Genomic DNA, 121,896 nt, shown 5'->3' with positions numbered 1-121,896 from the left:
GGCCCAGATAACATCACATGAGCATCTGCAGGCCCGGGCAAATATTAACTGTTCACTGCCCAGAATGAGGCCTGCAGACACTGAGTGAAAGGAAAGGACTCAGGTGAAGACACGCACAGAAACAGCCTGAAAACACCGAGTCAGACAGAAGAGTCAGGTCCCAGATGAGGGAAGGAGAGTCATAGACTGAAATTTATCTTTTTTTAAGCTGTGGAGAAAGACTCTTGTTTCCCTATAAATCATAGAAATGCATTATGGGGTGGATGAAAATGTTCTAAGTGTAGACATGAGCAGAGGCATTTGTGCTAAAGTAAGCAGATATTGAAATGCTTGTGATCCCATAAGTTTGAACAGAGAAATAAAGATCCCTGCTGCCCCCCAGGGAAGAGAAGAAAGAACTCTTGTTTTCAAAGATGAAGAGATCTTTTGTTTGAACTGTTATAATCCTTAAAGTGTGCCACTTAAGTTGACATGGTCCTCAATAACAACTATGGGAAGACTGTTAGTGGAAGGGATTTTTACACAGTGATCAAATTCTCCCCGGCAGCTGATTCACTGTGACATCGAGGCCCTGAGAAAACTGTTTCTTGAGGACAAAATCTCTACAGACTAAAGAGGTCTCCCTCTCCCAAGCAAATTGGTAAAAGACTATTTTTCGAGGTAAACTGACTGATTTTCTTCTGTATGTTGTCAGTGTGAAAGAAAAGAAGTTGTGGGGGGAGAAGTATTCTAAAAGCTTTATTCTGATTCTTATTATTTTTTCTTATAGTTTCTAGTAATAAAGTTTTTCTTTGTAACCTTTAAAGTTTGAGCCTGTTTTGCTTTCTTCCTAATCCCATCTCATAGCAGGAAATGAGTAAATAACTCTAGTGGGTGCACTGGCAATTTGGCCAGCTCTAAATCTGTAACATAAATTGGTGCATTGGCTGAGAAATCTCAAATTGCTGAACTGAAACCATTACAGTGCCATATCCTATATTTACTTGGGATTTTCATATCTCACGTGGTCATTTATATCCAACTCCAGAGCAAATTCAAGTCCAGATCCAGGAAACTGCAGCTGCCTCCAAACATGTCTACTCACCATCAAGTAACACTTCTATGCACTGTCCAAAGCCTTCTCATGGCCTGAAGGGACACAGACTCAAGCAGAGTGAAAACATGAAAAACAAACAAAGCAGCAGATTATACTCAGAAAAACCATCAGGAGTGACTTTGATCCTCTGTCTGCCACCATCTACCACCAGCAGATCACCCACTGCTGTTGGGGCAGGTTTGCTGTGACCCACCCTGCAGTGCTGGAGGGACACTCAGCAATGGTCAGCTCACAGTGACACCAGGTATCACTGTCTATAATGACTCCACAGCTAGAAGTCCCAGGGCTCTTGCTTCACTGCTGCCTCATGCTGGGCTGCATTTACCTGCACACAAGCCAGGATGTTTCTTCTTCTTGGTTTCTTGTATTGACATTAGTTTTCACCATGTCTCAGCCATGCATGGCTCTCAGCAGCCACAAAGCACAAGTTAAACATATGCAGTGGAAAGTCACTTCCATTTGCTTCTGTTGCCAAACTCCAGGAATGGAATGGAAATATAAGGGCAGGAATTTCAAATTATATCCCTCAATTTTTTTTTGTTTGTTTATTATGTGGAGCAAAGTAGCCCAGGGTACATGGAGGAGTCTAGGGCCATCCCTGGATGCACTCAGCATTGCCATTTGCAGTGGTCCAGTGTTATGGAACCTGTGTAGCATCAGTGTGATCAGCCTGCAGAACAGGAGGCTCAGGGGGGATGTTCTTCCTTACAACTACCTGAAAGGGTGTTGTAACCAGGTAGGCACTGGTCTCTTCTCACAGGTAACAAGGGATAGAATAAGAGGAAATGGCCTCAAGTTTTGCCAGGAGATGTTTAGATTTGGTATTAGGGAAAAATGTCTTCAACCAAAGGGAGGTCAGGCATTGAAATAAACTGCCCAAGAAAGTGCAAGCATCACCATCACCCTCCCACCATTCAAGAAACATGTGGATATGGTCTTCAGGCATTTAGTGGTGAACATGGCAGTGCTGGGTTAATGGCTGCACTCAATCTTACCAATCTTTTCCAAATTAAGAAATTCCATGATTTTATTGTGGCAGCTTCCTCCCCCCAAAAGGCATCAAAGCCTCCCATAAAAGCAGCTCTGTACATAAATTTTACACATTTGAGCTAAATTAAATGAAGCATTAAAACATTTCAGACCTCTTGGCTTCAGGCACTGGGGACACTAAGGATTTACTGAGCAGCCAAAGTCCAAAAAGGTCTGTCCAAGGGGTGTCTTTCTGCCCTCATTCTTACCTATAAGTGTTATTTATCAATACTATATGTAATAAAATAACTACTTTTAAGAGCAAGGCAACACTTTTTATTTTTATTTAAAAAGGCCTTGATGGCAGGAATATAGTGTAAAAATCATTGGAAAAACTAAAAGGCATCGATACATATTGGAATATACACTTTTTACATAAATTACATTTATTTATTTTTTCTTTCATTTGAGGTTCTTATTTGATATTGAGGTCTAATAGTTAATAGGTCCTGGGATCTGGACGTTTAGACCACCATAGTCTAACATGTACATGTTCATGGGCCATTGCTGAAAGAGAGGGAGAGAAAAAGAAGGCAAAAGTCTCTGTTAGGACACAATACAAAACCACACATACATCAAATCTCTGACATGTTTCAACAACTGGCTGTTGCTCCCACTTTCCAAGTAAGAGAAAAGAACCAACCCCAAACCAAAACACCACTAGCAAACTTGACAGAAACCTTTTTAAGTTTATATTTCTCTAATGCATTTTTGGGCAATTTTATTTGGTATCATCCACAATTAAAGACAAGCTCAGAAGGAGAGCAATTGTATGCAATTACAATTGCACCTCCCTGACTTTATCTCCTATTTTTCCCATTTTGTGGCATTCTAGAGCTCTGCACTGCTCCCAGAACTGAGCTGGAGGCACACCCAGCACAGCCTGGACTGTGGGGAACCATCAGGTTCTGCTAAGAGGTAACACAGACCTGAGGTGCTGTCACCAGCACTGGGGTGGAGGGATTTGCTTGAGCCTGTCTCATATTCAGCACCCACTAAAGCTGAGGCACACTGCAGGAACGCAGGAGAGCCCCAGGGGATGTGGGACACTTCATCATCTGACTTCCCCCAGACAGCCCCACAGGTGTGTCCCCTCCTTCACCAAACCTGCTTGTGCCATTTTACATCCTACTTTATAGAGTTTGTCAGGTAGAGGGAGGTGGTGACAGCTCGAGGAGAACAGAGAGCAGCATCCTGAAGCAGAAAGATAGGTAGGCAGTAACCCCCCTAATATCTGGAAGGCTTTACCACAAGCGAGATCTGATTTGTTGATGATGTAGACTCCATATTGGAAGAAGAGGAAGAGGAAGAAGAGGAAGAGGAAGATACCGAGTTCCCTTCGGAGATCCTCTTCCGTTTCCGTTTGGGAACACTGATGTCCTTCTCTGCAAGGAGAGAGGGAAGGCATGAGGTGTGTGAGCCCTGACAGTGCTCCCCAGCCGTGGGGACTCCCCTTGCCTTGCACACAGCATCCCCTGCAGCATCTGCTGTGCTGCCATTGCTGACACAGGCTTGGCCTGCACGGCGTGGCACAGAGCTCTCAGCTCACTCTGCTTCCCACATCTCCCTTCTCCAATCATCCACCTCTTTTCATAAGACTGACAGGATTGGAGTTATCTCTAAGACTGCTAATTCTGACACATTTCATTAAAACTGTCAGACATTTATCAGAATGATGGGACAGAGAGAGAAGCACATTCCCAGTGATGACAGAAACCTTGTTGCCTTAGAAATTCAACTGCTAAACTATGGCTCAAATTAAGGGCTTTAACCAGGGAATAAGTTGCTCATGGAAGAGAGATAATCACATCCTCCAGGGCATGCTGAAAGTTTGAGCACAAACAGCCCAGTCTTCCCTCAGCTCACAGAAGTGGAATCCTCCAAGAGGACAATTTACTCTGGAACAGATGCTGAGCCTAAGTTTCTGTAGGCAGGATCTTCTCCCCATCCAGCCCTGAGGATGGGGGAGGTTCAAATGCCACCTCACAACTCCCATCCATTTTCTCTCCCACAGTGGCAGGAAAGCCACAGTTATGTTCTAGCCCTTCCCTTACCTGTATGTTTGGCCTCGGTGCAGATTTCAGCAAAGGGCCTGTGGAAGAGACAAGGGATGAGTCATTGTTCCACCCTGTGTGCCTGCCTGTGCTGGGACACAGCCCAGACTCTGACCCTGAGCTGACTCCTCCAACACCCCTTTGTGTGGAGAGGGGACTTGGAGCATGTCCAGAGCATCCTGGAGAAAAGAACCTGAAAGAACTCAGCTGGGTCTCTGAGTTTCCAGCCCCCATGTCACATCTCACCATGATCATCCCAAATTGCACAAAAAAGAGGGGACAAATCAGCCCTGCTAGCCCTTCACTGTGCCCCCCACTGTCCCTGTAGCACGGGACAGTGGATCCCAGGGGTGGAGCAGGTCCTCCACAGCTATGTGGTAGCTCTGGTGGCCTCATGGTGAGCTGCTCTGCTTACAGCTGAAGAAGCAAGGACAACACTTAACAAACAGAAACTTCCCCCATCATAAAGCTGGGAAGACTTACTGGAGCTGGTTTATAATCACTATTCGGATGCTCTCCCGTGCCTTCAGGATCTTCTCCAGCCGATGAATGTCATAGGTGTTGGGATTTCTGAAAGGGATATCATCTGGCAAGCCAGTAACCTCCACAGACTCAGGACTGTCCCTGATGAGTTTATAGGGCACCATGACAGGCCTGTTCAAGCCCAGAGCCTCTCCTGTAATGGCAGAACAGAGGACAGCATAACAGCTTTACCCTACAGGGATCCAGAAGCAATCAACTGAAGGACCAAGAGCCCTGGGGGACTTTGGGGTGCCATGGCTGCTATGGTGCCCAACCTTTGCTGCAGTCACATCCCACTCAGCCATTTTACAGGTGCCTGCGCAATTTTTTGTCTGCTCTGTTAGTCTCCACTTAGAATTCTGCCAAGAGCCTCAGGTGAGTTCAGAACACACACACTGCTGCACTTGCCCAAGACCATGGCTGGACCAGCAGCAGCAGCATGCGAGACAGCCCAGGACAGAGGGGAAATAGAAGAGATTTGCTCATTTCCTCTTGCCTCTGTACATCAGCATGTCTGGGGGTCACTGGGGTGGAGATCAAAGCCATCCTAATCCACATCACATAATTCCTGCCCATTTCTTGAATCCGTTTATCTCTTTGCTCTCCACAACATCCTGTGGCAGTGATACACCTCAATTTAACTCCCTGCTGCATTAAAAGTCCTTTCTTCTGTACACTCAAACCTGCTGCTCAGCTCTCTGGTTACCCCTTCATTTCCTGCTCACTGGGGAGCAGAGAACATCCCTCACTCCTGTGCTGTTTCTGACTCTAAAAGCCTGGTCCCACCTGGCATCTCTGCAGCCCCAAAACCCAAAGCTGTTTTTGTTGGGTTGCAATACAGGATGTGACCAGAAATGTGTATTCTATCACAATCTATTGTAGCTGGGTGGGGCAGTGACCCTTATCTCCATGGGGCATATTATCTGCTAATGGTTAAAAAACAGCTGGACAATCATCTTTATCTTTCCCACAACCCATCCTCCCTCCAGGAAGATATCATCTGCTAATGGCTAATGGGCCATTCAGTCCCACTGTATGACTGATAAAATTCCATCATCCCACTGGGAAATGCTCCAGCCAGGGAGAGGAGCAAAGCCTTTCCTACCTAGATAAAAACTGAAATTTTGAACACCAAAGCAGCCTCTTCCACTGGATTCCAGAGGAAAGCCAGACCTTTGCACATCATCCCTGGACCTTTGGAGGAAAACTGCACCTTCTCCAGGAGCACTGCTCCAGCTGAACCACATCTGCCGCTGCAGGAGGATGCAGCCACCATTGAATGGGACTGCTGCCAACACCCTGACTGACTGATGGGATGTCAGCTTGGATTCTGACTCTGGCAGCATTTTGGGATTGTTCTTTGTAATACTGTATTTCTATTTTGATTTTTCTTAGTAAAGAACTGTTATTCCTAATCCCCATATTTTTGCCTGAGAGCCCCTTAATTGCAAAATTATAAGTATTTGAAGGGAGGGAATTTGTATTCTCCATTTCAGAAAGAGTTTTCTGCCTTTATTGGCAGACACCTGTCCTCCAAACCAAGACACTGTTAGTGGCCACACAGCCACATTTCTGGCTTTCCTTCCAGAGAATTTGTCCCATCAAAAGCTGACATCAGACTGAACAAATCCTGCCATACCCCTGCCCCTCTCCAAGGAGCTGTCAACAAGAAGGTAGTGGTTCCACTTGCCAAGAGTGGACATCTCTGGGGACAGGCTGTAATGTGGAGCAGCACACAATATCTGTGCTGCAGCAGCTGCCATGTGCTTGGGCTATCAATGAGGCCTTTGTGGAAATGATTTTAACTTGGCTGCTCCCAGCAAAAGCAGCCTCACCCTATGATGTGTATAAGCAGAGACTCACCGTATTTTTCATTGAAAAGCTCTTTCACTTGCTCTCGGAGAATCACCTTCTCTCCAAGCCTGTTGGCATCATCCTCATCTGCAAAAGCAAGAAAGAACAGGGGTGAATTTAACTTGTTTCCTTCTGAGCCCCTGGAAAACCAATCTCACTGGCATAATGCAGGACAGTATCCATGTCCCTCTGCCCCAGCATAGCCTGGGGACACCTCAGAGGTGCTGCTCTGTGCCTGCACCCTGCAACACCTCTCAGAGCTGTGAAAGCAGCTCTAAAATGCTGCCAGATCTCCATTTGCCATGTGCTGCCACAGATAAAAGCATTTCATATCTATTTTGTGGGGCTGGAAATGACTAGAAAAAATGTAAAGCAATGAAGACTCAAGCCCTCAGTGCCATGAATGCTCCCACAAGTGACATCAAGGAATGAGAGAGCACTTTTTTGGCTAAGCTCCTAAGTGAAGTATTGTTTTATAATATGCCATATAATCAGCTTGGCTTTACTAGCTTTTTTAGTTATCCTCATTGTGCTAGACAGTTTCTCTTTCATTCTCTCATTTCAAATGATGTGCCTAAGTCAGTAGATTTTTACACTCAGCTGTTTAGCATCCTCAGGAGGTTCCAGGACAAATGACTGGGGTCATGACCCTAACCTTTGACCTAGGGTCAAATGACCCTAATCCTAATCTGTCCCTTCCAATGCCATTTTTCCCCAAAGGTACAAAGTACCAAGTGAACACAGCTTCTCTGCCTCTGGCTGCAGTCACCCCTCCAGCTCCCAGCCAGTGGGGTGCACAATCAGGATCAGCTCAGCAGGGTGGACTCCCCAGTTTCTCTCCTCACAAAGATCCTCACTGCACCCAAGGCAGGCACTGCCAGCCAGGCTGGCAAGCCACTGGGTAAAAATGATGGAATCACTGAGTGCTTTGGGTTAAAAAGGACCTTCTAATACCATCCAGTTTCAACCCCCTGCCATGGGCAGGGACAGCTTCCACTATCCCAGGTTATTCCAAGCCCTGTCAAACATTGCCTTGAACACTTCAGGGATCCAGGGGCAGCCACAGCTTATCTGGGCACCCTGTGCCAGGGTGTCACCATCCTCACATGGAAGAAATTCATCCCAATATCCCATCTAACCCTGCCCTCTGGCAGTGGGAAGCTGTTCCCCTTTGTGCTTTCCCTCCAGGCCCTTGTTCCAAGTCCCTTTCCAGCTCTTTTGGAGCCTCTTTAGGCACTGCAAGGGGCTCTAAGGTGTCCCCAGAGCCTGCCCTTCTCCAGGTGAACACCTTCAGCTATCCCAGCCTGTCTCCAGAGCAGAGTGCTCCAGCTCCTGGGTAATTTTGTAGCCTTATTTGGATTCATTCCAAGAGGTTCAGGTCTTCCTTGTGTTGGAGGCCTCAGCCAGATGCAGTGCTTCAGGTCACAAGAGAAGACAGCAGTTTGTGGTGGGTTTTTACCCACCAGCATCAAGGTGATCCCTACAAACCTTGGCATGAGAGATCAAGGCACTCTCTGCTCCCAGTCTGCAGGTATTCAGTTCCATTTTGAGCAATCACATGATTATGATTTTTTACTATTTTGAGCAATCATATGATTTTTGTTTTGGTTTCAAGCAAACACATGGCTTGAAGTTTTGTTTTAAATGCAAGGTGAAAATCCACTGCAAGTCTCTGCCCCCTGCATGAGACTGATTTTAGTGCTCAGCACTCCAGGCAGAAAGATCCCCATCCTACATCTGAGCCACTCTGCTGCTGCCAGAGAAACTGGCAACCTTAAACCTCTGCACCAGCCTCAAAAAAGCCTCTTCTTTACCTGGAAAACAATTGCTTTGTCTGGATATTACACACACATATACAGGAAAAAAAAACCAAACCCAAAAAAAAACCAACCCAAGAACTTTCTCCAGAGAGCTCAGGGGCAAGTCGTGCTTCAAATCCAGATATGGCAACAAAGCAGCTTGAATGGCATAGAGCAAAACATAAACACAGTAGATGAAGATTTCTAAGTGATGCCTTGTGGTGCCACTCTGGAGGCCATGGCAGAGCAGAGGGGACAGCCCTGTGGGCTCCCTCTGTGACTTCCTTGTCATCAATGCTCAGTTTGTGGGCTCTGTATCTGTACCCGTATGGATGTGTAGATGGTAGCAGACAAAGACACACCAAAATTCAGTGTTCTCACTCATTTAATTCTCTGGGACTGAAAAATGCAGCAGGTCTTTCCACTCATGCCCCAAGTGCAAGAAACAAGGTCCCAAGGGGATCCCAAGGGATCTTGTTTTTTCCACCTTGAAGTGGGCACTACTCCCGAATTCCTATCCCAGGACACAAAGCAATGTCATGAAAATCCTGGAACTGAGCATGCATAACAGTGAAGCCAAAGAGGAGCCTCTGGCCAGTGGCACTGCTTCCCAGGGACTTACCCCTCTGTGCCCAGGTAACAGGGATTTCCATCTCCCTTGGACTTTACCCATTTGGGTTTGGGAGTTAATCAATTTGAGGAGTAAATCAAGGAAGCTACTAGTGCTCCTGAAATGTGCTGAGTCCTTCCCATAAGTCAGGTTTATCCATGCTGCTGCTGGCTTCATGTTTGTGCTAGCTTTTTTTTTTTTTTATTTTTTTTTTTCATTAAAATAGTAGCTGGTTGATTAACTTTTTTTCCCCCAATTCTGCTTGCCTGAAGTCAGCACCTCAGCACTCCACAGTCATTGACATACAAGTGGTCACATTTTTAAAGCACCACTTTTTTCCTATAGGACTTGTCAGAGCTTAACATTTCTTTGAGAGACACCAAGCTACTTTTAGTAATTATTAAAACTGAGGTTTAGGTGTCTGCTGTTGGGCAATAGAATCCAAACTATTGCTTATTCTTCTAGTGACTCAAAAAACCCACACAAAACCAAATCCATGGTATCCCATGGATAAGGAATAGTTCTGTCTGTGTTCATGTTGTCCTTGCAGAACATTGATCTCATGGTGAAGCCACAGCATAGCTGGGCAGGATACCCACCCAATGGAGCCTTCTTCCTTCCCATGGCACCACCTGTACCCTCAAATGCTGCTCAAGGGGATGCTTGTCCTCCACTCAGCCACTGCTCATGGAGTAACAACCTCCTGTCACCCAAAGACTTGTTGTGAAGCCCATTTCATCAGGAAAACTGTCACTGCCCAACACATCCCACTGAGAATATGACTCAGATCCCTTCTGCAGACAATGCCAGATCATCAAAGAGATATTCAGGCTCTTTACAGCAGCCTGAATCCTAAGAGGATTCTTTCCCCTTCCAGCTTCCATGGCTGCAATTCAGTTATACCCCTGTGTAAATCTGGAATAAATGTGCTGACTTTGCTGAGGCTATTCTGCAGTAACTCAGGTCTCAATGCAGTTTGAATTAGCTTCACATATGCATGTTTTCAAAGCAGAGCTATAAACTTGTGAGCAGCAATTAACACCTAGACCCAGAGCCACAGTCCCAGCTGCTGGCACTAAGGCTGGATCTGCTGTAGCTGTGCTGTGCCCTGCCACAGGCACAGGCAGGTGAGCTCTTCCTTTCTCCTGCACATCAGTCCACATCTTCCATCCCTGGAGCTTTCATGGCTACACACCAACCCTGACCCAGAGTGGGTGTTACAGCAAAGAAAAAAAACCCAACCCAAATCCATGGAAGCTCTCCTTATGAATGGCAAGTGGATTTGTAATAAATTAATTGCTGGGACACATGGATGAAGGATGATAAGAACATGGCAGGCTCATTTGGCTGGAGTGATGGCATTGATGCTGAGGGACCACAGCAACAGTGCTTAGAAATGCAGAAAGGATTAATAACAACAATAAAACACTGTATCATTCAATTCTGGATATCACAGGGCAACAGAGCAATGGGGAAAAAAACAGTACCTGAAATTTGGGGGGGTTTAGACATTTTCATTCCCATATTGAAACACAAATGCAATTCTTGTCTGCTACCATCTACGATGCACCAACTGAGCTACGTACCATTCAAAGCAGCATAGGCTTTTTCCAAAGATGTAATCCGTCTAGGGGCTACAGCACAATGAGTGGAAGACAAAAAAACAAAAGAGAAAGAAAAAGAGATCCATGAGTGCTGCAGCTTGGTTGCTTGGTCACAAACAAATGCAAAACCCAGGATTAAAACTCCTCTGGTCCCTTGGCACAGAGATATTTTGGTTGCTAGTAACTGCTGGGTAAGTTATTTACTGGTGAGCTGGGCTCTCCACCTCACAGCAGGACCTGCTTTGCTGGAATGTGCTTCAGCCTGCAAGCATCCCTTTGGCTGGGCCACTCTCCTGAGCAGCTCAAGGTCCACATGTGCATAAGGATGGATGGCCAAATGGCAGCTTTTATGGCATGTGCCAGAGCAGCAGCAGCTGTGTTGCACAGCTGTTCCAGTGTCAGAGGAGGAAAAAAAAAAATTCTCAGGTTAAAAGGAGATGAAAAGCAAAGAGGGAAATTGTGTCAGTTCTGCATTAACAGGAGAAATGGGAGCAAAAGGAATCCCTAAGGAGAGGCTGGTGCTTGCCACTGACTCCAAAGTTATGAGTGACATAAAAAGAAATTAAAAGAAACAATAAAAATTAATATAAAATGAAGATAAAAAGAAATTAAAAGAAAATAGAAAACATAAAAAGGAATAGGAAAGAAATAAAAGAAATTAATTTCCCTGTGGAAAACCAGCAGGGATGGGACTATGGCCAGGATTTGCATGATGGGCAAAAGGAGGAATGAATGGCTCACCCTGCTGAAGTCACAGCCACAGGGAGAGCTGGTGGGGAGGTCAGGGCTGCAGCACCAGGGCAAGGAAGGGGCTCAGAGAGCAGGCTCTTGATGCCAAACTGCACTGAGCTGACACCAGCAAACTGAAGGGGATTTTGGGAGACAGCAGGAGCATGTGTCCAAATTCCCTAAGCAGAGGCACAAGCAATCTGAAGCAGCTGCAAATACCTAGCTCAAGATACGTGTTCCCCATCTCAAGCAGGCTCAGAGAGCAGCCACTGCAGCACAGAGCTCTGCATGGGGGAGGAGAGCCCTTCAGTCCAGCAGCACAAAGCAACAGAAAAAACATGTGGTTCTGCCCAGGGCACTGAGATTTGGGTGCAGAATCACATGAGCTGGGGCTCTTCATCCCTGGGCTACAGGAAGGCAATCTCTGCCATAAGTAGCTGCATGCTCAGTGCCATGCTGCAGGATCCCTCCCCAAAATAAGAGATGATCTCTGCAGCTTTGTCCCTAAGTCACTGGTGAGACCCTGTGGGCAGCACCCAGCACACTCAATACTGCTGCAAAGGGGGAGAGATACAGATGGGTCATGCTGGTGCTGGGAAAGCCAAGCTGGAGCCCAAGCCAAGAGGGAGCAAGGTCCTGGCAGGGCTTCTATCAAGGAGAAATGCAGGCAGGAGCACAGGCAGACTGCAGGCAGCAAGGGAGAGCAAATATGGCAGGATCTTTCCAGTATGGCTCAGAACTGGTTTAGAAATGGCAGCATAGCATTTCCTTGGGTTGGCAGCAACTCAAGGGGTTTTGCAGAATTTCAAGGTGCTGTTATGAAATTACCTTAAGAAAGGTAATTCAAATTTCTCGTCCTGGTAACTCAACCATGACATTCAGCCTTAACCATAGGAAGCATCCCCCCAGGTTCAGGGCAGCTGTCCTGCAAGGTATGGAGTGCATCCCAACGTGCTGCACTACAGCCAGGATGGAATGGCACTCATCTCAGTTTGATAAGCACCCTGAAAAATGGGGGTTGGGGTCTCACAGCAGGATATGAGGGTGGTGGAGAGCAGGAGGAAGAAAAGAGCAAAGTGAACACAAGGGCTTGGATGAGCTGGGGGATGGTGCTGCCCTCTCGACAGCGAGGGTGCCACACACAGAGGCAAATGGGAAAAGCAGACTAAAGCTAGGGAAAGAAAAAGGTGATTGACATCACAAACATGCTTATAAACAGGCTCTGAAGCTCCACAGCTATTCACACCTGCTTGAATTTTAACCCTCATAATTATCCATATATAAAAATATATATTTTTATATATACACACACATACATTCAACCTGCCTAAATTTTCACCTTAGACTAGAAACAGTGACAAGTTGAACACCCAAAAATAATCACCCCAGGCCTGGCTGGTAGGTTAAAAAGGGTTGGGGAGTGAAGGGAGATGGATATGGACCTTGAAAAGCAACCTGGTGAGGAAGCAAGATTGCTCAGCCCTTATCACAGCTTTCCTCTTTTCTATTTTTCTTGCTATGAGTTTCCAATGTGAGGCACATGTCATCAAAGTCTTGAGGAGGATTGTGATCTTGTGATTAAAAAAAATAAATATATATATAAAGGATGCCTGGATGTGTGGGGTTTTTAATTAAATAACACTGTGTGCCCTACTTTATTAATTGAAGTATGGAAAGTAATCTATCATGGTGGTAGGGAGCTTGGGGAATAGGACAGATGGAACTGGTCTACATTTTCAATCAAAGCACATAAAAATTAACATACAGAAAGATTTTTTGTGTGTGCATGTGTGTGTGTGTGCTAGTTACTTATGCTTGATAGTATTTTTCAAAGGCTCATATGAAGCCAGTTTTGTATCTGTGCCCCAGGAAAGAAGACACAAAAGGGTCAGTGAAGTGTTTATAGCACTAGAGCTTCACCCCTGCTCACTGACTCCTGTTCAGTGCTGAAAGGTCATGCTGCCATCAAAAAGGGGTTTTGAAAGGGATTTTGAAGGTCTCTGCTGCAGAGCAGACCAGCAGCATGGAGAAGAGGCACTGGAAATCAAAAGGAAAATGTCTGGATGCCAGGAGGGTTGTGCTCCTGGGTTAAAGCCATGCACTGGTGGCCTCAGGGCCATTGTCCCATCTTTGAGAGGCTGCAAACCTGCACTGCTGAAGGGTTTTTTTCCAAAAATGAGCCTCATTTCCTGCAAAATCCACCTCCTTCTGCAAACAGCAGCCCTGCAGGAACACAGCCCCCAGCTGCTTCTGCAGCAGCAACTCCCCCACCTCCCATTGGAGGAAAATACCATCTCAACATACTAATTACAGATTACATTGAGAAAAAAAGCACATGAGGCACTCAGATTATATTGAAATCCTTTTACCTGTTTCTGTTACACTTAAAAAATAGGTGTCCCCAAAAGAAAGAGATCTGTGGGCCTGCAGTTACTGGGAATGCTCTTTGCAATGCAGGAGGTGCACAACTTTAAAGCATATTAAACCCCATAAAGGTTTAACCTAAAAGGTTAAAGGTTTAACCTCAAGGCAACAAAAATAAATCCAAAGTGATTTTTTTTTTTTAGAATTACATTAAATTTCCCTTTTTCCTAACACTTGTACTCTTCATGTAATTTTTTACCCAAAATGATCCACAAAACCCATTAGATTCCCTTACATTCATGATGTTACCTCCTGAGCTTTCCAGCTTTTAGAGACCTCTGCAATGCCACACTTGAGAGTAACTACTGCTTTCATTTTAACCCTCCTCTATGAAATAAAAGTGATTTTCATTTTTCTGCCAAGCATGCTGCTCTTCACTTTACATGACAGGGCTTCACTACACAATATTGAGGTAAAAAGAAGACTCTTTAATTTAAATTTTTAGTGACCTATGGCTAGTTGGAGAACCATTCATTCTGTTAAGGCAGATGAAAAGCAATCAAAGTCAAGGCAGTGACTGCATCACTGTATTGCCACCAACCACTTTGGGGTAGTGGGGTGGAAAAGCAAACAAAGGGTTAATTGCTGCCAATGGGGATTAAGGAGGGGCAAAATACAATCAGGTCTTTTCTGGAAGAGACACTCCAGTCTTAATCTGACTATTAGAAAATATGAGTCCTGAAACTGTCTCTGAAGATTTGGCAAATATGGGAAATTGTCAATAACAAATAGAGATGTCAAGTAAGAAAAACCCTTCACCTGGATCTTATTTAAAACCTCTGTGGGAGGAGAGGGAGTGAAGGACCCAGCCTGGCAGGGATGCTGTGACCTGCTGAGCTCACAGACACAGAAAATACATCTTTGGGTTTGTGCTAGGAGGCTGGTGTGTGAGGAGAGCATTCAGCTGGAGGAGGGACAAAATGTTGGGCATTGAAAAGAAAATCAATTTCCTCTAGATCTCTTTTTCTCAGGCTGTGTCTCCCAGCCAGGTAGCAGCCTGGAGTATTTGCCTTTGTTAATGGTGTGATTTGTGTTAGATCAACATCTCTTAATGTAATTATACTGTTCAGAGCAGGGGAATGGAAAGATAAGATGTGGCTGGAGGAGCATATACATAGCCATGTAATTCTGTGGAAAAGTAGAGTTCTGCAAAACTTGTGCTTCGGTGAGGGCTCATTTTAAGTCCAGCTGATGCAAACTGCTGCTTAGGACCAAAAGATACACTAAGGACAAGTTCCACTGAGGCAACCCCCCCTGCTCTACACAGGGATGCAGAAATGAACACATGGACCATGCCTGAATTTTACTGACAGCTCACCTTTTGTTAGAGCTCTAACACTTTCTGCTATTCCCAATAAGGGCATGTAAATGTTTTCCTGTCTGTCATATTTGTCTTTCCTAAATTGTGCCATTGCCATGGAGGCTGGCCAAGCAAATGGGAAGCCATGAATAAAGATGACAAGGTTCTTTGCATCCATCTGTGCTCTTCCAACAGTTGTAATTACAGACATTTCAAACAGAGGCAGGTTTTTACCCAGGTTTCTGACAGCAGCTCTCTTTTCTGAGCAGCCAAGAAACGTGAGCCAGCTACAGTAGGGACTCCCAGTGAAGGACACAGCTCTGGGATGATGATTGAGCAGTGTATGGAGCACACCCTGGACACCCTGTCCTCTCCTCTGCTATGTCTTCCCTGCTAAATTTGCCTGTGGAATGTTGATGAGCTGGAGTGGACCCTGCCATGCTGCTGGACCCAACCTGGACCCTTGTGGGCAATCACCCCTTACCCCAACTTTCTGTCACCCAACTCACCAGCTCATTACAACACAGATTTCTTTTAAGAAAACACTTAGGAAAGTGGGTGCTTTCTTAAACACAGAAAACAGATCTCTGCCTTTCAAACAGGCCATCATTTCAAGGCAATATGAGGCAGCCATCAGCAGCATTACTGATGGGTGATGCTGAGACCAGCTGTCTCAGGCAACACATGCACCAAACAGCAACAAAACCAAAGTGGGAGGCCCAGGAAAGCGAAGTCAGAACAACCTTCCTCCAGGCTGATAAAATTATTGATTGTCATTCACAGTTTGCAACTCCCTGACCACCACTAAACACCTAGCCAATGCATTGCTTAGGCAAAAAGGTAAAATCTCTTACCAGGTTTGGGGATGAGTCCTTGAAAAGGCCTGTGAAAAGTAAGGAAAAAATGAGATTTAAAATGAAATGGTACCAGGAAGCAAGCATGCCTGGGCTGAACACCCTCCCATGGCACATGGGGATCAGCCTGTCCTTCCCACAGCTCATGTGGGGCCAACAGGAGCTCTGTGGGGTGAGGTCCCTGCTCAGGGCAGCATGATGTACCTCATGCCCCATTGATGAGAAGACAAACAGCATAGTCCAGCAAAAAGGTGATGGAGCCACTCTTAAGCCTGTTTTGTTCCTGACTCACCTTAGAGTGATACACAGCTCAAGTGCTTTTCCCTCCCTTCCCACTCGTGTACATCCCCTCTGTTTGTGAAATGTAGAGGACCCCAAGAGCAGGGGGTGCTAAAGCACAGCAGGGCTCTGAGCACTGCCCTGCATCAGCATCTGTCTCAAGACTCCTAAAAAAGGAGCTGGGATTTCTCTGCCTGGAGATCAATCACACCAAGCACCTTTTTCTCCTACCTCTGCCTTCCCCATCATCTGCTCAGGCAGTGGATGGGAAGAAAGCTGGGGTGGTTCCTTTCTGATGAGCCATTAACTGCCACCTTAATTGCTGTCCTGGGGGACTGGAGGCATTTACAGAGCTGCCCCAATGCAGCATTGATGTGGGGTCCCTCCTGCCCCCCTCTGGCTCCACAGCTCTCACCACATACCGAGTCACGGTGAACTTGATTTTATCAGCCACGGCCAGAATCCTCTCCAGGTTTTGGGAGCCAAAGGTGCAGGGTTTCCTGAAGGGGATCCCTGGAGGCAGGCCCTCGATGATCACCGAGCCTGGGTTGCTCTTTATGCGTTTGTATGGCACTTGCACAGGGTATTTAATCCCCAGGGCCTCACCTAGGAGAGATGTGGGTGGTAATTAGCTGGTGAGTGTGCAGGGGATGCCATTTCTGCTGCAGCTCTGCCTTTATCCCCAGCCCTACCAAGGCACAGCACAGTGTGGGGAGGCTGCTCAAGGCACCAGGTCAGCATCAGATCAAGGACCAACATTTTCAGGCTGCAACTTTCAGACTGCAGTTCAAAGACAGGCACATGTGTGCAGCAGAGCTCATGGAGATGAACCATCCTGCAGGATGATGCCCATGCACTGCAGTGGGAGGGATGGAAAGCTGCTGATCTTTGCTTTGGGATGTTATTTGGAGATAACTACACAGGTATGTTCCCTCCCTTAGGTCTGGCTGTGGGATTGAGGCTGCATATTTCCTTGTAAGTACCTGGACATGACTTACCCCTGCCTAGAAAATGGTGTGAACTGATTGTGGCCAGGACAGGGTTAATTTTTGCAGTATCCTGGAGGGGGTATGGCTGGGACCCAGAGGTGATTAGCTACAGAACCACTGGTCACAGCATTGCTTGGTTTGTTGAGTGGCTGTGGCACCCAATCCTGTAATGCTCCCATGTAGGAACCATGAGCTCCTCATGGGGCTCCTGTTCAGAGCAGGGCTCAGGCTCAGCATTGCTTCATTGCTGCACTGAGGGATGGCAGATTGCAACATCAGGGGCCATGAGGCTCATTTGGGATAGGTGCTCAGTGTTGCTCCCCTGCCCTGACCTTGGGTGCTGCTCTGGGAATTCATCAATAATTGTACCCAGCCTGTGAGGGGAAACAGGGCAGGATGATTCTTCCCAACCTTCCATCTCCTTTTTCTCCATCAGGCCTGTTATAATTGCATGTTAAGAAAACCATGCACTTGTTGCTGTCTCTGCCAGGTCTCCTCAGTGTGGTCCATACCATGTTTAGAGTCAAGAAAGAGATTTCCAGGAAAATTATTCAGAGATCTGCCCCAAGGATGGACAGTCATGAGTGGCATGGAATGTGGTAGAAAATGGACTAAGTTTGGGGGTAAATTCTTGGCTTCAGTGGTTTGGAAGTTCACCCCTGGACAACTACAGGACCCTGATAAAGTGACATGCCACTGCTTGGAACACCATCCTGTGCCTTGAAAAGCAGGTCCTGTGGTAACAGGGCACACAAAAATAATTGAGTTGGGCAGTGGGACTCATTTCAAAAATAGCCTCATTGACACCTGTGCCAGAAAGCAGAGGATTGAGTGGGTGTATCATACTCCCCATCACAGAACCAGAGAAATAACTAGATTGCAAAAAATCTTTGAGATCATCAAGTCCAACCTATGACCTAACACCACCTTATCAATTAGACTATGGCACTCAGTGCCACATCCAGCCTTTTTCTAAACACATGCAGGGACAGTGACTTCACCACCTCTCTGGGCAGCCCATTCCAATGTCCCATCACTCTTTCTGTGGAGAATTTTTTCCTAATGTCCAGCCTAAACTTCCCCTGGTGAAGCTTAGGGTTGTGTCCTCTCATGGTCAGTGGTATCCTGGGAGAAGAGACTGACCTCCACCAGTCTGCATCCTCCTGGCAGGGAGGTGTAGAGAGGGATGAGGTCTCCCATGAATCTCCTTTTCTCCATGCTAAGGGGTTCTGGCCAGGACAGGGTTAATTTTTGCAGTAGCCAGGAGAGGGCAAGGATAGGAGCTAGAGTTTATTCTATATCACCTCACATCATTTTCCAGGAATGAGGCAAGGGGTCCCTTCTGGTAGGTGTGGCAGAGGGAGTGGTCAGGTAGCACTGGTTCCCTCTGCCATTGATATTGTTGCTGTTACTGTTTATTTTCTTATTCCATTGATGTTTCCAGTAAACTTGTATCTCAATATGTGATTTTCACCCTTTGTGTCTCCAAGTCTCCTCTCCAATCCACCACAAGGGGAGGGACAGGGGGAAGGACAAGTGAATGAACTTGGTTTGCAGTGCTTCAGTGTGAACACTAAACTGGGTGTTTATAACATTCCTAAACAACATGAGGACAATAGCATCTCCCTGCTCTAGGAACAGGAGCATCTTCCTGTCCCCCAGCACTCTCTACAGCCTGTTCCAATTGCCTTCCCAACCTCCCACCACTTCTGTGTTCCCACAGCTCCTGCAGCAAACGGCACCAAATCCCAGATCTACCATTCCCTCCTGGCCCTCCTAAGTACCAGCAGCTCAAGGGGGAGATGAGATAAAGTATCTGGCAAGGAGGAATCAGGAGCAGAGGGGAGAAATATAAAGAAAAAAAAAAAACCAAACAATTAGGAGGGAGTAAGGGGGGAATAAAACAAGCCTGGTTTCTCACCATATTTCTTATTGAACAGGTCCTGGACTTGTTCCCGCAGTGTATTAGCAATGTCTATTCTGGAAAGCCTGGCATCATAATTTTCTGTAAAATAAAGAAACAATTATAGATTTCTGCTGGTATATTAAAAGGCACTCTGTGACTTTTAAGTAATGCCATTTTCTAATTATAGGAAAGCTCTTATCTAGCAATTAGCTAATCTGTGGAGTGGGTCATTCAAAGTCCTTAAAAATAATCTAAACAGAAATATGTTGGGTTATTTTTCCCTTGCCTGTTTGCTAAGAATAAAAGCCACGTGAAATTGAAGATTCAGTTGTGATAATTACTGGCATTAAAATATAACACACTCCAAAGCCTCTCAGAAAAGCCAAAGGCTTTGAAAAAGCTCCTCATCTTGTGCAAACCTGCACAGGCCCCCAGGGCCCAAGAGGAGCAGGGCAGCATTTGCCTGTCCAGCACACAGGCTTCCCACCATCACTGTCCCCCAAGGGAGCCACCATGCTGGGGCCAGCTCAACTCCAGTGGCTTTATACAAACATCACACAGGTGGAAAAAGCCCCAGAAAAGGCAAACCCCTAGGCTTGGAAACTTAATTATGCATCTCCCAAGGTCAGACAGGGAGATAAGCCAAGCTGGTTAATTAGGGCACCATGAAGAGTGCTTCAAACCTCTTCTTGGACCTCTGGGACTGCCTGTGCATCTCTTCTCGTTGCCTGTGCTTTGCATCCTCTCATCCCACCTCCTTCTTTCCTTATCCCCAGCCTTGTCTTGCTGCTCTGCCAACCCACCCAGCCCCAACACTGCAGCACTCCCTTCCCAGGTGTCCCAGTGTGTCCCAGGTGTGTCCCGGTGTGTCCCCAGGTGTGTCCCAGGTGTGTCCCAGGTGTGTCCCCGGTGTGTCCCAGGTGTGTCCCAGTGTGTCCCAGGTGTGTCCCAGGTGTGTCCCAGGTGTGTCCCAGGTGTGTCCCAGTGTGTCCCAGGTGTGTCCCGGTGTGTCCCAGGTGTGTCCCAGGTGTGTCCCAGTGTGTCCCAGGTGTGTCCCGGTGTCCCAGTGTGTCCCAGGTGTGTCCCGGTGTGTCCCAGGTGTGTCCCAGGTGTGTCCCAGGTGTGTCCCGGTGTGTCCCAGGTGTGTCCCAGGTGTGTCCCAGGTGTGTCCCGGTGTGTCCCGGTGTGTCCCAGGTGTGTCCCAGGTGTGTCCCGGTGTGTCCCGGTGTGTCCCAGGTGTGTCCCAGGTGTGTCCCAGTGTGTCCCAGGTGTGTCCCAGGTGTGTCCCGGTGTGTCCCAGGTGTGTCCCGGTGTGTCCCGGTGTGTCCCGGTGTGTCCCAGGTGTGTCCCAGGTGTATCCCAGGTGTGTCCCAGGTGTGTCCCAGGTTATTATGGGGTATCCCAGGTGTGTCCCAGGTGTGTCCCGGTGTGTCCCGGTGTGTCCCAGGTGTGTCCCAGGTGTGTCCCAGGTGTGTCCCAGTGTGTCCCAGTGTGTCCCAGGTGTGTCCCAGGTGTGTCCCGGTGTGTCCCAGGTGTGTCCCAGTGTGTCCCAGGTGTGTCCCGGTGTGTCCCAGGTGTGTCCCGGTGTGTCCTGGTGTGTCCCAGGTGTGTCCCAGTGTGTCCCAGGTGTGTCCCAGGTGTGTCCCAGTGTGTCCCAGGTGTGTCCCAGGTGTGTCCCAGTGTGTCCCAGGTGTGTCCCAGTGTGTCCCCTGCAGCCTGCAGGGTGGGGCAGGGTCTCTGCTCAGCCCCAGCCCTGGCTCCAGCCCCACACCTTGAAAGCCCTGTCTCTTCACAGCATCCTCCAGCAGCACCTCGCTCGAGTCCCTCTCGTCGGCGGCTGAGACAGGGGACAGAACAGCAATTAGGAACCATAGTGCTGCCAAGGGGGTGCATGGGAGGGGTTTCCAGCCAGAAAACAAGGTGAAGGCTGTAGGAAACCACTCTCTCTCCTCTCCTACCTAGACCTTACAGCCCAGCTGGGGTCTGAACCTATGTGTTGGGTTGATGTGGCCAGCAATGTGTATTCTGTCACCATCTGTTGGGGCTGGGTGGAGCAGTGACCCTGATCTCCTGGCACATATTATCTGCTCATGGGCCATCTTTAAACCAGCTGGGCAATCATCTTTAGCTTTCCACAGCCCATCCTCCCTCCAGGAAGATATCATCTGCTAATGGACCATTCAGTCTCAGTGCATGACTGATAAAATTACATCATCCCACTGGGAGATGCTCTAGCCAGGGGAGGAGCCAAACATTTCCCACTTAGATAAAAACTGAAATTTTGAACACCAAAGCAGCCTGTTCCACTGGATTCCAGTGGAAAGCCAGACCTTTGCACATCATCCCTGGACCTTTGGAGGAAAACTGCACCTTCTCCAGGAGCACTGCTCCAGCTGAACCACATCTGCCACTGCAGGAGGATGCAGCCACCATGGAATGGGACTGCTGCCAACACCCTGACTGACTGACGGGTGTCAGCTTGGATTCTGACTCTGTCAGTGTTTTGGGATTGTTCCTTGTAATACTGTATTTCTATTTTTTATTTTCCTAGTAAAGAACAGTTATTCCTAATTCCCCTATTTTTGCCTGAGAGCCCCTTAATTTCAAAATTATAATAATTTGGAGGAGGGGGGTTTACATTCTCCATTTCAAAGAGAAGCTCCTGCCTTTCTTGGCAGACACCTGTCCCTCACACCAGGACAGCCTACCTTTGGCTGCTGGGCTGTCTGACACCGTCTCCTTGACGCCGTCCGCCAGCAGCTCCGGTCTGGAAAAAGGGACAGGCAGAGGGCAGGTGAGTGACCTCCCTGCCCCAGCATCCTCAGGACACCACTCCTACAGCCACAAACCATTCACTCTGTCTGGATAATGCCATTTAAAAGCTCCTGCAACACAGCAGGAGAACTCTGGATGTAGTTTTCACACTGACAGGCTCTTTAATGAGCTGATGTGTCACTCCTTGGGATGAGATTATGCAGGTGATGACTGAGCAGCTTAAGTGGATATGGTTCTGAATTTTTCTTAGGGATGGGAGAAGCTGTGCATGGCTTCCTTCAACATAAAATTGACCCCAAAAATTGCCATTTGGATACCTAATACTAAAGCTGCATAGTGAGGTCTTGTTAACAGGCTGCACTGAAACTGTGTCACAAAGGAGTGGATCTGAGATCAAGACAGGAGGAAACTCCAAAATATGGTTGAGCTGATCTGAGAGCTGCTGTTGTGACAGCACAAAATCTCCATGCTCCCAATATTTATCTTCTGTTTCAGTCACCTGCAGCATTGGTTGTGCCAGTATTTGGGTGAGAAACTGCCCCCAAAATACCTAAGACATCTTAAAATCCATCTCTGCTGGATCTGTTCCCTCTTACAGGGCAATGCTATTGCATTACATTGGTTGTGGCTTTTCACAGCCCTCACACAGTTCTTATGACACCCTCAGCCTGACCCCCAGCATAGGGTCAGCATCTTTCCTCATGTCTGCAGCACCCCATGTGCACATATGCACAGCTGGAGCCACTTTCTGCAGGAAAACCCTCCAGGGCTCCCAGCCCCTGTCCTTGCTCCACATCAGGGCACCCTGAAGTTTAAAGGCCTGTTCACCCACCCTGCTGAGGTGGCCAAACCTTTGCAAAAGCAAGTTAAAAACCCAAAAGCCATGAAGGGAGAGATGACACCACCATCACTACCTCCCATGGACAGCTCCAACACAGCAGCAACCATCATCTACTTCTAATCAAACAAATTTATTGGAGGTAACTCCCCAGGACACTGCACAGCAGCAGGAGCTCTGAGCACACACATCCTCCCAAGGGACAGCCACCCCACCTCCTCACCTTTTAATGACAAACTGGATGTTGTTGCTGGCTTGCAGGATCTTCTTCAGCTTGGCAATGCCGAAGCAGTTGGGGCGGCGCAGCAGGATTCCCTCTGGCAGGCCCACCACAAACAGGTCCTCAGGGTACATCAGGAACTTGGAGTAGGGCACTTTGACTGGCTCTGATATTCCTATGGCTTTTGCTGCAGGGGGACCCAAGCTCAGTTAGTTTGCTGGACCTCCAGGTCAGATCTAAGCAACAGCAACTGATGTGTTGGGAGGGACTGAAGAGGTTTTTGGGGAGATTGTGGTCACTCTGTTCCTTGTGGGGATGTCCCTGATGCTGGCAGATATGAGATGAGGGACAGAGCCATGCAGCCACCTGGAGCTGGCTTTTACATTTGCTATATTATGACAGGCTGTCTTCCCATAAAGGCTGCAAGTATCTCTCCACATGTGGAACCCCAAATCCTGACCCCATGGAAACCCCTCTGTTAAGTGAGGGTGCCTGGGGTGCCCCATCAGCCTGTGCAGCTCCCCTTGCTCTGCTAAATACTGCCAAAAACAACCAAACAGCCCATGCCAAGCAGTGCTGTTTGGGCAGATGAAACAACAGGTTTGTGTTGATTTGGCACAGCCTGGTTTTTGGTAGCAGGGGAAGGCCACAGAAGTGGCTTCTGTGAGAAGCTGCTGGAAGCTTCCACCATGTCCAACAGAGTCAGTCTCTGATGGCTCTGAAGATGGACATGCTATGGGGTCAATTAGAGAGGCTGATGACAAAATCAGCTGTGGGATTCTGCAGAAATTTTTGAATCAGTGGAACTTGTTGGCAATGGTACCTATGAACAGCAGGTTTTCTTCTAGCCAGAGAAAAAGAGGAAGTGAGGACATGTGAGGGAAACAGCACCCAGGTCAGGGGAAAGGAAAGAGGGGAGGAGGTGCTGCAAGTGTCAGAGCTGAGATTCTCTGCAAGCCATGGTGAGGACCATGGTAAAACAAACTGTGCCCCTGTAAGGCATGGAGTCCATGGGGGATACAGAGATCCACCTGCAGCCCATGAGAAAAATGCAATCTAGTGGGAAACACAAACAGAGAGAGGGCCCCTGCTTCTAGAGCAGCCTAGCATTGAAAGACTGCACCTTGTGGATGAAGGACTAACACCACAACAGTTTTGGGAAGACTGTTTGCCTGTAGGAGGGACCCCATGGCATAGCAGTAAAGACTCCTCTCCCTGAGTGAACAGATCTCGAATGACAAACTGACCAAAACTCCCCTGTCCTGTCTCCCTGCACTGTCTGTGGGAAAGAGAGAGGGACTGGTGGGGAAAAAAGGTGTTTTAAAGGCTTATTTTACTTCTCATTATCCTCCTCTGACTCTGTTAATATTAGGTTTACTTTATATCTTTAAATTTGGACCTGTTTTGCCTTAAGAGTGTTTTCTCACAGTCCTTAACTCACGAGCCCTTTGCTACTTTTCCCCCCCTCTCCTCTGCCCAACTGTAACAGAAAAAGGTAAACAAACAACTTTCATGGATACCTGATGCCTGACCAGTATCAAACCATGACAAGGTTAAAAACCCCACCTCATCAGTGTGGACATGACTGTTAATGCAGTAACATGGGAAGCAGTGAGAGCCACTGTGGCTGTTCCAGCTGCATCCCCAGTGCCCAGCCCTGCCTGAGAGCATCCTGCCTCATCTTTCCCTGGTCACAGTGGGCTCTACCAGCTCAGCTATGCCCCCAGCTTCTGAGGACTGTCAGGCAGAGCCACATTTCCTGGTCCTAGAAGTGGCAGAAACTGTCTGCCAGCTCTCAAAATGCATGTGTGACCTCTCTGGTGTTTCCTCTCAGTTAAATCACCTCTCTAAGTAGAGGTGAGCAGAGCATGCTGAGTGCCAGCCCCACCACCACGGTGCCACCAGCTTTCCTGAGCCATGCAGTGATCCCTGTGGGTGGAAAACACTCTCTGAGACTTCAAACAAGTGATGGGGGAACCACTCTGGACCGTTCCCTCTGCAGGCTGAAGGTCACAGCAGCAACTCCTGGGCTGCAGCCAGTGAAACAGCTTCAAGGAAACCAAGGGGAAGAGCTGCAATAACAAGGCTGGAGGAGGTTTCAAATGAATCTGTGAGCCTAGCAGACAGCAGATGAACAAATTAGATTGCACCTTCATCAGCTGCTGGTTTAGAAATGGCAGCACTGGCATGATGAACATGTGTCAATGACCATCTTACCGTATCGGGAGTTGAACAAAATTTCAACTTGCTTCCTCAAGTGACTTAAAATGTCCCCTATACCATCTGGAAAAACAAACAAACAAACAAAAAACAATATAGAGAAATGCTCTGAGCAACCAGCTGCTTCCAGGGCAAGCACTGCAGGTGAGCAGCCCCTGCCTGACCTGTGGCAGAGACACTCTCCATGCCCTCAAATCAGTGCCAGTCCTCTGACAGTGGCCTCCAAAATGATCTCCTAATGAGGAAGGGCAAGGATGCACCTGCTACAGAGCCATGCTAGCAGCCAGGAGCAAGAAAAAAATAAAATAGAAGGAAAAATAAATTCAAGCACAAAAACAGAGGACAGAGCCCAGGAACACAATGGTGCTCTTCTGTGGGCAGAGGTTAAAGAGTAAAAGCTAAAGGCTTTACTGATAACATAGCAAGCTCCCAAAACCCAACCTCAAATGCATCTGTGTGCATCCTGCAATGATGGGCAATGCTCAGAGCTCACCATGCACTCACCTGATCCCTCCATCTGCTTTTCCTCGTGTCGAGACTCCTCACTGGACCCCTTCTCTGTCTCTGCTGAGAAACAAGAGGGTTAGCAGCAGCAGCACCAGCAAAAACAGGTAAGAGATGAGCAGGAGCTCCCCAGATCCCTGCAGCCACCCAACCTCCCCTCACTAAGCTGTGAGCACGTGTCCCAGCAGAGGCTGGGCTGGCAGCAGCATGCCAAGAGCTGCATCAGCAGAATAAACCCAGAGCTTCCATACAAGAGGGCTGCCCACCCTTCAGCATGGGCTCCCTGGAACAGGAGCAAGGCAGCCACAGGGCCAGCATACATCCTGCAGGTAAATTCCAGGTGTGCACTGGGCAAAGGGGCTTGGGTCTGCAGCATGCTGGAGCTGAAGAGAGGATGGGAAGGAGCAGCAGTGCCAGAAAACTCATCAGTTACTTTATCAGAGCTCCCAGCTGGCCTCATTGAGACCAAGACTCTGGAGCTGGTCAACTTTGGATCATGAATAGTATTTCCTCATTTTTGACAGGTGCATGAACAGCCATCCTGCCCTGCAGGCCCCCAGGGGCTCCATTCTAGTACCTGGTGCTGTTTCCAGGATGTATCTGGATTCATCTGAGGCCACGTGTGTGGGCACTGGCTCGTGCATTTCCACTGAGCCAGGGGATCGGTCTGCAGAGAAAAACACATGGGCACCTTCTGCTCTGCCCCCAAAACTGTGTCCAGAGGGTTCTGGCCATCAGCAAGGACTGAGCAAAGGGCCCCCCACACCACCAAAACGTGCCCTGGGGATGCATCTGCCTCCTTCCTCCCAGAACCACCCAGAGCTCATCCCTGACACACACCTGACCTCTCAGTCTGAGGGAAACAATAAAAATCTCTTCCTAACCTCCACAGAAGGTGAAGAGCAGAACTAGTTCAAATTATTTACTTGGCTTAATTCCATCTACACACTCAGTTTTGACTTAAAAAGCTAATGCTGTTTGATTTAGCTACAGTATGGAGAGAAACAGTTCCACTAATGCTGCCTTCCTCAATAAAATCAACCCTCTTTTGGCTTCCCTCACATTAAACCTGTCTCCCCAAGTGGCAGGCTGTTCAATGCCCTCAAAGACCCACCCAAAGTCAGCTTTAAATGAAGTTTCAGCTAGTTTATATACTTCCATCAGCTCATTTCTACCTCACAGGATAAATAATCCAAATTTCACCAGTTTCTCCCTGCAGGTGAGCACCTCTTTTCTATTAATCCTCCTCCTTGCCTTCAGCTGTATTCCCTCTGAACTCAACCTTCAAATAAGGCAAGAAAAGGTGGACTCTGGACTGGAGGTAAGATCTCCCTGGCACTGGACAAGTGGTAATTCTTCCCACTCCTCCCATGGGCCTCCAGCTTACCATGTATATCAACTTTCTTCTCTTCCATTAGCTGCCAAGTTGAAAAAGAAAATGTTTGATCTACCACTAGAGCTTCCTCCTTCCCCTGCAGTAACCAAAGATGATTTTATTCTACACCAATCCTGGAGTGCTCCTCAACCATCACCTCCCTAAGGGGACTGCTGCAGTTTGGGTGCAACAGAGATGGCACTGCTGTGGTGGGGCCTGGTGTCACCACTGTCCCCAGAACCACTCACCCTGCATGTCAGAGCTCTGTCACTGCCCTCATTCTGTGCAGCTTATTAATTAATGGTTGTAAAGCACACTGAAAATGCAAACTGCTAACAACCCATTCACTGAACCCTGAGGATCATCCTGACATTTGCTGCACTGTCCAGCACAACTGAGTGGAAAACTGACTCTCCAAATTGTCCCTCCAGCATCTCCATCACAGCCCATGGCCACTGAGCTCCCTGGGCAGGAAGGTGGGGAATGTTCCCCATCAGTGTCAACAATTCCAACACATTTTTAGGATGTGTGTAACATTAAACCTGCCTACTGTTAGACCTGGTTTTATGACCTCTTCAAAACCAGGCTGGCTTTCCAAATGAAGGACCTCTTCAAAAGCATCCTGTATTCAACACCTGGGATCCTCCACATGAAGCAAAGCAGCAAACCAGGCTCACCTTCTCCAGGGGGAAGGCAAAATAGGAAAGCAATGAGGGAGAGAGAAAAGCAACAAAGAGCCCTAAAACACCTTCCAGTGCTCCCAGGAACCTCACTATGCTCCTGTGTCAGTAAGGAGGATCACTGCAGGGATGTGAGGGAGCCCTAAGTGCAGGAAAACACCCTGCAGATGCCTCCTCCCACAGCAAAGTGTGAAAGATGAGGTGGCAGCCCTGCACAGGGACCCCAGCAGGTACCTGGAACAGTGATCTGGATGATGTTCAGCTCATCTGGCTCCAGCTTGATCTGCCTGATCCCTCCCAGCTCTCCTGAGGTACCTGTGGGCAAAGGCAAGAGGGTCCAGCAACCTGCCCAGGCTGCAGCAGGCAGGGAGTCAGACTGGACACTTCAGACAGCCCTTGAGATGCTGTTCATTGCACAGGTTACAGCAGCTGGGCTGAGTCTATAGCTGCTGGCTGTAGCAAGCTGTGTGTTTTGTTTTTTGTTTTATTTATGTTACAAAGCATTGTATTTTCTTTTTTGCTGTGTATTTTATTACATAACAACTAATTAACATTTTTACTATTACTTACAGCTTATTCTAACTACTAACATTACTATATTCATGTTACTATATTTTAATTAACATTTTTACTATTACAGCTTATTCTATCTTTACTATACAGCTTATACTATTACACTCCTATATTCATGCTGCTATTTTTTAATTACTAAAAGTTAGTATGTTACAGTTTAAGCTAGAAGTTGTCTTTTAGTTTTTTTACAGTGGAAAGTTTTGAGATCTTTCTTTTACTTGCAACATTGGTTTTCTTGTTTGTTTGAGAAAATCTTTTTGCTTGGTAAAAACATCTTTTCTTTGAGGTAGATTTATTCTTTGCTCAGTCACAAAAGCTCCCTCCAACTTACTTGCTCTTTGCCTTCTCAGTTAGTAAAACTGGCTCAGCAATTTCTTTTTCTATATCAAAACTTGCTATCATTTCTATTCCTTCTTCAGATTTTACATTCAAAAATCTTTCTGTTACACACACATATTTGTGAGACCTTCCTGTCAAATCTTTATCCTTCCCAACAGCAGGGAAAGTGTCCCCAGCTGTCACTCAGCACCAGCTGAGCTTGCCACAACAAGTCCAGTGGCCCAGCAGCATCCAGCCCATGGCATGCAGGTACCCAAAGGACACCTGGGGGCTTGGTTCAGCTGCCAGCAGCTGGTGCTGCCCTCAAACTGGCAGCTGGACCTTGTTAAATGCTCATTTCATGGCTTTCTTCACTTAAAATCAACTGGGAGACCAAGAGGTGTTGGAGGAGCTGTCCCCAGTGGGAGGCTCCCTGCAATTTTAATGCTCCCAGACTCATGGCTGGAACTTGCCCCTGTCCTGAGGGGGCTGAGTGAAGCTGCATCACACCAAGATGAGCCCAGCTGAACCCTGGTGAAATTCAGTGTGGTTTCAAACCCAGCAGGTGACAGCCTGTGCTGAGCAGCTGCCCCAGGAGGAGGCTGCCCAGTCCCCAGCCCAGCTTCCTCTTCTCTCAAGATAAATTTCCTCCCTTAGGGTGGGATAGATCCACTGCAGGTGCTGAGTCCCAGCCTGCAGCTTGGAAAGGCAAGGCAGCATGGCTTGGAGGTGTTTCAGTGGGTCCAAGCCCCTAAATCTGTGGAAAAGCATTTCCTTTTCATTCATGGTGCTCACAATACCAACACTGCAGGAACTTAGAGTGAAGACTTCCCTTAGCTTTGCATTAAAGCACATGCTTAAGTCTTATTATTTCAGTTTACACATTTTTAGGCCCCAGCTGAAGGGTCAGAGGCTAAGAGCCTTCATCTCTGCATCAATCAGATGGGGATAAAGTTCCTTAGAGAACTGCACTGGGGTGCAATCAGGCAACTACTGCCACATGTCACACATTCAAGTTACTTTGCAGGCAGGTTTCTCTGGTCTTGAGAGAGAAAATTAATTATTCCTCACCTGGTTCACAGCCTTCAGAAACATTACACTTCTCAGACCTGAAAGAGAAAGGCAGACAAGAAAGGTGCTCATGGTGTAAGGAAAGAGAGAGCTTAAAACCCAGTGGTGTGTGGAGTGATCCTGGCAGGAGGGAGCAATGCTGCCTGGTAGCACAGAGGGGTCCCCAGGTCACTGCACCCACAGTCCCAGCACAGCACCCATGGCTGCAAGGTCTGCTGGTTTCTCTGCAAATAAACACAGCTCTCACACCCACCCTGGTCCTGCTCCTTGCTGGTGGCAGCCCTGCCTCTACACACCCAAAAATTATACACTCCTCCTCCACACTCCTGAAAAATATAGGGGCTGTTTTTAAGCCCAAAACTTGGTTGGTTCCATCCCTCTGTGACAGAGAGCAGTGCATAACTATTGCCACAATGTGGTTAGTCATGGAGGTAATAAAAAAAGGGGAAAAGGAAAAATCAGTTGATTTGGTAAATATTAATTCTGTTCAAAGCTTTTTTTTTTCACTGAAAACTGGGCACTATCCCAAACTCTCATTTACAGTTAACTTCACATGCTCAGGAATTTACACAAGTTGCTCTGCATCCAAATGAGATTATTGTGCATTCTCAGGATGCATGTGCTCTCTTGTGTCTCTCTTGAACAACCACAGCTCTGTGTTGAGGGACACAAGGAACCACTCTGGAAAATGCTCTCCTTCAGTGTTGGTACTCAGGGGGAAGGAAAATCCTTCTGAGCCAGCACCTGTAGGCTGAGGAGGGATGTTCAAAAGCACTTCTTGCCTGCCTAAATCCACTCAGGAGCATCAGCAGAACAAACCACAAAACAAACCAGGAGTGCTCTTGAAATGTTCCCCCAAATGTGCAAAGGCAGAAAGGATCATTGGTCCAGTCTGCATATACCACCTGGGAGCCTTGGGAAGGGTTTTAAACTCTCCTGCTTCAGGCCAAAGTAAACCTTTCACCAAAGGAATTTGGAAAATTATAATAATTTAGAGAGGGGGGTTTACATTTTCCCTTTCAAGAGAAGCTGCTGCCTTCCTTAGCAGACACCTGTCTTTCAAACCAGGACAGACTGCCCAGTTACCCTGTTTCCCCATCCTGACCTGCTCAGGCCAGCAGCCACAGCTCTGTCTGAAGCCCCACCTGGTGGAGCTGCCAGTGCTGGGCAGTGAGGCTTTGTGCCAGAGAAACTGAGGAGCATTCTGCACTCCATTTGTGTGAAACAAGGCTGGGAGAAGGTTCCCTCTCTTATAGAAGTTCATAATCCTATAAACTACTGCCCTGACTCTCTTCCTTAAAGTGACTTTAAAGGCTAAATTACACCTTGCTTCCACTGAATTAAGAATGAAGGAAACAGGACTATGAAGAGAAAAGCACCTCCAGGATCTCCCAGTCTGGGTTGGAAAGCTGTATGATATGTGATATGTGTTCCACAGATGCTGCCAGCATGTTTTGGAGCTGTCTAGAAACAGGCACTCTCATAAAAACCTCCTGCCCTGCTGGGCTGTATAACCCCACCTTCTCTGAATGCACTGTCAGGAACTTTCTAAACAAGCAACACTTAATTAGCAGGATGCTGTTACAGTGTGAGCTGAGGGTAAATCCTTTAGGTCATGCATTAACACCAGAGACAGTTCCAGCATAATCCCAGGCATGGCCCTCATTTCACCAATTTTGCTCGAAATTAATGACTCCAAACTTTTGGCTTGCAGAAAGACAGGGCTGCTTGGCCTCCTCCTGTGCTGTAGCACTGCAGTGATATTTTAGGGAGGAAAGCAACACCAATTTAACCACTCACCTTCCCATTATGGACTTAGAACATCTCCTGATGCTGAAGGGCTCTCATGGCACCTTCCTGCAGCCACTGGACACTGCTGACCTGCACATCAGCAACCTGCTGTGTGCACTAACAGCCCCAAAACAACTCCCTGGGGGATGCCACTTTTCAGGGAGCAGGGACAGAAGCCCCACTTACCTGCTGCTGGCCTGAGAGGTCCCCAGCAGCTCCAGGGTGGCCCCACGGTGAGGCTCGGGGGAGATCTCCCGGGGGGGGCTGCAGGGTTCCAGCTTGGTGGCATCTTTGGTAAATTTGCTTCCTGTTGCCAGGGGGGTTTGGGAGAAAAGCAAAAGCAGGATTAGCAGCTGGACATGCCAGTGTTGCAGCTTGTTTCCCTCCTAGTCCAAGAGCTGAGGTCAGGGTGGGGGAGGAGGTTTTCAAGTGTCACCTGCTTGCAAAGACAAGGGTGACAATTCCATTGGGTTCCCATGTTAAAATATCAGCAAGACACTTGCTTAAACCTCTCCACAACTGTGTGTGTGTGCTGGGAAGCCCTGCCAGGAAAGAGCATCTCCAGAAAGGGCTGGCTGAAGGACAAGGGTTCCAAGAGGCAGGGACTAAGGTCAGAAAACCCAGGGCTGGGGATTCACTGCAGGAGGAGCAAGCCCCAGATGGGGAGAGCCCTGTCCCAAGGGAGGGGATGTGCTGCACTGGATGGGAGCTTGGCAAAACACAGAGAGAGTGACAAGCAGCCCTGTCTCACAGCTCCAAACCCACCAAGCAGCAGGAGAAATCTGTCACAGTGACACAGAGAGGGACAGAAGCATCCTGCCACCATGGAAAACTTCCTCTCTCCCTCCCCTGTTCCTCAGCAGCCTGAAAGGAGCTGAAATGAAACCTCAGCAATGACCTTGGAGATGGAAAGAGTAATCTGAAGGCAGAGTAGGAAATAAAATCAGGCAGGGAAGGTGAGCAAAGAGCTGAAGAATGAGGGCTGGGGGAAGGAGGGAGTGAGTTTACATTGTGAGGCTGCAGAAACCACAAGGTGTCTTGTTAAACAGCTGTTGTCAGATGCCCTTTGCTGATCTGAAAGCACCATCACAATATCCTCACCCTTCTAAAACATATTCCATCTATGGGAACCTGATGCCACTTTCCTTTTGGTTCCAACCTGCAAGAAAGGGCAGGGCTCTGGCAATAGGATCAGCAGAAATATAGAACCTTAAAGACACTATTTATCTACTGAACAGCCCAAAAGGCTCCTTTTAATTTGTGCTTTCTATGAACCAAATCTTATTCTTGCATCAGCAGAGCCTGCCTGAAGCTGCTACCCAGGGGAGTCACAAAAATAGGTTTCTGAGCAGTGGTGGGTATTTTAATTAAAGGGTGAGCAAAACTTTATGGGGAAGCTCTGGGATACTTCGTAAATGGCAACTTAAAATACAGCTCCACTCAGAAAATAATGTCTTTGCAGAAATGGCACCTCCTGACTCAGCAGATGTGGGTTTTTTTGCACAAGCTGATGTGCTGACACAAACCACAAAGAGCCAGGTTTAATGGGTTTTGCTTCTGGTAGCCCTGCAGGGACCTGTCACCCACCTCACTTCTGCTGGGTTTGCTTTGCTTCCTCATCCCCAAATATCCACCTGCACCTCCCTACATGGAATCCCCCAGCTCACAGCACAGTGGTCTCCACCAGCAGGTCCAGATGCACATGATGCCTCCCCAGATGTGGTGCAGCCATTATGCAAGGAAAATCCAAGCATCCAAAAACACAGTTCAGTGCTCCATCCCTTGGGGATGGGCTAGAGATTAAAGAAATCCTTTTCTTGAGGGGAAAAAAAAGCCATTAATGGCTCTAGACAAAGAAATTGCCCATGCAGGTGGGGCCCCCTCCAGGTTCTGCTGGAGGTCCCCTCTGGGTGGCTCCAGTGTCAGGAAGCACTCCCAGGGCTGGGGCTGTCCTGGGCCAGAGTGACAATGGGGCTGGCAGAGATATCTGGGAAGAGGGAGTCTGGAGAGATCCCAGCACGTGGGGCTGGCAGCTCAGGGGGAAAAATAAACCTAAACACCACCCCAAAGCATGTCTTTACTTGTGAGCCAAGCCCAGGCAGGCAGGACCTGGTGTGATAAATCTGGGTGCAATGGCACATTCCAGGTGTGAATGAGGGTGTTGGGATGAGGGCATTGCTGAGGGTGGGCTGAGCCTCACACCATGGGCACCTGTCTCCTGTACCTGCCCTGTACCTGCCTCACCAGGAATCACAGAGTGGTTTGGGATGAAAGGGACCCTAAAGACCATCCTGTCCCACCCCCTGCCACGGGCAGGAACACTTTCCACAATCCCAGATCACTCCAAGCCCTGTCCTGGCCTTGAACACTTCCAGGGATGGGGCAGCTGCAGCTTCTCTGGGCACCCTGTGCCAGAGCCTCCCCACCCTCAGTAAAGAATTAGTCTGGCTTCTCCATCTCAGAGAAATAAGGAGTGAAAACACAGAGCAAGGTAAGTCAAAGAACACTCTCCCCACCATTCTGCCACTGAAAAAATGAACTTTAATTATTAAAAAAAAAAAAACTGGTTAGCAGCTGGATGATGCCAGTCAAAAAAAAAAAAAAAAAAAAAAAAAAAAGAAAGAAAGAATAATAAGAATAATTTATCATTGAGGAACACAGCAGTGATTTCCTTCCTCTTGAAAGTACAGATATATACCATGTCTGTATTGTGGCTCAGCCTGATTCAGGAGCCAGCCCAGCCTCACACACCAGGAATTCTCACTTAAACCTTCAAAACTCAGTTTTTAAGGGGAGTACAGAGCTTGCACTGATACCAGGCAAAGGCAATCTCAGCATGTCCTGGTGTAGGGCACAGACAAGGCTTCTCTTTACTGAGCAAAACTGCATGTGTCCTGCACTTCCTCTGCTTGCAGGTGACATTATTTCAACTCTGCTTCTCTGGATAACCTTTAAATTTTGTGGGCAATAAATAAAAGGACTTGGAGAACATACCTGTAAAAATTCTTTCATCAAACATCCTAGGAGAAAAGGAAAAAAAGCAAGAATTAGAAATGGATGCTGCTAATGACTGAATTGGAATTAATAGCATTAAACCAAGTCAAACTAGTAATTTTTTACTAGGGGAATGATTTTTTCAGTTAAAAAGGTCTTTTAGCCTGTTGTGCAGCCAAATAACCTTATGGCATATGCTTTTCAACTAAAGCATCTCTAAATCTGCTTATAAGTCATTGTCTTAATTCAGCTTATTAAGTGAGGCTGCAATAGGCTGGGATTTACAAAAAGAAACAGTGGGACCAAAGCAGCTGCTGCTGGATCTTCAATTTCAAATATAAACTACTGGCCATGATGTCACCTGTCTCCTGAATATTGTATTTTGCTGCTACCCACAACTTTACTCACAGGAGCAAATTATGTCCAGGGCCACATCCCACACCTGATCCAGCCTGGACAAAGCAGGACAAGGTGGCTCCTCTACCAACTGACATCAGGAAAGCTAATCCCTTCTGGGAAGCCTGAATTCCATCAGTGTTGGTGATTTTAGACCCCTTGGGAGCCTTGTGCAGGATTTTTCTGTGCTGCAGTTTCACACCTCTAGGAAGGGAACAACACAAGTGCTGCACAGCAGGGACTGGATAAACCAATGTATGATAGAGCAGATTTTCCTGACAGAGAAGCAAAGGGAGATTGCAAAGCACAGTGATAAGTGGGAATACATCCACTCCTCCTGCCCCAGAGGAAAGGCAGACACCCAGACACAATGCCTGGCCTGCAGCTGATACATTCTCATCACCAGACACAGAGGATGTGCACAAGTGATCAGGGAAAAACAAGATGGACAGAAATCCCTGTGAGAAATGTTCCTCCCTGCACCCAGGGGAATTGCCCCCACCCAACAAATGTCATTGAAGGTGCTGTAAGCACTTTCAAATGTTTGGGGGGCACCAGCAAAGTTTGGTGCCCATGGTCACTTAAAACAGGGTGGTAGAGCTTGGGGTGATCTGGTACAGCAAGCTCTGCCACATCCTTGCAAAAGGAGAGAGAGGAAAACCAGAGGTTTGCAGGGTGAAAGAGCTTACAACAGTCTTTTATGAAAGAGGGTGAAATGAGCTGTTTGTGTCAAAACAAACCCTGTGAGCATGGAGGGAGCACAACTGAAACCCCTGACAGCCTTGAGCCTTGCAGTTCCCTTTGCTTTCCTTGGCACCCACCTTTTGATGACAAAGTGGATGTTGTGCCTCTCCTCCAGTATCCTTTTGAGTTTGGGGACACCATAGGTGCAAGGTCTTTTGAAAGGGATTTTGTCTGGGATGCCAAGGATCTCCACTGCCTCAGGGTCACAGGCAATCTTCCTGTATGGGACAGGGACCATGTGGTCCAACCCCAAGGCTTCAGCTGAAAGATGAACACATGGCTTTCACTTACACAAGTGTCTTGTCTTTTACAGATGCTAAAACAAAGCTAAAACACAGCAAATGCCTTCTGCCCTCTTCTCTGCTTGTCCCAGAAATGAGCCCCAGAAGCAGCTCTCCCATGGGACAAAAAGGAAAGCAGAAGTAAACACAGCTAAGTGCTTTCAAAATTCCCAAAATGCCCAGTGATGCTCAAACCAGGAGTAAGCTGGCCCAAATATCATCCCCAAACTCCTGGTGACCCACCACAGCAGGTCTGTGAGCTCTGTGATTCACCAGCTGCATAGCATGTGGAATCATAAAATTGTTAATGTTGGAAAATCCCTCTAAGATTGATTCCAGCTGTTAACCCAGCAGCACCATGTTCACCAAATCATGTCCCCAAGTGCCACATCCATATGCTTTTTTAAACATTTCAAGGGATGGTGACTCCATCACTACCCTGAGCAGCCTGTGCCAGGGTTTGACCACCCTTTCAGTGAAGAAATTTTCCCCAGTGCCCAAGCTAAACCTTCCCTGGAGCAGCTTGCAGCAATTTCCTCTAATTCTATCACTTGTCACCTGGGAGGAGAAACTGAGTCCCACTTGGGTACAACCTCCTTCAGCTAATTGTAGGGAGTGGGAAGTTCCCCCCGAGCCTCCTTTTCTCCAGGCTGAGCCCACACAGCTCCCTCAGCTGCTCCTCACCAGACTCCTCCTAAGGCTCCAGACTCCTCCTAAGCTCTGTTGGACACACTCCAGGACCACAAACACAAATCACAAGTTAAAGGGTCTGTCTCAAGCCCATTCAATTCCCAGGTGGCACAGCACACATCTACAGCCTACCTGTAACTCACAAATTATACAGTCTGACAGGGGTGGCACAGCTGAAGAGCCCACCAGGGCTTAGAATGGGATTCCCCATTCTTCCACCTGCCCAAATGCCCAGGAGCTACCCCAAAAGCACTGCCCACAGCAAACAAAGTATGCAAGCTGTGCAGATGGAGAAAAAAGCAGATGCAACAACCACCTTCTTCTTACCTGCCACATGTATATAAAAGGGCCACATGGCACCACTCCTGGTGCCCAAGTGCTATGATCCAGCATGCCACATTCCCAGACAGGGCTGCTTTACAGCCCAGATCTAAATTCCTTGACAATGGTGTGGGGCTCCAAGCAGAAATATTGACATAACCTTCAGGAGACTGGGAGCTGCTGAGCTAAATGTGTTAGGAAGAGCAGGGAGCTCTAGCATATGGCTTCTGCTGCTGTGTTAGGGAACAAAAATGATTGCTATATAATGATATGCAATCCACAAGCACTGCAGATGCATAATGGGATATTAACTCCTACTCACCATATCTGCTGTTAAAAAGAATTTGCACGCACTCCCTAAGGGTGTTGATGTCTTCAGTTTCTTTTATAAAACTGTCCCACTTATCTATCAAAACAAAATACAAGAAATAAGAAACTTCCATATGGTTCATACACAGCAGATGCACTTCTCTCCTGCAAAGTGCTGTGAAGCAGGAACAAGACTTTAAAAATTATTTCCCTGTTCCTGAGAGAATTTTGCCAGGCTGGCAGATAAGGTCTGGGCTTCTCCAACCCCAGACCTGAGCACTCTCTTTGGCATGTGCAAAGCAGATTCCTAAGAAATGACCCCATAACATTTCTGAGCTTTGGAATGAAAGACCCTCTTAGACAGAGCCAACTCCACCTGGAATGAACCCTTGAAAGGCACAGCCCTTTCACAAGTGGATCTTTTCCATCTTCTCCTCTTTCCCAACCTTCCCACCCATATTTTCTTCTCCTCTTTAAGGCAGGCATGTGTTTTTAGGCTGCATTTCCCTTGGGTGTGGTGGAAGTGGGGAAATGGCAGTCTCCTCCCCACTGCAGATCCCCCAGGCACTGCTGCAGAATCCCACTGGGACTAGTGGGTTTCAGTCCTTTTGAATCAATGCCAGGTTTTCAGCAGGTATGTGCTGTTTGCAGCTGGGGCAAGCAGCCTCTCCCAAAGCCATGCCTTGGTTCCCTGTGCAGGAGGCAGAGATGGGAATTCCCATTCTCAAGGACCACCAGCAGCACCTGGGAATGGCAGGGATGGACCAGACAGAGAAGAAGGTCTTGGCTCCCATGCATGACCTCCAGCACTGCCAGATCCCTGCAGAGTGTGGAGAGGGCAGGGACACTGCTGGGGAGAGATGTGGGGAGGGGAAACCCTTCACTAGGGCTGCCCTCAGAGCTGGAGCAGCACACAGACCTGTCTTGTCATGGACGATGGAGAAGAGGATGCGCTTGGAGGAGTGCACGTTCTGGATGAGGGGACCTCCAGAGACTGATGATTTCTGTCCTGGACAAGAGGGGAGACAAGGAGAAAGGGCTGATGAGAGCCTGACCAGTGCTGCAGGCACCACGAGAGCCTGGGTGCTGTCCCCCACCAACCCTTCTATCTCTCCTCCATCCTGCCTGTGGCACCTGGTGCTGTCCTGGCCAGACCAACCCCTGCCTCCCCACTCTGGCTGCCCTTCTAGCCTGGTGGTGCAGCACCTGTCATTCTGGGGCAAAGCCAGAGCTGTGCCCTGCCAGCACCTTGCAGACACCTAGGGAAGGGCTGGGGCAGTGCAGCACACAAGGGCTCTGCTCATTTCCGTAGCAGCCAAGCTCTACACTGGTTTTCATCCAAGTGTCCTAGGTTACAGTGTAAAGATGTGCCCAAAAGTCTGTATTCTATCACCATCTGCTGAAACCAGGTGGGGCAGTGATCCTGATCTCTGTGGGAGATATCCTCTGCTAATGGGCTATCTGTTAAAACCAGAGGTGGCAATGTTCTTTATCTTTTTCAGATCCATCCTGCCTCCAGGAGATATCTCCTGTTCATGGCCACTGAGTCCCAGTGCATGATTGATAAAATTACATCATCCCACTGGGAGATGCCCCACCCAGGGGGAGGAGCCAAGCCTTTCCTACCCAGGTAAAAACTGAGATTTGGAACACCAGAGCAGCCTTTTTCCACTGGATTTCAGAGGACAAGAGCTACCAGAGCTTTCCACAGGATCACTGCTTCAACAAGACCATTTCATCTGCACTGCTACCACCACCCTAACTAGCGGGGTGTCAGGATGTATTCTGACTCTCTCAGTGGTTTTCTTTTGTACTGTTGCATGTATTTAATTTTCTTTTCCTATTCAATTGAGTTCCTGACTCGGGAGCCTCTCACTGGCTTTGCTTTCAAACCAATACACCAAGGAGCACCCAAACCCCACAGCCAGCCCCCTCCCAGGGGAGGGCTGTGCACTCATCCCAGAGCAAACTCCAGGCTATTACCACAGCAGTCGCTGTACTCCTGTGAGGAAGGCACCTTCATCTCTGCCACGGCCGTGGGCCCAGGCAGCCCTGGGGACACCTCCTGCTTGAGGTCGAGGGAGGCAGGGGCGGGCAGCGAGGCGCCGTACAGGAGGCTGGTGATGGCAATGGAGGGGCCGTCCTGGGCGCCGGCCTTGGCCACGGCGCCGCTGGCACCAGAGTCTCGGCTGCCCTTGGAGGCGAGGGAGGAACAAGTTAACTCGATGTTGGGGTTGGGCTCTCGGCTGGGCTCATCTGCTGGCCTGAGGGGAAGGAAGGGAGAAGAGCAGGGAAAAACAGGTTCCTTTGAGCCCATGGCACTGCTAAGCTGCAACAAGCAAGGATGGGGATGGGCGAGAAGAGCCGTGGCTGGGAGGGTGGGACGTGCTGCACCACCGGCTGCCAGGCTCGTGCTGAGGAGTGCCATGACAGGGTTAGAGCACCCCTCCTGTTTGGGAAGGCTGGGAGAGCTGAGATTATCCAGCCTGGAAAAGGGAAAGCTCTGGGGAGAACAGACTCTGGCCTTCCAGTAACCCAAAGGTAGTGGAAAGCTGGAAAGGGATTTTTGACAAAGGCAGGGAGTAACATGACAATGGGGAACGGCGTCAAACTGAAAGAGGGTTGGTTTGGATCAGATATTAGGAAGAAATTCCTCCCTGTTGGGTGCTGAGGCCTGGCCACAGGTTGCCCAGGGAAGCTGCCCCATCCTGGGAGTGTTCAAGGCTGGGCTGGATGGGACTTGGAGCAATCTGGTCTAGTGGAAGACATCCCTGCCCACAGCAGGGGCTTGGAATGAGAGGGTCTCTAAGGTCTCTTCCAACACAAACCATTCTATAGCTCTGTTCTGTGATTCAGAAGTTACATCCATCACTCAAACTCCTGAGCATCCCCAGGCACCTAAATGTTTTTTGTCTTCTTTTAAGTGGAGCTGGTTATTTTTACAGCAGTTCAAAGCATTTTTATTAGCCAGCTCTATGCCCAGTGCATTTAAGGGGTAAAACCTTTTATGACCACAATCACTTGGCTCCATTGCCTATGCCAGCCCCCAGCACCCGTGGCACATTCAAGGGGGAGCTCAGCCCACAAATGAGTTTCAGACTGAAGAAACCAATGTGCTCCACATGAGACAGGGAGCCACAAGCTCACAGACAGCTCAAATTCTGTGTGTCCTACTTTCAGCCGTCTCAGCCTGATTTTCCAGAAGCATCAAGCCTTTAGAGGAGGTATTTGGTCATGCTCAGCATTTTTCTGAATGGATCTGAGGTGCTGCCAGCCAGGCAAATGCAGGAGAAATGCACCTAAAAGTACTGAACCCCTTGTGTAAATGTGGCCAAAAGGGGCAGTTTGCTCTGCTGCAGTCCCCCACTTCCCTCCTTGTCTGGCATTACAAAACCCATTTCAGCCTGGGAAGACACTTGCAGCATTTACCCTGGAAATCCCTCTGGAGACAGAAAAGCACTTAGCTTACCGCAGTGGAAATTTTGGCAGAGACACATAAAAAGATGCAGTTAATGTGTATGTTTACACACACTTTTTATAGAAATGAGTCTGAAATGGACTCAAGCCCCCTAACACGGACAGATCTCTGTGCAAGGCTGGATTTGGCACAGCTGGACCCAGGTTTGTGGGAGAAGCTGGGGCATGGGAGGGACCCTCCTGCCTGTGGCACACACAGTCATCATCTGACAGTAAGATACACCATCCCAAGGGCTCGTGCCCTCTTGCTCCCTGGGGTCCCCAAAATTACCTTTTTAGCCTGAAGCGGATGCTGTGGCTGTGCTCCAGGATGGCCATCAGGGATTTCACATCATACTCCAGGGGCTTCTTGAAGCTGATGCCCTCGGGCAGGCCGGTGACAGCCAGCGAGCCTGGCTCCTTCAGGAACCTCTCATAGGGCAGAGGGACCACACTGCTCTTCCCCATGGCCTCACCTGGGGAGGGGACAGAGTCACACACTGACAAACACCCTGTGCCCCTGAGCACGGCTGGGCTGGGCTGCAGGAGCAAATGCAACAGCAAGAAATACCAACTGAATCATTAGGAGAAAAAAAAAAAACCATTCCTACCTTTGCACTTAGCATGCAAGGCACTTCAATTCCCTTCTAAAAGCACTAATTAATAAAAAGCTCATAAAAGCCAATAAGCAGATGTCTCATAATTCAGGTTTCACAGCAGAATCCTCAGTTGGGGTCACTTGGCACAAGCCCACCCCTGGGAGTGCCCAGCCATATGCCAGTGAGGTACATGGCCATCAGCAAGGTGGGAAGGAGCCAAGGGCTGACAAAGAAGGCACAGGAGCTCACAATGATTTCTATCTCATGCTTACTGAGATATTCTGGGAGCCTCATTTCTAGCCAGTTTTCTTATTTTACCTCCTGGAAGAACGGAAAGCAGTTTGATTGCTGTTGCTGTCAAGCAGCTTTGATTCACTGTGACAGACAAGGAACAAACCAAAACCAATAATCTCCCTCCATCCCACTATTCACAGACAGCTGAACATCAATAGATTTGACTGCACAATCACCTCCAGCTGCCAGAACTCTCACCTGCTCCCCTCAACAGTGGCAGCATAATCCCACCATGTCCCCACCCTGTGCCTCTGGCTCCATTTTATCTCTGACACCAAAATCTCCCTAAGGAGTCAGGTACAAATTGCTTTCCCTTCCCTGGCAGCAGCAGTCAAGCAGCAAGCATTGCCACAATATAGGAAATTTCTGCATCAGATAAAGAGCTCCTGTGCCCAAACCAGGGCTGCCCTACTATGCTTAGCAGGCAAAACACCATCAGAAAAACAGCCTGCTCTGAAGGATTTCAAGGAATGGCCAAAATCCTCAAGCTACTCTCAGGGGAAAAATTATTTTGGAAACCAACCCAAGCCCCTGTGATCAATAAACATGGTGCTGAAAGCATGAAGCACAAGAAACAGCCAAGCAGGAATGCAACCTGTCTGGCAAAGCAGTGTCCAGATGCTGAACATCTGGTGGCATGATACAGTGCCTGCACCTTCATCTCCAGGCTGAGGGGCAATAGAGAAGATTATGGGACCTTTAAGTTGTTGAGGGATTTTATGCTATGGATTTTCTTCTAAATTTTTTATTTTTTCTCTCTTAAAAAAAAAACAAAAAAAAAAAAAACAAAAAAAAAACTCAACACCAAAAAACTTACAGAAACACTGCAAATCTTATGACACTGCCAGCAAGTCCTTACTAAAAGTGATTTCTTCAACATGTCCTTTGAAGGAATACATTGTAAGTAACAATGAGCCACTAAGGCTTCTTCTAGGGAGGATTGATAGTATTTTAATTAAGTGAATAACCAAAGTTTGAAAATAAGCCTTTGAGCCAGGACACCATGAGTTTACTTTCTGCAAGCTGACAGTTTCCCTGCCCCTATGTGCTGGCTCTAGCAGCTCTCCACCTCCCTTCACCACCTCTCTTCATGGCTGGAGAAGCTCCAAATGCCCACAGTGGTTCCTTATCAACCCAGTGCTCAAGAAATCCCCAAACATATTTTTATGGGGATGGTGTTATTGTCAAGGTGACCTTCAGAAGCCTCGTGCTGCTGCACAGAGACTCATGGTTTGGCTAAAGAGACAATAATCATCATTAATGCCTGTTTAATAGAAGCCACTGGTAATCAGTCATCCTGCAGAGATTACCTGGCTCTGGAGGGAATCTTTTTGACTGAGCATTTTAAAAGAGTTTTTGTTTCCAATCCTTATTGATGAAAGGATAAAAAAAAAAAAAATCATAATTGTTAAACTCTCAGTCCTGTCAGTTACAAACAGAATCACCCTGGGGCATCTGCTGTCTCCTGTGCATTTTCCCCCACTCAAGCAGGAGAGGCTCTTCCCAGTGGGAATGCAGGGAAGGCAGCAAGCAGCTTTGTCAGGTTTTGCCACAGAGCAGCTCAAGGATGGATACAGCTGATGCTACTGAAGCAGCAGCAAAGGCAGAATTACAGCCAAAACTGCTGTGCCAGGATGCCCAAACTTCCTGTGCTATGGCAGTGCTGGCCATGCTGGGTGCAGGATGTGGCCAATGTGCCCCCACACAGCTCCATTCACCCTGAAACTGTAAAGAGCCTTACTAACCATCCAATGGATGGGCTGCCTGGTTCATAAACCCCGTGCAGATGCACTAAGACCAAGCTTTTCTAATGCAATTATATATTTATTCCATGTCAGGTTTTAATAATTCACATATTCCCAAGAGGACAGCAAAGTTTGGCACTGTCCCAGCAGCAGACAATGAGACTGGCAGCTTGGAGAGGGAATTCACCAGCAAAAACACCCTTTCCATTCTGTTCCCTTGGCTCTTCTGCATCACCCCTTCCTCCACTGCTGGGCCCAACCTTTGGAAGGCAGCAATAGGATCTGATTGCTCCCATTAATGGGAATTTTGCCTCTAAGTCCTTTAAGTGGCTTCAGAAAATGTCAGTGGCTGTCTGTCCCAGTGGAGAAGGGATGCCAGTCCCCTTCCTGCCTGTGAGCCTGTGGAACATGCCAGCAACAGCCAGCAGCAGCAGCTCCTGCAGTGAGCTGTGGGAGCTCCTGCTATCCCCCTTCTGCTGTGTGGGAATGCCCATTCCCAAGGCACATACACAAACTGGGGCACTCTGCACTCAGAGACACCCTCAGAGCCCCAGCAGGGCTCCACCAGGCCCTGAATCTCAGCTGCTGATGGGGAGCTGCAGCCAGAAAAGCCAAACACCCAGTCCTGCAGCTGGTCCAGCCAGAGGGCCTGAACTGCCCCAAAGCATCATGCAGACCTAACACAGCCTGCCCAGCAGCATGGGGCAATAATGGGGCTCTGTCTTCCCCAGCCAGTGCTGCTTTTCCTACCCTGACCAGCACAGCTCTAGAGATGCTGCCAGGGCATGAGCCAGCAGCATGGCCACTACTGCCAGCTGCTCCTTGGGGCTTCCAGGGGATCCCTGGGAGCCAGAAGAAGGTGCTGCTGCTGCTCAAGCCACTGCAGATTGGGCCTGGAAGGAGCTCTGCAACCCACTGGGTTCCATACCAACAGCCAGATGGTCATCTATATTTAATTGCAGCAGCTTTATTGCTGGGGATGATGCATGTGCTGGAACAGCACCACCTCAAACTCAAAGTTGGGGCTGCAGGGCCACATGCTAGAAAACAACCTGTTTTCTTTTTAAATAGACTTGCCAGGGAAAAGAGGGAGTGAATCTGCAGAGCTCCACACAGTGCTGTGAGAGGTGCTGTGGATGCAGTGGCAGGGATAAAGGTGTGCTTGGAAACCACATTCAGGGCATCACAGAGGCTTCCCCTGGCCAGGGGAGACAAAGGATGTTCATCCAGCACAGGGGGTTTTTGGCTCAGTTTGGGGCACTGAAAACTAAGCAGCAGTGGCCAAATCCCACCCCAGTGCAGCACTAACTGCACACAGGAGCACATTTCACCCTGCTGCCCCTGCCAGCAGTGCTGGGCAGCTCAGTGAGCCCCAGGGACACTCCACATCCCCAAAGGGAAGCATGAAGGTTCTTACTATAAAGCACATCAAACACTTCCTCTACCATCTTCCTGAGCAGGTACACATCTGATCCCTGGTCTGGGGACACCCTGAGCACCCTCTGCCCACACTCCTTTGCCTTCTTCTGCACCTCTGCATCCTGCTCCTTCCTCTGCTGGATTCCTGTGGGGGAGAGCAGAAAACAGGAGTCACTGGTGGGAAGGGCTGAGCAGGCAGGTGTCCCCAGGCTCCCACCCACCTCAGGGCCCAGCTGGGATGAGATCACACTGGGCTGATGCCAGCAGCAGCCAATTACAGGGAAAGGGACTGGCAGGGCCAGCAGCAGGGTCACTCACCCAGTGCCTGCCCCCTTTTCCCTGGCTTTTCACCCCCAGCCACACTGAAACAGTTATGACTGATTGGGCAGCCCGTTTCCAGCCTCTGGTTTCAATCTGCTTAGCCTTCAATCTCTCAGGAAAAGAAAATCTGCCTTTCTTGGAGGCTTTTTTACCCTTCAGCATCACGTAGCTCAGTAATACCAGCTATTTCCTGCTAATTTCCCCCATTAAACTTCAAATAAAGCATATCTTCAGCACTGACTTCTTTGCATCTCTAAATGCACAGCAAATTAAACACTACAAATGCATTATTGCTGTTCTATCCACAGTAATTTGGAAGGGATTTTTGGTGACAAAAGACTAATTCCTTCATCATCTTTGACAGGCTCCTGCTGGCAATCAGGCCTGGGTGCTCAACAAGGAGCTCACAGATCCTTCTGTGGATAAAGGACATCACAGGGAATGGGTCAAGAGCAACATGGGATGCACACAGAACTAGACACAGGGAAGTGAAACAGGCCCTAGAACACTTTTTTGGGGTGCTTTACCAAGGTTGTGAAATGCATCTGCATCCTCCAAGCTCTGCCTGTCCCTCCTCCAGTGACATTAATTCTATCACTGTCAATTCCCCCCATGCATCAAGGCAGAACCAGAGGTTCAGATAAAGGAGGGTGCTCAGGCAAGGTCTGCATCCCAGAGAGCTAAGAGGCTTCTTACAAATCCAAGTGATGTCTGCTTCAGATTAATTCAGATCTTTCTAAGAGGGCAGCAAATCAAAGGCACTTCAGGGATACTTTCCACTGTGTGCCAATTGTAAGGGCTTTATGGAGTGGAGCTGAGGGCCCTATATAATTCAAGACAGAGTTATCACATTTCACCCTGTCTGCACCATCACCCACTTTACCCAAACCCCATGCTCAAAATTTCTGTTTCCAACCAGACATGACAATTTCTTTTTGACAAAGGTATAAATGAATCCAAAGACAGGGGAATCAGGATCCAGTGCCTGGTGCTTTGCCCTCACCCAGCAGTAGGTCATCAACCAGGATATATCATGGAATCAGAGAACAGTTTGGGTCAAAAGAGACCTTAAAGAACATCTGATTCCACCCCCTGCCATGGGCAAGGACACCTTCCACCAGACCAGGCTGCTCCAAGCCCTGTTCACCTGGCCTTGAACACTTCCAGGGATGGAGCAGCTGCAGCTTCTCTGGGCAACATTTCCCAGCAGCTCATAACACTCAAAAGAAGAATTCCCAACTAACACCTGATCTAAATCTCTCCCCTTTTAGTTTAAAACCATTCTCCCTTGTTTTATCATTACCCAATCTAAATCTCTCCCCTTTTAGTTTAAAACCATTCTCCCTTGTTTTATCATTACCTGCCTGGGCAAAAAGTCACTCTCCCTCTTTTTTTTAACTCCCCTTTAGGTACTGGAAGGGGCTCTCAGGATTCTCTGGACCCTTCTCTCCTCCAGATTGAACAACCTCTCTCAGAGGAAACACAAGTGAGTTCCCTCCCTGTGGCCACCCCACTGCCATTCTCATCTTGTGGCTGGTGGGAAGGGAAGGCAGAGTTGCCCATGAATGTAGGAGTCCAGTGCAGAATAACTGATGGCATCTCTTGTGAGAGGATGGAATAGTGGACTGGCCAGGAGCTGCCCAGGGCAGCAGGATGAGGGGTGGGCAGAGCCATGGCTCCTGTAGAGCCAGGCAAAGAACAGCCCAAGCAGGCAAGACCTGGAGCTTTACAGCACTAGGAAAAACCCTTCCTGAACAATCTCTGCAATGGAAAAAGCACCTCTGTGCTTTCTGTCAGCACCATGTATTTCTGTGCACTGACACTCTACCACAGAACAGATCTGGGTCTGGTGGTCAGCACCACCAAAGCCAGATCCCATTCCAGCTTCTGCACTGAGTGAGGACAGCAGCAGCATGCTGGGGATGGTGCTGTCCAAGAAACAAGGTCCCCATCCACAGAATGGTCACCTCCCTCCCTTCAGCTCCCAGACTGCATTTTGGAAACTGGCAGAGGTACAGAGCTGGGACAGAAGGCTTGCAATCAGGTATCCCTCAAACTGGGGGAACATAGTCCCTGCTCAAGGTATCCTGTCACCACTGCTCATACCTCAAAAATATCAACTCCACAACCAACACTTCCAGCTGCCAAATCCACTTCTGTTTTTCCAAAACCAAGAAAAAGGCCTTGGACCAAGAAAGCCCTTCTGCTCCTGAGAGGATCACTGGGACAAACTATTTCTGCTAAGTCCTCAAAAAACACTCCAGTGCTGTGGCAGCACTGCTGGACACAAACAGCAACAGGGCAGCAGAGCAGCCACCCAGGGGAGCTTTGGGAGAGAAGAGGCAGGGAAGGGAAGAGGCAGGGAAGGGAAGTGGCAGGGAAGAGGCTGGCAGGGAAGAGGCTCTGCCTGCAGCTCCCTCCCAGTTTCCCCATCACTCCAAACACACCGAGCACTGACAGACACCCCACAACCCCTCCGTGTGTGGCAGGACTCACAGCTGGCACAGCTGGAGCCCCAGCCTTGGCACAGGGGGTGCTGCTGGTGCAGATACTCACTGCAGAACTTCTGGAAGTCAGCCTGCAGCTCCTTGTGGGCGCTGAGGAAGAGCCTGCCCTTGTCAGTGCCCAGCAGGAAGGCGCTCTCCTGGTGCACGGCGATGCAGGCGACCTCCGCGTTCAGCTTGGCCAGCGCCGAGCACTGCGGGCAGCACAGCACAGGGAGCACCCTGCTTGCCTCCCTGCCCTCCCCTGACATCCCCTCCCCTGCCATCCCCCTCCATCCCATCCCCTGCCATCCCCCTCCATCCCATCCCCTGCCATCCCCTGCCCTGCCATCCCCTGCCATCCCCTGCCATCCCATCCCATCCCCTGCCATCCCCTGCCCTGCCATCCCCTGCCACCCCCTGCCATCCCATCCCCTGCCCTGCCATCCCCTGCCATCCCCTGACATCCCATCCCATCCCCTGCCATCCCCTGCCCTGCCATCCCCTGCCATCCCCTACCACCCCCTGCCACCCCCTGCCATCCCATCCCCTGCCCTGCCATCCTATCCCCTGCCACCCCTGCCATCCCCTCCCCTGACATCCCCTGACATCCCCTGCCATCCCATCCCCTGCCCTGCCATCCCATCCCCTGCCATCCCATCCTCTGACATCCCATCCCATCCCCTGCCATCTCCTGCCATCCCATCCCATCCCATCCCATCCCATCCCACCCCATCCCACCCCTCCCACCCCCTCCCATCCCATCCCATCCCATCCCATCCCATCCCCATCCCCATTCAGTGCTCTGGTTTATGTCAAAATTTCATGGGTTTATGACATCCCCTAAAAATCTCAGCTGCTTTACAGCTCTACAAAAATATCCAGCTGGAAAACAAGAACTGTTTACCCATCATTTTATTTCGCTTTTTCCTATCCTAAAAATAAACATTTCATTGCATTTCTTTAAAAGAAAACGTTCCTGTAAAAAAAAAAATCTAACAAAAAACCCACACCACGACTGATAACAATTTGCATTTTTCCACCAGCTCTAATGGAATAAGGAACACAGGAATCTTATTTCAGCTGCAGAACACTAATATGGTCAAAGTCCAGATTAGTTGAACGATTCTTCTTGTACAGTTATGCAAAACAATAAAGAGATGGAAAAAACTTCTTCCATTAATCCATTTTATGTAACATGCCCTTCCTGCTCTACATAATACACATGTATATGTATTTTTATTAGTATTTTTTATATTATAATAGTTACTCAGTGCCAGTAGCCTTAGTCATATTCCTACAGCTACAGCACTGGTGCTAGGAAGATGCTATCCCCAGGTCATGATTTAAATGGGCAGAAAAGGGGCATTTTTCCAGCATCAGCCCTGGTTAACACATCAACAATCCCACAGAGGAGCTGGAGGATGCTGCAGCCAGGAGGAGCAGAACAGTAGGGGGGTTACATGGACCACCCCCCTAACCTGCCTTCAGCTCCCTGCACACAGGTACAATGAGCTCCACTTGTGTGGGCTTAAACCAGCTTCTGTACCAGGTCATTTTACCTCCTGCTCACCTTCTTTGAGGAGGCAGTGAATCAAATCCCCCAAAACAGATATTTTTAAGAAACCTCCTTTCAAAACCCAGTCAAAAGGACAAGTAAAAAGTTAAACTCTTAAAAAATAAACAGAAAAGCTAAAGTATGTGAGATTTGGGTGCAGAACAAATCCAAACCCTAAGGCTGCCTGGTGACATGCATGTGGGCCTGTGGTTTATCTACCAGGCAGCTGGGTTTCAGGGAGCACAGAGCCTGCCACTGGTGAAGCACTGGGATAAAGTGAATTTCAGAGGCAGCTTGGCTCCCTGGCCCCAGTGTAAGCACCTAACAAGGACTGCATAATAATGTATATTCATTAAGAAGCCAAACTATGGTAACATAATTTGCTGTACAGGATGGCATGTATATAAATCATCAAAGCTGCTTGGGGTGTGTAGGCTCCAGGGAACCTGCTCCTTAGTGGGGTGGTGATGTCAAAGAGAAGGAAATTGGTATTAATGAAAAAACCTCTACCCGCATAGAGAGGAAAACATATCCTAGATAAATGCATTACTTATGAGTTGACTTTAAAAAGAGAGAGCTATTTAGCACATCTCATTGCATTAGACATTTGTTACTACACATCCACCCTCCCTTATTGATCACATTCACAGTTAAAAATAAGATTAGCTCTGGTCCATGAGACTTAATCCAGACAGCTATCTTGTTTATGTAAGCAGGGCTGACTTAGGCAAGGCTTCCACTGGGAATTCGACGTCAAAAGATATGAAAGTTATTTTCTTTGTTCTCAGAGATAAAAAGCCATTGTTCTGCTGTTGTGTAAATGCTCACGGTAACATTGGTAAAACAGCAAGTAAAAAAAAAGCTAACCACCCTACAGCCAGTTGATACCAACATAAATATTAATGGGAAAAACAATACACATCTGAGATTAACTTGTGCTGACTTTATGATCCTTATTGCTGCCAGGGCAGGAAAGGGTTTATATTTCTTAGCAGCTCCCTGGGCTCTCCAGCAGCAGAGGGGAGCAGAATGAGCTCACCAGGCATCCTGTGCCAGCCTGCACCCAGACAGCCTGGCTAAAAGGAGGCCAAAGGAGGGAGGGGGGTGGGACAGGGGTGCCACTGGCCTCTTACCATGGAGTCTAAGGCAGACACTAAGCTGGTGATGACTTCGTCCCTCTGGGGAAAAACCATGTTCCATTGGTCAGCTCTGGAGGTGCTGAGTGTCACATCTAAAGGCTTCCCTGCCAAGGCCATATTCACCTGGAAATAGAAAAAAATGAAAGAGCCATGCATCACTGTTACTAACAGAGAGCTGGAGCTGAGCATCACCACAGAAGCCCCACTGCCATCGTGTGCTATGGGAGCAATGCTGGCACAGGTACAGGGAAACTGAGGCAGGCAGAGGGGCCAGAGCAGCCTGAGCCCCACAATCCCCACGAGTGCTGTGCTAAAGGCAGGAAACTGCAGGAGCTGTTGAGCTGCAATCAAACCCTGGAGCTGATCTGTGTGCACCAGCAGTGGCCAGATCATCTTTGCACTGGGAGCTCACCCTCGAGGAGATGCCACCACTGTGCAGGGGCCACTGGACCAGCTCATGGTGGGACACCCCAGATGCCAGCCAGAGGATCCTGTGCCCAAGCTCTGATGGCAGCTGTGAGCAGGGCTGATGGCTCTGTCCCCACCAGGTCACCCTGCTCACTGTCCTTGTACCTCCTGCTCTGAATCCTGGGCAAGAGGACAGCCTGCCACCCAAAAGTGTCCCTGAAAAAGGTCAAAGTCACAGAGGGTGCAGAGGGTGCTCTGCTTTCCCCCCAAGGGAGAGATGCAGCTCATGGCCAGGGATTCCCTAACCAAATCACCTCACTCTGCAGTTCTTGGTGTCAGGGGGAATAGGATGAGAGTGTGCAAGGACCAGGTATCTGAAAGAGGCTCAGCCCCAGAACCTCCATCCCTCACAGCCAAATGGGGAAAAATGCTGTGACTCAGCTACAAGTGCAGCAACAGCATCGGGTTCCTGTGCCTCAGTGCTCACATCTCATCTCAACTCATGGTGATGCCAACACTGCAGGAAAACTAAGGCAAGATCTCACCCTGCTCAAAACACCCCCACTGGAGACAGCACCACATCCCTCCCAGCCATGGCCCCTCCATCTGGAGGGCAGAGTGGCACCACCCAGCTTTAATGCCACGAATAAAGGGTGCCAAGTTAGCTCATAAGCCACTTGAACCAGATCATAAATCATGTGCTCACAAACAGAGGAAAGAGGCTGCAGAATCCCTAACAAGGCTGGATGGGCAGAAGGCAGGGAAATGATGAAGCTGCCTGCACATAACTCAATTTGCCACTCAATCAATAACCACAGCTGCCCAGCTGCACTGGAAGCACGGGCTAAAGGCAACAGCAAATCCCCAAATTCACCTTCCTGCCCTAGTCTGCACCCATGCCCAGGCAGAGGGAATCTGAATGCAAAACAGAGCTGAGCTCCCCATGAAACTGGGGATATGGTGGGTTTGGCCCAAAATAACAAGTTCCCCACACTGGCATCTCTGCCTGAGCACACACATGTGATGAAAGAATCACAGAATAGTTTGGGTTGGAAGGGACCTTAAAGGTCATTTCATTCCAACCCCTGCCATGGGCAGGGACACCTTCCACTGTCCCAGGGTGCTCCAAGCCTGTCCAACCTGGCCTTGGACACTGCCTGGATGGGGCAGCCACAGCTGCTCTGGGAAAACTTTTATAAGGGTCTGCAACAAGCTAATGAAGAGGGGAGAGAAATCCTATTAAACAATAACAATTAAACAATTAAACAATTCAGGAATTGCTCTGGATGAGCCCTCCAGGCTTTCCCCCATGTCACCAGCTCCTGAAATCAGCCAAGCAGTGCTGGGGCTCCACTGGCACCTGCAGACAGCAGAGCTGGAACCTCAGCCACAGTAAGAGTCTGCCAGGAAAATCCTCTTCCACCCATCTGACACAAAGCTGATGGATATCTCCATGAGGATCCTGGGAGGAAAGAACCAGCTTGGAAAACAGAGCAGGAAACTGAACCCATGGTCCTGCAGCTGGGCACAGACCCCAGGTGTCCCCATGCTGGGGACAGGTCTCTGCCAGGCACCTCCAGCTTCACCACCACAAAAAGCTGCAGCAACAGCAGAAGGAACCTGCCCTGCTCCAGCCCTGCAGTTAGTGCAGGCATGGATGGATGGACAGACAGACAAGAGCCCTCTGCATCTGCAGCTTCCAAGCAGCTTCCTGAGCACAGCTCTGCAGAGAAGGCAACCTGAGATTCTGTACTTTTATGGGTGCTGTGTTAGTAAAAGGTGCCTGGTTGCAGTTGGCAGGAAAGAGGAAGGTGCTGGTGATGCCAAAGCTGGGCACAGGCTGAGCTGGACACCAAACTGAGCTGGACACAAACTGAGCTGGGCACCAAACTGAGCTGGGTACCAAAGTGAGCTGGGCACAAAGTGAGCTGGGCACCAAGTTGAGCTGGGCACCAAACTGAGCTGGGCACAAACTGAGCTGGGCACAAGCTGAGCTGGGCACCAAGTTGAGCTGGGCACCAAACTGAGCTGGACACAAAGTGAGCTGGGCACAAACTGAGCTGGGCACCAAGTTGAGCTGGGCACCAAACTGAGCTGGGCACAAGCTGAGCTGGACACAAGCTGAGCTGGACACAAACTGAGCTGGGCACAAACTGAGCTGGGCACAAACTGAGCTGGACACCAAACTGAGCTGGACACAAACTGAGCTGGGCACAAACTGAGCTGGACACCAAGTTGAGCTGGGCACCAAACTGAGCTGGGCACAAACTGAGCTGGACACCAAACTGAGCTGGACACAAGCTGAGCTGGGCACAAACTGAGCTGGGCACAATCTGAGCTTGGCACCAAGTTGAGCTGGACACCAAACTGAGCTGGCACAAGCTGAGCTGGGCACAAACTGAGCTGGGCACAAACTGAGCTGGGCACCAAAGTGAGCTGGGCACAAACTGAGCTGGACACAAAGTGAGTTGGGCACAAACTGAGCTGGACACAAACTGAGCTGGACACAAACTGAGCTGGCACAAGCTGAGCTGGACACAAGCTGAGCTGGACACAAAGTGAGCTGGGCACAAACTGAGCTGGACACCAAGTTGAGCTGGGCACCAAACTGAGCTGGGCACAAACTGAGCTGGACACAAACTGAGCTGGACACAAAGTGAGTTGGCACAAGCTGAGCTGGGCACAAACTGAGCTGGACACCAGCCACTGCCTTGCTCCAGGGAGCATCACTCTCTTCTTAATTCCCCAAGCACTTGCTTAGAAAACAGCTTTACTTTGATGCCTGTACATGCTTCTGAGTGCCCTATTTATTACTAAATAGGGCTGCTATGACATGGACATTCTGCTGTCTGCTAGCAGCATTTTGGAGAGCCAGTCCCTGCCTTGGTGGGGCTGGTTGAATCCACTCAGAGCTGTAGCTGCACCAACCTGCTCAGCCACAGCAATCAGCACTTCCAGGGAAAAGATGCTCCTCTCTTGGCTGCAAAAAGCAAAGCCACAAGCTGGATCTGGCTGCAGAGAGGGAACCAATAGGAAAGACAGGGATAACATCAATGGGAACTGGGGCAGGATCCCTGCATCTTCTTCCTCAGCTGCAGGAGGTGGGGACAAAAATAATCCCTTTCCCCTGGCTGATTGTTTAATAAGTAAAAGCAAGAATCACTCAACTAGGAAAAAAACCCCAAAAACATAACAAAAAGATGACCCAAGTAACACAATGGGATCTTAAGGGATGGGGGGGACAATATTCCAGTAAAGCTTTTAATCATTTGTGGTCACAAAGAGCATGACAGTGGATTTATGAAAGGGTGGAATAAAAGGGAGGAAAGAAAACTTCACTAGCAAGTGCTAGGCTTATTTAAATCAAATTAAGACATGAGGCTTGAAGTTGTTTGTCTAATTAAAGGGGAAGTACTCTTTAAGTAAACCAGGGTAAACCATTCTTAGGGCAGTTTGGGCTGGCAGCAGGGAGCAGGGTGGGTAGGATGGTGCAGCCTGCCTCCCTCCCTGGGGCTCCACGAGCCTGTCCTGCTGAGATCCCTCCCTGGGACACCACCAAAGGTTGATGTCCCTTCCACAGGGGTCCTGCTCCTGCTCCAGCCCCATCACACCCCTGCAAACTGAGACCCAACCCCAGGAGCAAAGGCTGGCTCAGGGACCACCACACCACTGCCACAGGGCCAAAGAAACATGCAGATTGTTTTTATTATTTTTTAGGATTTAAGTTACCAAACTATGTTGTTTTTTCATTATTTCTTGTCCAGAGTGCTCTCAGGGGAGCAGGGTGCTGTGTAACAGCTGGCACAGGATGTCATCTCCTGCCTGCTCTTACAACATCTCCCTTGATAATCCTGGGAAAGATTAGAAACTTGGCCCCGGGGCAGTTTCACTCATGAATCACCTGTGCTGCAGCAAAGGGAAAACCAGCCACAGTGGGAGCTCATGAACTCCTGGGGAATGGATCAGGGCCCCAGCCCTGCACCCACAGCCCCTCTAACATCTGCATGGGGCAGCACCTCCCCAAGATCAGCATTCTCCAGCCATGCATCCCACATTACCATTCCTAAACCCTAGGGAGCTAAAAAACAGTAAAAAAAACCACCAGAAAGCCAGACACCCCTCCAAAGGAAATTTCCTGACAGAAAGCTGTTATTATACCCCTCAAATTATAAAGAGGTGCCATCAGGAGAAGTAGAGGGGGTTTATGTGATCCAGCAACTCACACAGTATGCTCCTGGCTCATGTAAAAACTGAATTTGCAGGGTACTCCTGCTGTTAAAAATGGGAGAGTTTTCATCCTCCTTCTTTATCTTCTGAAGTCTTACAATGATTTACAACCCCACATCACAGCCAGAAGCAACAGCATCTTCTTTATTAAGCTGAGCTGGTATTTCCACATTGCCCTGGTCCTTTAAACAGACCCTCACCACCATCCTCCCCCTGCCACACCTGGCTGTGTGTGAAAGCCTTATACAGCATAAATCCCCAAAATCCCATTCCTCAAGGAAAGATGAACATTTGTCCAAGACTTGTAAATCTGGACTCAATTACTGGCTCTCCCCACACTTTCGTTCCTCTGGGCCACCCTTGCAAAAAAAAAAAAAATAAAAGCAAGGCAATGACCCCTTTTTGGGAATTATCCAGGGCCAAACCCAGTGCAGAGTGGGAGATGCTGTGAGATGGGAATGACTAAATGCCCAGGAGGGATGGAGCACATCCCACAACTGCTGCTTGTTACACTGACTTCTACCAATATTGGGGTTTTTCTACCAATACTGAATCACAGAGCAATGGTTTGGTTTGGTTTGTGAGTGACATTAAAAGTCCATCACATTCCAATCCCCTGCCATAGGCACAGGCACTTCCTGCAAGACCAGGTGCTCTAAGCCCTGTCCAAACTGACCTAGAGCAGATTGGGTTTAAACTAATTAATTTGTTTTTTCCTGTTGGTCTACTGTGTCTTACAAATATAACCCAGTCCATTCCCACCATGTGAAGCATCTCTTGTACTGAGGACCTGGGAAGGACATCAGACCTCAAAACCATCTCAGGAAAAGCATCCTCAGTGTGGCCCAACCCAAACCCATTGGTGGATGGCACAGTCACATATTTCACATATTCCAGCTCAGCCCTTAAACTGAGCTTAACTACACCCAAGGGCAACAAGTGGGAGAGCACTGGCTCAGACTCAGCACTCAGCAAGGGAGAAGCAAAAAGCAAGGGAACAGCACAGAGAGCCCTAAAGAGACCCTGCTAGTGCTGCCTCTTCTCTCTGGAGTTCCTAACACCCCCATAAAACCCCCCCATGAAAATCCCCCCCATGATGCTCACAAAACCCCTGATGGTGTGGACAAATTCCCTGCTCAGGGAGCTAAACAGGAATTGAAATTAAGGAGAGCTTTGGCAATTCAGCACACTGGGAGTTAAAAAAAAAAAAAAAAAAAAACAACGAGAGAGAAAATAGAGGAAAGAAAGAAAAATTGACCATTGCACTTGTCCTGCCCAAAATTCCACACAATAGTGGCAGGAAATTACCCACATATGGATTTTTCCAGGAAAATGCTACCTGTTGCCTCAGTGGTTCTGATGAGATGGTGGGAGGCCCTAATGAATCAAACACAGTTCCAGCAAAATAAAAATTTTAAAAAATATTATATATATTTTACAGGTCAGTCTTCAGATGGATTACAGGATTACAGACCCTTTACCCTTCTGGGTAGTAGAGGGACAGCCTGGGGATATATTGATATATTAAAGCAGGGGAAAGCACAGGTGGGGGTGGGAGATTTTTAAAGGTACTTGGGTTTCTTGGCCACCTGAAATGTTTGACCACAGGATGTTGGCACCACATTCAGCCACCTCTATCCTGCCAGGACCAAGGGAGCAGGACCAGTGCCCCCAAGCCCACCTGCTGGGAGGACACAACCAGCCCATGAACATAATGAAAAGATGACCATGATTTTATTTGTAATTGCCTGTTACTCCATAAGGGAACATTTCAAGGAATTTTTAAAGCTACACTGGCTCTGGAAGATACTTCAGCAATTAGCCCTGGCTATTGTTGAACATGTTTAAAATTGATCAGGAGCCATTCTGATTTTTTTTTTTTTTTTCTAATTGCTTAAGCAAAAACCAGTATGAGTGGAGCAAATGTGACCAAAGCCATCCTGGACACAGGAGCACTGTGACAGTCCCATGCTTACCAAACAGCTGTCCTTGGGATTTCTGCTCTAACCCACCTGCTAACCCTAATCCCTTTCACCTAATTCAGAGCCAGCCTTCAGCCTCTGGATCATCATCCCAGCCATGCCCATGCCAGGATGGCTTACTGTGTCCCCAGCATGTGGCTGGGAGCTGCTCCATTAGCACCAAAGTCAGTGGTGCAGCAGACAGAACTCTGGCACAGGGCACTCACAAAATGCCCAGAAATACCCTCAGCTGTCTAAAACCCTGAAAAGCCCCAATCCATGCCCTGTGTGTGGGTGGTCCTGCAGCACAGCCCTCCTGGGACAAGCAAGGAGCTCTGGGTTTTGAGGGGCATCAGTGCCATGCGAGAAGCATCTGCTGAGGACACTCCTGATCCCCTGAACACGAGTATCTGTGCACCCCCAGTGCCAAACCTGGTCCTGCTGCCACATCTCTCCACACATCCAAAAATTCCCTTTCATTTTGCTACTTTCACAGAATCACGGGAAGAACTAGGCTGGAAAAGACCTTTGAGGTCACCAAGTCCAACCCACGATCTAACACCTCCTCATCAACTAAACCATGGCACTGAGTGCCACATCCAGTCTTTTTTAAACTCATCCAGGGATGGTGACTCCACACCTCCCTGGGCAGACAATTCCAGCATCCAGTCACTCTTTCAGTGAAGATTTTTTTCCAGATGTCTGATCTAAACTTCCCCTGGTGCAGCTTAAGGCTGTGTCCTCTCATTCTGTCAGTGGTGCCTGGAGAAGAGACCGACCCTCCCCGACCACAATCACCTTTCAGGGAGTTTAGAGAGGGGTAAGGTCTCCCCTGGGTCTCCTTTTCTCCAGGCTACCCACCCCCAGCTCCCTCAGCCCTTCCTCACAGGGTTTGTGCTCCAGCCCCTCTCCAGCCTCGTTGCCTCCTCTGGACGCGCTCGAGCCTCTCAAGGTCCTTCCCAAACTGAGGGGCCAGAACTGGGCCCAGCTCTCAAGGTGTGGCCTCAGCAGAGCTGAGTGCAGGGGCAGAATGACCTCCTGCTCCTGCTGGCCACTGTTCCTGGCCTTCCTGGCCACCAGGCCACCCTGCTGGCTCGTGTCCAGTCAGCTGCTGAGCAGCACCCCCAGGTCCCTTTCAGCCTGGCACTGTGTCCCAGCCTGCAGCACTGCAGGGGTTGGTGTGCCCAAAGTGCAGGACTTGGCCTTGTTAAACTTGGATTTGTTAAACTTCATCCTGTTGGATTCTGCCCATCCATCCAACCATTCCAGGTCTCTCTCCAGAGCCCTCCTACCTTCCAACAGATGGACACACGCTCCCAGCTTGGTGTCATCTGCAAATTTACTAATGGTGGACTCAATCCCCTCATCCATCAGTGAAGATATTGAACAGAATAGACCTCTGGGGGACACCACTGGTGACTGATCCCCAGCACAGAGTCCTGGGGGACACCACTGGTGACTGTCCCCAGCTGGATGCAGCACCATCCCCACCACTCTCTGGGTCTGGCCATCCAGCCAGTTCTTAACCCAGCAAAGAGTGCTCCTGTCCAAGCCATGGGATGCAGCTGTTCCAGGACTGAAAGGTATCAAGCTTTTACCAGCTTTTAAAGGTGATACCTTTCTCCAAAGACTGAAACCAGCAGAATTGAGGGCAAACACCCTCTGGTGCAGTCTGGGCAGTGCTTTGTGCCTGCATCCCCACTGTGCCAGTAGCTCTTTCCTCGTTGCCTCTGTTGGCTCTCCCAAACCCTCTATCTCCCCTGATTCCTTCCAAGTGGGTAGCACAGGGCAGAGCAAACTCTCATGACCAAACACCTCCTTCCCTGTTTTATTTTACCCACAAATCCCAAGGCACCTGCTGGAAAACCTGCTCACATACACACTGGCACAACAACATTCACCAGCATCGCTGCCTCAGCTCCACTTCCCTGGATAATCTGGCACCTGCTGTGGTTTAGCCCCACTCATAAAAGAAGCAAAGAACAAACTAGGGGCTCCCACAGGGAAAAGTGTCTACCACAGGAATTTCACTTTCCATCTCCAACCAGGGCATTGCATTCTGCTGCCACCTTGATTTCCTTAAGCCCAGCCCAGGTGCATACCTTTACATAATACAGTAAAACTACAGTAGGTTTCTGTCTAGTGCAAAGAGACATAGAAGAGGATCAAGTGCCCTTCAGAAGCTGAGTCTCATCTCCCCCAGGATAAACACTTGCATGGCATGGCAGCTGCTGGGGGATCACTGCCTGTGCAGCTCCAGCAGCACTGCTCTCAGCTCCAGACAAGTTTCCATGCTGCCATCTCACAGCAGGCAGGCACAGAAGCTCTTGCTTCCAGCAACTGCTTCTTCATTGATTAAAGAAATTTCAAAGAAAAACAAGGGGGAAAGAAGTGTTAATTGGAGCATTCCCATCATAGAAAGAGGGATGCTGAAAGCACCATGCATGGAAAGCTGGATCCTGCCCTGGCAGCCCCAGGTGAATGGTTGGGGTCAGTGAGGCAAGATGAGATTCATGGTGAGCAGAACCACCCAGCCACAGGGACCTGGTGCCTGTACAGCTCCCAGAGCTGAGCCTCCCTCCCCAGGGGGATGCCCAGCCCCAAAACCCTGCAGCAGGGAGCTCAGCACCCCTTCCTGTACAAAGCACACTTGGCAGTTCCTAGAAGGAGAGATGCAGATCTGGCACCTCAAATGCCAGGGCTCAGGTTGCACTTCCCAGAAGCAAGAGGCATGGGGAAGCCAAAATTAGCAGGCTGATAATTCTAGCCCTTGGTACATCCCACTGGTCTAATGAAAGGTGTCCCTGCCCATGTTGGGGTGGAACCAGATGACCTCTAAGGTCCCTTTCAAACCACATGATTCCATGAATCTGTGATGATCCCCTGCTCCTGCACCACCATGACTGCTGGCTATTGCAAGAAGATGCTGCCAATCCCTTGCTCAGTGGAAAAAACGAGGTGAAATGAACTCAGAAGCCACAGGATAACCTGCAAGGCAGGTTTTGGGATTGCACCAAGCTGGGCTCCCAGCCCTGCACCCCCTGTACCCTGAGTGGTGCTGCAGCAGGGCACTCTGCCCCTGCCTCTGGCTCAGCAGAGCCCACACTAACACTGGGGTTATTTAAAGCCCAGTTTTAACAGCATTCAGCTCCTGGTTGCGTGATCAGGATAAAAAATCGCAATCCTAATTCCTGGCCCCCGGTGCCTATGGCAACTGGTATCCGTCTCCTTGGAAACTAATCTCGTGGTATTTGAACAATGTACCAAGGGCCTTTAATCTCCCAAAGACTGTAAATCTTTATTCTAGCCTGCTCTCCTCCTACCCCAAGAGCCAATATAAAAAGCCTTGTTGTTTTCCATGAAATCACTAGAAGCCTAACTTGAATTTTATATTACACAGACAAATGCTTTTTGTTTTTGAAATATATTTTTTCTCCCCACTAAATTAAGGGAAAATCCCATATATATGATGCCCCTGGTGTTGCAGCCCTGGCCCCACACCCTGGTAGGGGGTTTCCTTTATCTGAACAGTGCTCAGTGCCCTATCCTGGCTCCTGCCCCAACTGGCATGTCCACCTTGTCCATCTAACCAGACACTGCTCCAGATTATTATTATTAGTATTATTATTAATAATAATTATTATGATTATTATTTATTATTATCTAGCAAAAGGCTACTCAAACTGCAAATACACAAAAGCCTAGCAGCAGCAACTCATTGCTGGGGACAATGAGTCTACAAGGGCTGAGCAGAGGATGCTCCATCCCAGTCCCCCAAATGCTGTTGGGCTCCTCATCTTGCTCCTCAGCACTCAACCCCAATGATTTTTTCTTTTGCAAAGCTGCTGTTGATGGCATCCAACCCTCCCCAGCTCCCAGACACTGCTCATCACCCATTTTTTGCTCTGCACAGGCAATTAGTTTGCTCTGTGTAAGGTGGACCCTGACAGAGACATACCACATAATCTCATTATGTTTAATTTTATCTCTCGTATTTCTCTCTGGTTACTGGTGTCTCAGTACTGAGTATTCTGTGTTACAGGATGGGCTGTTTGCTAATCCAGGCTGGCTACATAAATAAACTCATGAAAAAAAAAAAAAAAAGGCTTTTTAAAGGGAGGAAAGAAGGCTCAGGGATGGGAGCATCCCATGCTGAGTGTCCCACTCCTGTCTGCTCCCTTCTCCCTATTTCATGGGATGAGTCAGAGAGGTGAGAGCAGGTCCTGGGTGATCCCAGCCCCACAGCTGGGAGCATGTGTGCAGAGTGCCAGCAGCTCCTTGCCCAGAGCCCCAGTGGCCCGAGCTGGGCACCCTGCACAGGGCAGTGACTCACCTGGCACTGGAGAGCTGGGCTGAAGCCAAGCACCCGCCCTGCTGTGACCCGGCAGGTGGGGCAGGTCCTGGCAGTGCTGCAGGGAGCAGCAGCCAGCCAGGATCCCATTTCCTCCCAGGCAGCCTCTGGCCACCACAGCAGCCCCAAAACCTGCCCTTTCCCATGCCAACCCTGCCCATCCTGCCAAGGCTCAGCACCACTGCTGCTGCCAGACCCAAACAGCTGCGGGTCCCTCCAGCCCCACAGGGACATCACCTTGCAGGGGAATCACTGGGGTGGCAGTGGGGCTGCCCAGCAAACCCAGACCCTGCCCTGCAGCCCCAGGGACTCCACTGCTGCTGCAGACATGCCACCTCCAGCAAGGTGTCCCCCCAGTGTGACCATCCCCAGAGCTCCTGTGGGGAGATTCTCCAATGCCTAAAACATCTTGTGTCTACACCCCAACATTACCCCCACATCCACCAAGGCTTGGCTTCTTTTAACACTGAGCCCTGAGCCCTAATTCAGAGGGTGCCTGGTCTGGCCCCAGGGAGCCCTGCTGGGATGGCTCCAGGACCTGGCCCCAAAACAAGCCAGGTCCTCTCCCACGTGTTTCAGCTTGGAGTCACATCAGGACAAGGTGACCCAGCTGGTGATACCTCCTCCTCCCCAGGACTTGTCATCACCCCAGCTCGAACATGGCAGCTTGGGACAGCAATTCCCTTCCCTGACACCTCAACCCAGCCCAGAGCACATCAGACTCTTCCTTCCCAGGAAGAAGCCAGCCCAGATCTGCTCCTGTTCACCAGTGGGTCAGCTCAGCCCCCTGAACCTGCAGCCACCCAGCCCTGCCCCTGTCCTGCTCACAGTTTCAGAAAGGATTACCCAGGGAAATCATTGGCAGAGGTGTCCCCCAATACCATGGGGCCAGCAGAGCCCAAGGTCTTGCAGAAACACATGTTCCCTCCTGCTAAATTCCAGCTTAATTCTCATTTCCATTGTGTTATGAAATACATTATCTATTGAAACTAAGTCAACAGTTGTTTGCATTTACATGTAAACACAGTGAATATTAGGAGCAGGGCCAGCATTATATTTGCATCCAAAATGCTGCCTGCACTGCTCTCTCTCCCTGGCTCTTCTCCATTTTTGCAGCTAAACACACAAGGATGCAGGAGATGGTGAAACCCAAGACCAGAGCAGCCCAAGAAGCAATAAACCCCTTGTTTTCCCCCTCTATTTTTATTTTTCTGCAGCAGGAGAAGAACTATCCCTTTAAGCCCCCATACCACACCGACACGCACACCCCTTCATCTCAGGGCTAAGTTGAAACTGCTTCAAATTCCCAATGACACACATATCTTATCAGAGCTGCTTTGCATAATGCATAAATATTTATTTGCTTTTAATCCTGCAAAGCAAACCTGCCTTGTGGCACGTTTCCCTTCATCGGCGCCCCACAAAGCGCCGTCCCAAATTCAGAGCCTACTTTAGATAAAGGGCAGGGAAATCAGCACCCAGGCTCCAGCACCCACCCCCTCCTGAGGTGCCCAGGGCAGGACTGGGGTGCCAAAGCAGCCACAAAGCACCCTGGCTCCTTGCCTCCAGGCAAAGAAGAGTTTGGCTCAGCCACCTCATAAATAACAGAAAATAAATATATCTGCATTGTGAAACTGAGAGAGTGTGTGAGAGGGGCTGGATGCTGGCTTAGCTCCTGGCTGGTGATGCTTCCAGGAGATGTTATACCAGGAAGGGTGGGTCTGGGCACTCAAAAAAATGAGATTTTGGGGGCTGAGTAAAGGAAGAGCACCTTGTGATAGGGAAGGCAGAGATATGGCTTATTTTTGGGGCTTACAGCTTAATTTTTCTACAGCTTAGCTTACTGAGTTAAAAAATAGGAATCCTCCAATGTGATCATCCATGGGGTGGGCAATGAGGGAATGTACCACTAGAGAACAACTCATCTCTCCATCACCCCAGGTCAGGACATTGCTGGGCACAGCCTCAAACCCCACCAAGACCCACACAGCCTCATGTGCTGCAAAACTTGTAGGAACTGACAAAAAATGAGAATTCTCAAACATCAAATCACCCTGACACCAAAACCCCCTGATCACCTCTTGCTCCAGCCAAAAGCACAGGCAGCAGCACACTCACCCTCATCTGTCCCCTCTCCACAGCCACCACAGCATCACATCTGGGCCCTTGGGATTCTGAATTCATTTCCCAATCAGCTCCTCTCACATGGGTGGGAAGTAATTAGCAAGGGGTGCAAGCAGAATGCTGTTCCCAGAGAGGCAGAGAGCACTCAGCACAGCACTTCACCTGAGGTAAACACAGAACTACTTCAGAGTGGGCAGGTAAATATTGAAATAGGATTTATTTCAGCCACTCTGCCTCATCCTCTGATAGCCTGTTGACAGACAGAGCCCCAAAAACTGATTCCAAGCAAAATGCTGTTTTTGTCTCAAGATAGGAGGAAGCACTTTAACCTCTATCCAGGGCCAGTGATTTGGGACTGAGAGGAGAAACCAGCCCAGCCACCCTGAAGAGGCTTTTCCCAGGAGCTGAGTGTGATCTTGCATCTCTCCTGCATCTTCAGGGAGCACTTCTTACAGCCCCCAGCACCTTCAAGGAGGAACACTGCTCCATCCCCATGAACGCCCTACCCAGCCCCCATGTCCATGTCCTTGCTACTGAGGACACAGAGCAGCCCAAAGTGGAGTCTGTCTCTCCACAGCATCCTCCCAACACCAGTGGCACTGCACTGACTCAAGCAGAAAGCAAAATCAGTAGTAGGAAGGAAGGTTCTGGGCTTAAATGCCTATCTGGAAAAAGTGGGTTAGTAAAAAGGAGAGGACAGAAAACCCATCAGCACACCCACAGCACGCAGGGTTGAGGGGAATGGTGCTTGCTGGAAAGTTTTCCACAGGTATCACAATGGCTTTCAGGCAGGGAGCACACCCTGGGGTACAGACCCAGCCTGGCATCCCTGAGCCAGATCCAGGCACAGTTATGGGGTGGAGGAGGAAGAGAGAGATCCCATGTTCTGACTCACAGACAAGCCATGTTGTATGCACCAGTGGCTGCAATTTTTGTTTTGGGGAGTGTGGAGCCATGGGCACATGGGGCAGCACACAGACAAGCAAACCATCAGCAGCAACAGGAACAGACTCACCCTCACCTGCAGCCCTGGCAGGAGACATTTCCCCTGCTGCTCTTGCACCATGTCCCATGGGGACAATGCCACAGCAAAGCCCACCCAGTCTGGACACAGCTAGGACCCCCACAAGGTGCCAAAGCTGCATTCTGCAGCAGCAGCTCCCCACAGCACAGACAATTCCACATTATTCTGAATGATCGTGTTTAAAATAATAAAGGATGCCTACGTGCTCAAGTGCATTGGTGGCAACCCAGCAGTTAAAAATAGCCCTTTGCAGGAGTGTGCTGCAGCCTGGACCACAGGCACCCCTGGCCCTGAGGGACACACACTGTCTGCTCTGTCCATCAGCATCACCACAAGAGGTGCATGGCACACACAAGGGTCAGCAAGTGGTGAAAGATGCATCTTTGCCTGCAGAAAAAAATCAACCAAAAGGGGAAAAAATATATTCAAGGACCTTATGCTGCTAGGGGAGAGAGAAATAAATCAAGATGGGGAGAAAATTTATTGGGGTTCAAGCCCCAAGCCTTGCCAGATGTGAAAATAGAGGAAATATTTGCATTACAGAAGTGTGCTGGAGTTGTCTTTTATCATGGAGAGCCTCGTGCAGGCAGCAATAGGGCTGGATTTCTGCAGGTGTAATTCCCACAGAGATAAAGACCTTGTTTTTCAACAAGCAGTGGTACTGTACATAAATTACAAAATGTGGGGAAACAAAGAAGTTTCCAAGAGAGCACATAATCTTCAGATGGGTGGCATAGGGAAAGCTGGTGGGTTGCTGTGGGAAGAGCACCAGTGAGAAGTGGGGCTGATCTCACTCTTCCACCCTGCAAAGGAATAAACCCTTAGACAGGTGGGGAAAAATTAGCCCACCTCAGCAATAAGTATTTGAGGGGCACAGATGCAGGTGGGTGCAGCAGGATCCAGCAAGGAAGGGCACAGCTGGATGCTGGATCCATCCCAGAGCCAGGTTTTCACTCAGCTCATATGGGAAAGGAGGCATCAGGCTGATCAGCTCAGGACACCAGTCATGCTTGTCTCTCTTAAATGTCTTTTTTTCTCCCCTCTCATTTTAAACAAACAAACAAACAAACAAAAAACAACCCCAAAACACCTGACACTAATTCTGACATGTTTAATAAAAGTTTAATGATCCCTGGAAGTGTCCAAGGCCAGGCTGGATGGGGCTTGGAGCAGCCTGGGACAGTGGGGGTGTCCCATCTGGAACAAGGTGATCTTTAATGTTCCTTCTAACCCAAGCCATTCCATGGTTCCATGATTCAAGATCCTGGATGAACTTCATCTGAGGACACAGAGGTAAACATGTTTTGGGGGGCAAAAATACCAAACTGTAGCTCAGGGTAAAACATTGTAATTTCACTTAAAGGCTTTCTGGGCATTTTTCCCTAGAAAGACAAGATGAAATTACAGCCCAGCAATTCCCCTAAAGGGTGCAGAGCAATTTATTTCCAGTGATCCTGTTCTAATGAAGCCAATTTTTAACCTTGTCAGGAGGTGCAGGCAGGCTCGGGGCTCTGGTGCAGCTCCCTTCCCCCCACGCCTGCCTTTCCCAGGATGAAAACCTCCAACCTAAACCCCAACCAGGATGTTTATTTAAGCCCCAAACCCCAAAGGCATTTTAAACAAGCAAAGTTCCTCACATATTTCACTGACCAAGTGCAATCCTTCGTGCCAGTGACTGCAAGTTTGCACCCAGGGGGGTGTGGGGGTCCCTGCTGCCACCAGGATGATTCTGTGGGACCCAGGGACCTGGTGGCATTCCAACCATCTGGGTCTCCACAGCTCAGCAGTGTGGTGGCCCAGTTTTTGGGAAACTTGCCAGTGACCCTAGCATCACCCCAACAGCCTCACTCACCCCAGTGGGAGCTGGGGGGGTCCAGCAGCTCATATCCCAGGGCTAAGAGGGAGAAGCCATAAGAAAAAGCCCTTTCTCCATCCATACCTGGCACTGGTGTTTCTGCTAGGACACATCTGACACCACAGCAGGAAGAAGCAGGGGAGCAGCAGCACAGCAGGCAGCTCCCACTGCTCCCTGCAGCAGCTCTCCAGCAGATGGTGGCTCATAACATCATTATGTTTACCTAACAAGATTGCTTTATTGTAACCCTCCAACAATAAAGCCAGAGCATCTAAAAGCAGTGGCCAACGCCTGGGCTTTGACAATCCTGGTGCCAAAAATATATATATGTAATTTTAAATCTCTATATAAATAATGATTTTAGAGGTCACAGGAATACACTTAATTTTTTTTTTCCCCATACTAAAAAAGATGTGACTCACATGCATGCAAAAAGACATACAATTCAAAGCTTTAAATTCTTTTAAGTGCTGGGGTGGGGAGTTGCTGTAGCAATTTGGGTAATGCCAGGGGCACACAGAGCTCAACCCCCAATCTACCCAGAGCAGGACGCCAGAGCCAGCATTCCTCCTGGCAAGGACTGTCATTCCCTGTCTGCACAGCAAACAGGGTCCCAGCCTTCCAAATAATAATGCAATACAAATAATAAAAGATAATTCCCACATATTTAATCATTACCAGAGCTCTGGGAAGAAATGATAATCAGGCCCCTACTAATTAGGGAGACATAATCTTGCCTTTCCTACAGGTTTTTGCATCCCTGTCTCCTACCCTGCAGTGAAACAAGCAGAAATCCAGTCCAGTGGGAAGGAGTGTGGCTTTGGTGGAAGCCTCAAACAGATCCCAAAGCACAGCCACACTGGGCACAGCCCCATGCTACCATACCTGCCAAAATACCCATCCCACTGGATCAGCATCCTTCATCACACCTGCCATGGGACCCATCCTTCATGGTACCTCTTGTAAAGCCCAAGCAGCAGCATCCATCCAGGGAAAACCCTACCCTTGCCACCAGTGTCCCTGGGGGATGCCAGCCCTGCAGCAGGGATGGACCAGCAGCTTGTCCCCAGCCTCCCCCAGAAGCTCCCAGCAGAGCTCAGGGCCAGGGGCAGGCAGGGAGGGCAGCACTGCCTCACTGGCACTAGTCCTGGTGCCACCAAAGTGCCATCAAAGTGCCACTCAGCTTCCTGTCACTGAGCCCTGATGAACTCACAGGGTTAATACCTGCCACGAGCATTGCTGCCAATTAGCAGGGCTGGGCTTGTCCCTTTCATCTGTGCATCCTGTCAGCCTGGGAGCTCTGCCCACCTCCAGAGCCACCTCCAGGAGCCACCTCCAGGAGCCACCTCCAGCTGGGGCAGATGGCCAGAGCTGCCTCCAGTGCCCAGGGCAAACCCACTGGAGCTGCTGGGCTGGAGCAAATGGGCAACCTGGCAGCCTGAGCCTCAAGGCAAGGTCACCTCTCAAGGTACTGAGTAGTAGGTGGAGTAGGTCTCCTCCTTCCCAGGCAGCACACACATCCACAGACACAGCTGGAGCTGAGGACACAATGTGATCTCTGCCAAAACCTGGGCACAGAGATGCATTCACCTCTTTAAAGGTGGGTGAAGCCTCTTCCAGCACAGCAAACAGATAAAACCATGGAGATCTTTCTCACCCACTGCAGTGTTTTCATTTTCCAGTGTCATCTTGCTCTGGAAGACTCCCACTCCATAAGTTTTCCCTAAGCCAGACCAACTGCCTCTATATTCTTCCAAACAACAGTTACCTGTTGAAAAGCTTTGATGGCTTTTTACCTTTTTTTCTTTTTTTTTTTTTAGCAAGGAAGAAGGAAGCCAAGGGCTCCTACAGGGCCACACCACTGCCACAACCCATGGCCAGGATCCCCTGTATCCATCCTGCCTCATCCAGGATTTGGGACTGCAAAGTCTGCTGCTGGCCAGCAAGGCACTGTTTTTCTCTCAGAAGCACCTAAACCTGTGCATCCATTGCAGGGGGAGGGTTCTCCTCCAGGGTACATCCAAGCCAAGCAGGAAACACAACCCTGGCAGCAACCAGCATCCACACACACTAAACTAAAACATTCAAGACCAAAAAGTTAAAGAAATTATCCAAAAATTAAAAATGGTTAAAAACATCCTACGCACCAGTTTTCTTCCCAGCCATCTCCAGAGGGATCAGAGCACCCTCTGGGCTCCCAGGTTTTAATCTGCCTGTGGGGCTGTGGGAGCAGATCAACAACAGGTCTGTGGTGCCCACCACAAGATTTTGCACCCACCTGGGGGGCTCAGGGGCACTGCCAGACCCCAGCACAGCCCACAGGGGATGTCACCCATGGGCAGGAGGCATTTGGGCTCGTCCCTTCAATCTCCTGGGGCAGAAGTCTCAGGCATGCAGGTGGGCACTTGATGGCACATTCCCAGGACCCATCCTGGGTCAACACCAACCTACCCACTGGCACTTGCTCTGTTTGATGTTAGAGATGTAAAGAAAATGAGGATGGACATCTCATCCCTCATATGAGAGGTGGAGATTGGCTCTGAGGAGGGACATGCTGGCAAAGGACAATGACATCCACATGGCTGTGCAGCAGCAGAGGGATGCTCCTCGCTGGTCCCTACTCATTCCACTGAGATTATTTATCTTTTTAAACCAGCTAGACCAGCACAGAGCAGAGACCAGACAAGTGAAGCCAGAAAACTCCAACAGAAGCTGTTTGCATGGAAGAATGTAAATACTGCTCAGCACAGTCTGCTCCAAGAGGGGATCCATGTACCCAGTGCTTTTCTCCACAGCATCCCACCTCAAGGGATGCTTTCCCTCACTCCCACAGCAAGGAGAGCCTTGCTGTGCTCTAGGTAAGTTCCTAAGGTGGTGTTTGGCAGCAGCTCCTGGACCAGGATGGACAAGAGGTGGTCCCACATGCCCCAGCTGATTTGGGGGGGGGGTCTCTGGCAGAAACACCCAGCCCAGCCCACTGCCCCACCACCCTTGGGATTGAAGCAAATTTAACCAAGGGGGCTGCACCAAGAATCACCAAAATGGCAAGTCAGAAATCCCCATGACCACAATTCCTAAAGCCCACCTGGGACCACCACAGTTTTCTGCAGCTTTTTAAAGACAACATTCAAGAAATGTAAACTGTACATGCCCCGTGAAGGGACAGGGCTGCCACAGGGCAGAGCAAAGTCCTGGGAATGCAAAGAGCTGTCACCTCCTCTGCAAACCTCCAGCTGGGGCTGCTCTCTACCCCCAGCCCACTGCTCTGGCCACAATCCAGATGGACACCAGATGCCCTTCCCCATAGCTTCCAGCTGGGCTCTTCCCAAGGAACGAGCCAATAAATACATATTTAGCTCACAGATAGCTACCTCCATCCCAGGAGGGGATCCCAGTAGGTCCTTTCTTCTTCTCCTTCCTCTCCTTGAGGTCTCTGGTGGTGGCAAACCTCTGCTCCCCGCTCAAAGCCCTGAAGAGGTTTTGTCATTACCAGTAAGGTGTTAACAGCCACACACACGTGGCTGGAGGAGCAAAGCAAGAACAATAACACAGCCCCTGGCCCACTCATCATCCTCCTTACCCAAACCACCACATGGAAGTGGCAGCTTGCACCTCAGCCCAGTCGTTCTGGAGCAGCAGCATCCATTCACACATTCTCTTCCATGACCAGCTCCACTCACCACGGGCATCTGCAAATGGATGCTGGCAGCTCACAGAATGACCATGGGCCAGCACCACTGCCCAAGGTGGGGATGGCCAGCACCAAGCCCTGCAGCCACCCCAGGGGGCAGCCCTGCAGGGAAAACCCAGCTGGAGTCCCTGTGCATTCCTCCAGCCTGGCTGCTGGGATGCTGCTGACAAAATTCCTGAAGGAAGTACAGGGCATTGATAATTGCCAAAAAGCATCTGAGCTATTTCCTGTGGGAGAAGCAGACGGGAATCCCCCATTAACTCCAGTAGCCAGAGGTCGTGTTTTGGCCCGGGACTTTGGGGGTTTGGTATTCTTCTTCCTTTAAGCAGAGCATCACTCCAGTTACATGGGATGCACACCTTGTGGGACAGCCAGAGCTGTACCCTCTGTGCTGGCCCCAAAACCCACCTTTCTTGTCCCATGCAAGGACCTGCAAGGTTCTTTGAAAGAGCTGGGCTGCCAGTAAGGGCACTCTGTCTTTCCCAGGTGGACAGAGCCAGGCTGTCAAATGTCCTTGAGCAGCTTCCTGCTCACCTGTCCCAGCTTCTCATTAGCAAACCTGAACAAGCAGCAACTAGTGGCAGCAGCAGCAGCTCCTCCAGAGATGGGAAAGCCCTCTCAGGAGGGACAGCAGAGCGGGCAGCAGTGGCCACCAGAGAATATCCCTGGCATCATTCCTCAGCTTCTGCAAGCACCATGTGAGGGCAGCTGCCTGATCCCTTCTCCTGTCTGCAGAGTGGCAATACATCCCTGGCAGGTGTCACCCCAAAAACGTGGCTTTGAGAGGCCATGCCAGCTTGGAGAGCCAGGGTGCATGGGAACAGCAGAGGCACAGCCCCACAGCAGGGCACAGTCAGTGGCCACTGCCACCAGTGGTGACAGGGACTCTGGTTCTGCAAGGCTAAAGGGAAAAGAGCAGGGACCCACGGGTGTCCATGAAAGCACCCTGCCCTGACACACAATCCTGACACGCTGCTGGCACTGCTCCCATGGCAGCACGTGCTGCTGTGCCAGGCTGGCTGCTCTGCCTGCAGGGGCTGCACAGAGCAATGGGACAGGGCTCTGAGCACCCTGGCTGCAGCAGGGTCAGGTCTCATCCTGGTGGTCCCACTCTGCTTCCTCATCTCACAACAAACACTGCAGCAGTTTCCACAGAAGGGGATTCTGCAGCCTCAGATGGGCAGCAACCAGCTTAATGGGTCTGGGTGCCTTGTTGGGGACTCTGTGGAATTAAAGGCTCTCACATGCACAGTTCCCATCTCACATTCACATTCCCAGCTGCAGCACTTCCGACAGCTCCTTCAGTGGGAGCTGCACCAAGAGCAGGCACCCTGAAGCCGAGGGCTCCCGTTACACAAGGCTCCATGCTGCTGTCCCCAGGTGGCTCCAGTGTCCACAGCTTGCACACTGACAGGAGAGGGATGTGGCAGCAGGCTGGGTGACCAGCCCTGAAGTGCCCATAGCACCCAGTCCTGTGGCTGTGCCATGGTGCCATGGCACCATCCCCTCCCAAAGTGCCCTCGCCTGGCTGTGCCCAGAGCCCCCACAAACACCCAGCATTACCTGCACAGCCCTGCCAGCTCCAGGGCTCACTCCTGCACAAGAGCATTAATAGGATCACTCCAATTTGCAGCTTATCCCAGATAAACCCACTGCCAGCCCCACACGCTGGAAGGACAAGGGCACCTGCTCCTCAGGGAGCAACTTTCTCCCTGTCACAGTCATCCCTTAGCATTGAAAATCCTCCACCTGCCCCTGCAGAGGGTGCCTGTTCCTCCAGGCCACGGGCCACAGAGCCAAGGCCAGTGACCGGCCCAGCCGAGCCCCAAGCGCTCCATCAGCTCCACGCCGTGTTTCTATTTCCAGCAGCCCTGCTGCCAATCCCCAGAGCAGCGGAGAGGAGGCAGGCTCCAGCAGAGCCCTGCTTCCCTCCCTTCCTTCCTGGCACCGTCCAACCCAGCCAGGGCAGGTGGTGGTCCCGGAACTGCCTTCGGGATCCAGGCCACCACCGAGGGCCAGCCTGACCCTGCCCATCCCCTATGCAATGCTCCCAGCAGCCCCCCAGCTCTCCTGCTCCCTGCACCCCCCTCTGCAGCACCATCACCCCAACTCCTGATGCCCTCCAGCCTTACTGCTTCCTGGTACCCCTTCACAGCCCCCACGGATCCCACCAACACCATGGCCCATCATCACCCCCAGCATTCCCCCTAATACCCTAATGACTTCCCCAGCCCCAATGAGCTCAGCATCCCCATCAGCTCTAATATCTCCAGCATCTCCAAGCCCTACAGATCTTCAATATCCTTCCCAACCTTAATACCTCCAGAATCCCTTCCAAGCCCTATTGCCCTGCAGCATCCCCCAGCCCTGATGCCCTCCCCCAGCCCTATTGCCCTGCAGCATCCCCCAACACATCCGCTCCCAGTATTCCTGAACTCTCCCACACTGATGAGCCTGGCATTCCTCCCCCAGCATCCCTCCAGCCCTAACAATCTCAGCATCCCCCCCTATTTCTCCCCAACATCCCCCATGCCTCGATGCCACACTGCACCCCTACAGCCCTATCAACCCCCACCAGCCCTAACATCCCCCCGAATCCCGCAGCCCCGCCATCCCCCCAGCATTCCTCAGCCCTAAGGCGCCCAGCACGCCCCCCAAGCCCGCAGCCCCATCACTGCCCACCGGCATCCCCTGCCTGCTGTGGTTTCGCAGCCCCGCAGCCGTATCGCCTCTACAGCAGCGCTGCTGCCCCTCCGCATCCCCCAGCGCTCACCCGAGCCCCGATGTCCTGCGCTGCATCCCTCAGCACCACCCCCCGGGTCCCTAACGCTGCCCTGCACACCGAGCCCTCCCCGAATCCTGATTCCCCCTGCATCCCTCCTCCCGATCCCCCCAGCGCTCCCCCAGCCCCAAAACCCCCCTGCGCCCCACCGCACCGACCACCCCCGCAGGGCCGCGGCTGCGGCTGGGGAGGGGACCCGGCAAGAGGGGAGGGGAGGCCAAAACTTTTCCTTACCGCGGGCGGCTGGGGCGCGGCGCTGCTGCCTCCCCCGGCGAGGCTGCGCGGGAGCGGCGGGAGCGGCGGGGGCGGCGGGGGCGGGCGGGGGCCGGGATGGAGCCGCCTCCCACCGCCTCCCGCCGCTTCCCGGGCGGAGCCGGTACAGCCCGACGGGGGCCTAAAGGAATGGAAAGAACCCCACGGGGGTGTCGTTGGTTTTTTGTCGGTTTTTTGTTTTTTTTTCTCCCACCCCAAATCGGGCAGGGAGAGCAGTTCTTTGTTCTGTAATCCCAGTAAAAGTGCCAGCCATTCGCCCCGCCGCTAATCCCAACCCCGCGCAACGGCCGCATCCATTGGCTGCCCTTTACACACGGGATTAACCAGCCCGAGAGCGGGGAGGGGGGGCTCGGGAGGGCGGCGGGCTCGGAGCGCCGTGCGCGCCGCGCCGGGGGCGCGCAGAGTGCGCCGGGGGCGCGCAGGGCGCTCCGGGCCGGGCGGGCGCGTCCCCGCGCGGCGGGGTTCGGGGTGCCCTGGGTTCGTGTCGCCACCTGTTGGTGTTGGCACGGCTGGGTTTGACACGCTGTGGGTTGGCAGCTCATGGCGTGGTGTGGCGCGGAATGATAGCATCGCAGAGTGGTTTGGGTTGAAAAGGATTTAAAGCTCATTTTGTTCCGCCCCCTGCCATGGGCATGCCAGGTTATGTTGGTCCAAGCCGTGTTCAACCTGGCCTTGAATGCTTCCAGGAATGGGGCATCCACAGCTTCTCTGGGCGACCTGTGCCAGGGCCTCCCCACCCTAAGAGGGAAGAAATTCCTCCCTGTCCTCTGGCAGTGTGAAGCCATTCCCCTTTGTCCTTTCTCTCCAGCCCCTTGTTCAAAATCCCTCTCCAGCTCTCATGGAGCCCATTTTGGTACTAGAAGGGTCTTTAAGTTCTCTAGGGTCTCCCCAGAGCCTTCTCTTCTCCAGGCTGAACAAGTCCAACTCTCTCAGCCTGTCTTCCTTAGCAGAGGCGCTTCGGAGGCACAGCACAATCTCAGCATCCCTCCCAGCAACCCTATCGCTGCCCAACATCCCCTGTGCCTTGATGCCACCCTGCACCCTACAGCCCTATCAACCCCCACCAGCCTTAACATCCCCCTGAATCCCCCAGCCCCATTGTCTCAGCGTCCCTTAGCCCTAAAGAGCTCAGCACAGTCTGTCCTGCCCAGCTCAGGTCTGCACACCTTGGTTAGCACAGCACAGCTTGGCACAGGGAAGGCAACCCACCAGGAGCAAGTGATGCTCTTGTGAGTTCCTTGCTGCATGTTGACGAATGGCAAATTAAAATGAATTAAAAACTACTGAAAATACTGACAGTATTTTAACCTCTCAAGTTTTAGAAGTACTGACACTTTTCCCTGGAAGTATGTGTTAGGCAGCTGCTCCATTACATGCTCTCTCCAGGGCCACAGGGAGAAGAAAACATTTTAAGAGGAAACACTTTTTCCAGTTTCTGGAGGAGCATAGAAGGGGTTTTTTTTCTGTGCCATTGAGCACCATGCAAGCACCCAGCACCTCATGTGTCACTCCCCATGTCACCAAGTCTGGCAAACTCATTGTACTCATTGGCTGAGAGCTGCACAGGGGTCCAGCAAATCCCAGTAAGTTTCCAGTAGGAATTCTCAGGGCAAGACAGGTCCCATTGGAGTGGTCAGAGCTGGTCCCTAATTCATACCTGTGGTGCCTGGGACCATGAATGGTGTGTGAGAACACACTAGCTGACAAATTAAACGACAGATCTTACTGTGAAGAAAGAAATCAGGGCATCTTTTGGCTAATTAACTTTAAGGCAGCACCCCACCAGAAAAACAACCACCCACCAAAATTAATTTAACTAGGTCACCAAGAACAGTATGGGGGAGCTGCCTGCACAGAACAGGCAGATTTGCATGTCCTGCTTTTGCTGGTGGCCTCTGTCACTTCCCCCAGTACAGTGCACACCAACCCTGTGAACCCTGAGTGGGGAAATCTGCATGATTAATAAAAAGAGGGTGAAAAAAACGTGTTTTGACTCAACATCCCTGTGCTGTGGCTGTGCACGTCCCCTGCTCTGTGGCCCCACAGCAGACAAAGGTTTGGGTGGCACAGAGCTCTTGCCTGCAGCAGCAGTCAGGCTAATGCCTGCATTGATAGGAGCATTTATAGATCCGTCAGTGATGGTGTCTGTATTGGGAGAATGAAGTGTCCCCAGCATGTGTTCAACTCACCCCCACTGCAAATAAGCTGCAGGCAACACTTTTGGGATCCTTTGAAAGGATGCTGCCTCTCAGACCTTGACAAAGAGAGGCTCCAAGGTCCTTTGGCCAAAGACAAGCAGCTGGTTTGCTTTAACAGCCCAGGGGTATTTTTGCCCTTTGCCTTGTTGCAGCAGAGCTGGTCCCAAGTCTGGGACCCAAATGCTGAGCACTGGGGGATGCCTCTGTGACAGCTGCTTTGGGGGTCTCATTTTTCTCTTCACCATTGGAGCCCATGAACTGAAATGAGGATGGAGACCCATGGGTGCCACCTTTGGTCACCAGTGTATGAACAGGGAGCTCAGTCCCAACAGCTCCCAGCAGAGCCTACTCCTACCTGAGCAGGGTTATGAGAGCTAGGGACAGGGAGAGGCCAAAATCATCCTGAAATTTAGAGAAGAAGCCTGGGAAGATGGTGGCAAGGAGAGCAAGGCCACTTGATGGATGTCCTGGGTCTGTTACCAGTTGGGGCTGTTCACTTCAGGGAGGAGGTGGACTTCACCTCTGGTGGGACTGCAGATGTTGCACAGATGTTCCACTGAAACTGAATCCACTCAGGTTAGCTCAGCCCCTCATCCTCTGGGGATGCTCATGCTGATGAGAAGGACACCTGGTCCAGCTGGGTGACAGGTGCTATGGCTCAGATGTACTCTTGCATCTCTTTCCCATCAAGGAAGAAACCTGTCACAGGGTAAAAGTGGGGGCAGGATGTTTTATTTGGGGACCAAAAGAATGAGGCACACTAAGCCATCCAGTGTGAGAGGGATGGTTTAATCTGCTCTATCTCAGCAATAAAGAACTTCCTTGTCACAGTTCCAACAAAAGAAAAGGCAACATCACCAGGAAACAATCCTATCTGCAGAACTCTTTTTTTATATAATTTGTTAATTAATGACTGCTGGGCATCACAAGGATTGTTGTCTTCTCTGATATGCTGATTTCTTCTGTCTCGGTGGAATTGAAGATCACAAAAATAAAATTAAAAAAAAAAGAAAAGCTGCTTCTTCAGAAGAGGGAACAGGGGAAAAGTTTTAGTAAAGTCAGGAGAAATTTAATTGAAAGAATGAGTGTATTTCTTCTTCCTGAAGGGGTATTGTGTTCTTTTGCTATAGCAAATTGCTGGTTAAAGCGACCAAGACAAAACAAAATGGTTTTTTAATTATAGATCAAAGAGCAGGATGCTTCTGGTAGCCTACCCCCAACTCATATTCCCAGGCAGGTCTGTGGTGAGCAGTGTGGCTGCAGGGGTCTGGAGTCACCCAGAGCAGGGCTGGGAGATGCAAAAACCACATGAGGAAAAGCCTAGAGGAGAAAATACTGGGATCCGCATAACTGGGTGGGAGTTTTGAGGTTTGTGGAGTGGGAAAGAACTTCTCCAGTCATCATTTTCTTGGAAAAGCAAAATTTTCCACTCAGGAATTGAACACCAGGTTTGGGGCTGTATTTGTAGCAAGTCCATCCTGTCTCAAACCAGCTCCTACAATGAGCTTCAAGGCAGCCCAATGGAGTGTTAATTCTCTTGCAAGGTATATGCTACTGAGTAAAAATCAGCAAAGATTCCCTGCAAAAACCCATTTGTTGGTCTCAAATATATTTGTAAGGTCAAAAAAATGCCCACCCTCTCTCCATTCCCTGCCCACTGGAGTCAGTGATGGCTTACAGTGATTATTGCTCTGCCTACCTGCACCTCACACACCTCATTGCCCACTAAGTGCCCACTGCTGTTTTTCCAAGCTGTACTGCTCTATTCCAGAGCAACAGAAAAAAGACTTTTTTAGTTTTATATTCCATTGAATCACTCCCATGCTATGGACAGACAGTGAAGGGCTACTGAACCAGAGCCTCTGAACAGTGTCCTGGAGAGCAGAGCAGGGAGATTTCCACATTCTGACTTCCCCCATCATTCTGACCCTCATGTCACCTGGCAGGAGTAAAGGGCCCTTTCTGGTACCACTGGGGTTGGTTTAGACTCAGGAGTTCAGGGGATGGAGAATCCTGCACACCCCAGTACCAGCAAAATCCCAAGGGGATTCAACACCCCAGCCCTTTGCAGACTTCAGGCATTGTGAAGGGACAGGTGAGGGCCAGCCCGTGGGAACCCCACTCTGTGAGGTGGAAAGGCAGGCAGCAGGGTTATCCACACACCGTGTTTTGGCCGAGAGCATCACCTCCTCCCCACAGCAAGGGTCTGGGGGTGAGCCTGCCTGAGCCCTGCCCAAGGTCAGGCTGTTATTCATCCATTTTTAATCCAATCTGCAGCTGAGGTTACAGCCGCAGCCTTTGAAATCACTGCAGAATTTCACAGTGTGGCTCCAGCTTTGCCTCTTGCCACCTTTCCCGTGGGACTGCAGCCCCAGCAAAGCTCCTTGCTCTCCCCTTCAAGGCTGCTTTCAGCCCTTGGTTGCAGCCTGCCACTGTCCCTGGCTAAGCCATCCCCACTGAAAGCCCCATGCCCTCACCACCCCCTGCTGCCATGCTGGGAATGAGCTAAGGGTGTCAGATCTCTGCACTTTGTTGGGGTTTGGGGCCTGGCACAGCCCCCCACGTGCAGCCTGGGGCTCCCACCCACTCGTGCCCTTGCAGGCTGGTGCCAAGGGCAGGAGGCACTGATATTCCCCCAGGGTTTGCACAGTGCAAATGTAAACTTCACCATGATATCCACTGATCTGGTAATTAATACCCTGGATTCCTTTCATTGGAATGAGCAAAGGCCAGAACATGCTGGGGGTTTTAATTAAGAGAAACACTTTCTCCCAGTTTAACTGAGAAGGGGCTGTACTGGGTGGAGGGTTGAGGTCCAGTCTGCATGGGGTGTGCACTGGGTGCCTCTGGAGTGGTCCCAGCCCTGCACCCACCACACCAACCTAATACATCTGCTCTACCTACTCATGCTCTACATCTAAGTGCCATGCCAGACCCCACTGGGGTTTTTTTAAGTGAAATGCTCTCAAGATCTTTAAATATTAGGCACAAAATATTTTCCTTGAGCCGTGCTCTGCTCCACAGCACCCATCCAGGGCAGGGAGCAGGCAGGAATGCTCTCCCCAGCAGAACCAAGGATGCCAGGGTCGTTTTGCTCCAAAACTGCTGTATCTGTAGTTGTTCCCTCTGCTATTTTTAATACAGATGCCTTATTGAGATTCAAATGAATGTTTCAAATCCTTGCTCCTTTGCATAATTCTTTTTAATTAACACTTCAAAGGTTTGAACACAAGATCCATACTATTTCCCTAACGAAGTTGACTGAGCCTCCTTTCCCCCTAAGCTTCCCTGACACATTTCTGAGGGATGAAGCTGGGCTCGGGGCTGTCCCCTGTGTCCCCTCTGCAGGGGCATGATGGCATTTGGGATCAGCCTCTGCAGAAACAGGAGCTAAAGGAGTAGAGGGGTTGATGACTACAGTGGCTGCCATCACTCACCCCTGTAACCAGCTTGGCATACACTGGGCAGCCAACAGCCTGAGCCTGGCACACAAATCATGGGGTTTGAAGTGAAAATGGTCAAGCTCACTGCTCCACCATCCTCTGCCCCAGCACCAACTGGTGCTCTAACACATTTTCACCCCACATCAAATAAAACCTTCCCAAAAGAAGCATCCCATCTCCACGGTCACCTTTTGGTCACATTTTTAACTTTCCTTGCACATTTCAGAGGCACATTTCTTCCTTCTTATTGTGTATTTTAAAAATAAAAACTGGAATTGTCATACAATTGTATTCACTAGGAAGAGCTGTAGCTTTTCCTCAGCTGTACCAAGAGCTGGGAATGATAAAAAGTCCCAAGTGCTTAACAGAGACATAGGCACAAAAGAAATAGCCCAGGTCTCCATCCCACCTTTCCCCCCATTGCCATACCCACAGGGTGTCTCTTTTTTGAGTGGAGCATCCTCACTTTGCAGGATTGGGAGTCCAAAGAACAGCATGGTTCAACACATAGGAAAATAAGCCTCAGCTTTAATTTCTGCAAGTGAATAAATGATTAGACACAACAAATTGTATAATTAGCAGGATTTAATAAGAGACTGTCCCTGACATCCAAAGGAAGTGGGCCTTTGTTCATCTACAAAAGACATTAATTTGCAAATACTCTCAATAATAATTTTTTTGTTATTTAGACTGATATTTTGAAAGTCTCCAATAAAATGAGAAATCTGGACTAAGCATTCCCATTGCCTTTCCAAGTGCAGGAATCCAGCTTTGATGTTCTTCTTGATAACATCTTCTTAGAACCTTGACTGCATCAAATTAAATTCTGATTACCCTGATAGTGCAGTACAACTTCCAAATGTATTCAGGTAACTTTGTTCTGGAATGAAATAAGCGATTTTGACAAGGATGTTTGCTAGGCAGCAAAGAGATGGAGAGGAAGGAGCTCTGCCAGGGAAGCAGCACTCAATTTCAGCCCTGGGGCTGCTAGGCTGTGATGCCCCAGCAAGCCAGGTCATTGGTATTGGGGGTTGTAGCAGGGATGGGGGACACAGGCAGGCTCTGCAAAAGCCAAATTACACCTTTGGTGATTCACAAACCTCCCAGCAACAGAGCCCTGGACCATTTGATCTTCCAGAGGTGACATCCCAAAGGGACATGCCCTGGGCTGGTGGGTGCTCAGGGCATGGATCATGGCTGGCCATAGGACATGCTGTTAGTGCAGGACAGACACATCTGTGCACAGATATCACCTCTACATGCAGACAGGCACTTCCTGTCTCTTCCCTACCTTAGTCCTGGTAAACTCAGCCTTAAATCACTGGTCTAGCTGTGGGCACAGGAACAGCATCCAAGGATGTCCAGGTGATGCCCAAGGCACAGGCTGGGATCCCTGTGTGATCCTCACCCAGTCCATTAGCAGTAGTGCTGCTCCCTGGCCCAAACTTCATTCCATGGCTGGATGTTAGGATGAAAATAAAGTGCAAATATTATTGTTGGCAGAGATTATCAACTCCCCACTGTGATTTAGGCATCTTTAAACTTCATGTTTTATTAATCCTCACTATACAATTAACGGCATCAAAATGTGATGTCTGCAAACAAAGGGATGCACTGCAGCATTATCTCTGTGAAATACAGAACTTGGGCACTTGATTGTAAACATGGAGGTTAAGGCATTATATAATGGGGCTACACAAAAGATGGAGCTGCAGCCACCTGATCTGAGCAGGGATGTGGTTCTCTTTGCTTCCTGCCCATGTATATTCCCCCTAGGGAAGGTCTGACTCAATGGAAAACTCTGTTTTCTTCCAGCTGTACTGGGTAGCACCTCCTGTCCCCAAAACCTGTCTTTTCTGATTAAGGGTTCCTGTAGGAGTTTTGGCTGCAAAAGGAGACTTTCTTGTTGTCCTGGAAGCTGGTGTGGGGACAGCTCAACAGCTGCTGCTGGAGCTATCCTCTCCCTCAGCAGCCAAGATGGAACAATGGAGCAGAGGGTCACAAACCTCCTTGAAGCCACTGTTCAGCAATGAGCTTTGTTAAGATCTGAAAAGATAATATTTGAAAGTCATTCATGCAGGTTTTATTTAACAATAATTGTGAGGTAAAGAAACAGAAAAGAGGGGTGGCAAAGAAAGGGGGAAGAGAGGGAAGGGAGACATCAAGTAGAATACAGTCACCACACATGGACATCATCTGTTGGTCCTTCTCCACCCTGGGCTTCACTGCCCATCTGCAGCACCTTAGGACCTCATGTGACTGGGTAGCAGCCACCTCTGAAAAACAAGGCTGGAGATTTCTTCCAAGCAAACTTCAGGTGAATTATTCTTCTTCCAGCTGCTGGAGGACAGTGAAACCCATGAGAGCAGCCAGTGCCTTCAGCACCCACTATAGAAATAAACCACGCAGTGCCCCAGAGCCCTGCAGAGGCAATATAAACATACCTGGATTGGGTCTGTACCACTTCTGTAACCTTGTCTTCAGTTGCTTTTATATCAACACCATTATGTGTGACAGTCCCTCCATCTGTCATGTTACCATGGTTGGTCACAGTGTCACTTGCTGCATCTGATTGTGACTGTGTCAAGGGAAATGTATCTGTGAATGTACATGTGTCACAAGGGAATTATTGCTATGGGGCTGACTAAAAGCATTTTATTAGTGACCAAATGATGACCTAATGGTAATTAATCAATGACTGAATGAAAATCATGGAGTAATCAAATAGTGTGTAATCAAGAATTGAATATTTGTTATACAGGGATTTGACTATGATTTGGAGATTACTTACATGATAATGCAGACCATTATTTAAATTATTATTTACATGAAAATTTAGACAATGATTTAGTGCTTAAACACTCTGCTACTTACTCCACTTGTCATAATTAAGCTATAGCTGTTTATACAGAACTCTCACTGGCACACAATAGACTTTTAGGCCTCATGTTCATTGCTCACATCTTTATAGATCCTAGATGCTGAGGAAGGTCTCAGCCTCAAGGAGCCACCTGGACTGCTGGGTCTGCTCAAGGGAGAGCACTGCCATGCTGTTGCTCCTGTACAGGACAGCTCAGTGGGCTGGTGGGGGCTACAGGTGTCTGTAACATACAGTGAGGGACTCAGGGTCAGTCCTCCTTTGGGCTGTGTGTGCAGCTAGGGCAGTTTTAGTTCTGTCTTGTCCCAGCTCAGGCTGGAGGTGTTGTCTCCTCATAAGAGATGGCCAAGACTCCTTTTCTGAGTACAAGGACCTTGATGAGCTCCTTGCCTTCTGCAAATACTTGTTGAGAGGTGGCTGCCCCAAGGAATAAGCAGTGGCAGTGGGGCTGAGAGATGGAATGACACTGCCCCTGATGTCCCCAGCTTGGCCATCTCCCTCAACAAGCTCCTGCACCTCTTGGAGTACAGGGCAGAGGGTGGCTGCAACAAGGAGGAAATGGCAGCAGAAAATGCAGACATTGCTAGATGAAGAAAACACCTTCCCTGATATCCCTGATGACTAGGACAGCACCACATCAAGGGGTCCTCCTGAGAATACCTGCTGACAGGTAGATATAACTGCTGAGCCCTCTGGCTGTCCCCCCATGCCCTGCATACCCAGGTGGTGGAGGAGGCACTGCAGAGGCAGCCCAGGGTCATTCTGCACACTGCTGCCAAGGGGCACCATCCCCTGCTGAGGGGTGCCCAGCTCAGAACAGGCAGCAGGCACCTGCACCAGCCAGCACCCAAAGGAACAAAAAAAATCCCTCTGTGTTCACTACAAACTATGTGGGAAAATATGATAGCTGTGCTCTCCCAGGTGGGGAAATAAAGGCACAGAATAGAGAGAGAGGGAGGAAAAAGAATATCATCAGTTTGTACATCTTGTGTTGGTCCTGCCACATGGAGTGTCCAGATCTGGGGTTGAGAGACAAAGAAGAGATGAGGACAGGGTAAGGAGGAGGGAGTGGGGGAGAGCAGCTTCCTTTTGTGATTCACCTGGGTGCATGCCTCTTATGCAAACCAGATTTTTCAGGCTGTTTTGTGTTCATGCACAGCCATTCTCCGGGCAGTGACTTGGGCTGGGGACTGAGCATGACTCTCAAGGCAGAGCAGGAGGCTGGCTCAGTGCTGCACCACCTCTGCAGGGTTTTCACTTTCCATCAGAACTTTCCTGTGTGAACAATCAGAATATTTGAGATAAAACATGTTCAGACCTGGCTATCCACAGTCCTGGAGCACCCTGCTTAGGATTGCATCCAGACAGTTCTGGAATATTTCCAGTGGGGGAGCCTCCACATCCTCTTCTGAGCAAACTGTTCAGTGCTTGGTCACTCACACAGTAAAGAAGTTCTGTCTCGTGTGCAGGTGTAACTTCATGTGCATTGATTTCTGCCCATTGCCTTTTTTCTTATTGCATGGCACCACCAAGCAGATGCAGACTCCATTCATCCTCTTTCCTTATCAAGAAAACCTGCTCAAGATTAATTTCCTCCTCACCACTTTCTTTTTAAGTGGCTATTTTCCAATACCATTCACAGGCAGAATAGTGATAAATTCTTGTTGTCAGTACACAGATTTCAATGGAATAGTCTATTTTACAGCAGTAAAGAAACTGAATCCAAACAGAAAGGAAGACAAAAACCCCCAAAGCTACCACTACTGCAGCCAAAAGTATGAGAGGTGCCCTCATGCATTTTTGTTTCAAATGACAAGTAGCTTTGAAATAAACTAATCACAAAATATTTTAGTTTTTATAGAGGGGACAGGGCTTCTGACACCATTTCTTTATGTTTGCAAGTCAGACTAATTAAAGGCTACTCACAGAAGGAAGGATTTTTTAAGGAAAAAAGGACACAAACAGCAAGGAAAACATGAATGGGACTCCAATGGGACAGGAATATCTGAGACTGGGAAATACAATCATGTACATTCCTGACCCATGGAGCTTTCACACAAAGCCAAAAAGAAGATGCATAGATTTTGTAGTTACTAGTATCTTTTTGACAGATATTAGTTTTAACTGATATTAAATAGTATTAATTTTATGTTGAGTTAGTTTAAATCTAAGTTGCATTAAATTTCATTAAACTTTACATTTTAAGTCACACACAGCTCAAAAGAGGTAGTTTCTGCTCTAATTCCAAACTCTGCCAAATCTTGCTGGCTTGACTAGGGCCCAAGTAGTTATTCCAGTTATTCCTCCATTCTTAGCTGACAAGAACTGAGCTTCTATCCAGGCCAAGTGTTGTTCCAGACACTGGGACCATCCAGAGGGACAAGTGCATCTGGCACCTCATGGTCACAGCAGCTGCAAGAAACATAACTATAGAAAAATCTAAGACTTAAACCAAACTAATAATACACAGGAATAAGGACAAAAAGGGAAAATACTAGTAGATATATATAGTATGAGGTTAAAGGTACCTATTAATGTTACAGCTAGCAAAGAAATAATACAACTTAGGATTCAATGTGTCTAACTTTCCCAGTGTTGGTAGGGCACCCATTGGGATCCTTTCCCTCAATGCCCAGGGAAGTAACCATGGATTTGTGTCCAAAGTCCAGGGAGAAGTCTCCCACATTTTCAGGGTGTGTGTGTAGAAGGCTTCTACCTCTGTGATAACTCACGTGTCTCTTATAGTTTGTAGTTTCTATATAGTTTATAGTTTCTGATTCAAGGGGGATTTTAAAACAAAATGATAGAAAGAAATGAAAATTCCAGCTCTAGCCGTAAGATTTAGTGAAAAAACCCAGGACCTCAAAGATATGGAGCCTCTTAATTCCCATCAATATACATTTGGCTTGCAAAAATGAGGGACAGAGCGTGCTAAATCCAGTGAGGAAATCTCTGAGACAGCTCACAAGAGGCTACAAATGCCTGGAGGAGAAAGGTGAGACGGGCACGGTGATGAAGGCTGGACGTCTTCATCAAGGGAGCAGCGCGGTGCCTTCCTCAGTGCCAGCACAGCGAGCGCTGCCCCTGCGCCCGGGTGTGTTAATAACAACCATCAGTTCTAAGAAATAGTTTGCATAACCACACCTTTCCTAAGGGAAGCTGTGAATATGCATGGGGTGTAACCATGTGCTGGGATCTGCTGCGTACCGGTGTGTGAGCTGTTCGCAGGAGTGATCCCCGCAGCCGGAGTGCTGAATAAAGCAAATATTAATGGCTAGTATATGGTTAATTAGTTGCTTAATGGTGAATAGATACGAAAGAAGAAAAATAAATCACTCGGTGGCTAGCTTTAGAGATGGATAAACATAGTACTAATGAAAAATTGGCAAGTGCAAAGCCAATTAGCCATAAAACAAAGAATTTAGGCCGGTTAAGATCAGACAGACCAAGGAACACCTTGACTATGCATGTCCCTCACACAGGGGCTCTGGGGACGCCTCGCACAGTGAGGGATGTGTGGGACCCTCCCCATCACAAGGGGGTTGGGGGAATCTCCGCTCATACTGAGGGATGTGTGGGACCCTCCCTCACACGGGGGTTGAGGGAATCTCCCCTCACAGCGGCTGTGGGGACACCTCTGACACCGAGGAATGTGAGGGAATCTCCCCTCACACAGCGGCTGTGGGGACACCTCTGACACCGAGGAATGTGAGGGAATCTCCCCTCACACAGCGGCTGTGGGGACACCTCTGACACCGAGGAATGTGAGGGAATCTCCCCTCACACAGCGGCTGTGGGGACACCTCTGACACCGAGGAATGTGAGGGAATCTCCCCTCACACAGGGACTGTGGGGACACCTCTGACACCGAGGAATGTGAGGGAATCTCCCCTCACACAGCGGCTGTGGGGACACCTCTGACACCGAGGAATGTGAGGGATATTCCCTCATAGAGGGGCTGTGGGGACACTTCTCACACAAAGGGATGTGTGGGACCCTCCCTCACACGGCGGCTGGGGGGAATGCCCCCTCACACGGAGGAATGTCCCTCACACCGAGGGATGTCCCTCACACAGGGGCCCTGGGGACGCCTCTCCCGCGGATCTCCGCGGGCTCCGTGCGCGGAGCGGGCCCGGCTGTGAGGGCCCGGCTGTGCGGGCCGGGCTGTGCGGGCCGGGCTGTGCGGGAGGCTCCGGCCGCGCGGGGGCGCTGCCCGCCCGTGCACGGCGTTTCCCCGCAGCGCGGCCATGGCGGGCTCGGCGCGGCTCGGGGGCAGCGCCGTGTGCCGCTCCCGGGACCCCGCCGTGTACCGCTCCCGGGACCCCGTCCGCAACCTGCGCCTGCGGTGAGCGCCCGCCCGGCCCCGGGCCGCCTCCGCTGGCCCGCACAGCCCTGACGCTCCGCTCCTTCCCCGCAGGGTCCGTATCCAGCGGGTCGCGCCGGCCGGGCCTCTCCTGCCGCGGGCGCCGCCGCTCGCCGGCCCCGAGCGCCCGGGCCGGGCCGACAGCGAGGGAGCGGGAGCAGGAGCGGGAGCGGTGCCGCTGCGGGTCACCGCCGCCTCCCTCGCGGGCGCCCAGAGAGCCCCGGAGGACTCTGTGGAGGAGGAGGAGGTCGAGGTGGGGTGGCAGGAGAAGCTCTTCAGCCAGGTGGGTGCGGTGGGGAGGCAGGAGGGACTCGGCGGACTGGGTCAGGTCGGAGGGGATCGCTGGGGTCATCCAGTCCGACTCCCCGGCTCAGGCAGGGAGCCCAGGGCACGCTGCCTTGAAATACCTTTGGTGAGGGAAACTCCACGCCTTCTCTAGGCAGCCTGTTCAGTGTTTGGTCACCGCACGGAGTGACCATAGAGTTCTTCCTCGTCTTCAGGTGGAACTTGCTGGGCATCAGTTCCTGCCCGTTCCAGTTGTCCCACTGCTGGTCCCATGGAGCACAGCAGGTCCATACAGGATGAGGCACCCTCTCAGTGCCTCTTGTCCAGCCTGAACAGTTCCAGCTCCCTCAGCTTTTCATTGTAAGAAAGGTGCTCCTTGATGAACTTTGTCACCCTCTGCTGAACCTGCTCCAAGAGCTCCATGTGTTTCCTGTCCTGTCCAGAACTGTACAGGCTTGGGGGAACTTCCTGACACCCCTTTTCTGCATCTCACTGTGGGGTGTCTTGTTTCAGGGTGAGCTGCTGTGCCCAAGGCTTTCCAGTTGGGCATCAGTGGTGCTGCTGGCTGCCACATACCTGAGCAGTGATGGAGCTGCTCTGGAGCTTGGGTTATTTGCTGGCATTCCCAAAGGGTCTTGTCTCTGGGTTGGCTTTGGAAAAAAGCTGAAAAATATTTGTGGCTTTGCCAAAGCTGGTGAAAGGCAGCTGTTGTGCTTTACCTGTGGTGCTGCCAGTTTGAGGTGGATCTGTACCTGAACAAGTCAGCCTGCCAGACTCCCCTGGACTGGCAGTACCATGAGGAGATCCAGAAACTGGAGAAGGCTGGAGGTCGGAAGAACTGTCGCATCTTCACCTACACTGACCACGACCGATTCACCAACCTGGAGGAGGTACCAGCTCTTAGTTACTCTGTGTCTGTCAAAACACCCAGTCCTACTGCAGAGGGAACATTTCTTGGTTCTCAGCCAGGCAGATACCCTGAGTGCAGGAGAACACACTGCTGCAAAGCAGTTTCCCCTGGTGCCCCAGACTTGGGGTGGGATGTCCCTGGTTCAGAGCAGTGGTTGGAACAGCCAGAGGGACTAGGCTCCACAAGAAGCTTGCTGGGTGGAGCGAGCTATATTTTGCCACCAGAGCAGTGAAGGAATTCTGCAGTCATTTAGCAATTTGTCTTTGGGTGTTGAGTGCATACCTGTTCCCTCTTCCAAGAGGAGAGCTGTGTTTGGGTCTTAAATGTATGTCCAGTTAAGCTAATTCCTATCTGTTCTTCCAGCTCTGCCAGAAGGTAACTGACATGGATGATGAAGTGCCATCACATCTGGTCGAGAGGATGGCCAATGTGAGGAGGAGAAGACAGGAACGTAAGCCTGTGTGAGTTCAAACTCAGGCTTGGAGCTTGTTCATGCAGGTTTTGTGGTGCTGGTGTCCCAGCTGTGGATCAGCCTGGTCTGTGGGAGCTGGTGGCTTGTGCAGTGTCACAGGTGTAATCCAGCATTGTGACTCCTCATCATGGTGGGTTTGGTGCTGCTGAGGTGAGCTGTGACTGGTGCTGTTCTGTTGTTGACAGAGAAGCAAGTTCTCTGAAGTCAAAAATCATCACCTGGGAGCCTTCAGAAGAATTTATAAAGAACAATCATGTAATTAACACACCTGTCCAGACCATGTACATCATGGGTGACTTGGGACCTTATGGGAAGTAAGTAAAATCCTGAAGTAATCGTAATTTCCGAAAGAAAATCCGTCTTCCTTCTTTACTCAAAACTCCTGTTTCTTTCATTAGTTTAGAGGGGAGAATTCCAAGAGCTCAGTAACATGGGCTGCAACTTCTTTCTGCTTCTTTCTTCATTTGGGAGGTAGCTGAGTGTATACTTCCAAAAGGCTTCTAAACCAGTGTAGGAAAGTGTGTATGTGTTCCCTTCTGTACCCCCAAGTTCTTTTACTAGCTCTGCTGTTCTAGAGCACGAGAGTGTCCATGTTCTCTGTTCAGACTGTGTTTTCCTGGTGTCCTCCTTCAGGCTTGGTCACAGGGAGTATGAAAATGTGCTTTGCACCATCAAGGTGGATGGCAATGGGGTGATCACAGTGAAGCCTGACTTCAGTGGCACCAAGGGAGCCTACCGGTGAGTGGGGCAGGGCAGGGCTCCTCCTCCTGGGACTGGGGGCTAAATGGCTGTTTCCTGGTCACCCAGGGGATCAGCACTTTAATTGAGAAATATTTCATTTATTTCAGGGGTTTCTAAGAAAATATTATTGTGTGCTTAGGCTCAGTGTCATTCTGTGTGTGCTGTGTGGGACTTTGGTGCAAGTCTCTAGGGATGAAGGTTATCATGGAATCATGGAATGGTTTGGGTAGGAAAGGACCTTAAAGCCCATCTCATTCCACCCCCTGCCATGGGCAGGAACAAATTCCACTACACCAGGTTGCTCTAAACCCTATCCAACCTGGCCTTGGGCACTTCCAGAGATGTGCTTTAAGCTGCTCTGGGCACCCTGTGCCAGGGCCTCACCACCCTCAGAGGGAAGAATTTCTTCCTAATATCCATCTAACCCTGCCCTCTGTCAGTTTGAAGCCATTCTCACTTGTTCCATCACTATATCCCTTGTAAAATTATGTTATGCATGTGGTGGACAAACAAGTCTTATGTTTTGAGGGAATGATGCTGACAGACTTGGGAGTGAGGAGAGGGTGTGTGTCCTTGTCTCACTTCACAGGCTGGGTAGAGGGGACACTGCTGGTCAGGAGGGCCCCATTGATACCTGTCCCTATTCTCTGCATAATGGGGGAGTTTTTCCTGTTTTTTGGGGCTCTGCAGGATTGAGCTAGATGGAGAGAAGCGAGAGGTGTGGGAATACACTATTGAGAATGCATCTGCCCAGGTGCAGCCAGAGGAGGAGGAACGGGAGCAGCGTGTGTTCAGAGATGTAAGTACTGGCCATGGAGCATATTCACTAGTTCTGAGTGACAGAGGCAGCTCAGATCATCATGGAAATGTAACTGCTGGTGTTCTGCACACCTGAAGTGACAAAATGTCACTGCCCTGAGCCTCATCATGCTCAGGGAGCTGAGAACTACAGCAAAAACTGCCTGCTTTGTCCCTTATTCCTTAAAGAGACCTTGTCTGTAGTTGTCCTGCCTCTGGCTGCAGTGGTTTAGGGGGTGAGAATTGATGAAAGAAATCACCCAACTCCATGCTTTTCTAGTGTCATCTGCCAGTGTTTTTCCTTCCCTTTTGAGCAGTGGGAAAACCCTTTCCCTAATCTTCCTCTAGTTACCTGCAATATTTATTAAATGATGTCTTATTACCTGTAATGTCCCTGGATATTGGGATCCCATTTCACATCTTGATTTTTCTGAATTGCCTTTTTGTCTCTTGACAGTTCATGAAAGTACTTTTTGGGTTGGGCTTTTATTTGTGCATTTCCTTACTGGTTTTGTGGTCACAAGGAAATCATGATTTCACTACACTGATCTCTGCCTGGCTGTTTCCTTGGAGTAGTTTGTACCTGTGTTTCTTAGATATCATTTTAGATCTGATTTTTTCAAGCTTCTTTTCCCTTAATACTGGCCTTGGAGAACCAAAGCTGAAGTTCTGTGCAGTGTTAGCAGTTATGCATCTTTGTTCTATTAGATACTTCTCTTCTCCATATTTGCTATAACAACCTGTGGTAATGATTTGAGTTTAAATGATACACAGTTTAAGTTTTGCAGTACATAACAGCAGATACAATGAAAATGCCACTATTTTTGTTGTTGTCTGTGTTTGCAGTTGTACGGGAGGCACAGGGATTACCTCAATGGGCTCGTGGGCTCAGACTTTGAAATGGTGAGTTCCAGAGGCACTGGCAGGAGCTGGAGCTCTGTTGTCTCTGGGGCCTGGTGACCTGGTTCACACAGTTACCACTTGCAGCACAGTCTCCAAAGACTGTTTTGCTCTGGAAAGGGGTTGGCAGTTTTTACCTTGTGGCTTGGAGCAGAAAATTGGGCCAGAAGGGACAAGTGGCAGTGGATTTGGGGTCTGCAGAGATCCATCCTGCCCATTCAGGGCCTGCTGAACACTGCAGTCTCTGTGAGGCAGTGCTTCAATGCCTGTGATTGTAGCACTTTGAGAAGGAAGGAGGGTTTATGTCTTCAGAGACAGTGATTGCTGTTAACTTCTTCAGAGTCAAACACTTTGTGCAAATAAACAGCCCCTCTCACAATCAGACTCATGCAGTTTTCATTCTCACTGAATTATGCAACTGCAATCTTTTTTTGCTCAAATACTGTTTGCCAGTACAGTGAATACAAATCAATAAAATACAATACAAAACAATGAAAGAAAGCTATGCTTTCCAGTACTTTGATAGAGTGTCTCAGTGCTTCCCTCTGCTCCCTCATCTTGGGCAAATGCAGGAGCATGGCAGAAGCAGGACTGTGATTACTGCAAATGACTTCACACAGTATGTTACATCAACTTTGACATCTGTAAGAGACCTGTTTACAGAACAATAAATTCCTGCAGGCTGAGTTTTGAGGGATTTGGTCTCTTTAGAGCCTCTTTCCAGAGGGACTGTTCACTTCTGGAAGTGATAGGACAAATCAAACCTCTTCCCTGGCCAAAACAGTAAATCACTGATGTCTGAAAACACATGAAATATCTGGGTGAAGATGCTGCTGGGAAGGAACTGCTGAGGTTGCACTGGTGGTTGTTGAGCTCTTTACCTTGTTTATCTGCTAATTTTTCCAGCCTCTTCCTGGTACTCTGAGACTTTTCATTAATGGAGAAATAGGTGAGTTCAGTAATAGGGGCAAATGTGGGTGTGCTAGGATGGCTGAGGGCATGATCCAAGGATTCTTGAATCCCTAGATTCAAGAGGCCCTAGAATCTTTTACTTCCTTCTTCTCTTCCCTCTTTCCTGCAGACTAATTCCTTGAGAAGCATTTATAGGTTGGAGGTTACAAGTGCTGTAGCTGTTCCAAGAAGGCGTAGATGTGGAAAAAGGAGAGCAGATTGCTATAATTTCTATTAACTTCCCAAAGAAACCAATTAAATGTGTGAATTCCCTCATCTGGTTAGGGATACAGGGACAGGGCTAGTCTGGAGAAGGAATCTTCTCTGTAAGTTGTCTCCTGTTGCTTTGAAGACTTTTCCCTGCTTCCAGCAGTAACTGATTTTCCTTGAAGTTATTGGTGGAAGCTCTCCCAAAAATATACAGTGAATGCTAGAAGAAATTTGTGTGGAATCAAAGAACTGAAGTTGATTTTCTCTTCTCAGTTTCAGCTCAAGGCTATGAGTATGACAACCTTTATGTGCATTTCTTTGTGGAGCTGCCTAACCGTGAGTGTTCACATTCCACCCACATCACAGCAATTCAAGAGATGAAACAGGCTTAGACTGGTCCATCAGACCAGCTCTGCTGGCAGTCAACAAAAATTGATATTGGGGCTGGGATCTAGTCAGGGGCCTTCAGAGCTTAAATGGCAGAAGTCAGCTCAGGCTGGGATGTAGAGGTGGTGGTGACCATCTATCCAAACTTCCTGATTTTGCAGAGAACAGCTTTCCTGTGCTCCCCACCACAGTGACCTTGTCTGATTTCAGTGCTTGCTATCATGTTTTGTGCTGATATTAACATATTAAATTTTGATGGATAAATAAGGCTCCCAGCACTTACATGCATACCTGCTGCATGTGGAATTCCCCATAAGCTATGGCTCTGCCTCCCTTCTCTGTATATATCTGTCAAGATATCACTTCTGCTACTCAGTACATTTAGATAAGGCTTTACTTTTCTTTTAACATGAGTTGGTGCTTTTCGTGGACAGTTCAGGATGTTCTGGAGAGCAGTGCCTGGAACTGGACAGGGAAAAGTCATATGAGGAGCAGAGAGAGCTGAGAGGGCTCAGTCTGGAGGAGGCCTAGAGGGAACCTTCTCACTCTCTACTACTCTCTACAACAAGGCTCTGCTCCCAGACAAGTAACAAGAGGAAACAGCCTCAAGTTGCACCAGGGGAGGTCTGGGTTGGACATGAGGAAGAATTTCTCTGTGGAAAGGGTGGTCAGGCACTGGAAGGAGCTGCTCAGGGCAGTGGCAGAATTCCCATGCCTGGAGGTGTCTGAGGAATGACTGGATGTGGCACTCAGTGCTCTGGTCTGGTTGTCAAGGTGGGGGTTGGTCACAGGTTGGATTCAATGATACTGGAGGGCTTTTCCAACCTTAATGGTTCAGTGATTCTCTGAATGTCAGGGTGGGTGATGTTACTTTTTATCCCAGTCATCAGGGACTGACATTCTGCTTTGAGCTGCTCTGGTTTGTGAGTTTGGCCTCACCCCAAGCCTTCATCTTTTCCTGTCTCCCCAGAGTGGTCAAGCTCCCCATTCCAGCAGCTCTCAGGAGTGACACAGACCTGTGCCACCAAGACAGTGGGCTGGGTAAGGACACCTTCAGACCTGCAGAGCAATTTGAACAGGCAGTCTCTGGAGTGGAACATGTGTAACAAACTACAGATATATTCAGCAAAGGCCCTGAGTTGAGGGCTCCCTTCAAGACCAGAGCATGTATACTTGTCATTTTTTCAAGGAGCCACTGTCTCCAAATAAAACTAGACCAAATAAAACTATTCCCAAGCATTTTCTGGAACCTCACTTTTTTCTTCATTCTTACAACTGATTGCCTTTGGAGCTTTGATTTTTGTTTTCTCTAATGCTCTGAGGTAACCAAGCATTGTTCCATCTTGCCTGGGGCAGGAATGTGCAGAGTCTCTACATTGACTTAGAATTTAATCATATTTTTAATGTATTTTATATGTTTTAATATTACAAAAACAATTATCATACAACATTTCTGGAATACCACAGTTTGAGGTACTGTGCTTGGCTGTAAAGTTTGAGACTGCCCTGTAGTTATGCAACTGACTGAATTTTCCTTTGAGGTGTGTCACTCACCTTTTCCATTATTTTCAATATCCTATTCCATTGATGTGGCAGTAAGGAGTGTATGCAGGTTCATCCTGCAGTCATGTGATGTTAGTGGGATGTAATTGATCTTTTTGGGCAGCATCACCTGCTTTCTACCATTAGTTCCTTTCTCCCAGCTCTCTATTCCCTCTGTAATGCTGGTGCTGAATTCTCTTGTCCAGGAATCTGATCTCTGCCCTGTTCTTTTTCTAGGATAAGGTGGCATATTTCTGCTACCCCTTCACTGTGGAGATGTTTTACACCCAGGAAGATGAAGGTGTGTTTCCTTGTTACTCTGAAATCCTTTGGTCCCACTGTAGCCATTGTACTGTCTGTCCTGTTGGAGATGAAATGTTTCTAGTTCAACAAAATTCACCCTGCCGCCACACAGCTCCTGGACACATCCTGTGTTTGCCCAGGAATGCATTAGCATTTTTATGGATTTATGGATCTGCCCTGTTTCCAGGCTGTAGGCAGCTTTATCTGGTTGGAAAACTGCTTAAATCTTGTCTTGTCTCTTTAAACATGGCGTGCAGGGCCATGCTGCTGTTCCTGGTGTGCTGCACAGAGCCCTGGGATGCTGCAGCTGAAGAACCAGGCAGCTTTTTTGTACACAACTAAAACTCTGTGCTGAGTCTTATATTTGTAGACATGCTCAGTGACCTGTATAATCCCTAGATAGTTCATGTCACTTTGAAACTTCAGCTCTATTTTAAGCTGGGCTTCTCTGCTGCCTGTTCCTGCTGCTTCCTCACCAATCCTATTGCTCTGTGGATACAATTGCTGGGGACAGCTCTGTGGCATGCCTTGCCACTTGAATCCAATGTACACTTTGGATATGGGTATTCAACCAACACTAATGAATTTTCAGACTAGAAGAAGCACAGTGAGTTTGTTTCACTGTGGAAAAAAATCAATGCTTGAAGAGATGTAGGAGAATCCAAGTTAATATTCCCCCAATAACAGTGGGAAAAGACAAACAGGTTCTGCTGTTTGGCTTCAGATCATTGACAAAACATTGTTTTGTCTGTTCAAAGATAATTAATAGCTCAGTCTGGACTTGCTCTTAAAGAATTTTCCCCAATTTTTTTCATCAATAATTCTGTTTTCAACCTCAAACCTGAAGTTTCAACTTTTACAGGGGAAAACTAATCAACCATAAATCTTTGTTAGTCATTGTAGGAGAGATACAGAAAGGACTGTGGTGGAAGGGTGCTGGAGTGTGTCTAAAGAGGGAGCAGAACTGGGGAAGGGTCTGGAACACAAGGAATAGCAGAGGGAGCTGGGCAGACTCAGCCTGGAGTAAAGGAGGCTCAGGGAGGATCTTCTCACTCTACAATTCCCTGACAGGAGGGTAGAGCCACCTGGGGTTGGGCTCTGCTCCCAGAGAACAAGGGGCAGAACATAAGGAAACTTCAGGTTGTTCCAGGGAGGTTCAGGCTGGACACTAGGAGGCATTTCTTCACATGATGGGTGTCAGCCACTTAAAGGGGGTGCCCAGGCAGGTGATGGAGTCCCCATCTCTGGAGGTATCCAAGGAATGACTACAGGTGGCACTCAGTGCTCTAGTCTGGGTGACAAGGTGGGGATTGGTCACAGGATGATCTTGGAGGTCTTTTCCAAACTAAATTATTCTCTGATTCTTTGGCTTTCTACTAGAGGAGTTGGGCATTTAGCATTCTTTTTCTCAATGATAGTCTCCTTCTCAAAGCTGTGACCTGCTCCCCATCTTGCAGACAGTCTCCCTCAGTGGCCTGTTCTCTACTTTGAGGTCCTGTCCCTGGATTTCTGGCAGAGGTATCGTGTGGAAGGATATGGGTCCTTGGTGCTGCCAGCATGTCCAGGTAAAGCATCCTTGGGACATTGTGTGAATTGTCTGGGAGAATGAGTTGAGTGGTCCTCTTGGGAAGTGATTCAGCCAGTCCCAGGGATTTGGTGTACTGAAGGAGGCTGTCAGCTGTCTGGGGTGCAGCAAAGAAGGATGTGAGGTGCATCTTGAGTTACTGTCCTCTGTCCTTGGTACTGCCATCACAACATCTGGTGTGATAAAGCTCTGGGGTGATGCTGTGCATCCATCTTTACAATGGCAGTAGTCCTCTGTGTCCCATGTGGGACCTGTGAGACCCCTGTGTGTTATGAGGAGAGGCTGCTGTTGGGCAGGGGGTACTGTCAGCATTCCTGTGTGACTAGGATGGGCTGGCTCAATGGGAACATGCTTTTAGAACATTTCTGATACTGTGCAGTGTTTCCATTTCCAGACAGCTCTGGGTTGGGTCAGCAGGTATCCACCTGCCTTTGCTGTCCTCTGTGTCTGAATAAATCACAGATCACAGAAGCTAAGCTGTCCTCTTGTCCTGGGCCAGGTGTCCACATGCTCACCTTCCCTACCTGGCGTCCTGTGGGTCTGGGACCTGTTGCTGAAATGAGGAGGTTTTTCATTGGGGGATCTCCTGAGCTGGAGGACTTAACCTACATCCGGACACCATCGACCTTCAAGGTGGGCTCAGCTGCAGAGTAGCCTCTTGCCAGGACGTGGTGCATATTGCTCTTGGGTTCAGGTGTCCATGGTCAGCCTGGACCAGATTTGAACAAGGATGAGCTGCTGGCCATGTCTCTCTCACTAAAGGAATGTCTCTTTGAGTGAGTCTTGTGATCCTGAACAGAGGAATGAGCAAACAGTGAGGCAGAGCTGTGCCTTCTGAGGGATGAGCAGCTTAGAGAAGTAGGTGAGCATGGACCAAAGCCTTGGCTTACTCCTGCCTATAAAGTGTTTGTCAGGCCAGCATTTGGTACCAGCTGTGGACTGCTCCTAGATTTCTGTCAGGAATATGGGCTGGAACAGCTTCCTGAAGCAAGAAGCTGACAGGTGTGAGGCAGGTAGAAACTTCATGTTCTTCAGAAAGTTGCAGAGGTGGTTGCTGGTGTAATGAGCAGGGTGATGTTAATGGCAGCTTTGTGTGGGAGCAAGTCCTGATGCAGCTTTTGAAACCCTGCCCCAGCACTGCACTGCACGGTCAGCTTGCAAGTGTTTACATCCTGCCCTCAACACAGCCTGGAACTATGTGCTCTTCTTTCTGACCTTGCAGGGAGGGGAAGACTGTGTCCAGAGGAGTTTGTGCTCTGGTGGAACACACTTGTTTTCACTGTGGGGTTACTCTAACCTGTGCCATCCCTGCAGGGAAAGCGCTTGAGCCGCTTTGGTTTCCGGACTGAGACCACAGGGAGCGTCACCTTCCGGCTCGATTGCCTGCAGCAGTCCAAGTGAGTGCAGCAAAGGGAGCATGAGCTCCAGGAACCCCATCTCCTGTGCTGCTCTTGGCACCCTGACCTGCTGCTGTGCTTCTGTGCAGAGCCTTTCTGGAGAGCAGTGCCCTGAGGCAGCGCATGCAGAGTGTGCTGGACCGACTGGGAGGCTTCAGCCAGCAGAGCTCTGTCTACAATGTTTTGGGTAGGGCCTTCAGTGTCATTCTGTCTTGGTGAGATTTTCCCCCCTTTTTACAGAGTGGGCTGGATATTTCAGGATAATCCATTACTGTGGAGGTAATTCCCCTCCCTGTGAGCTCTCAGAGTCCATGGCAGAGGTTAAATATTCTGCTCTGAGCTGGAAACTTCAGGAGGCATCAGCTGTGAGCAGGAGGAGGGATAACCAGTGTGTGAGGGCACAGCCTGGACTGGGATGCCCACTCTTGCCTGGTACTGGGCAGAACTGGTGGAACTAAGGCACAGGCTGTCTCTGATTGTGTATAGAAATCAGAGAACAGCAGGTGGACAGTACCAGGTACTTGGGTGGTGTCACCTATTCATAGGAAGTGGGATCCTGTACCAGGAGAGATGGTGTTCACTGAAAAGACACATCTCTCCCCTTCCCTGAGGCTGTGTCATGCAGCCTGGCCTGTGTCCCTGTGTGTTGCAGAGGCTTTCCAGCGGGCACGGCGCCGGATGCAGGAAGCGCGGGAGAGTCTTCCCCAGGACCTCATCAACACTTCTGCCTCTGCTGCACTGCAGCCACCAGAGCCATGAGCATCACCTCTGCTGCTGGGAGCACTTGGCACCTTCCCTCCAACACAGGCTCCCACCCCTCAGCAGAGGAGTCCCAGTGCTGGGGCCTGGAAGCTTCAGAAGCCCTTCCTTTGTTGTTTAACCTGGATGAGGGAGAGAACTTGTAACACCTCCAGACCCAGAATTTGCATTTCCACAATGGAAGAAACCCTGTTTTTCAAGGCCCTTGTTACCAGGCTCTAACAATACAGTGAATTTCTCACATTTCTACCAAAATACTGGCGTGTAGCTTGTGAACTCTGTAACACTTTTTCAGGAATTGCAAAGGAAATAATGAGAAAAATTGACATGACTTGGTAAATTTAGTTTTCTTCTTAGAGAAGAGGGTGATGTTGAAGGTAATGGCATGGATGCTGTTTGAGATTAATAGAGTTATTCTCAAGATAACTTCTTGAGAAGTGCTGATTATTGTTGTTAGCTGTTGTGTACAGAGCAATCAATAGTAAAATGAATCCATCCACCTCTACCTAAAGACTGATTTATTTCTATATAGAGCTCACTGCCACATGTAATAATGAAATTAAAGCAAAGGAAGACTGATGGAGAACTGGACAAAAGGATTTACATTCTGTGTTTTCTTGTGTGTGCCCATGAGGTCTGGCTCTGCAGTGGTGAGCAGGAAGTTTCTTTGTTCAGGAATACAACTGAAAACACACCTTCCCCTTAGTTCACCACAGAGCTTTGGCTGGGGCTGGAAGGTTTGCAGACAGTGAGAGCAGTTGATAACATTTGCACAGCAGCTGAACTTTGAACTGTTCAAGCTGTTCATTTGAGGTTGATGTTTGTTGGTGGCTTGTTGTTGCATCTCTGCAGAGCACTGGTGCTTCCTGGGAAAGCTTGTGTTTACCCACTCTTTACCCTGTTTCTTCTGTTTTTTTCTCATATTTTCCCATATTTTTATTTCTGTCTCAAGTTCAGAAGAGCATAGCTCCCTGCAGACTGACAGTGCTGTGCTGGTTTGTGCACAAGTCACATTTCCATGTGTTTTCTGTTCCAAAGCATGGGAAGAAAAATCTCAAGTTCAGACCATGCAGGTTGGAATGTGTCTGTGAATTTAGGATTCAGAGGCAGGATATGAATTGGCCATCCTTGTTTTGCTCTGCGTGTTCCTCCTTCACAGGGAACATGAGACTCATGGTGCAGCCACGTGTGTGATTTTTAGAACATCCCCTTGTTCCCTGGTGCTCCATTGTTTTCCTCACTCCCTTCTTGCCATTTTGATGTTTTCCCAGTCTTCCATGAGAAAACAAACTCCAAAAAGGAGTCAGCAACTCTCAGAGTTTGTTCTTTCTTGCTGTAATTCCTAGATCTGTCTGGCAGCTTGAATCCATCTGGCAATTTGAGTCATAAGGAGATTTTTGTTCACCTTCCTTGCCTGTTGCCCCTCAGTTTGGTGGAGGAGGCTGCCAGGATGTGTTGGAAGTGTGGCCTGCACAGCAGAGCAGTGTCCTTGGCCTGCAGCTGGCTGATGTGCCTGGTGCTGATGTGATGACTCTGGAGCAGCAGAACTGATCTCTGTGCTCTGTCATGGTCTGTAATGACTGACCCAGGATGAGAGGATTCAGTGTGTAGTACTTGTTATCTCTTTATTTTAATGGTTATTCATGTTGTGTCCTTGTGTGTTTATCACACCCTTCTGGGTGTTTTTGTGGTGCTTGTCACCAATAGGTGAACTGCATCTCTCTGAAATGCTTCTCAGGATGGAGTTAAAAGCTTATGAGAATAAATTTTTAATCAAAAAAGTAACAGAACACCTTTGTAATAGAAATTATGCCAATGGCAGATCCTGTTAGAGTGGAGTTTTCTGATGAGGTCAGGTTCCTGACTCATTGCCCAGTTATTATGGCAGGATTTAGTGTCCTGACTGCAAGACGCACTAAGATTTACATAATTATCTTATTTTGCTATTTAGAACTCTGGATAGAGAAACTTGTGAGGAAAATTTTAAAATTAAAAATTATTACAAGCAAGCAATTTTTCCAAAGTAAGAGACTGTTTGCAGTTCTTCACTGTCATGCTTGCATCCTCCTTGGCCTGACAGAATGAAGTGGTGCTGCTAAAAGCTGGTTTGAAGTGACCCCTCAGCAAATGTTCATTGAATTTGCACTTTTATAAATTAAATTAGCAAATTTCCATATACACATACACATATGAAAATGTCAGTGGTCTTTTAGTCACAGCTGGCATTTGTGCTCTGAGCCTGCCGAGGAATCCAGCCTGGAGAGGAGGTGTGCACAGTTGGAACTGGAGATCACCAAGTTGATTAGAGGGATGGAACACCTTTCCTGTGAGGAAAGCTGTGAGAATTGGGATTGTTCAGCCTGGAAAAGAGAAGGCTTTGGGGTGACCTAATTGTGGCCTTGCAGTTCCTGAATGGAGCTGACAAGGAAGATGGAGAGGAACCATTTACAAGGGTCTGGAGTGACAGGACAAGGGGGAATAGCTTCCCACTGACAAAGGGCAGGGTTAGATGGGATATTGGGAAGAAACTCTTCCCTGTCAGGGTGCTGAGGCCCTGGCACAGTTTGCCCAGAGCAGCTGTGGCTGCACCATCCCTGCAAGTGTTCAAGGACAGGTTGCACAGGGCCTATAGCAACCTGGTCTAGTGGAATTTGTCCCTGCCCATGGCAGGGAATTGGAGTGAAGTGAGCTTTAGGATTCTCTTCCAACCCAAACTGTTCCAGGAGTCTGTGATTCTGTCACTGGAGTGGGGTCGTGCAGTTACCAGGTGTGCACAGGTGGGAAGATTGAACAGGAGATGTGCCTGGGGACAGGCAGGAGGGGAGACCAGTGTCCTCCCTGGAGCTGTGAGGATCATGAGCCATCACTGCATGGAAGTGTCCTTACAGTTGTCACTGGAGGAGTGCCATACAGGGAAACTCAGCAGGAGGAGTGGGAGGAAGGATTGCTGTGGGTGCACAAGAGCTTGGGATGGGTGGACATGAATTAATGAGATGGGGGAGCCCTGAACTGAAAGGGGAGGGCAAGAGGAGCCTGCAGCAGGCACAGAGCAGGAATTGCTGCAGATCCTTGAGGGTCCCAGAGTGGGTCTAGCAGTGAGATCTGGTGGTCTCTGAATGGCTGGGAGCCCCCCAGCTCTGACTACACCAGCTGCAGCAGCATAGCTGGTTTCTCTGGGGCTTTGTCTGCTTCTTCCTTTGAGCAGACTGGAGCTATGATGGGTTTTTGAGAGCCAACTGAACTTCCAGCTGAATGGGCATCTGTCTGAAGCTGAATCCAGCAGCCTTACCGTGCTTTGGGCTGCGTGGGGGCAGGACTCAGCCCAAAGGCCCTCAGGGCCTTCCAGGGTGGATTAAATGAGCTGTGCAAACAAAAGGGAATGGCAGGAGTGATAGCTTGGTGGAGGAAAAGGCTGTGGGCAGTTGAAAGAGCCTGCATAATACAAATCAGCATCCAGGAGAAAGTGTAAATGTAACAGAAAAAAAACCCTAGAGATGAGTCATTCACGTGATTGGAACAGCTTCCCACCAAAGTCAGACTGCAGGAATGGGTTTTGGTCTCAATGGAGGAAGATTTGGGCTGTGATAACTCCAAACTGGGGACTTGCCAGGAAATCTTAAAGGGCACTTTAGCTTGGCCCCATCCCAGGACTGGGGATGTGCACCAGGAGTTGCATCCTTCCTTTGTGAAGGATGCTGGGATGTAGGGATGTGTACCAGGATGGGATTTTGGGGAGGACACTGCAATGTGCTCCAGGAGGGGAGCTTGGGAAGGACTCTGGGGTTTGGGAAGAGGTTTGGAAAGGATGGTGGGATGTACACCAAGACAGGATTTGGGATGTATGGAGCTGCCAGCTCCAGGAGGAGTCCTACATAGATTTGTCCTGCCCCTGGCTGGAGTGTGAGGAGGGGAGGAGTATTTTATTTGCACCACAGGGTTTAAGTGGTCGTTATTAAATCTCTACTGGAGGTTGATTGTTGGGTCAATATGTTTTAATTTTAGCCATGGGATTGGAGGAGGGCTTCCAGCAGCAAAGGGAAGTTCTGGGCTGCTTTGCCTCTCACTCCCTGCTGCTGTTTTATTAATGCTCACTGTTCTCCCAAGGTGCAGCCCACATTCTCTGCAGTTAATGCCAATATTTCAATGCACAGCACAGTAGAGCTGACCTGAGCAAAATCCCACTTCATTGGATCAGTCAAGAAATAAGTGTCCATGTGCCCTGTTCCTGCACTGAAACGATTGCTTTGGTTTGATTGAATATCCCTCAGTGCTTTGGTTCGAGCAGGTTTTTAAGTGAGCCCTAGTGCTGTGTAGGCTGGAGATGCTTCCCTTTCTCATCTGTCAGAATCATTTTCTAGAGTAACACAGAATATCAGAAAGGACTGATGGAATCAGACTTCTCTATAATTTATTCAGAAGTTCTTGTACTTAAAATCATCTGACTTTCACAACAGTTGGCAGGATTTCTACAATGCGTGAAAGTGAAACTTGGCTTGGAGGTGTGCGATTCCAGGTTGTTTCAAGCTTTCCTGATCTGAGAAAGAGAGGATCAGCTTTTGGGAAGGTGTGGAAGGTGGGTTTCCCATGATTTAATGTGACTTTAGAAAGCCAGAAAGGTCAGGCTGAATATCAAGGTCTAACACACAAATTTCTTCAGGCAGCGTAACAGATGACAAATGCTCATCTGTGAAAAACTTGAGAAATGTTTTTCAACTTGTTTTTCAAATGTTGTTCCTTATATAAAGACAGAGAATACAGATCATCCCTATCATATGTTTTCTTTTTTCTGTAGGAAATTTTCCAGTGTGGGGCATTGGCAGTGGCAGCTTGTGCCTGAGCATGTTGTCAGGCTGCTGCTGGAGGCTGAGGAGCTGGAGAGAGCCTGTGGCTCCTTTCAGGTGGTTATTGTTTCTCTGGAGGGTTCCTGTCCCACTCTGCCATCCCCTGGGAGATCTTGTTCCTTCCTGCTCATGTGCTTTTGTATCCATGACTCTCTGGACATGGGATAGGGAATAAGAGATGAGATGAGCTGTAAACAGGTGAATGTCCACTTCTCCTACTCACTGCTGGAAATAGAGCCCTGATGTCTGATTTTTTCCCACCACTGTTGTGTTCAAAAGGCTGAATTGCCTCTCCTTCTGCTTGGTACCCTCTCTTTTTCCATTCTTTACCTTCTCCTGTCCCATTTTGACTTTCTCAGCCACAATGCACAGCTCTTCCCAATTTTCCACCCTCATCCAATGCCTTTCTGAATGCCCTGCCTCAGCTTCTCCAAGTCATGGCACAGCTCCCCTTCCTCCCCACGTCATACCCAGCCTGTGGCAGGGGTATGGCACACGTGCCATGCCAAGAGCCATCCATGAGGATCCCAAGGGCAGTTGGAGAAGGGGCTGAGGCTGAGGAAGTGCTTGAGCTGCCGGCACCAGGGAGGACTTTGGGCAATCTGCACCCACTGCTTCAGCTTCTCCTGCATTAGAGGAGGGGCTGTGTGTGCAGGTATGGCCTTGGGGATGGAATTTGCACTGCTCTTGAGAGGAGCTGGTGGCAGGAGAAACAGCTCCTTGATGTGTCCAGCCTCCACAGCAGGGAGAAAGTGGGCTCCCAGTCTGAGGTGACGTCTTTTGGAAGTCCACAGTACTCCTGTCACTTGAGTGAATTCAGCCAGTCTCTGGCACTGGGACCTATCCCACTGCTGGGATGTGCAATAAAGCTCCTCTGCCCCCCTGGAAGAACACATGGGGAGACACTGATGGGAAGGGGAGCCCAAATAGTGCCTGGCTGGGTCCCTGCCAGGACCAACCCACCCCACACAAGTCCCATCCACACAAGCCTGGGGGAGCACAGAAGCACGAGGGTAGATAGGGACCCAAGTGGGGACTCAGGGGAAGAGACCCTGTCCAGGTACAGCCTCAGCCCAGGGTGTCAAAGCACCGTTGGAGAGAGAGGGGCCATAGCTGTCTGGAAGAATGAAATAAGTTTGGGATGTGGAGGACAGCACAGAGTTTATTATGGGATGGTTTAGAGACGAAGCAAAGATGGGAAAGAGATGGATATGGGTAATTTGGGGAAGAACACGCATGGGATAATATGGGAATGTTTGGGCGGTCCTGGTGTAATCCTGCAATGCTGTCCCGGGAAGAGCGGGAAGGGAGCCTGAACCCGCCCGCTGGTACCGGGTGTACTGGCAATACCGGGGTTACTGGCGATACAGGGAGTACAGGGGATACAGGTGGAACCGGGGGTGCCAGAGTACCGGGTGTACCGGCGATACCGGGGTTACTGGCGATACAAGGAGTACAGGGGATACAGGTGGAACCGGGGGTGCCAAAGTCCCGGGTGTACCGGGGGTACCGGAGACCAGCTCCGCAGGTTGTGTCTGGAGCCGCCAGGGGGCGCCGCGCCCCAGAGCCGCGCTCGGAGCCCCGGCCGGGTTCACCTTTGCGGGGGGAGGGAGAGGCAGCGCGGGGTTAATGGGGCCGTGCGGGGTTAGCAGGGTTGTGGGGGCTTAATGGGGCCGTGCGGGGTTAGCAGGGTTATGGGGGGTTAATGGGGCCGTGCGGGGTTAGCAGGGTTATGGGGGGTTAATGGAGCCGTGCGGGGTTAGCAGGGTTGTGTGGGGTTAATGGCGCTGTGCGGGGTCAGCAGGGTGTGCGGGGCGGGGGAGCCGTGCATGGTGCGTGGGACAGTGCGCGGTGAGCGGAGCTGTGATGGGTGTGCGGGGCTGTGAGGGGTGTGCGGGGCTATGCGGGGCTGTGAGGGGTGTGCGGGGCTGTGAGGGCTGTGCGGTGTGTGCGGGGCTGTGAGGGATGAGCGGGGTGAGCGGGGCTGTGATGGGTGTGCGGGGCTATGCGGAGTGTGCGGTGCTGTGAGGGCTGTGCGGGGTGAGCGGGGCTGTGATGGGTGTGCGGGGCTGTGATGGGTGTGCCGGGCTGTGAGGGGTGTGCGGGGCTGTGAGGGGTGTGCGGGGCTGTGAAGGGTGTGCGGGGCTGTGAGGGGTGAGCTGCGTTGGGTTTGGCCGAGGCCCCAGCCTTTGCAGCAGGTGTACTCCAGCACTGGGCACCCCAGGAACGCTGGACGCGGGCGGATTGCGGGAACTGCGACCCGCGGCCCTGCGGCTGGATCCCATGGCCCCAGGAGCTGCAGGCCCCGGCTATGGGAGATCCCGCTCCTTTTTTCCCTGGAGCGGGGAGGCAGAGGGGCGTCTCCCCGACACTGCCGGTTTCCCCAAACTGGCACCATCTGTCTGAGCCCCGCTGACACTTTCCGCTCCCTGCGAGCCAGGTTTTGGGGTCCTCAGGGTGGATCCGCCAACATGCCCTGCTTGTCCCCAGGCTGGGGGGCAGAGCCAGCCCCCAAACCTTGCTGTCTCCTGGAGCCCCAGCACCGCTGCCACCGCCCTGGGACACCCAGAGTGACCCTGCTCTTGGGGCTGCCCTGCTGTGCATCCCTCCACACCCTGAAGAGCACCGTGATGTGATGTCCCACAGGTACGCCCTCCTCAGGTGTGATCCCTCCCGATGTTATTCCCAGATGTCACTTCTTTCTGTGGCCCCCCTAAGTGCCAACCCGCTCCAATGCGATGTCCCCAAGCGTGAGATGCCCTGGGTGTGACCCGCAGCTGTGACCTTCTCGCGTGGCCCCCTCCCGGTGAGACCCTTCCCCGAGATGTGACGCCCCCACGTGCGAGGTCCCCTGGGTGTGACCCGCAGCCGTGACGCCTCACTTGCCCCCCGGCGCGACCCCCCGGTGACATCCCCTTGTAGCTGTGACCTTCCCGGCTGTGCCCCTCCCCTGCCCCGTTCGCGATGTGACCCCCGCCGTGCCGCGTGCCCGCAGTTCGGCTCCGCGGTGTGCGTGTCCCCCTGCCGGTGCCCCCATCATGGTAGGGTCCCCCCGGGGTCCCCCCGCCCCTCTCGCCGCGCTGCACGCATGCTCCGCGCCCGCCCCTCCCCGCGCTCTGCCCGTTCCCAGCGGCGGCGGCAGCGGGGCGAGGATGAAGGACCGGACCGGGGAGCTGCGCGCTGTGAGTGCGGGGCGCAGCCGGCTGTGCGGGGGATGCGGGCGGCCCTCTGCCCCCATCGGGGACCGCCCCAAGCCGTCTCGGCCCCCATCCCTGGGCAGGGAGCGCCCTGCCCTGAGCGGCGGCGCGGCGGCGAGGGGGTTGGGCGGGGGCTGGTCGCAGGGGACGAGCCCCCCGGATATCGCCGGGATGTCGGGGTGGGAGAGGGGGTCCCCCTCCTGCCCGCGCCGCCGCGGATCGCTCCGGCTGTCCCCGGCGCCGGGCGGTGCGAGCGGCGATCTGCGCGGTACCGGGGGCCGCGGCGGCCGGGCAGCATCGCCGCGGGGAGCCCGGATACAGACGCGTATTTGTACGGGTGCATTTGCAGCGGGGCGGGCGGGGGCTGCCCGCGGGCGGCGGGGCCGTGCCGTGCTCAGCCGGACCGTGCCGCTCCCGTTTTGCGTGTTCATCCTCCGGCGCAGCCGCTGCGGCGGGGCCGAGCAGCGCCCGCGGCCGCGGCAGCGCGGGGCTGAGCGCCGTGACCCGTGCTCGCGGGAGGCGCCGGCTCCGCGTGCGGCCGCAGCCGGTGCGGAATCCCCGCGGCCCCGCAGCGCGGGCGGCGGGAGGCGGCGGCGCGCACGGAGCACCGGTGGAGGAGCCCCCGTGTCCTTCCCCAGCCCCTCCTGCCCCCTCGGGACCGCGGTGTGCCGCTGCCTGCGCCTGGGGCCGGCTCTGGGGCCAGCGGCAGTGCCCGGAGGGGCAGAGCCCGAGATCCTGGAGCCGTGCTCCAGCCCCCGCCCCGTACCACCCCCGGTCCTCCTTCTACTGCTTTTTCATGTTTGGTTAGGGGCTTTTTTTTTTGTGAATTTTTTTAAGATTACTTCACGTTTGGCACTGCAGAGCCGCCTGGGGTTTCGAGGGGGGGTCTGTCCCGTGGGGAAGGCTCTGCCATAGGGCGAGGGGCAGCGGGGACCACTGTGGGTGTCCAGTGTGGTCGGGCATCGGAGCTCTCACCAGCATCACTTGGCTGGGAGTTTGCTTTGGTCTGAAAAACAGCAGGAGGATGGAGCTGGGGTGATGCCAGCAAGGGGCTGAGGGGGTGGCTGTCAGGTTATGGGGTGGCTTTTGGGGTGATTGGGCAGCTCTGCATGCCCAGGGCTGGCTGTAGATGCCCGGGAGCGGCTGTGGATTCTGCAGGAGGAAGAGGCTCCCCCAAGAGCTGCCTCCCCACTCTGCCTGGAAAGCACCCAAACATGGGGCTCTGTCTCCACCACCAGCACAGGCTGTGAAATGGGATTGGAAAACAGGCTTTTTAATAATAATAGTAAAAAGAAGCCTCATGAATGTCCTTTTGGCAGCCAGTGCTGGCTGAGAAGTGATGCCATGGAGTATTTTAAAATTTCTCTGTTCCTTTAAATATGCCTTAAGAAAAATAAAATGTGTTTTCACCTCACTCCTGCTGCTGCTCCTTATTCATCAGCCTCATGCTGAGGGTGCAGCATTTTTCCTGGGGACTCCTGGGGATGGAGGAATGCTTTTGAGCATGCATCTGCCCCGGATATGAGTGGGTCCTGGCAGGACTGCAGTGAGTGAGGCAGCATGGATTTACACCCTTGGTGGTGGCAGACACCAGGGAGGAGCGAGATGCTGCAGTGGACACAGAGGCAGGAGCATTTGAACTTGTTTCCTCTCTGCTGCCTCATTAATAGCATGTATCAATTCTTCTCATGTTAATACAGTGTTTAAATTCTGCCAGGGATGATAAAAAAGAAGGATTAATAAAAAAAGAGCTGGCATTGTTGGAGCAGAGGAGGAGAGACAGGGCGGTCACTGCTGTACAGAACAGGAGCTCCATGTCTTAATGGGATTTTTAAAATGGTACTTGAAATTCAAAATACTAATCCCAGCTCTTTTCTGAATCTCAGCTCTGGTTTGGATCAGACTTGCTGGAGCTTATTCAGTGCCCTTGTGGGTATAGTGTCCCCAGGTCTGCTCTGAACCAGGGACAGGAAATTTAACTTACAGATGAAACGTGTCCTCTAGCTGTGGAGGAGAGCAACTGAGGGTGGGCCGTGCAGGATCCTTGGATGAGGCTGAGCAGAGCTTTGTCTACAGCAGCTTCTGTGCAGGTGTCACAGCTGTGGCTATGAGTGGTCTTTCCTGCCCATCTGCAGTAGGTCTGGAGCTGATCCCGTTCCCCAACACCCCCAAAAGGAACCCTGATGAGATGGTGTGTGCATGCAGGATTGTGAGTGTCTGTCCTATGGTGCTCCATCCTGCCATGGAGCTGACAGCTCAGTTGGAGTGAGACGTTGGGATTTCCAGGATGTCACACAGGTCTAAATGGTACAATAATTCTGAATGTTATTTTGGGAGTGGGAGGAAGTAAGGGAGATGTGCCTGTGTCACAGGACCACAGAGTGCTTTAGGTTGGAAGGAGCCATGCAGTTGCACTCCCCCAGCCATTGGCAGGGCCCATTTTTGGTGGTGCGCTTTCCTCCCGTGGCCATTGTTCATCTCCAGCAGCTGTTCTTGTGCGCATTTCTCCAGTGATGTTTGTGTGTTTGTGCCATGCCACTGCCCTCCCCAGCTGGCTGAATCCCCACTCCTGACAGCCAAGTCCCTGCTCCCAGTGCTGCCTCCTGCCAGTGGCAGTTGTGGGAGATGGGTGTTAAAAATAAAAGGAGAGAGGAAGCAAGGTGGGCTCCAGGTCCGGCTCTGTGGATCCACCCCCACCCCTCCTGTGGCAGTGAAATCTGCAGCAGTGCCCCAGGACTCACAGCATGACCTCACTCCATCCCTTCCTCTTAATTCCAAACTGTTCCTACTGAGGCTTTCTCTCCTGGGGGCACAAATGTGAAGTCGACCACAGTTGCTCTTTGCAGAGGTCGGGTCTTGTGTGTGTCTCCATCTTTTCCAGCACCCCCCGGCTGCAGAAGTCCCTGCAGACCTTGGAGATGAATATATTTACTCGTTCAGATGCCATCTTCCTTTCCTTTTTTAACCCTTTTCGTTGCCATGAGTGCTTTTGAGCTCTTGTGTTCAGCCAGAAGGGTCGTGTAAATAATTCAGCTGTCCTGTGTCCCTGCCAGTCGGGAGTGGGGCTGTCACATGGTGGGTGACAGCCGGTGGCTGTGCCGTGTCTGTGGCTCACTGCCGCCTGCTCTGGCTGGCTTGGCTGGCTTTAGCATTATTGAAATGCTCGTTTTTTGGGTGTGGGGAGGAGCAGAGCTGCCGTGGCAGGTCAGACATCATGGCTGCCCTTAAGAGCATTCCTGGGGCAAGCACTGGGGCAGGGAAGCTGCTCTGCCTGCTCCCTTGGGGTCCTGGAGCAGGAGGGGTGAGATGCCGGTCAGTCTTCACTCCTGGCGTCTGCTGGGCTGGGCAGCTGGGACAGAAAAAGGTGACAGGAGTGATGTAGATGAGCCCCACATGCTCCTGTGTGAGATGTTTGTTCTCCCCAGCAGCTGAGGGGTCCTGGGTGTCCCTGTGCCACGGGGATGCTGTTCACAGCAGTGGAGTCACACCATGGTAGGGCAAACCAAAAACTGGGAAAACCCTTTTCTGTGCTTTAAACATGGTGCAGGCAAAGCCCAGACTCTAGGTAAGCTTTGGGTGGTGTGTCACGTCCCCAGCCTGGGAGGGGCCTGGTGGGGTGATGGATGGGGTTTGAGGGACAGACAGAGCTCAGAGGCTCTGAGCCCCAGGGTCCCTGGGTGTGTGTTGGGGAGCTTCAGGTCTGGTGCATGGGTTTGCTGTTTCCACTGAAGTCAACTGGAATACAGGAATACTCGTGACCCACTGGGACCTGATTTCAGTCTGTGGGCACCAGAGAGTGATAAGAGAGATAGTATGCAGCCAGATATGTCAGCTGTGCATGGGATGTCTGAGAGGCTGGAGCCAAAGGGGTTCAGTCTCACCCCTGTTGTTATAACCGAAGTGTCTTTGTGTGTGAGCTGCTCGGAAGCTGTACAAATGTTTGTTTTGCCATGTATCTCCCCGTTAACAAGATTTCTCAGGAAATATGCAAAATTATCACTACAGGCAGAACATGTACAGTAAGGCTCATTAAGCTAAGTACTGTGATAAATTGCTTCTTCCAGAAAATTATGTATATTAGCAAAAAGAAGGAAAGTGAGCCCGGGTGGAAGACCATGAAAACAGAGTGTGTGGTATTGTTCTGGCTCCAGGTGACCTGAGCACACCTGCCTCAGGGGAGTGTCCTTGTGCCATGGTGTCTGCAGGATGATCCTGGAGGAGATGCCTGGGGAGGGGAGGGCAAGCAGAGGACAGCATGGGAAATGGAGATGGAGTGATGCTGTGTCAGGACCAGAGCAGGCACAAAGCCAAAGAGGCTGTCTTTGCTTAGGAAGAATATGAAACAAGGCAACTGTGGTGGCACAAGGAGTAGAAAGTTTTGCTGAACTGAAAGAAGGGGAGAGGCCAGGGGTGATGTGTCACAGGCTGCTTGCACCTCTGCCTGAGCCCCTGCCTGCAGTGGCCAGAACCAGGGCTGGTGTTGGAAGTATGGGCATTGCTTTTGCCCCCAAATCAGGGAGCAGACATGGCTGTGAACAGGGGACAGGCTAAAACATGGGGTATGTCATGGGCTCACAGAATGGTTTGGGCAGAAAAGAACCTTCAAAGACCATGTGGTTCCAACACCCCTATCATGGGCAGGAACACTTTTGGCTAGACCAGACTGTTCTGAGCCCTCTCTGGCCTGGCCTTCCTCCCCCCTCCTTCCAGGGATAGGGCTGAGACAGCAGACAGACTTCTGCGTGCTCAGGTCCCACTTGAGAGATGTTCTGAAACATCTTTCAACCTTTTTCAGTGATACTTTGAGTATTTTCCATAGTGATGCTGCTCCTCTCCCCTGGCAGGAGAGTTTCTTCCTCCATCACCTTTTGCAGGAGTGATGGAAGTAGTGAGTGAAGCCCAGGATGTATGCTGGCCCAAAGCTCTTCTTGGGGACATCCAGAGGAGAACAGGAAGTCCTTCTGCTCCAGCAGCCCTGGAGAGCTCAGGCTCAAGAAAAGTTTCCCTTCAATTGCCAAGGAACCTTTAGAGAACCATGTCATCCAACCCTATTGCCATGGGTTGGGACATCTTCCACTAGACCAGCTCCTGACTGGTTGTGGAATTCCAAGTCTCCTCCCCAAATTGTGTTCATTTGCTCTTGGCCAACACATTCCTTCTGCAGGAGGTTTGTCCTCCCTGCTGCCTCCTCCTCCTCAGGCATCCACAGGCACCTCAGGATACACTCGGGGGCAGAGAACAGACCTGGCTGTGCAGCATCAAAATCTGCTGTAGGGTGGGACTGAACTATTCTGGTGAATATTGCAGACATAGGTTTCTTTTAATGGGAAATAACAGAAAATGAAGTTCTCTGCTCACTGTCCTGTGGGTTTTCAGAAGAACACTCCTGCAGTGACCAGTTCCATCCTGCTGTACTTCTGCACATGTGTGCTGCAGGTTTTCCAGTATGAGCACTGCCTTTTTCTCTGCCATTGCTGATCTTCTATCAGGTTCTGTCAGGCTTTGGGTTTGTGTATGAAATGACTGTTTGTATTTGGTTTCCAGAGGACCTTTGCCTTTTTTGAGGATCAGTGTCTCACCTGGATGATGCTGAGGTTCTTTTACAAGGTCTAGACAACAGCACCAAAAAAATGTCATTGAGCTTTCATGACCATGTGATCAACCTGGTTTGGTGGAAGGTGTCCCTGCCCATGGCAGGGGCTTGGACTGGAGCATCCTTGTAGGTCTATTCCAAATCAGTGTATTCCATGAGTGCCTGTTTGTAGGTGGGGTAATGGGATTTGAGGGATAACCCTTTTGCAGACTGTGTTGATCCCACAGCCAGGGGAGTTGTGGTGCTGTCTGTGTCACCTTCTCTGCCTGAGGCTTTCCTTCTTTTCTCTCTGGCAGTTTCCTAGGACACACTGCAGTGTCACTGGTGGGCATCACTAGGGCTTGGTGACATTGGCAGACAGCAAAGCACAGTGATGATCCCAGCACAGACCTCTCTGAGTGCTGACCCTGATGAATGGAGTGGAGATAAGAGAGGAGTGCTGTGCCTGCAGATCCTTCTGCTGCCCATGGGCAGCTCTGGTCTGCATAGGAGCTGTAACAATGATGATGCCACTTAGAGGATGTTAAGAAATTAATCTCAGATTATTTAAGTCTGTTTTTAACCAAATTATTCTTCAGCCATGACTATAAATTTTTGAAGTACTGGCTGTAAAGTACAGGTACTTTTCCAGTAGGTGATTGTGCTGCCCATGCTTCAGATCTACAGGAGGAGATCAGTGAGTTCTGCTCATTGCCCTCTCCAGGACTGGTGGCAACTCTGTTACCTGTGATGCTTGTTCCTCAGAGTTAAGGAAAATTTTACCTGTTTCCTTTTAAAACTGAGTTTAAGAGTAATCACGGTTCTGATAGAAGGCTTGGGCTTTATGCCAAAGGCTGGGAATTATTTTGCAGGAATGCAAGCCAGCACCTAAGGATAAAACTCTTGGAAATCTTGTTCTCCCTTGCACTGCTGGTGTTGGAAATTGGAAATACCACCTGACTGATGCAGATGTTTCTGGATGCTGAAGTCAACTTTTATTAATAAACAAAGTTGTTAATGGGAAGGTGTGGGCTGGTTTTGGTGAATATCAGAATTGATTAGGTTAGAAAACCCTTCTAAGATCAGCTCTTTCTGCAGCACTGCCAAGGCCAGCACTAGCCCCAAGTGCTACAGCTACACATCTGTTAAGTCTGGTCAGGAATGGTGACTGCACCTTTGCCCTGCACAGCCTGTGCCCTGGCAGCTGGGCTGGACAGCCCTTTCTGTGAAGAATTCTTCTCCAGTATCCAACTAAACTTGCCCTGGCAAGTTTCCTCTTGTCCTGTCCCTTGTTCTGTGGCAGCAGAGCCTGACCCTCACCTGGCTCCACTCTCCTGTCAGGGCACTGTAGAGAGTGAGTTCCCCCCTGGGCCTCCTTTTCTCCAGGCTGAGCCCCCCAGCTCCCTCAGCTGCTCCTGGTGCTCCAGACCTTTCCCCAGCTCCATGCCTTTCCCTGGACATGCTCCAGCATCTCTATGACCTTCTTGTGAGGGGCCCAGAACTGACCCCAAGGTTTGTGGTGCCTCAGCAGTGTCCAGCACAGAGGGACAATCCTTGCCCTGGTCCTGCTGGACACATTATATCTGATACAGGCCAAGTGCCATTGGCCTCTTGCCCACCTGGGCTTATGTTCAGCTCTGCTGGCCAGCACCCCGAGGCCTTTCCCAGCTTTTCAGCAACTCTGTCCTGTGCCTGGAGCATTCCATGGGTTTGTTGTTACCCAAGTGCAGGACCTGGCACTTGGCCTCATTGAATGTCTCAGAATTGGCCCTGGCTCATTGATTCAGCCTGTTCAGATCACTCTGCAGATCCCTCCTGCAGGTCAGCATCTCACCCAATTTGGTGTCTTCTGCTGAGGGTGCCCTTGATCCCCTTGTCCACATCATTGATAAAGGTATTAGACAGGAGTGGCCCCAGCACTGATCCCTGGAGAACACCACTGGTGACAGGCTGCCAGCTGAATTTAATACTGGAATAGACACAGCTGAGTTTGGGGCCTGTGTGCCATGGAGGGGCCAATTGATCATAGTGCCCAGCTGTATTATATGGCCTGCAAGAAGGGTTGAGGCTGAGACCATGGGTGGTTTAAACCATGGTCCTGGTGCTTCAGCTCCTCAGGGCTGTCTCCTGGGAGCATATCTCTGGCTGTCCTTATCCTCAGCCTTGACACCACCTCCCTGGAAACCTTCAGGAGCAGGACTTCAGCCCTGCTTGAAGGGTTTTTTTTTAGCTGCTGCAGATGCCTAAAGCCTGAATCATGGGGAGGTCAGGGCAGCCTGAGGGTGAGGGACTTGTTTGGTGGGTGGGAGATCTGTGTGTGCTCTGGACCTAATCCAGGTGAGGCTGTGCTGAGCTGCCCTTGTGCTGCCAAGCATCCCAGAGCCAGGCTGGGATGTTTGCACAGACCTGGGTGTCTCTGTGCTCTCCTACGTGTCCTTTAGGCTCTGTGAGATGGCTGGGATGTCAGTGCTGCTCTCTGCTGAGTTATTCTGACCTTGTCCTTCCTTGCACAGCTGCATGCCAGAATGAGCTGCCCTGGGAGCTCTCAGTGTCAGCAGCAGTGCCCTGGGCTGGGGGCTTTGGATGTGGGGAGCAAGGTGACTGCTGTTGGGTGTTGGACCCCAGTTGTGTGGGGACACGATCCCAGACGTGACCCAGAGCTGCTGAGGGGCATCCCCAGGAGCAGTCTGTGCATCCTGCCGTGTTCTGGTCCTGCTACAGAAAGGACATCATTTTACAAAGCCAGTCAAGCCCAGATGGCTGGAATCTCTTCAGCTGGGCAGAGCAGCACGGAGGTGTTGGTAAATAAAAACAAACAGATGCAGCCTGGGAGTGAAACTGTCGAGCAGCCTCCTGCATCTCAGGGATGAGCCTTTCTTTGCTTAACTGAGTGGTCCCTAAAAGGGGGGTGGCATCTGCTGTGCCTTTTTCTTTCCCTTGTGCTTTTGTGAGGCTTGCCTTGTCTCTGGTAGGGTGGGAGGCAGCATGGCCTGACCCCACAGCCCCATGGGGTGCTAGAGGCAGGCGAGGGCCCACTGCCTGTTTGGACACAGGTGTCTCCTAGGAAAATGTGCCAGCAGGGCTTGGTAGAGGGATGTGTCTGGGTTCAGATGTGCCCAGCAGTGGCTGAGCACATTGTTCCTCTGCCCTGCCTCTGCTGCCTGCACCAGCTCCCTGGACATGGTCAAATCCATCTGCAGCACTGACAGGAGAGGACAGGAGCTTGGGGCTGCATGTGGCCACTTGTGAGGTGACACAGACCTGGTTGTGGCCTGCACAGCCCACCCTGTCAGTGTTGCTGTTTGGAGGAGAGCAAGTTTTCAGGTGTTCTGTGCTCCTTTGCCTCTTTCAAAAAGTGCTTGGAGAGAGAATGGGGTGAATTGGAACCACAGGAATGTAATTTCCTCAATAATAAATTTATTAGCATGTCCTGGTTACAAAATCTACAGAGCCAGGATGCTCCGGGGCCCTGGATGTCTTCCCATCTGCTACTCCTTTTTGTCAGGGATGATTTCACAGTTGGTCTCTGCCTCCACTTGGGATTTTGGCCCCTGTGGAGGGCACTTTGAACCCTGTGAGGCTCTGAAAGCTGCTGGAGGAGCTCTGACTGACCTGCCCTCCCCATCTAGCTCCCGTTGTTCACAGCACTGAAGAGGCAGCAGCTCCCAGAGCCATCCCAGCTGCTGGGGCAGGGCACATGTGGTGCCACTGGTTGGCCTCTGGCACACTGGAGAAATAAAAACCTTTCAAAAGAAGGGTTATCCTCACCTAGCCTGTGTGGGGGAAAAGCCCTGGGTCCTTGGTGCTGCCTGACAGTGCCTGAGGCATAAGTGGAGGGACACAGGAGGATGGTGTGCCCAGCACTGTGAGTTCCCAGGCTGGGGAGTTGTTTGCTGCTTGTTCTGAGCAGCACCTGCAGATAATTTTGACTGAGACAGGAGCTTTTCATGTGACTTTGGAAACCTGGGATGCTCACAGCTGGGGTGTGTGAAGCCAGAATGCTGGGATGCTGTGTGATACTTGACATTTCCTTTGGAATGTTTTGGTCTCGTTCTGACTTCTGCAGGAGAATTAATCATGGGGAGACACCTCAAGCTTGGGGTAGAGCAGTGAGGGCCAGAGTGGAGGGAGATGCTGGGAGCAGCTGATCCATCAGTGCCCTGCATCCCATGAGCTGTTCTCCCAGGGGCATCTCCTCTGGCTCCAGTCCCAGTCCCCCATTAGGGGACATGGCTGCTGCTTGCTGGCTCAGGGGCTGGGCTGGGATGCTGTGCCTGGCACGGGGGGTTGGAGGCAGTGTGGCACTGAGGGTGTTTCCAGTGACGTGGGTTGGACAGATGGTGCCCTTCTCCAGCCCGGAGTGACAAGTGACATGTGCCCTCCTGACCAGCAGGCTCCATCTGTGTAATTTCCTCTTCATGGGGCTTCTGGCTGGGCTCTGTGCCACTCTGCCTGTCCAGTGCCTGCCCTAAATAACATCTCTCTGCCTGTCCATCAGCCTCTGTGCTCCCAGGACTGGTCTGCCCTCAGCCATGAGTGCCTCTGACAGGGCTGTGTGTGGCTTTGGCAAAAACCCTTTCCATGGGTGGTGGGTCCCTTCCTTCAGGATTTCTGGATATGGAAGCACAGATAGGATGTCTAGGGGTGTGGCATTCTTTGGGCAATGAGCCAGGCCTATTTCAGATGTGGAAGGGACAAGCAAGAGGTGACAAGGAGAAGAGCATCTTGGCAGGTACCTGCTCTCCTGCTGTTCTTCCTCTGCTGCCAGTCCCTGGCCTTCCTGGTTTATATACAAGCCTGCATTTAAAATTAACAGTGGAAATACTCTGCTCACAGGCTACAAAAAGGGGCAGGGACACCTTCCACTATCCCAGGTTGCTCCAAGCCCCATCCAGCCTGGCCTTGGACACTTCAAGGATGGGGCAGCCACAGCTTCTCTGGGCAACCCACCCTCATGGTCTGACATTTCTTCCCCATGTCCTGACTCCACCCTCAGTTCAACACCACTGTCCTGTGCTGGGACCCCAGAGCTGGGGGCAGCTCCAGGAGAGTGGAGCAGAGGAGAAACATCCCCTCCCTCCCCTGATGCCCACACTGTTGAGGATGAGCCCAGGAGTCATTTGGCTTTCAGTGCTGCCAGTGCCCATGGCAGGGTCAAGTCCCATTTGTCACCCACCAGAATTCCCCCGTTCCATCCTCACTGGGTGCTCTCAGCCCCCTTCCCTTTGCCTCCTTCCTGTAATCTGTCCTGTTGGGTGCATGATGAGGTGACAGGACCTACAGCAGGATGTGTGTACAGCCCCTCCATCTGTGGGGGCTGGTGTGGATGTCCTTGTCCCTGATATGGGAAGGCTTAGCAGGGTGGGGAAGGGAGATCCCCTGACCTGGCACCACGCATCCAGGGTGGTGTTTTCACTGGCAGGTGCATCTTCCATCACTCACAGCATGTGTCCCCAGGATCTGTTGGCATTATCCATGATCCTGGGGGGTGTAGGTGGGGGTCTGTGTTGTAATTGCTTGTTCAATCTGCTCTCAGTACCACCCAACAAAGTGTGTGATGCTTAAAAGCTGTTGATACAGAAAGTCAAGCACAGCACTCACCTAACAGGTATGTGTGATGTGTGAAGTGGAATGTGAGCATGGATGGTACTTGTATTTCTATAGCAAAGATCTATCCATGCATTCCTAGCTTTAGGACATGGTTCTTTGTGACCTCCTCGATGGTGAGCCCTCCTCCCATATGCTGTGAGTGCTGGGTGAGTGCTTCGGATGCTCTGGGAGCATATTTGGACATTGCTTTGGAACCAGTTGTTGACCCCAAGTGGACCTGAGCTTTCAGCCAGGCTTGCTGCTGGCTGAAGGAATGGCACAGTCAGCACTGGGGTCAGGACTGGGGGGGTGACAGCTGTCACTGTGCTCAGATGGCTTTGAGCAAGGCTGGAGCAGTGGTGGCAGGGGACAGGAGGAGGGACTGGGCTGTCTGGTGGCACTGGTGTGCAGGAAGGATTTAAAAGAGCCCGCAGCCAAATCCTGCCTTTGGCTCCGGGGAGGGGTGGGACGTGTTGGATATGGTCATGTATCCAGCTCTGCCCAAAGCCTGAGCACTGCTCTGGCTCTCAGTGCCAGACTGTGACTGCTGGAGGGGGTGGGAGAGGTGGTGTGGACCTGGTGTGAGCAAGCTGCAGAATTTTGGAAGCAAAAAGCTTCAGGGAAAAAGCTGGCTCTGCCTGATGCAGAATGGACTGTACAGTCCCAGCTGGTACCAGCTCATATGTAGCAGTGGGACCAGGACAGTGTCCATCCCCCAGGACAGTGACCATCCCCAGGACAGTGACCATCCCCTGGGCTGGGTTGGGCACTGCTGAGGCATCTCAAATCATGGGGGCAGTTTTGGGCCCCTGGAAAAAGAAGACAGTGAGAGGCTGGAGCATATCCAGAGAAGGGAACAGAGCAAGGGAAGGGTCTGGAGGAGCAGGAATGGCTGAAGTAACTGAGGTGGCTCAGCCTGGAGAAAAGGAGGCTCAGGAGGAACCTTCTTAACTCTCTGCAGGTCCCTGACAGGAGGGTGGAGCCAGGTGAGGGTCAGGCTCTTTTCCCAGGTTATCAAATGACAAGACAAGCAGAGTTGGCCTTGAGTTGCTCCAGGGGAGGTTCAGGTTGGATATTCGGCAAAATGTCTTCACAGAAGGGGTTGTGAAACCCAGGAACAGGCTGTGCAGAGCAGTGATAGAGTCTCCATCACTGGAGGGATTTAAATGTGCCAACCCATTCCCAGGCCAGCAGCTTTGGCCATGCCCCAGCCTCACTGTGCTGGCAGCTCCTGGCCTGAGTGGCTGTGGGCCACACATGGACACAATTTCAGACTTCAGGGCACAGCTTTCTGTGCCCACAGAATGGTGGGTAAGAACAGCACCATGCCTGATTTTCCTTGTCAGGATAAGATTTTCAGCAGAATTGTGGAGGCTCTCTGATTACAAGGACTCTGGATAACCATGAATGGAATGACTGTTACCTAGGCAAAAAATGCCACGAGTGGTGGCAAGGCTGAAAGCTGAGGATTCTGGATGATATAGCCCAAATCAGTCACTGTAGGGTGGAAAGACAATTTTAGAGGGTAGGATAGGTATTTAATCTGGCTTATTTCAATGTGAGAGTGCTCTCTCTGGAGACTGTGGTAGTGCAGAGTGACCATGGGGTAATGTGTAAGCATCTGCAAAAAGAAATCATCGTGAGATGAGCAGGGGCAGTCCTGTCTTAAATCTCCATTCCACTGGCTTCTTCTCTCTTGTAAAGATGGAGTAAGAAGAAACTTTTCCAACCTGTTAATTTTCCATTTTCCTCCGTCATGCAACTGCTTTGGATAATAATATTTTAAATGTCTCCTTATGTGGAGGACTGTAATTTTTTCTTCCCTTGAGAGCTTGCATCCCCCGCCTTGCTGGGACAGGAGGTGTTTTCTTCTCTGGTGACAATGACACACATGCTTCTACAGACAAGGACAACCCCTCATTTCCCTGCTGTGACTTTACTAGTTCTGCTGTGTTATCTGTTTGCTCCCACCTTTCCTGCACTCTGCTCCTTTTATTTTCCCATCACGGCATCCCTCGTGCTTTCCCATGGCAGCATCCCTTGTTTTTACCATCATGGCATCCCTTATGTTTTCCTGACGTGGCATTCCTCATGTTTTTCCATTGCAGCATCTCTCTTTTCCCATTGCAGCTTCCCTGCTGCTTTCCTGTGGCAGCATTCCTTGTGTTTCCTGTGGCAGCATCCCTCATATTTCCCATTACAGCATCCCTCGTGTTTTCCCACCACGCCATCGCCCATGCTTTCTCCTGTGGCAGCATTCCTTGTGTTTCCCATGGCAGCATCCCTCGTGTTTTCCCATCACAGCATCCCTCATGCTTTCCCATGGCAGCATCCCTTGTGCTTTCCCAGTCTCAACATCCCTTGTGTTTCCCATCATGACATCCCTCATGCTTTGCCACTGCAGCATCTTAGTGTTTCCCATTGTGGAATCTGTGGTGTTTCCCATTCCTGCTCCTTGCAGAGCCAGTGTGCTCACTCAGGGCTGAGGGTGCCCTTGAAGCTCCCACTCCATGGATGTGGGGTGTCCCTAGCTGTGTCCTATGCTCACTGCAGAGGTTGTGCCATGGGACACTGGCTGCCAAGGTGTTTTGGCCATCCCTCACTGCTGGGTGTGTCTGTTTTCTGCTCTCTCAGGGTCCTGGGGGCTTGCAGTGGCAGTGCCTGGGATGTTCCACACTCTGGCTAATGTTTGTCCCACCTCCTTGGAGCAAGGGAGCACTGCAGAAGGGGAAGGTGCCTCAGAAGAGCTGCTGAAATAGAGCTCTGAACTCTGCAGCAAGCACTCATTGATGCCTCTCTCTCTGTGTTGTTGCAGGCAAAGGACAGTGATGATGATGATGAAGTCACCGTCAGTGTGGACCGGGATCGTTTCATGGATGAGTTCTTTGAGCAGGTTTGTTCCTCCAGTGCAGTTTGAAGCTGGTTCAGACCTTTCTGCTGGCACCAGGGCAGGTTGTGCATGGTCCAGGCTTCCTGCAGCCACTGGGGATGAGGATGAAGGTCCTGCCCTGGCTGCTGCTGCTCAGCTGATGCCCAGGGTTATGCTGAGTGCTGAACATCAGGAACCTGGCTTCCCTGCAGACCTGAGGCCCTGCTGCCCTATGGATGTTTTCCTGCTCCCCCTGCTCCTCCAGAACCCAGTGAGGCTGTTGCCCAGGCAGTGGGAGCAGGAAAGCCTCACATACAGCTCTCAGGCCTTTCCCCAGAGCACCTCTGCAGAGCAGCAGTCTCTGCATGGGATTGATTTAATTTTGTGCCTCCCGTTCCCAAACAAGAGGTTGTCTTCTGGCATGTGGGTGGCTGTAAGATCTGCTTGCGGATTTTTAGCACACCCTTAGCATGGCATGTGTGTGGGGGGTGTTAAAAAGGATCTGTGCAGGCAATGGAGTGGGAACTGGGATAAATCTGATGTGCAGGTGGAGGAAGATGAGCAAAGGAGTGGTGTGAGCCGAAGGAGAAGACTGAGTTAGAGGGTAAGCAGCCTGGCAGGCAGAGAACACAGGAGAGGTTTCCCCTCTTGGGAGATGCTTTTGTCTTCCTGTAGCACAGAATTGCAGGGAAAATGCCAGAATGGATCTTTTGGAAAATGTGGCCTCCCTGGAATGGGGTGGGGTGAGGATCAAGTTGGGCATTTCTGGAGCGTTCATGGAGCAAGGAGCCATGGGGGACTGAGCTGCTACCAGCCTGGCTTGTGCAGTCTCAGCAGAGTTCTGCCAGAGGCAGAACTGGGAATCAATCTGATGCTGATTTATATAAATCCCACAAGTTTATCAGTGTATCACAAAGAATACAGGACATACAGTCTGTATTACACTGCTGTGACTCAGAGCTGGCTGGTGGGATGGAGAAGGTCTGATTCCACAGTGGTGCTATAGTTTCAAGCTGGAAAAATGTTTATCCAGGAGGATGTTTGCTGTGGTTCAGACATGCCGTGGTTGCTTTGGAATAGGGTATTATAATCCCTTCACTTTCCAAAAGTCAATCTGTTGCAGACCACCTGTCTTGTCTCACTTCACAGGTGGAAGAAATTCGAGGCTTCATTGATAAAATTTCGGAGAATGTGGAAGAAGTGAAAAGGAAGCACAGCGCCATTCTGGCTTCACCCAACCCTGATGAAAGTGAGTGAGCTGTGAGCTCTGTGTGTGCTGTGGGCAAGTGGCTGCACTGCTGGGGTGGCTGGAGCCAGGCCAGTCCCCTGTGTCTGCAGGTGGCCATGGCTGGATGTGAGGGAGGGCTTGGGCTTGCCTGATGGCTGGTGCCTTTGAGACCTGGAGAGGTGGTGAGAGTCCAGTGAGGCTGCCAGAGGGGAATTTCTGAAAGGATGGGGCAGTGTGGAGCCTGGGAAGAACAACTAGCTGTTTTTGTGGTGGTTGGCTGTTGTCTTGCCCTCAGCTGCCTGGGAAAGTCTGTGGATAAGGTGGAGCAGAGCAAATGTCAATTACTTGGGCCCAGGAATGTTATGGATCTTCTTTGTCTCCAGGACAGAGATGCAAGGTCCCAGCTGCCCATCTCTGGCTCAGTCTGTTGCTTGCTGGTCAAAGACTCTGTCCCTTCCAGACTTCTTTCTTCACCAGCCTTGCCTTCCACTGAAGAGGTTTGATGCCAGGAGCTGGAGTTAGGGATTTGAGCACCCAAGAGGTGGCAATGTTTGGGTGTCTGGGGGATTTGGCAGAGTTAGAGCTGTGAGAGCTGTGGTTCCATGTTCCCAGGTGGGAGCAGTGTCCTCTAGAGCCTGCTGTGAGGGTGGTGAGGTCAGCAGAGGCTTTCCAGCTTCATTGTTAGCAAAGCCTTTATTGTGGAGCAGGTGGATCCAAGGGCTGGGCTGTGTGGGCACTGCAGAGTGGGGCTGGACCCTGCCCAGGCTCACCTGCTGAGGGGCAGCACTGGAACAGCTCATCTGCCCCAAGCTCCACCCTCAGTGCAACACTGAGCCCAGGTGACTGTCCTTTGCCCACCTCCATCGTGATGCTGGTGTCACAGGGGTGTTGGATGCTGCAGGTCTGACCCTGCAGGATGCCTGCAGGCCATTTTGGCATTCCATTCCATTCCAGCACTGCTCATGCTCCCAGTGCCTCGAGGCTGGAAAACTGAGACCAGGTCTCTCTCTGGTCATCTACCCTTTCCCACCCACTCTCATTTTCCCAGTGCAATTCCATGTCTGCTTGTGGAACTGTGCCTAGAGGTCCCAGGAAGGTGCCCACACACACATTGCTCTATGTCAAATCAGTAGATACTGTAATTTCTTGAAAGGACTGGCCCTTCCTAAATTGTCTCCGGCTCGCCTCTCCTGGCAGCTGCTCCTCAGCTAAAATTTCCTTGGCCAAGCCTGGAAGAGAGGGATTTTCTCAAGGGAGTTCATGTCTCAGGTCAATAATCCTCCAGGCTCTTGCACTTTCACTGTAAGATGTTGCAGTTTAGGGGTGTTCAGAGAAGAGCTGCTGTGCTCCTGGCTGCTGCAGTGGCATGGGTCCACTTGGGGCTGCAAAGGGCACTTATGGCCTAAAAGCATGGTAATCTATTTAAAAGTCTGAGTTCTGCAGTGAACAAGATGTGGTAACATTCCCATGACGTCCAGAATCATCCAGAACATTGGAAGTGCTTCTGGTTTTGTTTTATGTTATTTTGCCTTGGTATTGTAGAGAATTCAGTTTGTCATACCAAGAATTGTTTGGACAGGAAGAGAGGAGCCCACACATGAATCTGAAATGAGTGATTT

The 121,896-nt window shown here is 50.1% G+C and overlaps 3 protein-coding genes across 12 annotated transcripts in view; 2 read left to right on the top strand and 1 right to left on the bottom strand.

Annotated features, from left to right (window-relative positions):
- Window positions 1–2,378: 2,378 nt before the first annotated feature.
- Window positions 2,379–72,925, bottom strand: GTF2IRD1 (GTF2I repeat domain containing 1). 8 transcript variants are annotated; one of them, XM_079324908.1, is made up of 28 exons: window positions 72,821–72,925; window positions 50,158–50,286; window positions 47,540–47,681; window positions 44,661–44,807; window positions 40,898–41,081; window positions 39,133–39,413; window positions 38,069–38,158; window positions 37,163–37,246; window positions 35,626–35,809; window positions 34,409–34,434; window positions 31,601–31,721; window positions 29,624–29,661; window positions 27,896–27,976; window positions 26,184–26,273; window positions 25,607–25,669; window positions 25,100–25,165; window positions 22,886–23,069; window positions 21,758–21,816; window positions 20,821–20,886; window positions 19,065–19,148; window positions 16,577–16,760; window positions 15,876–15,904; window positions 10,551–10,598; window positions 6,565–6,642; window positions 4,663–4,855; window positions 4,180–4,217; window positions 3,374–3,510; window positions 2,379–2,632 (listed from the first exon to the last, which is right to left on the bottom strand). In XM_079324908.1, exons 2-28 carry the CDS (start codon window positions 50,278–50,280, stop codon window positions 2,558–2,560), a joined length of 2,895 nt encoding a protein of 964 aa, XP_079181034.1. In that variant the 5' UTR covers window positions 50,281–50,286; window positions 72,821–72,925; the 3' UTR covers window positions 2,379–2,557. The 8 variants fall into 8 exon arrangements, with proteins under 8 accessions (XP_079181034.1, XP_079181038.1, XP_079181035.1 ...); XM_079324912.1 differs by having other exon boundaries at window positions 3,455–3,510; XM_079324909.1 differs by having other exon boundaries at window positions 25,607–25,666.
- A 12,670-nt stretch (window positions 72,926–85,595) lies between these two features.
- Window positions 85,596–97,480, top strand: MKS1 (MKS transition zone complex subunit 1). The gene is made up of 17 exons (XM_079324923.1): window positions 85,596–85,723; window positions 85,796–86,024; window positions 86,761–86,916; window positions 87,300–87,397; window positions 87,594–87,722; window positions 88,042–88,146; window positions 88,840–88,948; window positions 89,794–89,850; window positions 90,754–90,796; window positions 91,282–91,344; window positions 92,366–92,436; window positions 93,175–93,238; window positions 94,698–94,805; window positions 95,325–95,458; window positions 96,140–96,222; window positions 96,312–96,409; window positions 96,875–97,480. Exons 1-17 carry the CDS (start codon window positions 85,626–85,628, stop codon window positions 96,979–96,981), a joined length of 1,752 nt encoding a protein of 583 aa, XP_079181049.1. The 5' UTR covers window positions 85,596–85,625; the 3' UTR covers window positions 96,982–97,480.
- Window positions 97,481–104,218: 6,738 nt separating this feature from the next.
- STX1A (syntaxin 1A) overlaps window positions 104,219–121,896 on the top strand; it is a 65,517-nt gene continuing 47,839 nt past the window's right edge. The window contains exons 1-3 of one of the 3 annotated variants that reach the window (XM_079324934.1): window positions 104,219–104,468; window positions 118,996–119,073; window positions 120,199–120,298. In XM_079324934.1, coding sequence (XP_079181060.1) covers window positions 119,053–119,073; window positions 120,199–120,298 — 121 coding nt within the window. In that variant the 5' untranslated portion in view covers window positions 104,219–104,468; window positions 118,996–119,052. Of the gene's footprint in view, window positions 104,469–104,906; window positions 105,005–118,995; window positions 119,074–120,198; window positions 120,299–121,896 lie in introns of those variants that run through there. The other 2 variants (XM_079324933.1, XR_013776651.1) reach the window with 2 other exon arrangements.

The sequence above is a fragment of the Erithacus rubecula genome, assembly GCF_903797595.1.
Source record: "Erithacus rubecula genome assembly, chromosome: 22".
Classification (NCBI taxonomy): domain Eukaryota; kingdom Metazoa; phylum Chordata; class Aves; order Passeriformes; family Muscicapidae; genus Erithacus; species Erithacus rubecula.
This window is presented reverse-complemented; position numbering and strand designations above follow the sequence as displayed.

Bases quoted from the DNA above. Each gene is read 5' to 3' on its own strand.
- GTF2IRD1 (XM_079324908.1), bottom strand. From the start codon at position 50,280: ATGGCCTTGGCAGGGAAGCCTTTAGATGTGACACTCAGCACCTCCAGA. The intron at 16,761-19,064 runs GTGAGAAACCAG...CATCTCTCCTAG, and splicing joins CCTGTTCAATAAGAAATATG to GTGAGGCCCTGGGGATTAAA. The intron at 2,633-3,373 runs GTAAAGCCTTCC...CCTCTCTTTCAG, and splicing joins CAAATCAGATCTCGCTTGTG to CAATGGCCCATGAACATGTA.
- MKS1 (XM_079324923.1), top strand. From the start codon at position 85,626: ATGGCGGGCTCGGCGCGGCTCGGGGGCAGCGCCGTGTGCCGCTCCCGG. The intron at 86,025-86,760 runs GTGGGTGCGGTG...TGGTGCTGCCAG, and splicing joins AGGAGAAGCTCTTCAGCCAG to TTTGAGGTGGATCTGTACCT. The intron at 91,345-92,365 runs GTGAGTGTTCAC...CTGTCTCCCCAG, and splicing joins CTTTGTGGAGCTGCCTAACC to AGTGGTCAAGCTCCCCATTC.